Genomic DNA, 124007 nt, shown 5'->3' on the forward strand with positions numbered 1-124007 from the left:
AGAAACAGTTGTCAAAGCACCGCCATGAGCACCATCAGGACTGGTAAAGTTTGCAAGCAAAGGTGATGCAGATATCCCAGGAGTGCCACTTGCAAGGGAGGGAGCCAGTGCTTGTGCAACAGATGGTTGGTGTACAATATTTCCAGTATTTAAGAGTGAGGAAATACCAGAAACTGGTTTGTCAGAATCTCCTGGCACACTTCCCTTATTCTTGAAAAGGACTTTGGTTACTCTAAATAAAACACTTGTCAAGAGAATTAACGAAAAGATGTGAACTTCTACAAAATGACCGGTGAGTAAGTGTGGACACACTACACACACACGTGTACATGCATAAATGCACACACTTATGCATAAATTCACACATTAGTGGAATACCTGATCGGTGACGGCAGTATAAATCTTTTCCTCAAACTGTTTGGTAATTTTCTTGAGTTCTTGACCAGAAAACGGAAGATGCCTCTTTAATGTCTCGATTCTGCACATGTAAAACATGACATTTAATTTTTTAATGACAAGGCAGGTATAGAGAAGTTAGCAGCAGTGAAAAAGAGCCGTGAACTCATACACCACACCAATATCAGAAATGTATACAACGGAATCATTGGCTATGGCTATGCTCTGTCTGAAATTCCAGAGGTACAGGGTATAGGAGTTTACTTGGCCACCCTTCTGTCTGAAATTCTAGTTACGAGCTTCGTGGTTAATTTTCTTGAACTGGAAGAACCTTCCATTTATGGCTATGGCTATGCTCCAAGATATATAAGTGAATTAGTTGCAAACCAGGGGAACTCTGTGAGAAACACGTGAAAAATGAAGAAGACAAAAACAGAGGTGTATGATACTTGAGGTTGCCTCATGGCAGTCCTCCTGATTTTAATTAACCTTTTTCCCTTCTCCTTTTCTTTCGTTTAAATACAAGATTTACTATTTTGCAGCACTTGCACATATTAGGAAACAGATATATTTAAACCAAGGAAGCAAAAAACAAGCCAGCTAGTTCATAACTTGCCGCACCAGCAGATGGTGAACCAAGCCATAGAGAAACTCATGGTGCTTCAATTTTAACTAGTTCGTGCTTGGACCCCTCAAAGAACATTAGCACTTATTCAAGAAAAAAACATATGAAGTTGTGAGACACGAGAGACTATAATTATTATTATTATTATTTATGGAAAGCAATGCAATTTTTATTTTTTTTAATTTTTGTTATGATTTATTTTTTCAAATCTAGTTTTACAATGGTTGAGAATCTTGGTAAAACAATTAGTCTTAATCGTTGTTGATACTTAATTTATAACGATCATTCTTGTTGGAAAGTCACGGTACAACTTCACCTGGCGCTAGAGCTAATCCAATGCTCTGGGCTTAGAACGCCTGAGCGCCACCTGGTACTGGGACGGATCCAATGTTCTGGGCAGACCCCAGGTGGTGCTGGAGTCTTGGCAAAAGACACTTTTAGCTATTTGGACGCATCTCGCCCACACATGTGTTATAAATATTTTTTTTTTTTAATTCAAAGTATTCATATAAAAAATATTAATATTTGTGTTATAAATATTATTATTTTTATTATAACTCAAGTATTGATATATAAAAAAAATTATTATGCATTATAATCATCCTTGAAATTCTTAATATAATTACTTGTGTTATTTCTTAATTCTAAATATTCATATCAAAAATAGTATTATTTGTGTTATAAATATTATTATTATTTTTATTATAATTCTAAATCTTCATATCAAAAATAGTATTATTTATGTTATAAATATTATTATTTTTATTATAATTAATATTAAAAATCTTATCATTTGTGTTTTAAATATTATTATTTTTATTATAATTCATATAATTAAGAAAATCTGAAAAAAAAATTCTTATTAATATTTTAAAAAATATTATTTGTGTTATAATTATTAATAATTTATTATGATTTGTATTATAATTCATATTATTAATAAAATAATTAATAAATTTGCAAAAACATTCTTATTAATATTTTAAAAAATATTATTTTTTATAATTATTTTTAATTTTATTATAATTAAGAGTATTAATATTACAAATAGTATTATTTGTGTTATAATTATTTTTAGTTTTTATTATGCTTAAGAGTATGAATATTAAAATAGTATTATTTATGTTATAATTATTTTTATTTTTATTATAATTAAAAATCTGGGCGTGTCCTCGTCCAACTGCGCCTCCACGCCTAAACCCAAGGTAAGCGTGGAAGCATCCACGCCCAAAGCCAAGTTGGGTCGGATGTGTCCAAACCCAACTTGGAGTAAAAAAATATTATTATGTGTTGTAATCATCCTTGAAATTCTTAATATAATTATTTATGTTATAAATATTATTATTTTTTATTATAATTCTAAATATTCATATAAAAATTAATAATATTGGTGTCATAAATAGTATTATTTTTATTGGGCGGATCCAATGCTCTAGGCTTGGAATGCTCAAGTGTCGGGTGGCGCTCGGGGTTCCGATGTGCCAAGTGGCGCTCGGGCGTGCCCCAGCACCAGGTGGCACTCAGGGTTCCCATTCGGCCAAGTTACGCTCAGTCCTTCCCAAGTGCCTAGAGGCCCTTAGGTTTTCCATTGAGTTTTTGCTAGTCAATAAGGTTTAAGTTTCTAATATTATATTTCTACGTCATAAGCAATTTTTTTAAAAAAAATGGCATTGTTTTGTTTAAAAAATTGATCAAGTTAACCAATAACTCACAAGTTGATCAACCATTCAACAAAATAGATTTTTAACAGGATCAAAACCTGAACCAGGCTGGATGACCACGCCATAAGTTGCACCTTATTTTTGTCTTTGCAATACAATAATACTTACAAACAATAAATAACTAATTTGTATACATCTTTTTGTCACATCTTTATAGTTTCTGTAGAATAAATTGGAACTTAAGATTTTGTCACATCTTTATATATAGTTTTTGTAGAATAAATTGGAACTTACTAAGATAATATTCTTTAATTCTCAATGCTATTTGTAATCAATAAGAAAGATATGGACAAGTCGATCGTGTGATTCACATGGATTGAACCCCACATTACACACGGAATAGACAACACAATAACCCTGACCATGCTCGACCTTGAGGTAAGTTGTAAAATGTTCTTCCTAACTAGATGCACAGGTACGCCTTAGGGAGGGAGGGAGGGAGAGAGCTCGGGCGGGGAGAGGTGAGGAATGTTGGACCAAAGTGAAATAGATGACTTTATTCTTTTCCAGATTCGTTCTAAAAATATTAACGAGTAAACACTCGCTCGCTCGCACGCATGCACGCACACGCATGAGTTAAATTCTATTTAACTAGTATCTGTATTTTTGTTAAACAAACAGATTAATTCCTCAAGTTGATTTCAATAATTAATTGATCCTTTAATCACATTTTACTGCTAAGTTTTTCCATCAGCAACGTCGCTGCTTTATCTTGTTGCCTGACAGAGTTCCTTGATGAAAAAGAGCCTGATGCTTCTACTCCTTTCCAAGTTTTTGAAGACATGCTTAAAGATAATATCTCATCAAGGTATATTTATTATAACAAAGAAGCATACTCAAGGATGATACTTCAACTCTAAGAGTTGATATAGCAAGTAAGAATAAGGATATAGAGCTAAGTAATTTTTTGCTCTTTGAGACTAAGAGTTAGTGGAGCAGAATGAGCCTCCCTTCTCTCCTTCTAGTCAATCATCTTGAAGAGCCTATGTTCTTGCCTTGATAAAGACTCCTATCTTATATTTATTGAAGAAATATCAAGAAATTTTCCAAATTCATTTCTTGACAAAAACATCTCACCCACCTTAGTGTTGGGGAAATCCGACTGGTGATGTACTGATCTTTCCTCATAGGAGGGGAAGCACATTGACACAATATTTAACGTGGTTCAGCAAATCGCCTACATCTGCGGAAGAGTCAATATTATTAGAGATAGAGAAAGAATACAAACAAATACATGGAGGAGGAGGATAACTTCACTGTACTCTACTCCCAGCTCTCATTGCTGCCCTTGCAGCTACTGCAATGGTTGCTGCCATTGCAGCTTTCTCTTTCTCTCTATCTTCTACATTTCTCACACTCACTCACATTTTGCTCTCAAAACATGCCTCTTTTATAGGCAAATGGATGAGCTCCTCGAGCACATTTTGTCAACATGGAGGAGACAATAAAGCCTTAAAACATGGCATGAATTATGGCATAATTCATGCTTCCACTTGTACAACTTGTAGTGGAGTAGTTACCACAATAATGGCAACTTCCTAACAATCACCCCCTTTGCCATTTATGTGGGCAGTTGTCCTCTTGCTTCTTCAGCACAAGCTTGCATCTTGCAGCTCTTCCAAGCTTACCATTTTGAGAGCGTCTCCGGCCAAGTTTACAGGTACTTGCCACACCTTTCAATCATCAGAGTCACCAAAGCGCACCCTTGCTTACACCAAAGGATCACTTCAACCAAATGGTCTCACACATCACATCTGAAGAGTGTTAACGCTTGTCTCTGGGACACAACATTCCCCTTCGAGCGTATCATCCATGCTCGGTCCGGAATGATTCATCAAGCCTCACACCAAGGCTTACAACACCCACTCAAACGGATATTTCTATTTCCAAGTGCGACAACCATTATCTGAGTATCTCAATATGATCACAAGCTCACCACTCTTCCAAGAGTCTACATCCTGGAGTTGCATCTGCCCTCTGTTCCATCCTAGGAACCATACCTTACTTCTCTGTGAGTCTCTCGCTCTTAGTCTCAAGAGTCCAGGTAGCTATCCACTTTTAACCATGGGGGCAGCCCATTAAAGGTTGATCCATATATGTCTTGATACTCTGAGTATCACAATGCCTTCACCGAGCTCACCACCTTGACAAGAGTCGACTTGTTCCCGGAACCTGCGCATGCCCTTTGCTCCTTCATAGCATTCGCGTCTTAATGCTCCACAAGTCACCCACTTATTGTCCAAGGAAAATGTCTTCTAGCTCATTGATCTTTAGCATGGGGGCAATATCCATGAAAGTCAATCCTGCATTTGTCTCCATACTCATCATAGCCACTCCATTGACTATACACTTGTCCACTTATATCTAGCCATCACATCTAGGGCGTTGTGAACTGGGGCTCCTATCATGGCCCTCACACCTTCTCATGAGGTGTCTCCGCCTATTGTCATAAGACGGTCTGAACCAGGGCTCTAATCTTGGCCCACACACCTTCCATTTGAGGTGTCTCTGCTCGTCATCATGCGGTGGTCTGTACTTGGGCTCATATAATGGCCCTCACACTTTCTCCTGAGGTGTCTCCACCTGTCGCTATGAGATGGTCTAAATCTGGGCTCACATCGTGGCCCACACCTTCCATCTGAGGTGTCTCCGCTCGTTGTCATACGGAGGTCTGAATCTGGGACTCATATCATGGTCCTTACACCTTCCATCTAAGGTGTCTCCACCTGTTGTCATAAGACGGTTTGAACGTGGACTCATATCATGGTCCTCACACCTTCTCCTGAGGTGTCTTCGCCTGTCGTCATGAGACGGTCTGATCTTGGGCTCATTTCATAGCCCTCACACCTTCTGTCTAAAGTGTCTCCGCCTATCATCATGAGACAGTCTGATCATGGACTCATAGCAAGGTACTCACACCTTCTCTGGGATGACTCTAGTGGCTCCAAGATTCTCTACCACCATGTGGACTTGGGAGAGATTACTGCCACTGATCACATTGAAAGAGAAAGTTGTGGTACACTCTTTGCAATCCTCCACCTAGATTTCTATTGTAACAGTCTCAAATCATGATGTCATGAAATCTCCAAACATTTATTTACCAATGTCAAGTATTGGGTAACATGTCTAAATTTATGGGATTATTTTTTTTTTTTTTTGAAAATTTCGGCAGAGTTTCCTCTGTTTTTGTTGGTACCAAGTTATCGACAACACTTCTAATATATATCATTATGACTTCCATCTTGATCCAATCATCCTGGATCACATTCCAATCACCAAACAATAACGCAATACTTATACTTATCAATTAATAATCAACATAAATGTACTCCCAAAGCAACCCAAAGGATAAACAAATTCATCACAAACATAATAAATGCTAACTAACTACATAAATACAACATTAAGATTAAGAGTCATATTATGTTTATAATAAATCTTATCTTATCATTTTGAAAATGATTTGATCATACTAATAACTATACATATATATAATACATCCACTACCTATTACACCTTCTACTTGATTTTTACATCACAAAAGGATTTACATTGAAAGTAACGACATGAATATTACATTCCAAAATGGTAATTCATAAACAGGAGAATTCCTACATCTAACGATCTGCATCACCTCGTGGCATACCTGTTTCAACAACAACCATATTAATTAACTTTCTCATTATATTAATCTAACATTAAATAATTACTCTTAACCTTTGAAATTTAGTACTTCTACTTCAATCTAACTTACTCCTATAATTTACATAATCTTTTTAGGACTTAAAAATCCAACTAATTCCTCTTATTTACCAAATACATCTAACACTTCCATATAGATACCCAAAATTCATTTTTTCCTTCCTCGGTTACCAATAGACCTAGTAATTCCATTCGAATTACCTATCATCTAGCTAACCTTTTTTGTTAGCCAATCAATCTGGTAATTACATATAAATTACTCCTTATCCAGTTAACCTCTTTGTTAACCAATAAACCCGGTAATTCTCTTTATTACCCAAAATCTGACTAACCCATTTCGGTTAGCAAAATCAATCCGGTAATTCCATATGAATCACCCAGTATCTGGCTAATCTCTTTTGTTAGCCAATCAATCCGGTAATTCCATTCGAATTACCTACCATCCGGCTAATCTCTTGTATTAGTAAAAAAAATCCGGTAATTCCATACGAATTACCCCATATCCGGTTAACCTCTTTGTTAACCAATAAAACCAGTAATTTCACATAATCAAAACTCAAATTATTCATTTGCTCCATTCATTTAATATCAATTAAATAAGCAACATAGATAATTAGGAAAACTAAAAATTACAAAAAGAGGTGACTAATTCACCTACCTTCTGTTCGGGATGACCCAGCTCCTCCTGTCTGATGACCAGCTCCAGACACAGCTCCTGAATCAATCAAGTGTCATTATATCATTAGTCCATCAATATTTTTTTCTTATGTGCCGAAACATAAAGCACATAATATTTTTATTTGTAATTTGTTCTAATAAAAATTCATTCTCAAATATAACATCATTATTTTACATACAACCTCATATTTAACTCAAGTTACTTCTTTGTTTTCTCTATGTTCATAATTCCTCCATCAAATTATTCTTCTATTCTTTATACCCTCACATCATATTATTTATTTTATTTAAATACTATATTCAAACACAATCTAGGCATCTTGTCTTCATATTTTCTTTTAACTAGTTTATTTCTCTTTTAATTTGAATTTACATATTATTATTATTATTTTCTCAACTTAAATGCTATCTCTTCATTTAGTCTTTCTTACATTTTCATTTATCATGATTAAACATGGTTTTTTTTCTAAACATTAACATCAAAACTCATTCTCCCATTTTTATTTTTTTTTCTTCATTGGCCGAATGTGATGTTTCTTTTTGCTCCCCCAAATCTCTCTTCATTTACTTGTTATTTCAACTTGTTTTCATTCTATTCCTCTTCAATTTCATCATTTTCCCTTCCCCTCCTAATTCCCCCAAATTCACATAAGAACCCTAAGTTCAATAATCTAGGATTTAAGGGAAACTAAGGTAAAGTTCCATGAAATTACTTCCTAATTTAATCAAATAAGCTTAGGAAAAACATCTAAATCAACATTAAATCCAAACTTCTCATGCTTACCTATTGTTTTTCTTCCAATTTCTCTTCTCTTCCAAGGTTAGCTGAATTCCTCTTCTCAAATCCTCCTTCCTTCACTTGATTTAGTGTTTTATAAGTTTAACTTGCAAGTTTATAAAGTTACTCTCTCAATTTCCTTATTGTTTTTCCTTACTTTTCTCCCTATCTCTCCCGTTATGCTCTGTTTTTTCTTTTCATCTTTTTGTTTCTGCCCATTCGGCAGTTAATAGCAGAGAAGGAGGGCTTATATATTTTCTTTTCAATGGCAAATAACTATTCTACCCCTAATGAGCATTTTTGCCTCTATTTGACGGTCCTTATTTTTTTTTTCTAGCACTACCGAGCTCCATTCATCTTAAAATTTTAACCAGGTTTTTATTCAGTATATTTTAAGGTTCCTCAAAAATTTTCGGCTCAATCCGATGGTCGGATTAAAAATTACGTCCAATAACGTAAAACTAGTCGAATTGTGATTTTTTCGTCAAATTTCCGAATTTCTCTAAAAATTCTGAAATTTTAACCCAAGCTAAGGCATGATATTAGAACACTCCACGAAAATTTTCAGAATTTTATGATCACCCAATCAAGAGTTACGAATTATTTTGTTTTACCTAAAACTAGTCAATTTATGAATTTTCGTCAAATTTCAAAATTTCTCTAAACATTCTGAAATTTTAACCCAATATAAGGCATGATATTAGAACGCTCCACGCAAATTTTCAGAATTTTCTAATCACCCAATCAAGAGTTACGAATTATTTTGTCTTACCTAAAACTAGTCAATTTATGATTTTTCACCTGGAGGTTTTACATCTATGTTTAGAGCTTCTATATCTTTCTGCTTGACAACTCCACCTACACCAATTCTCTTTGGTGTCTTCGCCTTTCATCATAGGCGGTCGCCTTTTATCACAGGTGTTTGCACCCCCTCAATTAGGTGCCTCTACAACAGCTCATCTTTCAATCCTTGCATGCATTGGAAAGGTCCTCGCTTGTTGCCTTCATCAAGAGCACAATAGACTTCCTGTTATACATAGTCTCTGCTCTGAGCTTCATCTGGGAACTCTTCTTCTCCTTGCACCTGTTGTCTCATTACAATACCTCGTTGAATTCTACGGGTACTCTGCACAATCTCCGTGTGCCCTCGTGCAATTTCTGTTCTCCAGATTTCTCCCTATTCCTTGCTTATGTTTGACAGCAGCTCATCCTGTCGCAACACCTATCCAAGTCAAAATAGGGTGCCAATCTTTATCCCCTTGCTGTATTTCTCTTCTATTATCAGGGTCTTCATCAATTCTTCCTTCGAGAAATCACAGTCACCGAATCTAACTTCTTTGGTGAAATCACCACTCTATCAGATCCTTGATCATACGAAACCCAACTATTTCCCTTGTACCGTCATCCTGCTAGTCTTCAACAGTTTCATAACAAACTGTTACATATATGAAAATAGTAACGTATGGATAATCCTTCCACTAAGCAAGTTCCTAGGAAAGATTGGAGGGGTCACACTGGTCCCGCTTAAAACCCAATCTCTTAGATAGAACTTCTTAGGCCATATCTATCCATCGTACTGTCTTTCCGTATATACAACCATTTGCTAGCTTTGTTGCGGCTTTCCTTTACAAGTGATCTGGGTATCCTAGTTTTATACCTGATTTCTCAACATCTGGCGAGACTACCAGTGCTTAGATTTGTCAAGATTGGTCTTTGTCAGTTTTCACTCTTCACCTTAAATCGTCCACATGACCGGGTGTCCAAAGTGTCCCAATTTTGCCTTCCATTAAGGCATTACATTTCCCCACTTAATAGTTCAGCACATGTAATTGGGCAAACATGTGCACCTTCTTCTTCTTCATCTCCATCAACCTCAATCTAGACCTTCAGATGCCTCCTGATCGGGCAATCTCTCTTTAATAATTCACCACTGTCATTTTTTGGTCTCAAATATTAACGATCAGACCATACCATTGCATCCGGAATGATCAAATTAGCTAGAAACAAGTCTCAAATCATCCAAATCGCATTTCAGATGGCTAAGATTTGATCAAAACAATTCTAGCCTGATCAACGGCTCAAATTCAATCTTAGATCCGGTTGCACGTAGGATCAGCTACACTGGATCCTGTCCATCGGCTCGCGGCTAATGACGTGGCATGTGGGCCCACTGTGCTGATGTCATCATGGGCCATGCTTACTATGCATGTTGACATCACAATTACGTCATGATGACGTCATCGTTATCCGGGTTAGCCACTTGGGTCGGGTTGTCTGATATTTGGGTCGAGTCAGCCCATCCGGGCGAAGAAGATGCGTGCGACACGTGGCGCACATCAGCGTGCATGGCCAGCCACCTTGCCGATGCGTGCGGCCGTTTTTGACGTCCGATTTCAACGCGGTTTTCAACAATGGCTTCGTCTCTTCCTTCTCTACACGGTGGTATGGTCAAAATACAATTTTGAAAACTTTCATTTTTGAACAAAAATCAAACACCACTTAAACCAAATGCTCTGATACCAATTGTTGGGGAAATCCAACCGGTGATGTACTGATCTTTCATCATAGGAGGGGAAGCACACTGACACAATATTTAACGTGGTTCGGCAAATCGCCTACATCCACGAGAGAGTCAGTATTATTAGAGATAGAGAAAGAATACAAACAAATGCATAGAGGAGGATGATCACTTTACTGTACTCTACTCCTAACTCTCATTGCTGCCCTTGCAGCTTTCTCTTTCTCTCTATCTTCTACATTTCTCACACTCACTCACATTTTGCTCTCAAAACATGCCTCTTTTATAGGCAAATGGATGAGCTCCTCGAGCACATTTTGTCAACATGGAGGAGACAATAAAGCCTTAAAACATGGCATGAATTATGGCAGAATTCATGCTTCCACTTGTACAACTTGTAGTAGAGTAGTTACCACAATAATGGCAACTTCCTAACACTTGGCACATGTCAAATCCTTCATCCCTTTATGCCCTTGCACATACTTGCCCTCAGGGTAAATTCTAAAACTTGGGGCATCTTTTATATGGAAATTTAGAATCATAACTTGGTGTTTGTCCATGTATATACATGTTTAATGCTTGTAATTCATTGTAAAATAACTTCAAAAAGGTTAAGGAGGACTTTCATTACCAAAAAGAAATGGCCTAGTAAATATTATGTAGCCATTTTCTTTTATTTTGATGAGATTTTTGCTCATCGTTCTCAGGACTGGAAACTTAGTTGTCCTAGACCTTGGTGCAGAAGTAATGAGTGATGTAAACTCTTCATCAGAACCAGTGAAATTGGAAGACTTGCAAAGAATCCTGAGTAATATTGGTGTTGGAGGTGTGTTTTGCTCAGATAGTGCAAGTGACCATATCCTTGTTTGCTGTACTTAGGGTGGCCCGCGTGATGTGATGATAGATGTTGCAGGTAGTTCGGGTGATCCAGATGAAGGTAATTATTAATGCCTATTCTATACGTTCTGTAAGCTGTGAAAGAATTGTACAACCTGTTTTTATGCTAATTATATGCTCTGGCATGGGGTGCATTACTGTAAAATCATTTTTTTTTCATGATGTTTTCTGTTGTTGTCCTAGGCTTGGGATTAGGGGATATATTGAAGCCTGATTTGATAATGCCATTGATTGAGACATTGCTGCTTGAAGAAGGATTAACATCTCACTTACCTGAGGTATATTAGCCTGATTTGATAATGCTTATTCTATACGTACTGTGAGCTGTGAAAGAATTGTACAACCTTTTTTTTTTTATGCTAATTACATGTTTTCTTTTGTTGTCTTATGTGTTGGGATTTCCTATGTGTTTTACGTAGGTGCATTCTGAGGTAATTATGAGGTTACAGGGTCACTGGTCTCCGAACTGGACAAGTAGATTTGTCTCAATTTGTGATCAACCCTCGTAAATGTGAGTGGTTTGTGGCTCCAGAACCTGTAGCTTAGCAATGGTTTTGAAATACATGGTTTTCTCTTTAGCAAATCATTTACTCGTGTTCATCAGCATTAACTAAAGTCTTTAGTTAATTCGTTCTCGGGAAATTCTGATTAGGGTTGATTGTATAACTAATGATTATAGAACCCTGTTCCGACTAATATGAACAACCACTTCCTCGGCAATGTTGGCTTTTCTTGATCTGCCCAATACTGGTTTGGGCACACACCTATATATATTGTTTTGGAGTTTGAAGAAGCCATGCTCTATGTAGGCATGCAGAGAATTTCCCATACCAAATCATAAACAAAATCGATCCCCTTTAGTAATCTATTTTATTTAAACATGCAGTCTGCCAAACCCAATCCGGAATACCGAGGCATCCTCTTATTAATTCATGTAGAAACTACTAGTCCTAAGTTTATAAATCTAATCATAGAGCAATCAATGAAGAAACTTCATTATTATATATCACACAGAAGCTAAAAACAAGAACAAAACTCGAATGAAAATCAATATAAACTTATTTAAATCTTGAAACTAAAATCCAAAACGATGCACCAAGGCTTAGTACCATCAAGATAAACAGCTACGAAAATCCAAACTTAGATAAAATGGGAAGATTGTCCACCAGAAAATAATAGCAATTATTAATGCTCACCTCAATAAAGTAAAACTAAGCTTGTCTGCCAATATGGATTTATTTACAGAACTACACCAATCACCACCAACAACATGATGTATGCAGTCCCAAAGCTCACATATAAAACCTTCATATCCATGAAGCCACCATTATCTTCATTGTTAGTTGAAGTTGGTGTTGGTGTTGGTGTTGGTGATGGGGGTATAGCCATACCATATATTTTGGGTAGCGATTTTTCACAAAAAAAATGGTTGTTCTTGTAACAGCTCTATTAAAACATGGAAAATTATGCAACTCTCGCAGGAGTCTTGCTAGACAGATTATTATGCCACACTGAAAAATTCTAGAGAAAATAGTTTAGTAAATCAAGGTGGGATTTCTCCATCCAATTTGTTGTAGGAAAGATCTAAGCTTTCTATTTCCTTTAAGTTCAAAAATGTTGGTGGAATTGGTCCAGTCAAACTATTGTGGGAAAGGTTCAATACCATGATCATGCTGAGGTTTCCAATTTCAAGAGGAATCTCTCTTGTTAAATTATTGCATGAGAGATCAATTCATGTGAAGTACCAGATAATGTTGCCTCTGTAAAAAAAAAGATACATTATTCATTGTAAACTCGAAAGATTGTTATGATAAGGACACATAATCATGGGAATTGTGTTGAATAGGGAAAGCATGAGTAAATATCATACAAGAGAGGATGTTACCATAAAGATAATTGTGAGATAGATCAATCAAGGTTAATTGGTTCAACTTATATAATTGAATTGGGATTTCACCTTCAAGATTGTTATAACTCAAAAGTAGAAATCTCAAGTTAGATAGAATGTCAATCCATTCTGGAATTCTACTAGTTAAATTATTATAGGAAATATCTAAGGCCAATATCTCAGAGGAGTCATAAAATTTCATTATGATCGGTTCTTGCAACTTATTTCTATACAAATAAACATATCTCAATTTTGAAGAAGTGTTGAATTTAGGTGGTAAAGGACCAGAGAAATTATTTCTTGATAGGTCCAAGAATTCAAGAGAAGACATATTCCCTATTCATCCAAGGATCTGCCCTTGCAAACTGTCATTGGACAGGTCTAACACTTGCAACAAACTAATGTTACCCAACGAGGAAGGAATGCTTCCATTCAAACCATTATCCAAACTCAATAGAACTTCTAACCCAGGTAAATGATCATTGATTTTTGAAGGGATTTGTCCTTGGAAGTAATTCATGGATATACTTAAGATTGACAAATTCACATGAGAATTCTTTGGTAACAAGAATGGACCTGAAAGAGAATAATTTTTTAAGTAAAGATAATGTAGGTATGTGTTGTTCTCAATCAACCAATTTCAAAACTCTCCCTTCATTTGGATTTTTGTAAGATCCACATATTCTAGGTTCACCTGATGGTAAAGGAACTTGAAAAATGCTCCCGTACCTTGTCCATGACCTCTTAAATCAAGGAACTCTAACTGGAACTTTGGGCTCAGATTATGATCATCTTCTTCTGCATATACTTCATTACCTAACCATGAAAAGACTTGAGTTTTGAAAGGTTGTATAATGGGCTCAATGACATAGGGATCTTCAAGTGATTGGGAGAGAGATCTAGTAGTTAAAGGGAAGTTAAATTTGCCAGACACGAAGGAAAAAAAAACTTAGAGATCATTGTCGCTCATATATAGAATTTGGAGATGTTTTAAGTCTAATAACATTAAAAAAAATTTTAAAAATAAAACTCTGAGTGTCTAATGGAAAATATATAACCTAGAGAGAGAGCAAGAGTCATCAACCTTACCGATGGTTTAGAAGATTCTATTTTTAAGAGTATTGCAACTGAAATCCAAGAATTTCAAGTTCTTGAGATTAAAGAAGCCTGCCACAATCAAGAAATTATTTTAACATAGAAACAATTAATTGTAAAGGAAATGAAAGAGTAAAAGTCATTAACCTTACCTTGGACTCTAGGTATTTGGCTATTTAGTCCACAACTTAGCAAATATAAAGTTTTAAGAGAGGTCACCTTTCTCATAATTTGGAAAATGTTGAGAGTATTGAAATTCAAATTCAAGCATTCCAAGTTTTTGAGATAAAGGAAGCCCACCATAATCAAGAAATTATATTAATGTAGAATGAATTAAAATTATAAAGGAGATAAAAAGAGTTAGCAAGAAGCAGCTAATTGAATGACTAATAAGGATCTCAATTGAGTTGATTTTTAAATTTGGAATTTCGGTCTCTCTTATTAGTCAATTTGCTATTGTAGGCAAATTGCTAATAAGTTGCTACTTCCAGTTGTGGATAGCACGTGGTTCTGGTCAATTATTGGTTGGGTAGTATACTTTTTATGCTTTTTTTCTTTTATTTTTTGAGGTTTTTTTTAATTTAATTGACTCATAATTAGTTTCTATTTTTTTTAATTTTTCAGATTAATATTAAACAAAGTCTGCCATGATTCCTTGGTTTAACTCTCCTAAGAGGTTATTAAATAGAATAATTCAATAATTATTAATTATGGCTAAATAAACTAAAAAATGGGAAGGGAAGAGTAGAAATTGTAGATTCCAATTAAGTAATAGTAAGTTCAAATTTGTTAATTTACCTCTAAAAAATACAGTGCTACGGAGTCCTTGCAAAGATAGTTGTTTTAGAAAAGAAAATGCTCAAAAGCATTGAAGAGAGTTTTCATTTAGAGTGTCGCACGTGTGCGGCGTCGCGGCGAAAAAATATATGGTTGTTCCATTTTCTTATCTACAATGTAAATCTATCTATATCTATTTGGTAAATATGGGGAGACAAGAAAATATTGTCTTTGATCGGTGAAAAATGGAATGGGAGTCGCCACCTAGTATTTTGGTCACTAGGAACCCTAACTGGTCTCAGAGATCGGGTACGGGGACTGGTTGCGTAAAGGGAAGGTATCAGCACCCCAAATACGCCTTACCTAAGGTAAGCTGCATTGTTTGATTGTCTGATAAAAACTAAGGTGTTATTGTACTTCTAGTCGTTGGTCTGTCTATGGTTCAAGAAAAATCCTCCTCAGTAAGAAGGTCTTTTATCTTATCGGGTAAAATCCTAACCGTTCAAACGTCTATACCAAAAAAATATTTAGGAATACGTTTTACGTATAAATTCGTAATCCCAATTAAAAGGAAAACAAAAAGATTTTTTTAGAATTTTTGAAATATTGGCCTAGTTCTCATGGCTTAAATAAACTGGTTATCAAAGCCAAAATGCATGCTAATACATATATTGTTTTGAAAATTTCCTTTGTTGTGTGAAAATATGAGGTTATAATATTTATATATATATTGGAGAGACTAGGCCGTATTTTAAAACAAAAAAACATTTTTTTTGGAAAATATTATTTTTTATATGTTTTAAAAAAAATCGGGTATTTTAATACTAGGTTTGTATTCTTACGGTATAAAAATACAAACCAATATTATTCCACCCTAATAACAAAATGCAGGAAAAATCAACAATATTTTTAAGGACTTTTGGAAATTTTTTTGAAAGCAAAAACATTTTTTATTTCGAAAATCTTTGATGTTTTGACGAAAACCAGGTATTTTAATACCGGATTTGTATATTTACAGTATAAAAATACAAACCAGTATTGATCAAAATACAGTAACAAAATTGTGGAAATCACATATTTTTCAAAATAAGTTTTTTTTTTGAAGAATTTTTATTTTTAATAAAAAAAGGTTTTTAAGTTGGGCCCCGTTCGGCCCATATGGCTGGGCTTGACCCAGCAGGCCTAACCAGGTCACTGGCCCAAGCCAGTGTCCTGGGTGGAAGCTCACGCGTGCATCCTTAATATCATATACAAATGGTATTTTTCAAGTGAATTAAAATTCACTTTGAACAGTAAAAAATACAAAACGAACACCACGCACAGTAACATGCAAAAGAAGACACACATAGTAACATATGGTACTGTTCAAGTGAATTATAATTCACTTGAACAGTAACATTTGCATTTCACTGTTCAAGTATAAAATGCTAAAGGAAATCACCTTCACAGAGACGCAAAACGCTTACCTGGACGTGGAACCGAAAGGAGCGAAGACGATGCCGAACACTCACAGTGATGCTGGTGGCGGTGGAGAGGAAACCAATGAGGGCTCACGGTGGTTCTGGCAGTGGCTGGTTTGGCGGTGGCGTTGCTGCGGCTCCTCTTCCTCTTCCTTGCTGTTTTGGCGCTGCTTTTTCTCTGTTTCCCTTTCTCCTTCTACTCCCAACTGTGCTGTTGTCAACTACGAAGACAGTGGCAGCTGGTGGTGATGGCTTGGGTGGTGGTCGAACGTCCGTGTTGCTGGTGCTGCAGCGGAGGTTGGTGGCTCCAAACGACGGTTCTCAACGGTCCGGTGACTTCTCGGGTCGTGCTCGGTCTTGGTTTTCTCTAAGCTCTCACACGGTTTCTGTAATCTTCCCCCCCTGCTGGTTCTGTTTCTTTGAGTTTTGAGTATTTATTCCTTTAGTTCAACGGTTTCTCTCTCCTTCAGTTTCTTTCCCTCTCTTGGTCTCGGGTCTTTTCTTCTTCTTTTCTCCCGTGCTTCACATCTTTCCCCTTCTTTTATAGGCGGGCAAAGGAGCGGGGCTGCATGGGCAGCGTGGGGAGCAGAACAAGGTGGGTTGAGCTGGGCAACGTGGGGGGCAGCGCCGGTCGGTGAGCGTGGCCCTCCTGGCTTCGCGTCGTCCGAGGTGCATGGGCTTGGTATGTCAACGCACGCGAGGAGAGAGGGGCACCGACTGATTAAACAAAGGTTTCGTCCATGCTGCTGCACGTTCGGGGAGGAAGAAGAAAGGGGAACAGTGCCGTTCAAAACGGCACCGTTCGGTCTTTCTTTTTTTTTTTTTTTTTTAGTATGAAACGGCGTCGTTTCGGAGAAAACACGCCGTTTCATTTAAAAATGGCGCCAGAACGCGCCCAATTTCGAATTTAGCCCTCAATCATCTTTGTTCATTTCAATTGAGTCCCTGCCAATTTCGGTCCTCGCCCCCATAGTTGGCCGCGTTTTTCACCTTGATCCTTGGCCTCTGATTTATGCAATTAAGCCCTCAATTGATCAATAAACTTCCAATTTCTTCAATTACGCCCCTGAATCAATTCAAAACAGCCCCCTATATTTACCCGCTTTTTCCAAATTGGTCTCTGGTTTCGGATTTTCACAATTAAACCCCTAATTGGCCATTAAACTTCAATATTTATGCAATTAAGCCCCTGATTTGACCCAATAAATTCCTAAAAAATATATTTTGGCCCCAGAACTTAAATTTCTTCTAATTAAAGCCCAAATTGACTTAAAAATCGATTTTTCTTGCAATCAAATCCTCTATAAATTCAAATAAAAATCCAATTAAGTCCATAAACATCCAAATTTGGGCTTTTCTCCTCCAAAAATTCAAATTTTCCTTCTCAACAAGGCTCTCATCCTTCAAGAATATATTGTCAAAAATCCATCTTTGTATTTTTTAACCTCCTTGACCGATTTTTCTGACCATTTGCTGAGCGCTTCTGCCTCCTGTTATTTTTCTAACCTCCTTCGGCTATTTATTTTATTTCAATTATGGGGATCCAAAAATGGGTTACAACATAGAGAACAACCATCCAGATTGTAACTAGAAGCTATTTCTATAGGGAAGAAACATATAGAAAGGATTTTCAAAAGCAAAAATAATTAATATTGTATGGATGGGGTCAGATATTATCTTTATGCTAATTACCTCCTGAGGCTATTAATTTGTTAATATTATTGCTGCTCAAACCGTCTCCAATCTGCTCAAAGATTCTTAATATTTATAAAAATATTAGTTAATTAATTTAATACAATAAAAAAATTGTTTTTTTTTTTAAATTAAATTTAATGGAGAAAAAATAAGTATATAAAAAAACTAATCTTTTAAGCCTATTAACTCTTTTAATCTATTATAATCTAAATATAATAATTTAAAAGATAAAAATCACTCCACAAATAATAAAATACTGTTATTAAAACAATTAATTCTCAAGTCAATATACTCCAAGAGGCAGCCATCCTTGCAAGGAAACCATCATTACTAAAACCATCAACATCAGAAGGAATAGCCCCATCTTATACATGCTGATCAATTGATATAGAGGATAGCAAAGGAGGTTTAAGCTTTTATAGAGGACTTTACTGACCCATGCCGTGGAAAAAAAATGCATGATGGCAACGGTCTCCCATCCCACGTAGTCAAATTACTTGTAACAACATTCCCAATTAAAGCAAATTTTTTTATTTGTGATGATTGACCTGAGTTGAACATAATAATCTTAAATAAAATAATTAAAAATAAATTATAAATCTTAACTTTTAATAAATTTATTGTTGAATTATAATTTTTTTAAAAACAAATTCAATCTAAAAACAGACATAAAAACTAACATTTCGAAATAAAATTATGATTTGAATAAAATTATAAAAATATCATCATTAATATCACAAAGTCTTTCTAAACTCTACTTGCCCTAAAATTTTAACTTGTGATATAAATAAATGTAAGGAGATTCTTTATAAAATTTTGATCTAATCCAACAGTTGGATTGAGATATATGATTGATATTGTTAAAATAAACTATATTTTTTTTTATAAAAACAAAACAAAAAATTATTTGGACATAATAAAATGGTCGGAATAGAATCGAAACATTCTAGCTAAAATTTAGGTGAAATTCATGCATGGAATAAGAAAAGATTCTAAATGAGATGGAATGTCTTTTAATTTATTTTATTTTTTTAAATTGAAATAAAATATACTTGTCATTCTAGATGTGACTTAATGAAATTAAAAACCATAGCTTTTAGAGCCCAAGCGTAAGGCCCATCTTGTGGGACAAATTACATGATAACAATGGAATCACCAACCATCTTGTGGATAATTTGTTGCAATGTCCTCTCCCTCAAAATCCTTTTGTTTTGAGATATAAGTGATTAAGTTCATAGCTCTTAAAGACTCAATGATCACTTAATATCTTGATATTAGTTTTCAAGTTTTGAGATATAAATTCATAGCTCTTAAAGACAAGAAATATACCACAAGATTTTAAACTATTCTGTATTTCATTAAAATAAATATACAGATGGAAATAATCTTACGAACTCATAAATGCATGATGGAAATGGTCTCCAGGACTCATAAATACGTGATTGTCTGTTGAACCCATCTTGAGGCAAAGTACTTGTAAAATACTTATTTCGTGTACTCTTGCGATGGGAGGATTGCCACCATTTATAGTGATATTTTCACTGTCAGAGACATCAGACATACAGTAGTTTAGGGAATTTTATCAAGGAAAGAAGATATTTTTGGAATATAACATTTATAGTGATACTTTTATGCAATTCAACTTTTTTCTTTTTTTTAGATGAACATGACTTTCTTAAGCTAGTTGTAGTATATAGAATTGTTTTTTTAATAAAAAAAAATTAGAAATATAATTCAGATCCGAATAAATACCTTCACAAATTAATATAATAGGTTTTAATATTTACTTTTAATATATATAAAATGAAAAATATTAAGAGTTAATCGATTGAGCGGCAGCTAGTACACCATCTAAAAAGAAATATTTATTAATTTTTTATACTTAGGAAAAGCTTGTTCTCTCTGGTTTTTAATATCATAAATGGTGCATTAATCCAGTTTTTATAGAAATAGTTACGATGAAAATAGTAAAGAATACGTGGACTATCTGTCAATAATGCCCAGGGATGATTTCGGGGATTATTATAAATTATATAAAAGGAATTGTTATCTGGATTATATATATATATATATATATATATATATAGGTGTTTATAAACACCTATTATTTTTAAAATGGAATATATATTTTTCTAAATTGTGCATTTTTCATCTACAAAATGTATTACATTCTATATATATATATAAAGATCAAGCAATGGCTATGTTTAGATTGATTTGCTTATATGCGATATTTGTGAACGCATGATATAGAATTTTTGAAAGAATATTTTATAAACTGATTTATGAAAGAAAACGAAAGATGCGTCTTTAATGTCTCCATTCTGCACATGTAAAATCATTACGTTTCATTCTTAATGACCAGGCAAAGTATAGAGAATTAAGTTAGTAGCAGCGAGCAAGAACCCTGAGCTCACAAACCACACCGATATCAGAAATGCAAGGAATCATTAGCAAAAGTAAAACAAATAATTAATGACATAAGCAAGTGTCGGTCAAGTAATATACATAGTATAGGAATAGGAGTTTACTTGACCACCCTTCTGTCTAAAAATTGTGGCTACGACGAGCTTCATGATTAATTTTCTTGAACTGGAAGAACCCTTCATTTATGGCTATGTTCCAAGATATATAAGTGAATTAGTTGGCAAACTAGGGGAGTATCTGTGTAAACATTACAATAGCATTTACTCTGAGTAAGAACACCTCTATGCATGTGCTGTAATTGACAATATTCATGTATGAAAACATTTGAACGGGAATAAAGAAAATAATTCACAGTATGAATAAGGAAATCAGCAAGAAATTACTGCATGGTTCTGTGTTTAAAAATAAAAATGGTACACAGCAAGTCAAGCATGCGCGTTCACGGCTTTTAATGCCTTAACTCATCTTGGCCAGTAGCGCTACAAAGAAGAGAAAGTGGTACATCCACTTTCTCATCAATTACTTGAGATTTGTGGAAGATAAGAAAATGATTGCTATTATCGACAATTTCTCTGTTTTTATATATATATATATATATATATATATTTATTTATTTGGTGGAGTTTTCATGAATCCTTTCCATTAGATATTCAATAATTTATATATTCTTTTTGGAGAAGTAACTCATTTTCACACCCCAGTTCCATGAAAACGAAGACCACTCATCATGGTGTGGAACTAACTAATATACTGTTCCCGTTATGGGGTCACTCATTACTATCAGAAGAAATTAGACCATTTTGGTGTCCATTGTTTTGATGCACTGAATACCATCTGGACCTGTTAACTGCCAAGAACATCTATTTTCCTGGCAATCAATTTGAAGATGAAAACTCGAATGCACAACTGTAACTGAGACTAGTTTTTCAAGAGACCTACAATTGATTTAAAATTCTTTCTTTCAAGATTCTGCATGCAAATGGAATGGACTAGTTCCGAGTTGTTGAAGTTGTTTTCTTGACCTTGATTGTGAATTGTTCTCCAGCAGCTTGATCCTTCTCTCTATCCAAGGCAATTTCTATTGCTTATTTCGAAGAAGTAGAAGAGCAATTGATGAGGCAACTTGCCCTTTTCAATCTTCAACTCATCTGACAGCTCTTCCGTGGTGACATTGGATCTCACATACAACAACTTCATGAGCTCAATTTCAAAATTGGATTGGCAATCTTTCGAGACTGAGTGTTCTTTAGAAAGCTAATCATTTTGATGGTGAGTTTCCTACTCAGATATGCTTGTTAGAAGATTTAAGCATTTTGGATGTTTCACAAAATAAACTCTCTGGTCGTCTACCATCCTGTCTATCCTGTCTGGGAAATTATTCTCTCTCAAGGGAGATTCAGAGAGAGTAGTAGGTGCTCATGAATCAATCATTCCATACAAGTCCATGGAGAAGCTGTATTCTGAAACAATGGGACGACAACTAGCTAGTAAGGAGTATCGCTAACGATGACGGCAGTTTTCCATTCATCAATATAGAAGAAGCAATAGAATTTACATCTAAAAGAATGTCTTATCACTACCAGAATTTCTGTGTTTAAAAATCAAAATGGCACGCAGCAAGTCAAGCAACCGCGTTCACGACCTCTCTTGGCCAGTAATACTATAAAGAAGAGAGAGTGGTATATATCCACTTTCTCATCAATTACTTGAGATTTATGGAAGATATGATACAAGAGATCAGAAAATGATTGCTATCATCGACAATTTCTCTGTCATATATATATATATATTAGGCGTAGTTTCATGAATCCTTTCCATTAGATAATCAATAATATTGTATATATTCCTTTTGGAGAAGTAACTCATTTTCACACCCTTGTTGTAGTTTTCCATTCATTTTCACACCCCAGTTGCCACCCTGCTTTTTCTTTCCGTTCACGCACACAGATAGTGCATAAAAGCACTACGACAATAGCTGACTCCCAGTCAATACGGCCGACGCAAATTGTTTGGTGAGGTTGCATTCCAACAAAACTAATTTGAATATTTTTCCCAACCTGGCAAATAGACTAAGTTCTCAACAATAAAATAAAATAATATTCAAATCCCAAAACATGGAACTTGCACAAGTTATAAATAGGACCTCTATGGTTGCCCAAAGGCACATAACAAACAACAATATTCTACGTAGTAGTTCACAGAATTTTCTAAGATGATGATGAAAAGAATGGGGGCTTGGATGCTGCTAGCATTATTGACTCTGGTTGGCGAATGGTATGGTCGTTGTTATGGGTGTTTAGACGAAGAGAGGATTGGTCTCTTGGAGATCCAATCTTTGGGTCAACCCAGATGGCGTTTTCCTGGAGAGATCATTGGGTGGACAGTAGTAATTGTTGTGAGTGGTATGGGATCGAGTGTGATAACACTACAAGGCGAGTGATCCAACTCTCTCTTTATGGTGCAAGGGATTACAGCTTGGGCGATTGGGTTCTCAATGCATCTTTGTTTCAGCCTTTTAAAGAATTGCAAAGTCTTGAATTGGGAGATAATGGATTGGTTGGTTGCTTGGAGAATGAAGGTTAGTTCAATGTTTCTGCACTTAATTATAATCATAAAATAAATCAAGGGCTGGTTGATGTTTAATGTCAACTATCTTGCTTTGATTATTCTCTTTCCAGGCTTCGAAGTCATATCATCAAAACTGAGGGAACTTGCCTAAGTCAAAACCGATTTAATAATGATAAAAGCATTTTGTCATGTTTTCAATGGTAACCATTCCACTCTCGAGTCTTTGGATCTATCAAACAATTGGTTGACAGGAGGTAGCTTCTGTGGTAACCTTTTAATTATTTAGCTTCGAAACCTTTTTCTTTTCTCCTTCTCACATCATTTTTTTTTCTATGCGTTTATTTCCTTCCAAATATGCTTTTGAGGAACATCATGCAGGTTTCAAAGACTTGTCATCAAGGTTGAAAAAGCTGGAGAACCTTCTTCTAAGTGGGAATCAATGCAACGATAGCATTTTTTCCATCTCTTACTGGATTTTCATCTCTCAAGTCTTTAGATCTTTCATACAATTGGCTGACAGGATCTGCTAGTATCATTAGTAAGTTATATATAATTTCTACTAACTGCTTTACGTGACGTTCTTTTATATATTATTTAATAATCAACGATAGCATTTCATCATGTTGATTGCGGTAGCTTTTCATCTTATCCCATAAATTGTTTTTCTATTAAGACAGGAAGAGATTAAAGTCATGAGCTAGCTAGATCAAAAACTAAGATGATTAAAAATTACAAGTATAGATCAATGGATACTTGCAATCGATCTATCTTCTTCCTTGATCTATGCACTGTATATTTTTTTTTTATGTATATCTTGTACGTAGGTTTTCAACTCCAACCGATGAGGCTGGGAAAGTTAGAGAACCTTGACCTGAGTGGCAATCGATTGAACAACAGCATCTTATCAATTCTGAGTGGGCTTTTCCACTCTCAAGTCTTTGGATCTATCATTTAATGAGTTGACAGCTGGATTAGGAGGTAGCTTCTATGGTAACCTTTTAATTATTTAGCTTCGAAACCTTTTCTGTTCTCCTTCTCATATCATTTCTAGCTTTTGAGAAACATTATGCAGGTTTCAAAGACTTGTCATCAAGGTTCAAAAAGCTGGAGAACCTTTGACATGGGTTGGAATCAATGCAACGATAGCATTTTTTCAACTCTAACTGGATTTTCATCTCTCAAGTCTTAGGTCTTTCACGCAATCAGTTGACAGGATCTGCTAGTATCATTAGTAATGTTATATATAATTTCTACCTAAGTGCTTTACGTGACATTCTTTTATACGGTTTCGTAATCAAAAAATTGAGGACTTTATATTTATTTAATAATTAATCAACGATAGCATTTCATCATGTTTGATTGCGCTAGCTTTCATCTATGAAGATTTATAGCTATGGAGCTTTGATCTTATCCATAAATTGTTTTTCTAACAAGACAGGAAGATAATAAAGTGAGCTAGCTGGATCAAAACTAGGATGATAAAAAATTACATGTATAGATCAATGGATACTTGCAATCTATCTTCTTCCTTAATCTATGCACAGTAGCATCTTATCAACTCTGAGTGGGCTTTCATCCCTCAGGTCTTTGAATCTATCGTAAAATATGTTGACAGGATCAGGTATAATACACAGTTTCTACTTAAATGCTTCACATGACATTCTCTTAATTATATTGTTTCTTTATCAAGAAAATGAGGACTTTATATCCATGTAAAGATCAATTTTTTTTCACAACTCGATTTCTAGGTCTATAATCAGCAATGTAGGAGTGGTGTTAAAAGGACACCCTATATATATGTGAAGCTCCATGACAAACATATTAAAAGAATAAATTATTTAAAAATAAACAACATTTCATAATTTTAAAAAATATTATATTATTTAAAATTAATAAATCCAAATGATTATTCAAAACTTCCCATTGATAACAAGAACAATAATTAATAACACTCATTTATATTATCATGAAAAATGAGGGCTTTATATCTATGTGATGATCAATTTAATGATAGCATTGTATCATGTTTGACTATCTTTAACAACATTATATCCTTAAATTGTTTTTTGTTTTCCAATAAGATCAAAATTAGAATGATTAAAAATATTTCTTAATCTTTGAAGTGTACACAACCTATTATATAATTAAATACGCGTTCGTGAGCTCATTATAATTAAATATAGCATTTTATCATTCTTTTTATGTGTAATTCGAGAATCATATATCAATTGAACAACAACATCTCATCAATTCTAATTATTTTTTGTTTCTATCTATTATGCATATCGTGATTATGACTTACTCTTAGAAACAACTCTCTTACAGGTTTTGAGATCATATCATCACATTTGTGGAAACTCGAGTCATTAGATTTATCATACAATCAACTGACAGGATCTATCACTAGTAAGTTACATTCTTTTTATCAAGAAAATTGAGGAATTTATATCTATATGCTTTCATGTATCATTTTAATATCTAAAAGATACTTTCATCATTGTTTTGACTATTTCGAGATAAATTGTATAGGTTGGTGTGAATTGAAGAATCTAAAGCAGTTAGATATCTCTGGAAATAATTTTGGAGGTTTACTCCCATATTGTTTGGGAAACTTGTCATCTCTACAACTATTAGATGTTTCTAAAAACCAGTTTACTGGAAATATTGCCTTTGGTCCTCTTACCAACCTCATATCCCTTAAATTCCTCTCTCTATCAAATAACCTCTTTGAAGTTTCCACTTCAATGAAGCCTTTTATGAATCACTCAAGCCTCAAGTTCTTCTCCAGTGAGAACAATAGACTTGTAAGAGAACCTGCTGCCTTTGATAACTTGATTCCAAAGTTCCAACTAGTTTTTTTTAGCTTGTCAAAAACATCAGAAGCACTCAACGTAGAAATTCCTGACTTCCTCTATTACCAATACGACTTAAGAGTCCTTGATCTCTCCCACAACAACATCACCGGAATGTTTCCATCGTGGTTGCTTAAGAACAATACACGATTGGAGCAACTATCTTTAAGAGAGAACTCCTTTGTTGGTGCTTTACAGTTGCAAGATGATCCATATCCGAATATGACCGAATTAGATATATCCAACAACAACATGAACGGTCAAATTCCAAAAGATATTTGTTTGATCTTTCCAAATCTATGGACCTTAAATATGGCTAAGAATGGATTGAAAGGTTGTATTCCTTCTTGTTAGGAAATATTAGCTCTTTGAGTGTTTTAGATTTATCCAACAATCAGTTGTCCACAATAAAACTAGAACAACTAGCAACAATAAGTTTTCTCATGCTATCAAACAACAATTTGGGTGGGCAAAATACCGACCTCAGTGTTCAATTCTTCTACCTTAGAATATCTCTATCTAGGTGGTAACAACTTTTGGGGTCAGATATCTGATTTTCATTATATAGGAGGAAAAGGTGGTTTGTATTGGATTTGAGTAACAATCATTTTTCAGGCATGTTTCCAAGGTGGTTAGTCAATTCTACATACCTTATCGCAGTTGATTTGTCCAAAAACCATTTTAAGGTTCTGATCCCAAAAGACTTTTGTAAGCTTGACCAGCTTAAATATTTGGACTTATCTGAGAACAACTTGTCTGGATACCTACCATCTTGTTTCAGTCCACCACAAATAACCCATTTGCATCTATCTGAAAATAGATTAAGCGGTCCTTTAACATATGGATTTTATAACAACTCTTCCCTGGTTACGATGGATCTTCGAGATAACAGCTTCACCGGCTCCGTTCCAAATTGGATTGGCAATCTTTCATCATTGAGTGTTCTTCTTCTAAGGGCTAATCACTTTGATGGTGAGCTCCCTATTCAGTTGTGCTTGTTAGAACAATTAAGTATTTTGGATGTTTCACAAAACCAGCTTTCTGGTCCACTACCCTCATGTTTGGGCAATCTTACTTTCAAGGAAAGCTCCCAGAAAGCATTAGCGTATCTCGGATCTTTTTTAATATCAGAGTCCATAGAAAATGCTTATAATGAAACAATGGGTCCACTACTAGTGGATAGTGTGTTCAACCTAATAAAGGGTTATTCGCCTAACTTTACAGAAGAAGTGATAAAATTTACAACTAAAAATATGTATTATGGTTACAAGGGGAAAGTTCTCAGCTACATGCTTGGTATTGATCTCTCCAATAACAGCTTCGTAGGAGCAATCCCACCAGAATTTGGAAACTTAAGTGAGATACTATCTTTAAACTTATCACACAACAATCTCACTGGATCTATCCCTGCAACATTCTCAAACCTAAAGCAAATTGAGAGTTTGGATCTTTCTTACAACAACTTGAATGGTGGCATCCCTCCAAAACTTATTGAAATTACCACTCTGGAAGTTTTTAGTGTGGCGCACAATAATTTGTCAGGTAAGACACCCGAGAGAAAATATCAGTTTGGGACCTTTGATGAAAGCTGTTACGAAGGAAATCCTTTCTTGTGTGGACCTTCATTGCGAAATAATTGTAGTGAGGAAGCAGTGTTGTCACAGCCAGTGCCTAATGATGAACAAGGAGATGATGGTTTCATAGACATGGAGTTTTTCTACATCAGTTTCGGTGTATGTTATACAGTTGTGGTGATGACAATTGCAGCAGTTCTCTACATCAATCCATATTGGCGACGCAGGTGGTTGTACTTCATCGAAGACTGCATAGATACTTGCTACTATTTTGCGGTTGCTAGTTTTCGCAAGTTCTCCAACTTCAGAAGGTGAATTTGTTACTGGGAAGACGGTCGTTCCTAGTTTGAGATGATTGTTTGTCCTGTATGTCTAGCTATTGGGTGTTTATTTTGTAATGTACTGTCTCTAAGCTTAGCCTTTCTATTTGATTAGTTATTTGGGCTTAAATATATAAGCTGGACTTGTCATTCCTGAACCATTAGGAAGGGAACTGATTTGGACTGGTCATTGACTTGGCTGTGATTACTCTTTCAACTATCAAGACTTGTTTGAAAATGAATTGCTAAAACCACTACTAAGTAGAAACAAAATATTATATGCCTCTGTTTCAAGGGCTACCCCACCTCAGTTATTCAATCAAAGCATTGAAATCGGAGCAAGAAGATCCACCTTCTTCAACAGCCTTCCTGGCCATTTCTCCTAGCTTCTTTGCTCTGCTCCTCATTTCCTCTATTTCTTCACCCATCATAATTTGAGTGATTGCCTTTTCTACAGCTTCACTTTTGACATGATCTCCATGCACTCTAAGACATTCCTTAACTCCAACACCAACTCCAGTTTTTAAAACAGAATTAGGATCGTGGAGGTGATCATGAGTTTTTTCCAGCAAGGCGATATATATAGCAATATGCAGCAATAAAATGTAAAAGAGTTTGATAACAATGCGAGAAGAAAAACAAAAGGTAAGATGTTTAGAAATTCAATGCTTGGCTGCATTATTACCTGCTGGATCCATGGGGGCAGTGGGCATGGCATTTTGAGACTTGATCTCCATCGAAAGCATCTCCAGAGATATTTTACACAGATAATCAGATAGAAATCAGATATTAATAACAAAACATTAGATCTCAAAGCAATCCATGTTACCAGAGGAGGAAAATGGATATATGCTCTATCATTTCATCTTCTATGAGGATATACTTATGTTTCCTCTCTTTTTATTTAATTATTATGTATTGATTCGCTATTTGCTTTTTGCACTCTTCCCTTGTACTAATAATATGACAATTTTCGGGGTGGGGGAAAGAAAAGGATGAGGCATAAAACAAAAATAATCTGTAATTTTCTTGCCTAACATTCATCAATTACTCAACTTTTTGATTAAAGCATGCCATACACATAGCAATATCGTAATAAAATGTAAAAGAGTTTGATAACAATGCGACAAACAAAACAAAATGTAAGATGTTTGGAAATTCAATGCTCGGCAGCATTTATACGAAAAAAGGATCAAATACTCTCTCCGAAGAAAAGCAATAAAGTGACGTCTTATCTCCTAAACAGGAAAATCTTTAAAATCTACCATCATAGAATATAAAATAGCCATGCATCACAGTCCTTGTTCCTTAACAAGTTAAGGATGAAACACTTCACATCCATTATAGAATTAGCATTGTGGAGGTGATCATGAGATTTGTCCAGCAAGGCAATATACATAGCAATATGCAGCAATAAAATGTAAAAGAGTTTGATAACAATGCGAGAAGAAAAAAGAAAGGTAAGATGTTTAGAAATTCAATGCTCGACTGCATTATTACCTACTCGATCCATGGGGGTAGTGGGCATGGCATTTTGAGACCTGATCTCCATCGAAAACATCTCCTGAGATATTTTACGCAGATAATCAGATTGAAATCAGATATTAATAACAAAACATTAGATCTCAGAGCAATCCATGTTCCCAGAGGAGGAAAATGGATATATGCTCTATCATTTCATCTTCTATGAGGATATACTTCTGTTTCCTCTCTTTTATTTAATTATTTATGTATTGATTCACTATTTGCTTTTTGCACTCTTCCCTTGTACTTGAACTTGGTCACTCTAAATAAAACACTTGTCAAGAGAATTAACAAAATGATGTGAACTCCCAATCAGCCTTGCATACAGAATGAACGGTGAGGAAGTGTAGGCACACTACACACACATTTGTACAAGCATAAATGCGTGTGTATATTCATGTCTAGATAATATCGTAATTATTGAACCTCGCATTAGGCAAATACCTGATTGGTAGCGGTAGTATAAATCTTTTCCTCAAAACGTATGGAAAATTTCTTGAGTTCTTGTAATCCCTCCTGACCAGAAAACAGAAGATGCCTTTTTAATGTCTCCATTCTGCATATGCAAATCATTACGTTTCATTTTTAATGACCAGGCAAAGTATAGAGAAATTAGCAGCAACGAGCAAGAACCCTGAACTCATAAACCACACCAATATCAGAAATGAGTGGAATCATTAGCAAAAAGTAAAAACAAATAATGAGATAAGCAAGAGTTGGTCATGTAATATAAGACATCAAAATACATAGACATCCTTTCCCTGTATTATTCCAGAGGTACAGAGTACTTGGCCACCCTTCTGTCTAAAAATTCTAACTACGAGCTTCATGGCTAATTTTCTTGAACTGGACGAACCTTTCATCTATGGCTATGTTCCAAGATATATTAGTGACTTAGTTGCAAAGCAGGGGAGTCTCTGTGAAAACATTACAATATCATTTACTCTCAGTAAGAACACTTCGATGCATGTGCTGTAATTGACAAAGAAAAGAAGAGAAATCCTTTCAATAGCTGAAAATGCAATGAGTTAACCTTATCTCACACTGCAATATATACTCTACGGTATTTATTGACCACTGCAAGTGCTAGCAGTAGCTGTCTATATGATTTTGGATGTAGAGAGGTCAACAAAACATTCAACTTTATGTTGAGAAACCATACACCATTGTGGCTAATTGATTTTTGTCTGCTGCTTTTCTACTTTAAGGCTCCGTTTGTTTGCTGGAAAGTGGTTTTTTTTTTTTGGAAAGTAGTTTCCTTGAAAAGTGAATTATTTTTTAATTTTTGGTAGTGTTATGGAAAATAAATTGAAAAATATTTTTCAGTGTTTGGTTATATTATGGAAAATAAATTGGAAAACACTTTATTAATGAATTAATTTTTTTTTTTTTTCAAGTTTATCAAAACATATATAAAATATTTAATATAAATATTTAATCACTTACAATAAAAGAATGAAATCTAAAAAGTATAATGATGAATTTTTTTTATTATATCTTATATTCATATATAGCTTATTTTTAAAATATAACTATATATGTTATATAATATTATAGAGAAATAACCTTGTAAAATATTTCTTAAGTAAAACCTATTAATATATTTTTTTCAATTTTAAAAGCTTAAAATAAGTTTTTTTTTCATATGAAGAAAGCCAAATTAGTTTATGGTAAGAGTTATATATTTGGGTTTTTTTTTTTTTTTGGTATGAAGAATTTTTTAAAAGATAAATAGATACAAAAATATTTTGATGGGTTTTTTGGATAAAGATTAATTTTTTTTTTACCAGTAAAGGCAATTATCCCTTTAAAATTCCTTTAATATATATCAAATAAGCATCAAGAAATAAATATAAATATCTAACATCAAACATAGTCATGCATGAATATTAAGTTTCGATGTCATATACATACATATTAGTTCAAATTACAAACATAAACATGCTAGACCGAATTAAACAAGTAAACATACTTGTCAAATAACAAACATAGTTTGAACCCAAATTTTGAACATAATCAAATCATCTTAGCAAGCAGGCTTGTAGTAGTGCTGGTTCATAAAATTCTGAACTCAAATTTTCCTCAAATTAACATTTTTTTGCCATAAATGCTTTTGTCAACATTTCATTTTGGACTAAGTGATCAAATGCTTCCCCAATAGTGATCTCATCAAAGCCTTCAATTTTCATCACTTTTATATTCATCACTATTCATAACATGAAAGTGAAGTTTTCTGATAACAAAATCTAAAAATTTAGGAAAATAAATATTAAAAAAAGCATATAAAATACTTTCACAATCAATACAATAACTTATGCTGAAAGAAGCTGACAATGTATAATAGTTATGGCAATGATATCTGATTCCCTAAACAAAAAAAGGTCTTAAAATATATTATTTAAGAACATAAAATTCAATTTCTCGATGATAAAACTATTTTGAAAATTATACAATTCATAAGTTCATAACGATCAATAAACATTGCGCAATGAAATCCATATAATTACCAGCATAGTCCCACAAATTTATCCATATGTAACAAATATAATCAAACACTAATCATAAATTAATCAAAGCAAAATAAAACACAAATTTATGTTTATTAGGTTTGTTATAATTCCCCTTATTAAACTTCCTCTCGGTCTTGTTCCCCTGTTCTCATTCCCCCATTCCCCTATTCCCATTCCCCCATTCCCCTGTTCCCCCGTTCCCTTGTTCCCATTCCCTCATCCCCCCATTCCCTCTCCCTCTTGGTTTCTCTCATTCCCCCATTCCCCTGTTCCCTCTTGATTTCTCTCGCCATCTATTCTCTCTCACCAAGAATTCCTTAACTTCCTCTCTCTGTGTGCACAAAGAAGCAGGACAAAAGATCATAGATTCAAGTGGCAAGAGGGCTAGACCTCAAAGACCTACTCCTTCTTCTTAGTTCTCCTCCCTCTCTCCCCCGGCTACTTGTTCTGATAACATTGGGACTTAAAAAAAAAAAAAAAAAAAACAGAGCAAGGGTTGATTTTCAACATATTAACTGATCCCCCCCCCCTTTACTTTGTCTCTCTAGATCCAGGACGAGGTAACAGGGAAGGGCTGCTTTTTGCTAGGAAAGTTTGGGGATTTTGCTTTGATTAATTCACAGTAATCTTGCCCCCCCTGCCTCTCTCTGTTCCCTTAATTTGGTTTAGACAACAGGTTAGAAATTTTAGCTGTTGAATGTGAGTGTTGTTGAAGAAGAAAATTGTCATGGAAAAAATGTGTTTTTTTGTGGCTTGCTTGATGAATTTGGTTTGTTTTAACTAGCCGAATGTGACGAGGTAAGATGAAGAAGAAAACTGTGTTATGGAAATGTTATGAAAAAAATATGACAGGTAGTAGATTTATCAAGAATGTCAAAGGATTTATGCCATAATTTTTATAGATCTAAAATGAAGAAAATAAAAACATAAAGGAAATAATAGAGGAAAAAAATACCTGAAATCAATTGGTCAAGAGAAATGCTTCAATTGTTCCAGAGAAACGCTTTTGTTCTAACTTCCAATTGTTTTTGAAAAGAGAGTTTTTGAAAAGAGAGAGACCTTGATTTGAGAAAATATGTATAATGAAAGAAAGGAAAGTGTTTTCCTTCTGATAAAGGAAAGCACTTTCCTTTGATCGATAAAGTTATTTTTTTATTTTGATCGGAATTAAGTTTTCTTTGATTAGTTTTTCATATTGTTACCAAACATAAAAAAATAAGGAAAATAAATTCCAGAAATTTGTTTTTCGGGAAACAAACACGGCATAAGATCACTATTATTTCAACCCTGTAGAAGTTAAAACAAATAGAAGGCCCAAATCCAACACCATTCATTTAAGTTCAATTAAAACTCGAAACACGTATGCTCATAGCCAGGGGCGGAAGCAAGGGGGGGCAAGCAGGGGCCCGGGCCCCCCCTGCAATATTTGTTTTTTTTTATTAGGTAATTAGGTAATTAAATATGAAGAAGTGTTATACTTTTTATTTTATTTTAAAAAGGTGGGCTGTGACTTCACTTTTGATTTCCTTTAAATTTATTCTTAATTACATGGAAAAGAAAAAAAATATAAAAACATCACTTTGTAAAATAAAAAACTGAGCTACCAATTTACTCTAATATAAATTCTACAGTCGATTAAAAACAGAAATAAAAACACTAAGCGCGAGCAAACTTTTTCTACAAAAAAAATTGAAGCAGAGCTACTTATTAATTTATCTTTCATCAAACAAAATAAGGTAATTTAAATTTAAAATATATTTTTGTTTTGTTTTGAGATGTTTGTTAATAATTTGATAAGGATTTTTTTATATAATTCTACCATTTTTGCTTTTTTTTTTCTCAGATCAGCTAGTTCTACAAATTATTTTTTGAATTTTTGTTATAGTGATTTTTTTCTTCTAAATAATTAGATATATTTTATTGGTTTGTTTTGATTATGCTTGGATTTTTTGATTAGCGAGCCACCAAAATTATCATTTTTTTCTTATGATGTATGTTTTGATTTTAGATTGAACCATGAACAAAATAAGAAGAATTGATTCTTTTTTTGAAAAAAAAAATGATAACTCACAGCCTACTAAACGAGCTTTTTCAGCGATAAAAATTGTTAAAACAAAACTTCGCAATAGGATGGAGGATGATTTTCTTACAAATTATTTGATTGTCTATATGATAATCGATGATTTCTATTCTATGAAAGAACGACGAGCACAATTAAAATAAATATGTAAGAATCATTCTTTTATTATTTCTTGCTTTATTTCTAAGTTTATCAAGCATAAATAATGCTTCGTTTTAGCTAATGTTTGTTATATACTTTGTATGTTTATATTTGATAGGTATAAAAACCAACAACATTAAAGTGATTGATACATTATAAAGATGAAATTAATTTCATTGCTTTGACTCAATTTAGTATTGCTCCAAATTTTTTACCTTATACAAAGGTTATTATATATTTGTAGTAAGTTATTTAAATAAAACTAAATTATGTAGGTTTTGTTTTACAACTAATGTATAATGCCCTGCTCATAGCAATAGATTAACCTTGAAATTTAAAGCGGAACAAGCTTCATGCAGCCATCGAAAGAAGAGATTACACAAGAAGTTCCAACAAAAATTACTTCCCAACACTTTATGTTCCCTCAAGTTTGCTCTTGTGAGAAACACATGAGAAGATGAAAAAAAAACACAAAAAAAACACTTGAGGTTGCCTCATGGCAATCCTGCTGATTTTAATTAGCCTTTTGCCCTTCTCCTTTTCTTTCATATAAATAAAAAATTTACTATTTTACAGCACTTGCACATATTAGGAAACAAATACTTACATTTTGTCGACTATTCTTTTCCGTGAGTCAGGCTGCAATTGAATTCTGCAATCACCCGTGTCCATGACAGGTTCTCCACTTGGGACAGTGGGCCAACAAAAAAAAAACATATTGCATGTTAGAATAAACCCTAAAATGAAAGTCAGGAACGGCAAGACGAGTAAAAGCACATCAAGGACATGAAAAATGGAATATCATGTACTTTATTAAAGAAACCAGCCAAATATGGATGCAAAACAAATATACACAACCATTGAGGACAAGGTGCGAGGATCCTGGGTATTCGGGCATTCTAAGCAAAGATTTGGGCCTGAATCTTCATGGTGCTTCTAAACCAAAGAAGCATTCCCTCGTGAGGACGGAGGGAGGCATGTAAAAGGTGTGGAAGGGCTATAGTCCAGGTTAAGATTTTATCAATATTTTTTTTATTAATTTTATGTAAAACAAATTTGTAATTCTTGATTAAGTTTTCAAAAAAATCTGAAAATATATGTGGAGTCTTCTAATATGATGTTAGCTTGGGTTAAAATTTCAAAATGTTTGAAGAAATTCAGAAATTTGATGAAAAATCATAATTTAACCAGTTTTATGTTATTGAGTATAATTTTCAATCCAACCATCAAATTGAGCTGAAATTTTATGAGGGATCTTAAAATATATTGAATAAAATCTTGTTAAAATTTTAGGATGAACAGAGCTTGGTAGTGCTAACAAGAAAAAAAAACCGTCAAATAAAAGCAAAACGACTCATTAAGGGTAAAATGGTTATTTGCCATTAAAAAATAAAATGAATCAGCTCTTCCTTCCTTTTATATGTTGCCGACTGGGTTGAAGTAGAATAAGAAAAGAAAGAAAAGAAAAGGCGAGAGAGAAAGAGAGAAAAGTAAGGGAAAAACATATAAAAAAAATCTAAGAAAAAAGAAAAGAAAAGTGAGAGAATAACCTTGTAAACATACAAAGTCCAACTTATAAAATACTAATCTAAGGAAGAATTAAGTGAAGGAAGGAGAGATTGAGAGAGAAAAAAATTTAATTATTTTATTTTTCAGTTGACATGAGATTGTTATTTTATCCTGGTTGAGGAGTTGTTACAATATCGAGTTGTTACAATATCGATTCAGATTTGATTATAGATGAATATATTTACTTCTCTGAAAGAATAAATATTGTAGGAATACCAGATCCCCAGAAGAATAAAGAAATAAGAAGAAAACAAAACAAAGTCGTAAAACGAGGCCTTTCAATCCCCAATGAATATCAGCAGACTAAATACCACAGCAAAAATAGAACATGAAGTGGCCACAAACACTAAACCATCCCAAAGAGATTGTCTAGCATGTTTTAATCTAGGAAAAAGATGAAGAAAACAACGAGCATTAACAATGAATATTTCATGTTATCATCAACTCTAAAGAGCAGACTGATAAGAATCAACTTAACAAATTTACAGGCTCATCTTTCTTTGAATAGACAACACAATAACTTAATGCTCCACTCACAGTAGAATCGGCTGATTGCGCCTTTCTTCGAGTTGCGTTCACGAGCAGCGATTTCATCGATCCGATTGAAAACGCAGACGTAAATCTTTTTTAAAAATAAAAATCATGATACAAAAGTAAGCACCTGATGGAGATTTGAAGCCTTATAAAACTAAGAGTGCTCATTAAAACACGGTGCATGTTCAGATTTTTAGCATGCATTCTTAAACCAAATCTCTCTTCTCTTACACACATTTAATTGTTTTTAAAATATTTATTTCTCATATTTGACAATGTTGAAACTTTTTTTTTTTGGGTTAAAAAAATAGGATAGCTGGATACTTCTCTAGTTGGATACTACAATAGTGTTTCATTTTTATATGAATAACGAAACACTTTATTTTTTAAAATTTTTTCTTTCTTCTTTATTTGGTTTTTTTTTTTTACAAATTAGTCCTTATTTTTTTTTAATTCTTTTTTTGGCCTCTTTATATGAGATAATTAAAGTTTTCAATTTAATTAGAAATAGACTACTATACTAAAAGTTATGCTTCTCTTTATATATATTTTTTGGTTTTTTTTTAAAATGGTCCTTATATTTTTTTTCACTTCTTGATTTGGTGTTTTTTTCATTTTGTTTCGTTTCATTTTTTTACAAATCGGTCTTTAGACATTTTCTTTCCTTTTATATTTAACTTTTTTTTGTCTAATAGTATGAGATAAAGATTTTAATTTAATTAAAAAATTATTTATTATACTAAAAAAGTTAGGGTTTTCCCTCCTACTTCACTATTCATATCCTCCCTTTTTTTAAAAAAAATATATTCTATCTTCTAATTTTTTCTTCTTTTGATAGAATGATTTTTGTTGTTTTTTTTTACTTTCAATTTCACTTTAATATTTTGTTAATTTTGAATTGGTCAACTTAATTTGTTTTTGTTTTCTTTATATGTAGTTATTACAATCTCAAACTGACATCTTTAAATTTGTTTAGTGCTTAATTTTATAAATGTCTATTTTAGTTATCGCATAATTATATAAAAAATAGTTTTTAGACCCAATGAAGTTTATGATCTGAGTTATTCATTTGACGAGTTAAATCGCGAAACTTGAGTTGATCTAGTATCTCGTCATCTCAATATTAAAAAAATTAAAACATCATCTTGATTTTCTTTCTTAAAATTCAAACCATGTTTTCATTGGTCATTTGAGTTGTCTTAATTTATATGCGTCAAGCCAACTAGGTCATGTACAGGCAGCTCATTTGCAAATTAATTTTAAACCTATGTTGGGTAAGAAGTCAAGTCGAGAGGTTTCAAGGTTGTCAACGGGATCAAGTTTAATAATAATGTCAAATTGTTCCTTGGTTTTTAAACTCTACCTTCCAATTTTTTCTTTATTTCAATTGAATCCTTTTTGTCTTTTTTTTTTGTTTCATCCTTTAACATTTGATTGATTTTGAATTAGTCTTGTTTCTGTTTGCTTTCTATGATATTATTGCAATCTCAAACAAATATCCTAACATTTAGTTGGTACTCAATTTTACGAGTATCTATTTTTGTTATCATATCATAAAGTAAAAAATAATTAAAAAAAATAAAATTGTTAAACCAGGTGGAATCTATTATTTGGGTTTGGGTTTGGAGAGTTAAGTCACAAAACCAAAATTGATTTAATATGTTATCATATCAATGTTAAAAAAAGATGTCATCTTGAAATTTTAGTTTAAACCTACTATGTTGACTAGATCATATTAGACTAACTTTCATGTTGGTTAATTTTAAACTTGATATAGATAAAGAGTTAAATAAGAAGAATTTAAAATTAATCCACTAAATCGAGCTAGTTTCTTAAGCCTAGATGATTTTTTTTTTATGTTGAGCAAACCATAAACTAGTTCCTTTCAAAATATTTACTAGTAAACATGCATATGATGATAAAAATTTGAGTAAAATTTTATTTAACTAGTGTCTATTTTTTGTGAAGCAAACAAATTAACCCCTCAAGTTTTTTAAATAATTAATTGATTCTTTAATCACATTTTACCGTCAAGTTAGTGGAACAAACTAAGGAAATATTGCTGACGGCTCAACATATGACTAACAAAAAACTAATGAAGGGACCAGTTTATAGCATAATGTAAAAGTACAGGGATTAGTTTTAAGATCTAGTTATCATCAACAAAACAACCAAAACGAAACACTATTTCACTGTTCAGTGTCTCACTGCAGAAATGGCACTTTGTAATATTCTAGGGAAGTTTAATGTTATTTATGTGGAAAGAGCACTTTGTGGTTCACTATTCAGTGTCTCACTTTGAATTTTCCATGTTGAATTTTGCAAGTATGCATCCAATATAATTTTAGTTTGTTGCAAAAATAGATACATGCATGACTTTTATTTAATAAAATTGATTACATTTATAAACTTGTTTTATTTAAAGATTTTTCGATTTTAGAAATTGCTAAATATAAATAATCAAAATTGATAATTAAAAAGAAAGATTATGATTCATAAAATTTATCTTCATAAAATTATAGTATATTTGTTTTTTTGTTACTATTATTAAAAAGCCCCATTAAACATAATGATTCATAAAATTTATCTTCATGCCTATATTTTTATTTTCTATCCACTTCACATATAATTAAAATTAAAAATTAATAAAAATACTTCAAAATTTAGAAAATTATTGAATTAGTCCTCATTGTTTTGTTTCTTATAGGTAGCCCTTGGTTCTTATCGTACATTATCTTGACTACTTTAGATGAAAATATTTATACTTTTTGATAGATTTTACTAATATATAAAAGGACTTCTTAATTTAAAGATAACATAAACTTTTTATCCATGCCTATATCTTTAATATTATTCCCACATTAAAATATTAAAAAAAAATCCAAATTTTTTTTAATTGTAGTTTTTTTCAAGAGTTTTTTAATTTTATATATTGATAATTATATGTAATTAAAAGAAAATCCAATGATTTCTTATTTTTATCTTGTTATCAAACTAACTTTATTTTTTTTAAAAATGACATGATATATTTTTCTAATTGAAAAAAGTATTTATTTATGTTTGTGGCAAGAAAAAATGTCACTCTCTTTTTCTTTTTTAGTTTTTGAAAAAAATAAATTATGATAATATAATATAAATAATTTTGTTTTAATTTTTAACAATGCTTATAAGAAAATTAAACAAAAATTTTGAAGCTTATTTCTCGAAGTCCATATAATAAATTCACAAACACATATACATAATTTCTAATTTTCTAATTATTAATTATTGAATAAATTCATAAAAAATAAAAAAAATATTAAATAAAATTTTAATAATGCATGTTGCCGAAAAAACTAGTACAATAAAATACTACACACACTAGATATTTGACATGCGCTTTGCCATGGATGGAATAATTTTATTTCTAAGTAAAAAGATAAATATACAGGTTTTTTTTAACATTTGTTTTACCAAAAAAAAAATTCCTAATAAAAAAACCATAGACTAAACTTGAAAAATAAAAAAATAGATGTAAATAAAAAATTTCATCTAGAAACATAGATCTTGTACTAAGTAAGAAATTTGATGTCGAAACATGGATCATATACTAGTTGTGTCTAATAACTTTGTTTTTAAAAATAAACTATTTATTTAATCAAACGATAATAAAAACAGATACACATGAAAATTATTGAATAAAATTAAAATAAAAAAAAATATTATGCAAGGTTGCACATATTCAAAAAAAAATGTTATAACTTTTTTGTGAAAGTCAAGTAAAAAATAAATGATATTTAATCAAAGACTAAATAAAAAATAATTGAAATATATATATATATAGTAGTAAATATCTAATCTCAAAACAGAAACCATATATTTAATAAAATTGTATCTTAGAACGAATGTTTTATTTAATAAAATGATAATAAAAAAATGGTTAGGAAAACAATTGAATAAAAATGAAAAAAATAGGTCAAAATTTTTTTTCTCCTAACATAAAAAATGATATATAAAATAAGTAAAAATTAGATCATATTTTATCAAAATATACAATAAAAATTTGTTAAAAAAAATTAAAATTATAAAAAACAAAATAGTTGTTAATACTAACTAAAAAGTAACAAGAAAAGCTTAATAATAAATACACAAAAATATTTGATCTTGACATTGTTTAAAATTTTCTTTTATTTAATTACCTATCCTCTTTGAATATTGTTATAAAAGCAAAGAGAGAACAGTATTTAGTGCTGATATTAATTTTACAGTGTAATAAGATCGATTCTTGTACTGATATCTGGTTTTGTTTCTTTCAAAAAAATTCTGAGCATGGAATGATAGCACCCTCAGGCAACAACTGCTATAATTTCATTCCAACTCTTTAAAACTGGGATTCAATAAGCAGGGAAAGGTTGCAGATATCAATCATTACTGTAGTCATTTTTTCCTCAGTAATATCTAAAACATGAGAGATCATTGAACAACAAACAGGAAACCTAACATCAAAAACATAAACCTAATTATAATTTATAATAAAAAATTGAATTTTATATCTGCACAATGTATGGAGAATATCTGCATCCCTATCTTACTTTGCAGAGGGTTAATTTCTAAGATGTTTGCAGGATGAAATTTCTCTCAGAAACTTGAATTGCAAATTACACTCCTACAGAGATAAACGTTGACATATGATTCACTTGTATAACAAAGTAATATCTAGAGCTTATAAGATCAAGGAATTTCTCAAGAATATATGAAATATAAACATACCAAGCCTACAGCTCCACTGGGACTTGCAGAATTTGTCGCCATCACATGACATCTCATGAAGCAAAAGCAAAAGCAAAAGCAAAAGCAAGCACATGGTTGGCAAGCAACAGAGCAGCCAATAACCCGCGCTAATTAGACAGAAACAAACCAACAACGACACCAAAAAAAAAAAAAAAAAAAAAAAGAAGCCACGTAAGCCACGCCCAGATGTGGACCATCGACACCTAAAATGAGAAACGAATGAAGAACTGTTCTAATCCACATGAAGTACAATATGGATGAACAATGATAATGTCACACCTCTCTTTTTTTGTAATGAACATTCAACTAAAACTCAAAACCACTGGCAGAATAACATAATGAATACGACAAAAACCAAAAGGCAATGAAAAGAGAAAGAACCTGGGAAAGAAGAACATCCACTAAGGAATGAAAAGCTCCAGCAATCCAACCGAAAAAGGATTCTGCAGAGATAGTGATAACACAACACAAACCTGCATTAAAAGAAAAGAAACTAAAAAATCAGGAAGATAAACTCAATGAAATCAACAGAAAAAAAATAAAAAACAAAAGCAAGTTAATCAAAATAAAGGAAGAGGAGTTCTAGAAAAATGAGCACCAATGGTAGAAAACCATATGAACAGAACAGAAAGCTAAAAAAACCCAAGAGAGAGGCATGAAAGAAAACCAAGACAAAATGCAAATAAATCTATCTACTCCAACCCACAAAAATATGTGAAAGCATGGGAAACCCAAGAATAAGAGAAGAAGCAATGGAGGAAAACGAAGAAGACTACAATGATGGCGTAGCAACAAATGGCCAAAGAGTGATGCCCAGACTTGAAAGCAAAACAAAACAAGAAATGAAGAGCTAATTGGAAATTCAAGACCCAGCCTCAAGAAAAGTCCTTGCGACAAAGACTCTCAAGAACTGATATGCCATCACTAAAAAAGGAAAAACCAAAAACACCCCCAGCAAAGGGGTATGACATGAACTGAGATAGCGACATTACAAACCAGAAGATGAAGTCTTGCCCTGCAAACTAAAACTGAATAGGGAAATAACCGAATTCTAGTTGGAATAAAAGGAGAACATAGTCTGACAAAAGCAAAAACATATGCTGGGAGTGGAAAGGATTGTCTCAAACGAACTAAATGCTAATCCCCAAGCAAACAGTAGCAGCTCTTCCATTGCTGGAGAGAGACCCAAGGTGAGGGCAAATAAGTGTGTAAGGATGTTGCTGCCCCACTCATTTAATACACAATGATTCTGCATTGACAACAAAAGTTGAGCCACAGCCAAACAAAAACTCTCCACAACCCATCAATCCTAAAAAAACAGGTGATGAAAGGCCAGCCAAGCAGCTGCAACAGCCAACCCGCCCGTGTCAAATTTGAGATACCTGAGCATGGCAGAAGTTAAGCAGAGGAAAAGGAAGATAAAAAGCACTGCTACCTCAAGGTACTATTACAATTCACAGTTTCATGAGTTTTGATGAATCACATGATTTAGCTTCTTTTTTTATTTAATAATAATTTTAATTTATATATATATATATAAAGTCATGTGCTTTTGACGTAATCATTTTGAATTCGTTTTTATGTGTTTAAGAGTTAACTTTTGTATCATGTGACAACATACTTTGTATTATAATTTTTTGCATTTTCATTGTATTAAATCAACATTGAAGGAAATTTAACATGTTAAAGTAAATTATAATTCATTATCCATAATAATTAGTAATCCATATGGATGAAAACAATACCAAAAAACTAACATGAGCAAGACCGAGTGTTCCGATCATAAAAATGGTATTAGTTTTAGTATAAGTAATAGATTTGTGGTTTCGTGCTACTTTGCAAGTCAGGTTCATTTTATTGGTTCCAAAAAAACATGGGTGATGCAAGTGTATTTTTAAAAAATAAAAAAGATATGAATCAGAATACAGACCTGACTGAAATAAAGTCCGATTCTAAATAAATCAAAAATAGGGGATTTAAATTGATTAAAAAAAAGGACAAAAAAATCAGCAAACTAGAAAAAATTACAAAACTTAATTTGAAAATAACTTAATGCTAAAGAACAAAATGTAATAAATATTAAATTAAAAAAAGTTCGTAAAAAAACCCGAGCCAACTTAAATTAACCTGCCAAACTCATTGTTTATGTGATGAGATCAAGATAAAGAAATCTAAAGGAGAGAAGAAAATAATGAAGCCTAATATAAGAAAATTTAATTTTTTGAAAGATATAACTGAAAAAGAAATTAATTACCAACAAGTTTAATATTGAAAAATAAAATCAAAAAAAACAATTAATTTAAAAAATTTTCCAAATTAAATTCAACATGGAAAGATAAATAAAAAGAACTAAGATAACCTTGGCTATTTTCAAAATTAGCAAAAAATTATATAGAAAAAAAATAAATTAAAATAATAGAGTCCGATATCCAATTGAGTAAATGTTGAAGGATAAAACTGAAAAAAAAAAAAAACATGAGCTTAAAACCAGAAAAAAAAAAAAAAAAAAGCAAACACAAGTGAACCTTGATTTAATATTTAAAACTCGCATGCGTGAAATCCTAAACATGGACTCAATAAATAATGTAACAACCTCAAAAAAATTCAATCAATATATATATTCATTTAACTCCTACATAAGGGGTAAATGGAGCAAATTTTTTTTTTTGATTAAATTCACCAAAATTTCTAACGAAATTTCGGCAGAGTCTCCCCTATACTGAGAGATCCCAAGTTATCGATAATTTATCCTGCACACAATTATACTCACATCCCACCCATAATCACATCCATTATTTCTACATTCAATCATTTTATTCATTTGAGAATATACTTAGGACAAATCTTCATTCTCAATCTCCATCTCATATCACATGCATGAATTAGTAATTAAGAGGACCATCCAAGCACTAAAATTTAATATATAATCACAACACAGTTTGGCGTTCTGAACATAAGCTACTAATATTATTTTGTCCAGGTTACATGTTTGCTGCATAACAAAATTACATGGAAGATCCCTAAGTTCCTAACTTATACAAAAGGGATAAGTAACCTAAATTCTACTCCTAGCGTGAATGGGAGGGACCTGCAAAACATAAATTTTCCATAAAATTAAAAATAACTAAAATACAAACAATTCACGGAAGAAAATTTATATAACACATCTACCTACTTGAGTCATATGCAATTTCAATACACCACCACCATCCCTTTTGAGGATTATCCAGTTTATTTCCTTTAACTACTTCTCCCCACATTAGGAAGACTATACCGACACTAACAACCTCCATTAGTGTCTTTAGTTGTCCATCCTGGGGTCAACTAATCAGACTCATGAAAATGCTGACACTAACACGACTGTTGGTGTCATTAAATATTTTTGGACCGAAATAATTAATCACTGTTCTATGCTACCTTGGGAGGTCCTCGGGTATGCCGATGTCAAGGATTCTTGACATCATTAGCTTTCACCTCGGAAAGCTAATCAAGTTTATAAGTTTTGCCGATATCGACGACACCCGCCGATATCATTAACTATTCTGAATCCGAATAGTTAATCAAGTCTATAAATTTTGCCAATATCAACGTCACCCGCTGATATCATTAACTATTCTGAACCCGAATAGCTAATCAAGTTTCATATTTCTCCCCCCACGTACCAGTAATGCTGATGTTAACCAGCTTGGCTAACATCATTAGCCTCCCATATCAGGGACAAGCTAATCAAATTCGAGAAATAATCATTATCAAAATTCATTGTCACTGTTCATTTCCTCCAAAAGGAACCATAATTTAAATTTAGTCCTTCATTTCTAATTTTCCCGTCATTCAACCTTTCCTTTCCCCCCTTTTCTTTTCCTCATCAATATGCACCAAGTCTTTCTTTCTTTCTTTTTTTCTTTTTTATATAGTTTAATAATTAGTTAAAATAATTATTAGCAAGAGGAGATATAGGTACCAAGTACCTACCTGCTATAGATGCTCGACTTGTGTTCCCCTGTTGTTGTTGTACTCCTCCCGCGATTCCTCCTGAAACCACAAACACCATCATTATTCCATATTAGTCCACATATCACAACACAATAGTAGAAATGGCAATAATATTCATTTCTCTTTTATCAATCTTTTCTTTCTCACTTACATTCCTCATTATTATCCTTTTACATTTTTGACCCATTTGTAGTCCAAATGGACATCATAAATTCAATTTTGATCACAGTTTTATTCTTCTTCTTCTTCTTCTTTTGAAGATCAAGACACACTTTATGAAGGGCGAGAAAACAAATTCTACCCTTAATACGGCTAAATTTCGCCGTTTTATCAACTTGGCTGAAACTGCCAACCAGGGTGGCAGCTCGACCTCTCCTCAGATTTTCATTTGTATCTGGAGTTCCAGGACTCCAAATTAGGCGGGGTCGGACTCGTTGGAAAGCTAACACTCCCAGCTACAGCTTCTATGAATGGACCCTCCCTAAATTATATCATCTTCAGGTCCAGATTCCCTTAGGAACCAGGGAAATGAACCTGCCCTGTTATGTCAATAGAGAAGGCACTTACAATTTTTATCTCCAATCCTACTTCCCATCAATTTCAGCCATGTTTTCCTTACCTGGAACATAGGTTCCTCTCCCTTATAAGTTACAATTTGTAATTATACTACATCAACACACTTAATTAATTAACAGGGGAGTCATACGTTCTCTTCCCCTGTTTTGTTTTTCCTTCCTCTCCAGTGGCCGGTCCTTAAATCAGTTCCTTCTCTCTCTCTCTCTCTCTCTCTTTTTTTATTATACACACACACACACACTCTTAATTACCACATTTACTTATTATTCACCTCCTGAAACCTATTTTAATTTTTTCAATAATGAAAACAACGCAATTTATCAACATTTCCTTTCTTTCCTTAGATCCCATGGCCGGCCACTATTTCCCCCATAATCTTTGATTTTGTTGAAATCTTCTTTGCATAATTCCATCCTTTTTAGGCAACCTATGCTGCTCAACTCATTTAATTCCAATCAATTCCATATTTCCCCAAATTTTACTCAAGGACCCTAATCTTTCGAACTTCAAATTAATGCACAATTCTTGCATGAATTTAATTTAGCTTTCCCAATTGGTTTAGAGCTTCATACTTGGAGGAAAATTTAGGTTTGATTTTCTGATTTGATTAAAGTTTCATAACCCCTTTCTTCTCTACAAGCAGCCAGCCTCCCACCCCCTCTTCTCTTAGAAATCTGTCACTTTTCTTCTTGCAAATCTCTTGCCCAAGTTTGTCTTCCCACGTAGAAATTCTAAGGTTTGTGTTGGTATAGAAATTTAGGTGTTTTCTCCTAGGCTTGGTGAAGGAAAATCTGAAAAATTTCCCTCCCCTTTTCTTTTTGTTACCTCCCCGGTCATGAATGAGAGAAGAGATGGGTATTTATAGTCCCATTTCTTCTTAATTCATTTTGGTCCCATCTTTCTCCCTTTTTCTTATTTTAGCCCCTTCTATTTTATATATATATATATATATATATATATATAACAACATTTTTAAATTATTATAAACTCCCCCTTTTTTTTGTATACTTTATTCTCAGGCTTCACAGATAAGCTCAATTTCTAATTAATTTAATATTGAAGGATAAAATTAAAAAAAAAACTTTTAAAAAAACTATCAAAGTGAAAAGGTAGCAATCAAAAGAATAATGATCAAATTTGATAGGAAAATAAAATGAGGATGAAATTATATATAAAAAATCAATTTTAAAAAATTTTCTAAAATAAAAAAAATGAAAATTAAAAGAATGAGGTCTTAATTCCTAACTAATTTAATGTTGAAGGATAAAATCGAAGAAAAAAAATCAATTTAAAAAAATTTGCCAAAGTGAAAAAAAAAAAAAAAAAAAATGAGGATTAAATTTGCTATTAAATAAAACCTAAGAAGGATAAAATTGTAAAAAAAAAAAAATTTAAGAAATTATTTCAAATAAAACAAATAGAAGTTAAAATAATAGAGATCAAAATTAATTAAAAGATGAAAAAAAATTAAAGAGGGATAAAAATGAAAAAGAATTTCAAATTTATAAATTACTTTAAATAAATAAAAAAGTAATTAAAAGAATAAAAATCAAATATAAAAGAATAAAATCACAAGATTGCTTTTGAAATTTTATAAGGTAGGATTGAAATTGAAAAGGATAAATGAAGGAAAAAAAAAACTATTGACACCGAGACCAGAGTGATGGCCATATGCATTGTCGCATCACAAAAAGAACACCAAAACAATTCAAATACATCTACTATAGATAGTGTTTGTTCACTAAACAGCCCTGCACATAATGCTCGAAAAGCATACGAGTCATCCACTAGCATGTTGATTTATACACCAATAAGTTTACTTTTTTAATAATATTTAACATTTATTTAAATATAAAAATATTCCTGAGCCAATTGATATTAACTAAAAAAACATATTAAATTTATGAAAGAATGATTTCTGCATATTAAAGCAAATTATCAATATCCTATAATCTAGAATAAATCGGTCATTTCTGCTTATAAAAGCGTGTTACGCCTCGGCTGGTACTAGTAGCATAACTCTCTCTAGAGAGTAGTCTGCATAGCTTTCTTCTTCAACCCTGAGTCATTGTCATAGAAAGCTCCACAAGAACAGGCAAGATGACACAGTACCTGAAACACTAGATTTTGGTACTTCTTTCAGTTCAAATTGATCCAGGTAAAAAACCAAGGTTTGGATTAAAAAATAAAGCACTAATAATGGGAAGCACTTTATTATGAGTGAAATAAGTACATGTCAAAACACCCATGCATGATCCAAGGACAGAGGATCGAACGGAACAATCTACAAATCCTCAAGTGAACAACGAACAAAAAACAGATCAAGCTTTCATGGGCCCAGCACCATCCAATGTGTCTCTTGTAGTCACCTTGTGAATAATACATTTAAGTAACTTGACATTCTTGATGCAAAGAGATCAAGCCATCCAAACTTCATGTCAGAGACATTGCTATCCCAAATTAGAGCTGTAAATATAAAGGAAAGCTCAGTAGTTGAAGAGATGGTGCATTGTTTCATAGCAATTATTGCCATGAAAATATTCATGAATAAAAACAGTTGAACATACAGAATAATCCCTGAAAGTGAAGTTGCTATACCAATTACTTAGCTGAAGAAATTCTCGTCTATCTTGATGTGAATGTGCTACTTACCTCCTAGGTTACCAATTTCTTAATATTGTTGCTGTTTAAATCCAAGTCCTCCAAGCTGCTCAAAGATTCTTGATTTTTATAAAAATAAAAAATGTATAATTTATTTAACACACTTAACTAAAAGCATATTCTATAACCTTTTATGTTTTTGAACTAAACTGATAATTTTTTTCCAAAACCCAAAAATTAAATGGTTTTTTTGAAATCTAATTCATAAGAAAAAAAAAATAAGACTTGATGATAATTCACTAAATAACACTCAATTATTCATCAAACCAAGATGAACAAATTAATATTACAGCTAGGGACCAATCTGGAATTTTATCATATTTTATGGGTCAAATTGCAATTTTGTCAAATTAAAGGACCAAACTAAAAATGTCATAAATTCATAACTATGCTGGAAATTCATCTTCAATTCTGTCCAGAATCTCTAATTATGCTCCAGGGACCATTCTGAAATTTTATCAAAATTTTAGGGTCAAATTGTAATTTTTCCAAAGAGGAGGACCAAATTGAAAATGTCATAAATTCATAACTATACTGAAATTCTGCCCATAATTCATCTTTAATTCTGTCTAGAATGTTGGACTATGCTCCAAGGATCAATCTGTAATGTTTTCAAAGTTTGGGGACTAAACTATAATTTTTACAAATTAAGGGACCAAACTAAAAGTTTGTCATGTTCGACCTCAAACCAGAATTTTCACAGATCACCTACTGTCATATCAAGATTTTTAACTCAAATTCATCATTTAAACAAATCATAACTCAAAATCATTATTTTTACCTAAAATCTTCCAAAATCAACTATATAATTAATTACTCATAACAAACAACTCATAACATTCAAATTAATTTATCAATGAACTAAAAACAAAATCTTCAAAACACTAATATTCAACAAAACAAAAATTTAAAGCTAAAAAAAAATATTTATATATATCAAAACCTAAATTTTACCTTTATAGTTATTTTCTTTAACTCTCTTTTCCTTCCTTTTATCTTTCCCTTTTTTCTCTTTTTTCTTCTTTCCCTTTTCTTCTCTCCAGCTGTCAATCACCCTCAATTTTCAGATCCCTCTTTCCTTATATATATATATATATATATATATCAAGTTTTTTCATTTATATCTCCTTCTAAGCCTCCAAGGGCTTTGTTACCTTAAAGAAAAAGAATACTTTCACAGATATTATTGCTTGTGCTGAGTATTCAATAGAACAGAGGTTCTGTCCAAAGGAAAAACTGTGTATTGAAGGAAGGAATGCAGGGGGGTTGCTTATCGGCTCCGTCCTTAATATGAGGCCTGATTTGTTTTTAAATTTGCTTTTGCTGGAGTACCTTTTGTAGATGCTTTGACTACAATGCTTTGACTACAATGCTTGATCCAACCATCCCTCTTACAACTTCCCTTGTAAAGATATGAAATTTGAACTGTATCCACTTTAAATCAATTGGGGAGGAAGGGACCCTCATGCAACTATGCTCTAAAATTGAATGTATCTCATCATTTCAAAACACTCTTCGTTTCATCTTTTATTATTTCACACCATACTTCTCTCTCTTTTGTGCTCAAAATATCTTCTTTGATTCCCCAAAAAAAAATAAAAAATGGCAGCAGAGCTTCTTCTTACGTTTGCCATGGAGGAGACTTTGAAAAGGCTGAGTTCCATTGCTGCTGAAGGGATCAGACTTGCTTGGGGATTGGAGGGCAAGCTGCGAAAGTTCAACCAGTCCTTGACCATGATCAAAGATGTGCTCCAAGACGCAGCCAGAAGGGCAGTAACAGAGGAGTCTGTGAAGCGTTGGCTGCAGAACCTACAGGTTGTAGCTTATGATGCTGAAGATGTTCTAGACGAGTTTGCGTATGAGATTCTCCGCAAAGAACAAAAGAAGGGAAAGGTACGTGACTGCTTTTCACTCCACAACCCCATTGCATTCCGTTTGATTATGGGTCAAAAAGTTAAGAAGATCAATGAAGCCCTGGATGAAATCCGGAAAGATGCATCCGGATTTGGGCTTGGATTGACATCTCTACCTGTAGATAGTGCTCAAGAAGTTAGTTGGGGTCCAGATCGAGAGACAGATTCCTTCCTTGACAGCTCAGAAATTGTAGGAAGGAAGGATGATGTCTCTGTAGTTATGGATATGCTGACTAGCTTGACCGAACACCATGTCCTTTCGGTTGTCCCTATAGTGGGGATGGTTGGCCTTGGAAAGACTACTGTAGCAAACAAGCTTTGTGAAGCAGTGAGGGAGAGAAAACATTTTGATGTGCCTCTATGGGTTTGCGTTTCTAATGATTTTAATAAAGTGAAGATTTTAGGAGCAATGTTGCAAATGATTGACAAAAATACGGGTGGGTTGAGCAACCTAAATGCAATTATGGAAAACCTTAAGAAAAAGCTGGAAAAGAAGACATTTTTTCTTGTTCTTGATGATGTGTGGAATGAAGACCAAGATAGTGGGATGATTTGAAGGAGCAACTGTTAAAAATTAACAGCAAGAATGGGAATGCTGTTGTTGTTACAACCCGCAGTAAGAAAGTAGCAGACATGATGGAGACTTCTCCTGGGATTCAGCATGAACCAGGGAGACTATCAGGTGATCAATGTTGGTCCATTATCAAGCAAAAAGTGAGTAGGGGTGGACGAGAAACAATAGCTTCAGACTTGGAGGTTATTGGAAAAGATATTGCAAAGAAATGTGGAGGGCTTCCGTTGCTTGCTACTGTTTTGGGAGGAACGTTGCGGCAAAAGGAGACTCAGGAGTGGAAGTCAATTCTAAACAGTAGAATTTGGGATTCTCATGATGGAAATAAAGCTTTCCGCGTATTGAGATTAAGTTTCGATTACTTGTCATCGCCAACATTGAAAAAATGTTTTGCATACTGTTCCATTTTTCCTAAAGATTTTGAAATTGAAAGGGAAGAGCTAATTCAACTTTGGATGGCTGAAGGTTTTGCAAGGCCATCAAATGGGAGGATGGAAGACGAAGGCAGCAAGTGTTTCAATGACTTGCTTGCAAATTCCTTTTTCCAAGATGTTGAAAGGAATGAGTATGAGATCGTAACAAGTTGCAAGATGCATGATCTTGTGCATGACCTTGCATTGGAGGCGGATTCAGCTGTAGATGGCGCATCTCATATTCGTCATCTCAATCTCATTTCATGTGGAGATGTTGAGTCAGCATTAAAAGCGGGTTATGCTACAAAATTGCATAATGTTTTCTCAATGGTTGATGTATTAAATGGGTCTTGGAAATTCAACAGGTTGAGAACTCTCAAATTGCGACGGTCTGATATCACAGAGTTACCAGATTCAATTTGCAAGCTGAGACATTTGAGATATCTTGATGTCTCCGATACTGCTATTAAAATATTGCCAGAATCCATCACCAAGCTCTACCTTTTAGAAACATTAAGATTTACTGATTGCAAGTCACTAGAAAAGCTTCCCAAGAAAATGAGAAATTTAGTCAGCTTGCGACATCTTCATTTTGATGATCCAAAGCTAGTGCCAGCTGAGGTGAGACTCTTAACACGCATTCAAACTCTGCCTTTTTTTGTTGTGGGTCCAAATCATATGGTAGAAGAGCTGGGATGTTTGAATGAACTAAGAGGAGCATTGAAGATATGCAAGCTTGAGCAAGTTAGAGACAAAGAAGAAGCTGAGAAGGCAAAAACTGTGTGAAAAAAAGAATGAACAAATTGGTGTTTGAATGGAGTGATAATGGTAACAATAGTGTTAACAGAGAGGATGCGCTGGAAGGCCTGCAACCTCACCCAGACATAAGAAGCTTGACAATTAAGGGCTACTGTGGTGAATATTTCCCATCATGGATGTCTACATTGGAACTCAATAATCTGACGGTCCTAACATTGAACGGTTGCAGCAAGAGCAGACAACTCCCAACACTTGGATGTCTTCCTCGCCTTAAGATTCTTCACATAACTGGAATGCCTAGTGTGAAATGTATAGGCAATGAGTTCTATAGTAGTAGTGGCAGGGCAGCAGTGCTGTTTCCAGCACTGAAAGAACTCACTCTATCCAGTATGGATGGTCTTGAAGAATGGATGGTACCAGGTGGAGAAGGTGATCAAGTTTCCCTTGTCTTGAAAACTTGTGCATTGAGGGGTGTGGCATGTTGAAAAGCATTCTGATATGTCACCCTTCATCTCTTGTACACTTTGTAATTCGAAAATGTGATGAACTGAGATATTTATGTGGTGAATTTCATGGCTTCACATCTCTTAGAATTTTGATGATAATTAATTGTGAGAAGCTAGGATCCATTCCAAGCGTACAACACTCCACAGCTCTGGTGGAATTGATCATATGGAACTGCCCTGAGTTGATCTCCATTCCTGGTGATTTCCGAGAATTGAAATATTCTTTGAAGAACTTGTTTATTTATAGATGTAAAATGGGAGCTCTTCCAAGCGGACTACAATGTTGCGCATCTCTAGAGGAATTGCGGATAGAGTATTGCAAAGAGCTTATCCACATCAGTGATTTGCAAGAATTGTCTTCGCTTCGAAGATTAGTGATTAGAGGTTGTGATCAGCTCAAAAGTTTTGATTGGCATGCTTTACGACAATTACCTTCTCTTGTTCTTTTAGAGATCAGTGGGTGTCGGAGTTTGAGTCATTTCCCAGAGGAGGATTGCTTAGGCGGCTTCACCCAACTGAAGGAATTGAGCATCGGTGGCTACTCAGAGAAGCTGGAGGCTTTTCCTGCCGGAGTTTTAAACTCAATCCAACACCTCAACTTGAGTGGGTCCCTTGAAAGACTATGGATACGGGGATGGGATAAACTGAAGAGTGTACCACACGAACTACAACACCTCACTGCCCTTGAGTCACTGTGGATATGTGATTTCAAGGGACAGGAATTTGAGGAAGCATTGCCAGAATGGCTGGCCAACCTTTCTTCTCTTCGATCTCTCTGGATTTGGGATTGCAAGAATCTCAAGTATATGCCAAGCTCAACAGCCATTCAACGCCAATCCAAATTAAAGGAATTGGGGATTTCAGAATGCCCACTTTTATCAGAAAATTGTAGAAAGGAGAATGGCTCCGAGTGGCCTAAGATTTCTCATATCCCATCAATCATCGTAGAGGGTACACGTGTACAGGTAAGTAGGGATTAAATTTTTATGTTACTTTGTATGCAGTGGAGGAGAATTTAATAATAACTCAAGGATAGTGGAAACTAAACGTCGATAATCCAAGTCTCCAACTCACTATGGCTCATATTTGAACCGCTGAACACTTGATTTGTGCACTAATTTTCATTCACTTCATTTTCGTTGAATAATTTTTTTTTATTGCATTCGTTGAATATACTTACTGTACATTCATAGTTTATATATACTACTTATCATACATGCTTTGCTGCATTACTTGAAAATGGATAGCACTCATCTTGTGAAGACTGCAGAAACTATGAAGCAGTCTGGTTTTTTAAAAAAAAAATATCCCTCTCATAAAAAAAATATCAATTGGGCCCCTTAATCAAATAAATTTTTAATTTTACCCTTGGATTAATTTCAATTAAATCCAGAATTTATTTAATTAATTAAATCAAAGTTTAATTAAGTCCGCAAACTTATTAATTCTTCTAATTTCATTCACGCATATGATGATAAAAAATTTGAGTGAAATTTATATAACTAGTGTCTGTTTTTTGTGAAACAAACAAATTAATCCCTCAAGTTTTTTAAATAATTAATTGATTCTTTAATCACATTTTACGTCAAGTTAGTGGAACAAATTGAGGAAATATTGAAAGAAATTTGAGTAAAATTTATATAACTAGTGTCTATTATTCGTGGATGAATTTGTCTCTATCATGATTATCTCTACAGCATTTTTTGCTCTTGGTTCGTCTGGATTCTTCTCTACAGTCTCGCGCTGGTCTGGAACAAGGCGAGCCTCTGTATCAATTAATCTACATTTCTTTCCCTTAATTTTCTCTTTAATTTCCTTAATGGGTGCTTTGTAGGCTTCTTTCTCTCAATGTTAAACGCTTACTCTAATCATCTCTATTCTACAGCCCAGCATTTTATTATAGTTGTTGTTGCTGTGGACAAAAGTGCATTTATTTTCTTTTAACTTTTTAAACAATTCATTTAGTTTTTTTTTTAAATGTTTAATTTCTTGGTATTGAACAAACCCCCTTATAGAGAGCCTTATGTAGTTTCATGAATTTTTGTGATTTTGTGTCCTTTGGTATTAGTTAATGGATATTCTACCTCTTATTCGTTTTTAATATTGTTGTTTGGCTCACTTTTATATTCTTTTTTATAGATTTTTTGCTTGACTTAATATTCAATAAGTATGCATCCAATTTGCAAAAATAGATACATACATGACTTTCATTAATTAACAAGATTGATTACATTAATTCTTGAACTTGTTTTATTTAAATAAATATATAGAATTATGAAAATTCATAATTTAATGATTAGATAATATTTGTATAATCAGAATACACAATATATGTATTAAGTTCAATGTTTTTGAAAAAATAATTTTTTTTATTGATTAATGTATAAGTATATATTGTATTAATAATATCTTTGATTAATTAATAAATCTCATGGTCTCAATGATATTAATTTATAGATGTTTAACTGTATATTGTATTAATTTTGAAAAAATATATAAATTTTACATGATAAAATTAAAAACACTTAACTCCATATAAGGAAAATATTTATTTTTAAACGACAATACAAAATATATGATAATACTAATATGTAAATTCAAATCTATCTCTAATTAGGCATATGTCATTGCGGCAACAATTGCTTAATTACTAGGGACATCATTAGCTTTTTAGCTTCCATTGGTTTAGCCATGCATTGCGTCTTTCATTTCTCAACTGATTGTTTTTAACATTCCATGTTAATTTTATTTCTAGATGAAGCTCTCAAATGTACTCTTGGAATCAACAACTTAGGTTACAATTACATGAACATCGCCCTTTTTTTCTCACACATACATATTAAAGAACTTTGGCATGCTTAGCTTTCTTACTATGGCTTTGTCTAAAATATGATGATTGATCTTTCGTTTAAGAGTTACTTTTCATTCCATTGTTCATTCTTCTCCCTCTCAATTTGCCTTAGCATTTGTTGTTTACGTTTCAATTCTTCTACTTCTTATGATGCTGAAAAGAAAATTTTCCACCAGCTACTTTAAATCTTATGTTCAGAAGACATTGGTTCAACTGTTACTTTTAGCCTGGAGTTCATAAGGAAGCAATGAGATACTAGATTTGCTTTTCCAACTTCCATTAACAATTTGAGTGGCTTGCACTTTGGTTGCTTATGTTTATTGATGATAGCTTTTATTGTCTTTTTCCTTTTCGTTGTAATTCACAGCAATAGATTGGGTCTAATTATCTTGGTCTGGAATTGACATGAAAAAAAAAAAAGAGAAAGAAACTTACATTCTCTACTTTAGATGGCTTGAGCATTGTTCGCTAGAACAACATATTGGGTTTGATTATCTTGGTCTGAAATTGGCAGGAAAAAAAGAAAAGGAACTTGCATTGTCTGCTTTAGATGGCTTGAGCATTGTTCGCTAGAACAACATATTGGGTTTGATTATCTTGGTCTGAAATTGGCAGGAAAAAAAGAAAAGGAACTTGCATTGTCTGCTTTAGATGGCTTGAGCATTGTTTGCTAGAACAATAGATTAGGCCTGATTATCTTAGTCTGGAATTAGTAGGAAAAAAAAAACAGAAACTTGCATTGTCTGCTTTAGATGGCTTGAACATTGCTTGTTAGATGTTCATTAATTTCTCTTTTTGCAATGAACTCTTGCATATTTGACAGATCATGCTACTTTTTCATGCTATTATTGTTCTCTATTGAACTGCCAAGATTATTGGTTGGATAATAGCCACTGTGATTAGAGAAACTGAAATAATTTATAGTCTGCAAGTCTATAAATTCATTACGGCAGTCATGTTTTTATCCAAACATTGCCAAAAGTCAAGACCAAAGTTAATCAATAACAAAAAGATGAAAAAAAACCCCTAAGATAAAAGTGACAAAATTCATAAAACTCAAACGCTAATAATGTAATGCCAAATGATAAGATTAAAAAAATCAATTAAAAAAAAATTGAATCAACCTAGGTTAACTTAATTTATCCACAACCTGGGATATAAAATAGAAATAACCTTAAAAAAAACAAAACAAATAACAAAGTTTAAAGCCCAGTAACTCAAGGTTGATGATAAAAAATAAAAAAAAATTTCAAAAAGAACTTAAAAAAATACCAAACTTAAAATTAACGAGTTGATATTCAAAATTAGTAGAGTGAGTTATAAGATTGGGATTACTTATAGATTAAAGACAACAAAAGATAATGAAGCAAAATTATCAATCATAAAAAACTAAAAATCCAAACAATGAGGACATATTCTTATACAGAAAATCTTTGAAAGAAAATAGTGAGGGATTAAATTGAAAAACAAAATAAATGAAGAAAATGATAAACAAAAGAGCAATAAAAAAAATAAGAACCAAAATTGCAAATAAAATAAAATGTTGAAGGATAAAATAAAAAAAAATGACAAAAAACAGTAATAAAAAGAATGGAAACCAATTTTAACACAAAAATTAAATGAAATAAAATGTTGAGGGATTAAATTGAAAAACATTTTCTTCAAAAAGCATCAAAATCAAAATAAATAGAAATCAAAATAATAAGAATCAAACTTAATATAAATACAATCTGAAGGATACAATTAAAATTTTAAAGGCTTAGCGTGAATATTAAAGCCCAAGAGAGAGGGGGAGGAGAAAAAAACTCTATCACCGTCGAACCACTACAAATATAACAACACGTCACGCCATCAACTACACTTTCACATTACACGTTGGACTATCACACGCCTCTTGAATGATGTGGTGGACTATTACATGCTGACACGTGTTACGCACATGTTAGCTTTTTTTATTGATTTATTAATATTTCAATACTTTAAATTACTAAATTGCCCCTAAGAGGATCTAAATATTACAAAAAAAAGCTATATTTCAAAGATGAAAACACCATCCCATTTCAACTTTAGATTTTTTTATTCTAAGGTTAACTTTATCATTTTACAGTATACAAAACATGAAAAAGACTAAAAAATGCCTCATGTCAAGGTCAATATTTTTTAACTCTCAGGGGTATTGACATTATTTAACTGTGCAAATAATATAGAAAAGAGAAAATGGACCTTAAGCAAAAGGCAAGTTGTTTTTTTTTTTGCTTACAAGGGCAATGATGTAGTTTTAAAATGCAAAATATGAGTAACCCTACTAAATTATCCCCAATCAATTTATAAATAACCTTTAGATCCATTGAAAAAGACAACTTTACCCTGTTAGCAAAGCAATTGTTTTGTGTGGAGAACGGTAAAAAGTAAATATATTATGTTAATTCATAGTGTTTTACCTCATAATCTATAATGAATCAATGATCTCTTTTATGTTTTTTGTTTACTTTTTTTTTAATTCCACTTTGTTTTAGTTCATGTTTAGATTTTTAACATGCATTCTCAAACCAAATCTCTCCTCTCTTGTACACATATATGTTTTTTTTTTTAAATATTTTTCTCACATATGACAATGTCAAAACGTTTTTTTTTTTTGCTTTAAAACAATTAGGATAGCCCGTAATGTAGGTCACCTGTCTAATTGGATATTATAGTGTTGTTTCATTTTTATATGAATAGTGAAGCATTTTTTTTTTAATTAGTTATTTTTTTTCTTTTTGATTTGGTTCCTTTTTTTTTTTTACAAATTAGTCCTTATTTTTTTGTTTAATTCTTTTTTGGCCTAATTATATGAGATAAAGTTTTCAATTTAATTAGAAATAAACTACTATACTAAAAAAAGTTAATTATGCTTCTCTACTTCCTTCACTCTTTATATTTTTTTTGTTTTTTTTAAATTGGTCTTTATATTTTTTCGCTTCTTGATTTGGTGTCTTTTCATTCATTTCCTTTCATTTTTTTACAAATCGGTCTTTAGAAATTTTCTTCCCTTTTTTATTTAACTCCTTTTGGGTCTAATTGTATGAGATAAAGATTTTAATTTAATTAAAAATTATTTATTATACTAAAAAAGTTAGGTTTTTCCCTCCTACTTCACTATTCATATCTTCCCCTTTAAAAAAAATAAAATAAAATTCTATCTTCTAATTTTTTCTTCTTTTGATTGAGTGATTTTTGCCCCCTTTTTCCTTCCAAATATTTCACTTTAATATTTTGTTGATTTTAAATTAATCATCATAATTTATTTTTAATTTCTTTATATGTAGTTATCATAGTCTCAAGCAAATATCATTAAATTTGTTAAGATCTCAATATTATAAGTGTTTATTTTAGTTATCATATTATTATATAAAAAATAGTTTTTAAACCTAATGGAGTTTTATGATTTGGGCTGTGTATTTGATGAGTTAAACCACGAAGCTCAAGTTGATCTAGTATATCATCATCTTAATATTAAAAAAATTATCACCTTGATTTTTTTTTTCTTAAAATCCAAACCATGCTTTTATTGGTCATTTGGGTTGCCTTAATTTGCATGTCAAGTTAACTAGGTCATATATAGACAACTCCCTTGTGAATTAATTTTAAACCTATGCTAGACAAAAAATCAAGTCAAGAGATCATGATTAAGTTTAATAACAATATCATTATTCCTTTGTTTTTAGACCCTACCTTCTATTTTTTTTTTTCAATTGAGTCCTTTTAGGCTTTTCTCTAGTTTTATCCTTTAACCGATCACATTTCGGTTTATTTTCTATAATGTTATTGTAGTCTCAAATAAATACCCTAACATTTAATTAGTGCTTGATTTTACAAGCAACTATTGTTATCATATTATTAAATAAAAACTAATTAAAAAAACATATACAAGATGGAATCCATTATTCATGTTGTGGTTTTGAAAAATTAAGGTATGAAAGCTTGATTAATCCAATATATCACCGTATTAATATTAAAAAAAACTAAAATCAAATTATATTTTTTTAACAGTCATATAAATTAACTTCAAACTTATCATATTAACCACGTCATGCTAGAATAACTTTCAAGAAGGTGACAGAGATAAGAAGTCAAGATGAGAGGAAATTCCGATTACTCCACTACTTTTTTTATGTTGCGCAAAACATAATCCAGTTCCTTCCAAAATATTTACAAGTAAACACTCATGAATATGATGATAAAAAATGGAGTAAAATTTTATCTAACCAGTGTCTGTTTTTTGTGAAACAAACAAATTAATCCCTCAAGTTTTTTAAATAATTAATTGAGTTTTTAGTCACATTTTACCGTCAAGTTAGTGGAACAAATTGAGGAAATATTGCTGACAGCTCTTCATTTGACCGACGAAAAACTAATGAAGGGACCAGATTATTGCATAATGCAAAAGTACAGGGAAAAGATTTAAAAGATCTAGTTATCACCAACAAAACAAAACACTATTTCACTGCTCAGTGTCTCACTGTAGTAATGGCACTTTATAATTCTAGGGAAGATTAGTTTTCGCTTTGGGAATGGCCATCTGCAGATATTCCTGCATTATATGTTTTGATTAAAGCATGGTATATACATAGCAATATAAAACAAAAGGTACGGATGTTTAGAAATTCAATGTTTGGCTGCATTACCATTGCCAGTGGGTATGGTATTTTGAGACCCGGTCTCCATTGTAAGCATCTTCAGAGATATTTTACGCAGATAATCAGTCTGAAATTAGATATCAATAACAAAACATTAGATCTCTGAGCAGTCCATGTTACAAGAGAAGGGGGGAGAGGGATATATGCTCTTACTAATATGCTAGGCTTTCTGTATTTGCATTGTCTGTGAGGATATACTGTAAACTATGAGGAGAGAATATAATTTGCTGGAATGAATTGTATTATTGATCCTATCATGTATTTATACAAGTGCATTACAGTCATTCCCATAGATTAGGAATCAATTACTACCTTACATTTATCATCCTATAGACTTAGTTTTACACTAGGAAAGCCAACGTATTCAGATTATCCATTCCTAATATATATAGCTTACGAGATTCCTAACATATACTTCGATGTCCTCTCTTTTTATTTAATTATTTATGTATTGATTCGTTATTTCCATTTTGCACACTTCCCTTGTACTTGAAAATGACCTTGGTCACTCTAAATAAAACACCTGTAAAGAGAACTAACGAAAAGATGTGAACTTCTACAGAATGACTAGTGAGGAAGTGCGGACACACTACACACACGTGTACATGCATAAATCCACACACTTATGCATGTGTATATTCATGTCTAGAGAATATCGAAATTATTGAACTTAGCATTAGCCGAATACCTGACTGGTGGCGGCAATATAAATCTTTTCCTCAAACCGTAAAGCAATTTTCTTGAGTTCTTGTAATCCCTCTTGACCAGAAAACGGAAGATGCCTCTTTAATATCTCTATTCTGCACATCTAAGACATTACATTTAATTTTTAACGCCAAGGCAGGTACAGAGAAGTTAGCAGCAGTGAGAAAGAATTGTGAACTCATAAACCACACCAATATCAGAAATGCATACAACGGAATCACTGGCAAAAAGTCAAAACAAATAATGATATAGCCAAGTGTCGGTCAAGTAATAAATGGCATCGGAATACATGCATCTATTTTTACTTCCTTTCCCCGTATTATTCCAGAGGTACAGGGTATAGGAGTTCACTTGGCCACCCTTCTGTCTAAAATTCTAGTTACGAGCTTCATGGTTAAATTTCTTGACTTGGAAGAACCTTCCATTTATGGCTATGCTCCAAGATATAAAAGTGAATTAGTTGCAAACCAGGGGAACTCTGTGAAAACATTACAATAGCATTTACTCTGAGTAAGAAAACTCTTATACATGCACTATAATTGACAAAGAAAAGAAGAGAAATCCCTTTAATTTATGAAAATGCAATGAGATAACCTTATCTCACGCTGCAATATATACTCTACAGTGTTCATTGGCTACTGCAAGTGCCAGCAGTAGCTGTCTATATGATTTTGAATGTAGAGAGGTCAACAAAACATTCAACTTTATGCTGAGAAACTAGGAAGCCATACACGAATGTGGCTAATTGATTTTTGTCTGCTGCTTTTCTACTTTAAGATCACTATCATTTCAACCCTGTAGAAGTTAAAACAAATAGAAGGCCCAAATCCAACACCATTCATTTAAGTTCATTTGCAACTCGAGTTTTAAATTGAAACAGTATGCTCATAGCAATAGATTAACCTTGAAATTTAAAGCAGAACAAGCTTCATGCAGCAATAGATTAACCTTGAAATTTTTACTCGCCTGCAAATACATACTGTCAAACCCCCTCCCCCTCCCCTCCTGTTGTTATTTATGTATGTATTTACTTTTCTGAAAGAATAAATGTTGTAGGGAGCAAGGAGTGTAAATAGAAAGAGGAGAATACAAAACAAATGGTTTAATCCCCAAAAGAATAAAGAAAGAAGAAGAAAACAAAACAAAGTCATAAAACAAGGCTTTTCAATCCCCCGATGAATATCAGCAGTCTAAATACCCCAGCAAATAGAACATGAAGAGGCCACAAACAATAACCCATCCCAAAGAGATTGTCTAGGATGTTTTAAGCTAGGAAAATGAAGAAAACGACGAGCATTAACATGACCAAATTATAAAATTTAAAGTTCTTTTCTTTCTTTCTTTTTTCCATGTGTGAGCTAAATTTAAAGTTCTTTCCAAATTATGAAACCCAAGGATATCGTATTATTGTTAAAAACACAATAATTTTGAAGAATTCAGTAAATTCCAAAAAATAAGAATCAACCAAACAGCTCATTTTTCGGCCGTTCCGGCAGTAATATCCCTTCCACTCCAGCTGCTGCATAAACTGATTAACAAATGATCGATCGAGCCTAAAAGATTTGAATTGATTTCTATTCTCCACTTAAAAATAAAACTAAAAAATAAAATAAAATAAATTTGGGTTCAAGAATTCACGGCTTGATTATTACAACAATAACTGTGAGAAAAAATCGGATAATATCATGTAAATTAAGGGGAAAAATTGAAAAACAAAATATTAGGATCGGCTGATTGTGCGTTTCTTTGAATTGCGTTCACGAGCAGCGATTTCATCGGATCCGATTATATATTTTTTTAATTTACTTATTAAAATCGAATTGCGTTCACCAGCAGAGATTTCATCGGATCGATTATTTGTTTTTTTAAATTTACTTATTAAAATAGAATTTCTGTCTCCGAATAATAATTACAATAAAATAAATGAAAACACCCATAAATTTTAAAAACAAAAACATGATAGAAAAGGAAGCACCTGGCAGAAATCTGAAGCCTTCTTGGCGGCGGCGGTTTCCGAGAGGCGGGGGAGGGAGGGAGGGAGGGAGGGAGAGCTCGGGCGGGGAGAGGAGAGGAATGTTGGACCAAAGTGAACTAGAGGACTTTATTCTTTTCCAGATTCCTTCTAAAAAAATTAACGAGTAAACGCTCGCTCGCTCGCACTCACGCATATAAGTTAAATTCTATTTTTGTTAAACAAACAGATTAATTCCTCAAGTTGATTTAAAAAATTAATTGATCCTTTAATCACATTTTACCGTCAAGTTAGCGGCACAAACTAAGGAAATATTGCTGACTGCTCAGCATTTTGGTAACGAAAAATTAATGAAGGGACTGAATTGTAAACATATTTAAAAGTATAGAATTAGTTAGAACAACTATGTATCATCGTCTATGAGAATTAATATACAGCTCAGCATTTTGTTGCACATGGCAAGTTATAAAATGTTTGATATACACTTTGGGCATCACAAGGATTGGTCATTCTCTTGTACACAATTATCTCACGAGAAGAATGTATTTATACGGTTTTGACTTATCTTTTTTTTTTTTATTATTGATTTTTTCTAGTTTTTTCGTTCAGTATTGGATTTGACCTTTTATGAGAGAATATGGTTGTTTCATTAAAAAAAATAAAAAGAAAACTCTAGGAAACATAGTTGTTAAACACAACTAAGCTAATGATCCATATCCAATATCCAATATCTTAATTTTAGTTATTTATTTATCAAATATCAATCTAATTATTAAATACATGTATAGGCATTTTTTATTTGTTATTGAAAAAAAAAATATATTAAAAAGTGCATTGTAAAAGCCTGCTTATTATTATTTTTACTTAAAAAAAATAACCATTCAGTCGCGGAGCGCTAATACAAAAGTAATTACTTATAATATAAACTGTGTGGGGTGAACACTGTGTAGCCGCACTATTCACCCCCTTACGTTTTATACTGGACACAATGCTCATTATTTTTTTTATTAGGTTTTGCTATAAATTTTAAAAAAAATTATATGAGGTGAACATTATAACAACCATGCTGTTCATCCCCTCATGTTTTTATGTGCTAAGAATACAGAACCAGGTAATTGTTTCTTCTTTGAGAGTGAGGCAGCGCGTAGCAGAACGAGCCTTCCTTCTCTCCTTTTGGTCAATCTTCTTGGAGAGCCTTTGTTCTTGCCTTGATCAAGACTCGTATCTTAGTTATTCAACACATACGAAGAAATTTTCCAAAATTGTTTCTTGACATAACATCTTAGTTATTCAACCAGTCTAGTGGGTTAATCTGGTTGAATTAGATTTATTTTTTTATTAATTTTTTATTATTATTTAATATTAGATTAATTAAAAATTAGGCTTTGTGATTTTTACGGATTAACTTGAGTTATTTCGAGTCATTTTATTGTGTCTTTTTTTTATTGAATTTTTTTCAACAATCAGTTAATTGGGATTTATGCTTTAAAATCTATTGTTATTTACTTTATATAGCATTATCCTAGTTTTATGACCTGAGTTGCGGGTTTGGCTGGGTAACCTGGGTTGAACCAAGTTATTTTTTCAATTTGCTTTCTATAAGATTATTTAGATTTCATGACCTGGATCACAAATTTAAGAGGTCCTAAGTTGACTTGAGTCATTTTTTATGTTATTTTTTCATATATTTTTTCAATTTCATCTTTAAACACTAGGTTGATTGAGAATTATGCTTTGTAATTTGTTTCAACATACTTTTATGAGGTTATCATGGTCTCATGACCCAAGTCATGAATTTGACATGTTAACATATCATGGGATCATGATAACCTCATATAATACATATCAAAACAAATTATAAATCTTGATTACAAATCAACCCAATGTTGGAAAAAATTTTCAAAAAAATTCCAATTAAAAAAAGACAAAAAAAAAAAAAAAAACCTCTAGTCAATCATGATACAAGGTTGTCAATTTTGTTCTGTTTCATTTGAAATGACTAGTATATCTTGTTCTAATTTAAAAAATGAAACAAACTAGAAAAAATTTCATCTTGCTCAGAATCTTAGCCCGTTCCATAAATTTTGCCAAAATTCTGGCTGGAATGTTCCAGTTCCATTCCGACCAAATAATGTTATTTTTTTCTAAAAAAATATTATCTAGTTTTACAATATCAATCATATCTCTCAATTCAATTGGTGGATCAGACTGAAATCTTACAAAGATTTTTCTAACATATTGTTATATCTCAGGTTGAAATTATAGGGCAATTCGAGTTTAAAAAAGCCTTGTGAGATTGCTGGTGACATTTTTTATAATTTTGTTTTGAAAGGTCATTTTTTGTGTCTTTTTTTTTAGATTAATTTTTTTTTTCCAATTTAACCATTCAATAAATAGATTTATTTAAAATTAAGCTTTATAATTTGTTTTGATTTGCTTTATTTAGAGTTATTATGGTCTTATAACATGAATTACAGATTTAGAAGATTAACTTGAGTTGATCTGGGGTCGATCCAATATATTGTCATCCCAATATATATATATATATTAAATGTCATCTTAAACGTTTTTGAGTCAAACTCTATTCTTACTAGTCGTTCAGGTTGTCTTTGGACCCATCTAGTTGATCAGGTCATATTGGTTCAATTCTCACTTTTTTACTTGTGTTTGGAATTTAAATTGCATAATTCCAAGTTAGTTTATCTTTAAATTTGAATTGAAATTATGTTTATTGAGTGTGCATATATATATATATATATATATATATATATGCTTGTGTGTGTATGTGTGTGTATAATCCCGAAACAGTACACCGAGATGCTTCAAAATCAAAACATACCGTTTTAATTAAAAAAATGAAACACTAACCTGTACAAAATTGAAAACATGTAGAATTTGAGGATTTTTATTGTTCTTTCTGATCATTTTTTGAATGAAACTGATATCTTATATAAAATGTAAAACAGCACTGAGATTTCGGTATATCATAACTTGCCAATTGGATATATAGGAAGATTGCTGATCGGAATGCAGCCCGGTAATTCCAATTTGCAGTATAACTTGGTACGGTTTAAAATCATTTATCAATGAAGATTTTATTCTGGAATAGTTGTGGGTTGGGTATGTCTGCTAAGAGGGCCTCTATTAGGAATTCAATAACGCATAATGATGTTGAAGTGTGTTTCTTGCTTGAAACCAACAGGTCAATATAACACGAGGTCAGTATAACAGGGTAAGGAATTATGAACCTTGAGAGGAAAAACATCTTGAAACTTTTTCAAAACCGCACTTACTTCTTCAAGTGCTTCCTCTAAAACTTTCTTAGCCACTAAAACAAATACAACAAACTCTTCATGAAGCTCATTCTCAAAATCATTTGGGCTTATAAGATTAAGTTCTTTTCCTTTCACATGCTTTTTTGTCTCATTATTGTTGTTAAGCCTTGGTGGTAATCCAACGAACCAAAGAAAGATGTGATATGTTTCTCAATTTTGGTAGCAACAGTGGATGTGATAGGAAATAAAGAAAGGTTGTAGATAGGGAGATCATTTATAATTGATTTAAGCAAGCACACTCTCTCACCAATAGATAAGTGACGCCCTTTCCAGGCAGCCAACTTGCTATTGATTCTATTAACAATAGTTTTCCACATGAGATGAAGATGCACAAATAGGCAGGCCCAAATACTTAAATGGCATCCCCTCCATCCTACATATTAGATTGCTAGCAGTTGAAGAAGTAACAATAGTTCTAGTGATTTAGCTCTTGTGGAAATTAACCTTCAGCCTAGAAATCAACTCAAAACATCACATAGTTCTTTTGATGTTTTGAAGAGATGGAAAATCATATGAATTGAAGATGAGTGTATCATCTACAAACTAAAAGTGAGTAATTTTCGGTTGATCATGACCAAAACAAATACCTTTTATTGGCTGTTGTTTAACGCTACTTATTTTGCTTTGATATTTCTCTTGCAGGCTTCGGAGTATTGAAGCTTTGTAGGTATTAATTTTCGCAAATTCTCCAACTTCAGAAGATCTTAGCATGGGAGTACTGAATTTGTTGGGGTTGCTGGTGGGGGAATAAGTGGTTTGCTTCTTGCATTCTTGGCCCAAAATTGTGTTAGTTCGAAACTTGTCGGCAATTTTCTTGAACGTGTCCAGCTAATGGGTGTTTAATGTGTTGACCTCATAGCTTAGCCTTATTGTTGATCGTTTCAATAGAGAAGTTTTGTAACTATATTTATCTGTGGAATCCTAAGTCTGTCTTGTTTAATTACTTTGTTTTCGCTCTTTTTTTTTTTTTTTGCATTGACCATCATGTTAGAGTATTATGATCAAGAAGTTAACATATGATATATTCCATCTTCAAGTTTAGTTTCTCATTGATCTCTTCCTAATTTAACATAAAAAAAGAGAAAACTCCTCCTAAACCTGTCATGACTAAATCTTTCAACTTGTTTCAAGATATATGCACCACAGAGATATATATCTTTTAATGATGAATACCTATTGCTTGAATCAAAACTTTATAAATAATATTTTTTTATTAAAAAATATATTGATGAAAAGATAGTGGATTGTATCTCGGTGCATAATGGTTTGACTATTGATATACTATCTCTTAAGATTATAAAAAGAGCTTGAGATTCATATTTATATTTATATAAAAATATAATGTCATTTTGTCACACACGAAATTAGGTTGATCTAAATTGATCTGGTAAAAAACCATGATATAAATTTTATCTGAGTGTCTAATCGGTCTAACGAGGATTCTTTGGAAAAAATTATGGAAGACCACCAGTATGCATAAGGAAATCACCAGGAAATTACTAATCTTGGCCAGTAGTGCTACAAGGAAGAGAAAGTGGTATATCTACTTTCTCATCAATTACGACAACAATTGACTCCTAGTCAATGTAGTCCACGCAAATTGTTTGGTGAGATTACATGCCAACAAAACTAATTTGAATATTTTTAATGTGGATAAAACTATTAAATGCTGTAGTGAGGTAACATTATGTTTTTTTATTATTTCAAGATAAAAAAAACATTATATTTAGAAATGTTTCGGATTAATTAAAAAGGTTATAAAATATAATAGCTTAGTGGTATAGATCATGAAAATATGATTGCTTAGTGGTTGTTTAATGGTACAGAAGTATCAGGGTAACAATTAGACAACAAATTTAGAAGTTGTTAGTTTAAGTATTTTACAACTTAATTTTTGAATAGATACAATTTTTTACCCAAATTTTATACATGGGAAAAGCTTGTTCTCGCTGGTTTTTAATACCATAAACGGTGCATTAATCCAGTTTTTATAGAAATAGCTATGATGAAAATAGTAAAGAATACGTGGACTATCTATCAATAATGCCCAGGAATAATTTCGGGGATTATTATAAATTATATAAAAGGAATTGCTATCTGAATTATATACATGGATGAAAAGGTAATTGAGACTAATTTACAACTCAAAAAGCATAATAGAATTCTGAATGTTCTAGGAGCTATGATTAGTTTATTAGGTAGCATGTAGTTAACAAATTATTGTAGGTTACATGCTTGCGAATAGGTTTTTTGGGCTAAGATTTCAGACCAGGCAAAATATAGAGAAGTTGGTAGCAACGAGCAAGAACCCTGAACTTACAAACCACACCAATATCAGAAATGTAAGGAATCATTAGCAAAAAGTAAAAACAAATAATGACATAAGCAAGTGTCGGTCAAGTAATATACAACATCAAAATACATAGACATCAAATAGTAATTTTCTTGAACTGGAAGAACCCTTCATTTATGGCTATGTTCCAAGATATATAAGTGAATTAGTTGCAAAACAGGGGAGTCTCTGTGAAAACATTACAATAGCATTTACTCTGAGTAAGAACACCTCCATGCATGTGCTGTAATTGACAAAGAAAAGAAGAGAAATCAATTTATGAAAATGCAATGAGTTAACCTTATCTCACACTGCAATATATACTCTACAATATATATATTAGGCGGAGTTTCATGAATCCTTTCCATTAGATATTATATAATTTATATATTCTTTTTGGAGAAGTAACTCATTTTCACACCCTTGTTGTAGTTTTCTATTCATTTTCACACCCCAGTTGCCACCTGCTTATCTTGACCTTCCATCATACTCACCTCGCGACTGTCTTTCATGGGTTCGATCCTCAACTCTCCCAATGTCATCATTTTCGCAACCTTCTCGCGAAACTCGATACAATCCTTAATATGATGTCCCTCTCTCCCATGGAACTCACAATAGTCACATCCCTCCAAATGGCCTTCAACATTTATCTCAAGAAATCTTGATTTTAACAACATGTCATACAACCTCTTCATGGATACCTTTAACACCTTGCTTTGATTCCCAACTTCTATCATGCCTACTCCATTATTACTTGCGGCATGATTAGGTAATGGATTTGAATTGATGCTGGGCATGTCTTCGAAGGATACCCACCCTCTTTTGATAAGCTCTAACAATCTCCTTTTAAAGGCATAGCAGGTTTCAATTCCATGCCCCGGATTGCCGGCATGGTATTCGTAGGTTAGTTCGGGCTTGTACAAAGGCATGGGTAATGGAGGTAGCTGCTCTGAAGTGTATCTTGTGGATGGCCTTTGGTGGTTGTTTTGGTTGTTTGATTGATGATTGGGGTTAAAAGGTTTTGTCGCACGTGTGCGGCGTCGCGGCGAAAATAATATAGTTTTTCCATTTTCTTAAATCTGCAATGTAAATATATCTATATCTATGGGGATACAAGAAAAATATTGTCTTTTATTGGTAGAAAATGGAATGAGAGTCGCCACCTAGTATTTTGGTCACTAGGAACCCTAACTGGTCTCAGAGATTGGGTACAGAGACTGGTTGCGTAAAGGGAAGGTATTAGCACCCCAAATACGCCCTACCTAAGGTAAGCTGCATTGTTTTATTGTCTGATAAAAATAAGGTGTTATTGTATTTCTAGTCGTTGGTCTGTCTATGGTTCAAGGAAAATCCTCCTCGGTAAGAAGGTCTTTTATCTTATCAGGTAAAATCCTAACCGTTCTAATGTCTATACCAAAACTTTAATAATAATATTTAGGAATACGCTTCACGTATAAATTCGTAATCCCAAATACTAAAAAAAGAAAACAAAAAGATTTTTTAGAATTTTTGAAATATTGGCCTAGTTCTCATGGCTTGAATAAACTGGTTATTAAAGCCAAAATGCATGCTAATACATATATTGTTTTTGAAAATTTTCTTTGTTTGTGTAAAAATATGATGTTATTATATATATATATATATTGGAGAGACTAGGCCGTATTTTTAAAACAAAAACAATCTTTGGAAAATATTTTTTTTTTTATGCTGTGACGAAAATCGGGTATTTTAATACTGGGTTTGTATCCTTACGGTATAAAAATACAACCCAATATTAATCCACTTTAACAAAAATATGCAGAAAAATCAACAACATTTTTAGGAACTTTTTAGAAAATTTTTGAAAGCAAAAAAAACATTTTTTATTTTGAAAATCTTTGATGTTTTGACAAAAACCGGGTATATTAATACTGGATTTGTATCTTTACGGTATAAAAATACAAACCAACATTAAACACTTTTGACCAAAATATGCAGGAAAATCAACAATATTTTTAAAGATTTTTTCAGAATATTTTTTTTTTATTTTATCATATACACACACACATATATCATATAATATATAATATAATATATTAAGTGGGCGGGCCGGCCCAAATAAATGGGCCGGACAGCCCAGAAAAAAAAACTTTAGGCCGACCTCGACCCACAATAAAACTGGGCCGATATCGGCCCAACTAAAAAATCACTCCTTGGTCTGGGCCCGACCCGACCCAGATCACAGGGCTGGGCCAGAACCATTCTGGCCCACCCCAAAAAATATTTCTGGGCCAGAACCCGTCTGGCGCAGAGAAGAAAAAACAACGCTGGGCCAGCATCAGCCTGGCCCAGCAAACTGAACGGGGGGGAGGGAATTATTTTCCCTCCCCACCTCCTGCATGCAGAAACGATTCTGCATGCAGGAGGAAATCTTAGGCAGCAAAAGGAAAAAAAATGCAGGGGGGAAGAAGCGTACCTGGCGAGGAGGAGGCGGTCGCTGGTGGTGCTGCGGTGACGTAGCTCGCGAACGGTGGCTCTGGGCGGTGCTGTGGCTGTTCGAACGGCGGAGGGTGCGGTTGTTGCCAACGGTTCGTCGTCGTTCACCCGGTTTGCTGCTTCGGTTTCGGTTTCTTTAGTTCCCTCCTGGTGTCAGCTTTCCCAAGCTTCTCAGCTTTGGGTTTTCGGTTTCTGGTTTTTTAAGTTCAGTGGTTTCTCTCTCCTTCGGTCTCTCTCTCTCTTCTTTTGTCTCGGTTTTTTTCTTTCTTTTTCCTCTGCTTCCTTCTCTTTTTTTCGTCCCCGTTTCCTTCGGGTCACCTACTTTTATAGGGGGAGAAGGAGCCTTGGGAGCGAACCAAGGTGGAGGCTGGTTGGCCATTGGGCGCGACTGCCAAGGCGCAACTTCCTTGATTCCGGTGTGGTGCACGGCGGGTGGTCGGCCAGTGTCTTCGGTCGGTGGTCCAACGGCGTGTGGGCTTCGGTCTGGTCGGTAGGAGAGGGGGACATGCACCATTAAAAAAACTTTCTTTTTCCTTATTCCCCGCTGCCTGTTCGGGGGGGGGGGAAGAAGAAAGGGGAACAATGCCGTTCAAAATGGCACCGTTCGGTCCTTTTTTTTTTATGTATGAAACGGCGTCGTTTTTGATAAAACGCGCCGTTTCATTTTTAAAAAAAGGCGCCAGAAATATGTTTTTCAAATCAGTCCATAATTTATCCTTCCTTCTATTAAGTCCTCAAATCTAATCCTGATTTTAAGAATAAAATTCAATTGCATCCCCGCTAATTTCGGCCTCCACCCCTCAAGTTAGCCGCGTTTTCCATTCTAATCCTTGGCCTCTGTTTTGTTCAATCAAGCCCTCAATTGATTAATAAACTTCTAATTTCTTCAATTAGGCCCCTGAACCGAATTTGGTCCCTGGTTTCGGATTTTCTTAATTAAGTCCCTAATTGGCCATTAAACTTCAATATTTATGCAATTAAGCCCCTGATTTGGCCTAATAAATTCCAAAAAAATATATTTTGGCCCCAGAACTTAAATTTCTTCTAATTAAAGCCCAAATTGACTTAAAAATCAATTTTTCTTGCAATCAAAACCCCTATAAAATCAATTAAAAATCCAATTAAGTCCATAAACATCCAAATTTGGGCTTTTCTCCTCAAAATTCAAAATTTCTTATCCATCAGGGCTCTCATTATCCAAGAATATACTGTCAAAAATCCAATCTTGGTATTTTTTAAACTCCTTGACCAATCTTCCGACCATTTTCCGAGCGCTTCTGCCTCCTGTTATTTTTCTAACCTTCTTTGGCTACTTATTTTATTTTTTTGTGGGGACCCAAAAATGGGTTACAACAGGTTTGGTAAAGTTTATGTTGGCGAATTGATGGGTAGGCATTTGTGGGTTTTGGTGATTTACTTTTTTGCCTTTGTACCCGCCTTCCAAATTGTTGACGTCACCTTCTCTTTTCCTTCCAATAAAACCTTTCTTCTCTAAAGGCTCCGCTATGCGCCCAGCTTTAATTCCTTGCTCTATTCTTTCTGCCACACGTACAACATCATAAAAATGTTGAGATGAGCTACCCATTAAATGCTCATAGTAGGGTGCCTTGAATGTATTGGCGAACAAAGTCACCATCTCTGTTTCTATCAAAGGGGGTTGCACATGCGTGGCCTCGTCCCTCCATCTTTGCACATAAGCCCTTACTGACTCTTGGCTTCTCTTTTCCATTGACATTAGGCTTGTTCGATCTGGAGCAATTTCCAAATTGAACTTGTATTGCTTAAGGAAAGCCTCCACTAAATCCTTCCATTTCTTAATCCTGGCATTATCCAGCCTCATGTACCAGCTTAGCGCAGACCTCGATAGACTGTCCTGGAAAAAGTAGATCAGCAGCTTATCATCATGAATCACCTCAGCCATCTTATTGCAATAAGATCGAAGGTGAGTGTTTGGGCATTCCAATCCAGTGTACCTTATAAACTCCGGTATCCTAAAATCTTTTGGTACCATGATGTTTGGTACCAAGCATACTTCAGATGCTCGCATGGGGTCAAACCAGTCATTTCCCTCGACTGCTCTTAACCTTTCTTCCAAAGCTGATATCTTGTCATCGTTCATAAAACCAGTGGACCTATTATCGGAAGGCCCATTTGCTGTTAAATCTACAATGATGTGAGCTTGAGGGGGCTGAATGAGAATGGCAGGTGCAAAGTGCTGCTCCGTCCTTGAATCTGCCCCCAAGTTCTGAGATACCCCCGGGGCATGAGCTGGCGGTGCTCCTATAGGTGGTTGGGTAGATGTTCCCTCCCCGTTCTTGGCTCTTAAAAGTTGCTCAAGCAGATTGGTCATTCGAGAAACTTCATTCCTTAGGGATTCCAATTCACTTTGGTAGCGGGATTCTAGGATGGCCCTCTTTTCATTCTCCATTCTTGATCTTAGCCTAGTGTAGTGGACTTTGGAAGGGGGGGCCTATGTTTCATGATCTGAGGCATGGAAAAATGTAAATGAATGTATGATAAAGAACAATGCATGATGCATATGTAATGTGAGCTTGCTTTTTTCAAAAAAATCGATTGACGGCCGACATTTCTTCTTGTGTAATGGGTATGGACTCTTTTTGTCACATTCCTTATCAGGAGTAGTTTTGCTCATGTTGCTGCTTTGGTAGGCTTATCCCTACTCTATAGGAGATTTTCTTTCACAAAAGATGGGTCAAGGCCCCTTTTCATTCATAATAGTGGCTAATACAATCTCTTGAAAAGAGGATACACAAAAAAAGGAAATACATCAATCATCCATATCTCTAGCCACTGGTAGGAAAGCAAGGCCTCGATTCTCAATTTTTTCTAAGAAGGCATCTGTCTCAGCCAAGCTTTGTCTATAACGAAAGATGTCTCCCCCCACCCTTCGAGCATTGGCTCTAATGATTCGTGCATAAATGGCAGCTTCATCCATTTGCTTATCTACTTTGGCCATCTTCTCCATAAGCAACTTGTTGTTCTGATTCAATGTATTGTTGTTGGTGTCGATCTGTTCTTTATGTTTTTCTGAAGCTTCCAACTTTTCGGTCAACTGCTTTACCTTTTCTCGTTCTTTGTCAAACTTCACCTTCAGCATCCTAATTTCATTTTTCTTAGCTACCAAATCTGCCTTAACAAGCTCCTCTTCCTTCCCCTTTCTTTTGAACTCTTGCAATTCAGCTAGCCTACTTTCCATCATCACATATTTCTTGTTTAACTCATCATACCTCTTAATTCGGTCTAACAACTCTGCTTGAACATGCAAGAATTTGTCATGATTGAACTCAACATTCTCTTGATAGTCGTTGAAGTCGGCTTTCAATGCTTCCAATTCAGAGCTGCTTTGTATCCAATCCAAAATCACTCTTCCTCTTTCTTTCTCGGACTCTTCTATTACATCCTTTGCTTTGCTCAGTTGCAGCTCCAACATCACTATCTTCGCATCTCTAGATTCGAGTTGTTCATTTAGACACACTCTACTTTTATCTCCTTCCATCATCATCCTTTCTAATGCTGCTTTATCTCCCTTACTCTTTCCCAATTCTATTTGGAGCCTTTCTAATTGCTTTATAAGGTCTTCCTCATTACTGACCTTTTTTCTTTTCAATGACCCTTCTATAATTCGCGAAGGCCTGTCTTCAGAACATGGCTTTTTAGGAGCGGTAGTCGAGGTCAAATTCCTCCACTTTTCATATCCTTCACTTGAGCTAGGGTCTCTCATCCTTTTAGACTCCTTTTGAATTAGAGTCAAATGGCTCCAATCTTGTTTGATGGTTTCAAGCACTTCTCGTGCGGATTGATCCTTGAAAAACCCGTAAAATTCAGCAAGTCCCTCAGTTCTTGGGATGTGTTGTCTGCCGCCTAATTGTCTTATCACTAGAGCCGGAGCATAGCTGACATAACCTGTGATCCCAATTAAAGGTACCCAACATTTTTGTCCACAACTTACTATGACATCAACCGATTTAACCCAAGGGGCCTTCTAACTAAAGTTGCTACTAGGTAACTCTTGCAGTTTTTTCATCCAACCTTGGTCACCTAGGTTTCCCCATTCTTCTTCCTCCACTATCTTCAAGGGTTTTTGGTTAAACCACCAAAAATTATTAAAGATCGGCTTCTTGGTTTCAACATGGCTTACCATCCAGATGTATAATAACTGACTACAACATCTCACTGCGCCTTTCCTCGTCTTCCTAAAATGGTTAAGGGTCAGAAAGGTCTCATCCAATATGGCGGTTGTAGGGTTGACATCAGTATTTTCATATTTCACAAATGCAGCAGCAGCTTCTAGACTTATAACCCCTATTAAGCTTGGGAATAACACGAGACCATATATTCCCAAAGCGATTAACTTGTCTCTTTCTAGCATGGACCCGCATTTCTCTTTTTTTCCTTTCTAGTTCAACCTCTAGAAATTTCCACTTTAAACCGCTACCATTCTTCTCTAAAAATCTGCTCAAATGTGGAATCTTCAGCAACTTTGACAACTCAGGAATCACCTTGTCATTTCTCAAAGGAAAATAAACCCTGTGCAGATGTTTGGGAAACTTTGTCAACATTCCATACTCCTCTACAGTGGGACACAAATCCACATTTCCAAAGGAAAAGCATCTGTAATCGGGATCCCAAAAGTTAATCAGGGCTTTGATTGTTGGGTTCAATACTTCTATCTTTGCAATTTCTAACAATCGCCCATACTTCCCGGAAAATGCCTTCTCATCAATGTTCTTACTATGGACCAATATTCTCTTCATCTCATATACTACGCAATTCAGGTCTTTGACTACTGGAAGCTTCCTTGCATTACCTCTAGAGCAATCTCCCTCTGATAATTGTGACAATTCAGAATTCTGCCCATATTCCACAGTAGTAAATTTGGTAATGATGGCATATTCCCTCAGAATATTTAATATTTATGAGAAGTTGTGATTGGTTTGTTGGATAACCTCAAGGTAAAGTAATATTTTTGCAAGTTTATTTATCTAACTTAGTTAATTAATACATGATGTCATCATAATTTTATAGAGGTTCGATAGAAGTCATGGATGATCGTTCATGGATGTATCTAGATTCACCCCATTGTAATGGGGTTCAGGGTTTTATTAATTTCGCAACATCTATTCCCAGAAATTTTACTGGAGGCGGTATTAGGTGTCCATGTAGGAAGTGTCAAAATAAAAAGTATCTGCATCCAGATGTTGTAATGATGCATCTTCTACACAAAGGGTTTATGGAGGATTACCAATGTTGGTATGCACATGGAGAGGTATTTGTTAGTAATAGGAGAATGGGAGAAACGATGATTGGGTCAACTTCTAGTGCTAGCAACGTGCATGAAGCAGCAAATGACAACACTAATCCTTACAGAAATATGGTTATGGATGCAATGAGAATGAATCAAGGTAATGTCAGTCAATGTCCAATCATAGAAGAAGAACCTAATGCAGAGGCAGCTTGGTTTTTTGATTTGTTGAAAGATTCTAACGAACCATTATGGGATGGCTGCACAAACCATAGTAAATTGTCGGTCGTGGCACAGGTGTTCACTATCAAGTCAGATCACGGGTTGAGCGAGGCCGAGTATGACAAAATTATTGATTGGGCAACAAGCATTTTACCTGAAGGGAACAGGCTGAAAGAGAACTTCTATGTTGTGAAGTCCATGATGAAACCCCTCGGTTTAGGATACTAGAAAATTGACATGTGACCTAACTTCTGCATGTTATACTACCTTGAAAATGTTGAGATGACCGAGTGCATGACATGCGGGCATTCCCGTTACAAACCCAGAACTGGCAGGGGAAAGACTTTAGTGGCGTATAAAAAACTTAGGTATTTCCCGATCACACCTAGACTGCAAAGATTATTCATGTCACGAAGGACTGCTGAGCACATGACATGGCACCAAACACATGATGTGGTTGGTGGTGTGATGGTGCATCCTTTTGACGGCGAAGCGTGGAAACGCTTTAACAGTGTGCATCCTGACTTTTCAGCTAAATCAAGGAATGTCCGTCTTGGGTTGTGTACAGACGGATTCAACCCATTTGGGTCATTTGTTGCTCCCTATTCTTGTTGGCCGGTCATACTCACAATTTATATCTTGCCACCGGGAATGTGTATGAGGCTGGAGTTCATGTTTTTATCTACTGTCATACCCGGTCCAAGCAGCCCAGGGCGGAATATAGATGTTTGTCTTCGACCGTTGATTGATGAGCTGGCGCAGTTGTGGTCCTCTAGAGCTCTGACTTATGATATATCAAGGAAACCAAAATTTCCTTATGAGGGGGGCTTTAATGTGGACTGTCGCACGTGTGCGGCATCGCGGCGATCGCCCACCACCACCCCTTCATCACTGGGTGTGGTATGTCTATCTATTGTAGAAAATATGGTGAGACAAGGAATTCTTTGTCTCTTAGCGGTGAAAAATGGAATGGGAGTCGCCACTTAGTATTTTGGTCACTAGGAACCCTAACTGGTCTCAAAGATCGGGTACGGAGACTAATTGCGTAAAGGGAAGGTATTAGCACCCCAAATACGCCCTACCTAAGGTAAGTTGCATTGTTTTATTGTCTAAAAAAAATTTCTAAGGCCTTCTCATGTTGGTCCGTCTAGCGTTCAAGAAAAGCCCTCCTTAGTCAGGAGGTTCTTATCTTATAGGGGAAAAATCTATCCGATCTAATGTCTATAAAGAACTACCTTTTTTCCAAACATCGTATAAATACGTAATCCTAAACAGGAACACAAAACAAAATATTTTTTGGATTTTTTTGAAATATTGGCCAAGTTCTCATGCATTTAACAAACCGGTTATTAAAGCCAAAATGCATGCTAAAATATTTTTAAAGTTTTCTTTGTTAAAAAAAATACAATGATTTTTTTTTTTAGTTTTCAGAGACTTGGCCGTATGCATGAAAATAAAGTTTTTTTTTTTTTTTTTGTAACTAGGAATTTTTAATACCGGATTTATATTTTTATGATATAAAAATACAGACCAATATTAGCCAAAATGACGTAGAAAAATCCGAGTGAAAACACAATTTTTTTTTCTTTTAAAAAAAATTATATGTACAAAAAAAACATACAAATATATATATATATATATATATATATATATATATATATATATAATGGATTGGGCTGGGCCTGTATTGGCCCAGCCACAAGGCTGGACTCAGCCCAGCCACATGGGCTGGGCTGGTGTTCCATCCCTCAGTCAACAGGGCTGGACTCAGCCCAGCCGCGTGGGCTGGGCTGATGTTCCAGTCCGAAGCCAAAGAAAGGGCTGGACTCAGCCCAACCACGTGGGTTGGGCTGATGTTCCAGCCCGGAGCGAAAAGGGGCTGGACTCAGCCCACCACGTGGGCTGGGCTGATGTTCCAGCCCGCCCAAGAAGAAGAAGAAAAAAAAAAGAACGTGACTGGTTACTGTGCATGCGCAAAGTAACCAGTTAATTAATTAGCCGATTACTGTGCACATGCACAGTAGCCGGCTAATTAATTCCTTCTTGCATGCAGAACGTGCACAGTGCAATTGAGCCCTCAATTGATTAATAAACTTTCAACTTCTTCAATTAGGCCCCTGAACCGAATAATTTGCAGCCCCTCTATTTACGCGCCTCTTCCAATTTGGTCGTTGGTTTCGGATTTTCTCAATTAAGTCCCTAATTGACCATTAAACTTCAAAATTTATGCAATTAAGCCCCTGGTTTGACCTAATAAATTCCTAAAAAAATATTTTGGCCCCAGAACTTAAATTTATTTTAATTAAAGCCCAAATTGACTTAAAAATTAATTTTTCTTGCAATCAAATCCCCTATAAATCCAATTAAAAATCCAATTAAGTATCAGAGACTTGGCTTTTCTCCTCAAAATTTAAATTTTCCTTCTAAACAAGGCCCTCATCCTTCAAGAATATACTGTCAAAAATCCAATCTTTGCATTTTTAAACTCCTTGACCAATTTTCTGACCATTTTCTGAGCGCTTCTACCTTCTGTCATTTTTCTAACCTTCTTTGGCTATTTATTTTATTTTTTGTGGGGACCCAAAAATGGGTTACAACATGGACTATCAATGATTTTCCAGCTTATGGAATGCTTTCTGGTTGGAGCACACATGGGAAACTCGCTTGTCCATACTGCATGGAAAACAACAAGGCATTCACGCTAGCAAACGGAGGTAAAGCTTCTTTTTTTGACTGTCATCGTCGCTTCTTGCCACTTAATCACAGGTTCAGAAAAAACAGAAAAGATTTCTTTGTTGGCAGAGTTGAAAAAGATGTTGCATCCCCGTGTCTTTCTGGTGAAGAATTGCATCATGTTGTATCAGAGTATGGTGACATTGTGTTTGGCCTTCAATCAGGCAAGCAAAAGTTTCCTGGTTTTGGTTTGACCCATAATTGGGTAAAGCGAAGTATCTTTTAGGAGCTTCCTTATTGGAAGACCAATCTTCTCCGCCATAACCATGACGTCATGCACATAAAAAAGAACGTGTTTGAGAATATTTTGAACACCGTCATGGATGTGAAGGGGAAGACAAAGGACAACATCAAGTCTAGATTGGATATAGCTTTATACTGTAACCGTAACAATATGGAGTTGGTTTATGAGGAGTCACGGGTCGCAAAACCAAGGGCAAGATTCGTGTTAGAGAAAAACGCACAACTGCTAGTCTACAAATGGCTTAAGAGTCTGCGTTTTCCGGATGGACATACATCGAACATATCAAGGCTTGTTAACATAGAGGACTGCAGATTGTATGGAATGAAGTGTCAATGCTGCCACGTGTTTATGCAAACACTCATCCCGTTAGCTTTTCGTGATTTGTTGCCAAAGGGAATATGGGATGCACTGACGGAGATCAGTCATTTCTTCAGAGATATATGCTCCAGCAAGTTGAATGTTGAGCACATTGAGAGGCTTCAAACGAATATCATCGAGACACTATGCAAACTTGAGATGATATTCCCTCCTTCATTTTTTGACTCAATGGAGCATCTCCCTATACATCTACTGTTCGAGGCAAAAGCTGGAGGACCGGTCCAGTATAGATGGATGTACCCATTCGAACGGTTATATATTACAGTTGCAATGGAATTCATATCTAAAAGTATTTGTTTACATATAAAATACTTGAATTGCCCAATTCGAACGGTTATATATTACAGTTGCAATGGAATTACAGTTGCAATTCTTAATTGGAAATACTTGAATTGTAATTCAATGCAGGTACTTGTTTAATCTCAAGAAAAAGGTTAAGAACAAGGCGCATGTAGGGGTGTTCACGGTTCGGATCGGTTCAGTTTAGACCCAAAAAACCAACCGAACCGAATTACAGTATTCTTGTTAAAAATTAACCGAACCGGACTGCAAACCGGTTCAAACCGAACCGGTCCAGTCCGATTAAATCTGGTTTTTTTAGGGAAAAACCGGGAAAAATCCGGTTTAGAAGTTTGTTTTTTGCCCACCTTAGAGTTTTTTTTATTACCCTAATGACAACAGTGAATCTTGACCAAGAGAGCACCACACGTTACAAAGAAATGAAAGCGAGCACCTCTGAGCATGTATGGTTAGTAATTGACAGCCTCAGCAAATGTTCGAAGTTTTTTGCAGCATGTTCAGCATTTGGAAGGACGCTTCCAGATGCCACTCAAGATTGGTCACCGGATTTTTTTCTTGACCAAGAACCAGTGTGTTTTGGTCCTCATTCCATCATTACAAGGAAACCAGATGAAGCACAGCAGTAAATGAGCAAATCCCACCACCAAACTCACCGAATCGGTTCCCATTATAAATCCCACTCCTATAAAGGCAGCTTGGTTGATTTATGCAAAATTATTTCAACGACGAAGAAAAAATTGGTTGCCATTTCTCAGGTGGAGTTGAAGGTTCATTCTTCTTGCCATGAAAACAAATGAAGAAGAACTGAAGGGGAAAAGGAAATGGTTAGAAACAAATGAAGGAGGCAAGAGGCAGAGAGGATGAAAACTGAAGGGGAAAAGGAAGAAGAACTGGTCTGGTGTGGGCGGCGGCTTCAAAAGTAAATTGTAATGTCATTTAGGTTTAGGTTTACTGTACTATTTATACTATTTTGTTTTTAATTTTATTTTATGAGTGGACCGGTTCGGTTCACCGGTTTTAGTGGCAAAACCGAAACCGAACCGAACCGAAAAGATTTCTGGTTTTAGCAAACGGTTTAATCGATTTTTCATCTCGGTTCGGTTTTTTCGGTTAATTTTCCATCGGTTTTTTCGGTTACTCGGTTTTTTTGAACACCCCTAGCCGCATGTAGAAGCTTCGATATTTGAGGCCTATATTGTTGAAGAGATCTTAATATTTATCTCGTACTATTTCGAACCTCATCTAAGAACAAGAATCAATCGCGTTCCACGACATGATGATGGCGGTGAAGTGCCTTCTAGTGGGAACTTGTCAATATTCTCCAATACTGGACGATCCACACCTAAAAATGCCGTAAGAGGAAGATATTTGTCGGAAATAGAATTCAAACAAGCATACAACTATGTTCTATTTAACTGTGATGAGTTGAGACCATTTATTCAGTAAGTTTATATATGTGTAATTAGAAGTAGAAGTTGACTACTATGGTAGATTAGAAGAGGTCGTCGAACTACAATATCATAGCGAGCAGAATACAGTGTTTTTATTCAAATGCTATTGGTATGACACGACGGACAGAGGAATCAAAGTTGATACGCACCATGGTCTGGTCGAAATCAACTCAAAAGCTAGACTCCACAACATAAACGATGTCTTTGTTTTCGCAAAGCAATGTCAACAAGTTTATTACACATACACTCCTTCATTTAGAAAGGATCGATCAAGAGTTAATTGGTTGTCCGTATTAAAAAAGAAACCACGGGGTCGTGTCGAGGTTGTTCAGGATGAGAACGAAGACACAAGTGTGCAAGATGAAGTCTTTCAAGTTAATGAGTTGGTTGAACCATATCGAGTTGCTCCTTCGATTGAATTGGAAGAAAATTCAAATTTTCGTGTTTCCGATGATAGTCTTGTTGATGTTGACATAAAGGAGTTGAACGTTGTTTTGAGCTCTAGCGGACAAGCAAATGTCGATGAAGAAGATGATATCCATATTGAAGATTGTGATGAAGGTGATGACTATTCAATTGATGAAGAAGAAGAAGATAATTCTGAGTAACTATCAAAATGAAGCCCTGTGTAAAACCCTTTTCTTCATGTAATTTACATTATGGATGATATATTTTGTAACACGAAATATATATTTATTGTTTAAGCACTGTTGCTATTGTTTTGTGCGATGGACAGTTTATCATTGAATTTTTTGCAGAAAGGTAAATAGAAAATACAAAAACAACATCTCTTGTACATTGAACAATCTCCGATGTCCATACCAACAGACCGTTGTCCGTTGGTATCTCACAGAGAGTTCAAAAATAATTACAACAAAATGACACAATCACCGACGTCCATACCGACGGACAGTAGTCCGTCGATATCTCACAGAGAGTTCGAAAATAATTACACCAAAATGCCACAATCACTGACGCCTATACCGACGGACCACCGTCCGTCGACATCTCACAGAGAGTTCGAAAATAATTACACCACAATGCCACAATCACCGACATCCATACCGACAGAATAGGTTCGTCGGTAAGTTGTCGGTGGGCAAATTTTACCGACAAAAATACCGACGAAATATGCGAATTCCAAAGGGTGTGAATTGAATGCACCTCTGACCGTGTCAGCTTACCAATGGAATCACCGACGGACCGCAAAAAATATAGAGGGTAATTAAAAAATTCGGTGCGAAATTCAAAAATTACCGATGGATTTTTAGCACGTTACCGACGGATTTAATTTAAATAATAATAATTTTATATTTCCGTCGGTGAATCCATCGGTAAAACTGCACTATAAGTTCTTGCAGCCGCCCCTTCAATTCATTTTTTCTTCTCCTCCGTTTCTAACGTTTCTCACCTTAGAATTTTGATTTTTTTCCTCTCAAATCTTCAAGCTTTCTTGAATCTCTGGCAAGCTTGGTTGTGAATCTTCATCACATTAAAAGGTATGTGTTTTTTTCTATTTCATTTTATTTTATTTTATTTATAGTTATTTTTATGCTCTTTATGTTTTTTGTTTTGTTGTATTTTTTTGTAATGTAGATAATTTTTTTGTTTCAACACATTATTAAGGTATGCATATTTCTTCCCTAAAGTCTATAGTTTTTTTTAAAAAAAATTTGTTGAATATTTTTTATTGTTGTATTGGGATAATTGTTATTAGTTAATTTGTTGAATATTTGTTGTTAATGTTGAATTTACCTTAGAATTAGTAATTGCATGTGTTGGAATAATTAGTAATTTTACTCTATTATTGCATGATTTGTGTTTAATTCTTTTCATTGTTTTTAATTGTTAGTTTACATTTTTTTTTTAATTTATTGAATATATTTTATTGTTGTATTGACATAATTATTGAATAATTTGTTGAATTATAATTGTTAATGTTGAATTTACCTTAGAATTAGTAATTGGATATGTTGGAATAATTAGTAATTTTACTCTATTATTGCATAATTTGTGTTTAATTGTTTCCATTGATTTTACTTGTTAGTTTATAATTCTTTTTTAATTTATTGAATATATTTTATTGTTGTATTGGCATAATTATTGAATAATTTGTTGAATTGTAATTGTTAATGTTGAATTTACCTTAGGATTAGTAATTGAATATGTTGGAATAATTAGTATAGATTGGGTCAATTGGTTGTGGCTATTGTTAATATTTGCAGGTTTGTGGATTTGGGTAGTATCCAGTATAGGGGAGGTGCTGCCGAATTTTTTTTAACATTTGAATTTAATTATACAATTATTTATATAAAATTGGTTAGATGCACAGAATGAAAACCAGAGCTTCACGTCCGGTCGCATCAAGTTCGTCTAGCAGCGAGGAAGATATTTCCTTAGGTGACTCTCAAGAAGAGGCACCTACACCACTTGTTCCGTCAACCGATGCTTCCTCTTCCGCAAGTACGAGGCACAATGGAAGGACGATCTTTCAATGTAAGTTTGTTAAGGTTTTAGTTTTTTTTTTTTAAATAACAAATTTAAAACATAATTTATGAAGTCACTATTTTAATTAATTTCATTTCTTTTCAGGTTCACAAACATTGAGGCCGCCCGAGTAATATCATCGGCTTTTAAATCGTCGATGGAGATTCCATTGTTTCAATGGAGTCAGATATCCAAGCATCCTGAATGGATGCCTCAAATCAATGCATGGTTTTCCAGATTTCAGGTTCGTGTTAATATATAATTTTCATCTTATTTCTAATAAATTCTTAATATAATTGTAAAAAATTATTAACATTTTAAAAAAATTATTTTTTTTATACATAGAATCGATTCTGCTGGAACGAGGAACATAACACTGTTATGCGGAGGGTGTGGGAAAATCACGCGGCAACTAGGTAACATCGAAAACAATACAACTTTTTTTTTACAGAAACATTTATGTTTCGAAATGTAATATTTGCTTGCGTGAAGTAGGTTGCGTGATTTTTGGTATGAAGCCCAAAACAAGGCAAAAAAAAAACTACGAGGGATAGGGGGTTCCAAGGCTGGAACGATGTTGCGGTTTGGAGGGATTTCAAACCGATATACATCCCGGAAGATATATGGCTGCACTATCTTCAGCATGTGATGTCTGAACGGTTCACACGACACTCACAGTCTGGTGCTGGCAACCGAAATCGGCCAATTCATGGCTCGGTGACAATGCACACTGGCGGCTCCGTTCCGTTTGTTACACATGCAAAACAAATGGTAAGATTAATTTAAATGAAATATATCATTCAATTAATTTGTTGTTAATAAATATTTTTCATTATAGGCTACGTCTCTTGGACGTGAGCCGAGCCCTATGGAGCTGTTTGTGGGGACGCATGTGCGGAGTCAAGACCGCCAAAAGAGGGTGCAATAGTTCGTTAACAGCCGTGCTCAACATTTTGTGGTATGTTTGTTCAACCATTTTATTGAATTGAATATGATGATTACTTTTTTTTATTTTCAGGAGACCTATAATAATCGGTTGAGGGAGACATACGGGGACGATCCTTCGACCCATCCGGAATTCGATCCGGATTTGTGGATGGAGGCTGGATCGTTAGGTGGATCCGATAAGAATCGGGTTTACGGGCTCTCCAACACTACGGCCGACAACTTGCGGACAACACGTACTGCTTCAACTGTCAGGAGCTCCCAATCAGTATCGAGCTTCCAATCTAAGGAGTTCGTGGCCTTGCAGCAAAAGTGCGACCACCTATCAGAGGCGTACACACAACTCAAAGAACAATACAGAGCAGATTCTAAACAACAAAGAGCGGCTTATGAAGAGCTTCGTCAAATAGTAATGAACATGGCACAAGGTGGAACATGTGCACCCAATCTTTTATTTTTTGTTTTTGATGCTTAATATAAATTTTATTTGCATAATTGGTTTTTATTACCATTAATTTATATCATTTTATATTATGTATTCTAAATAATTATAAAAAAAATAAAAAAAAACAATTACAAAGGGATTTACTGACGGAATAAATCAGTCGGCATTAGACAGTAGCCGCGACCATCACCGACAAATTTCCAAACGGATAAATTCGGTCGGTGTTTTCATGACTCACCAACAGATTTACCGACGGAATTATTTCGTCGGTATTATAACTTACTGATGAATTGACAGACGATATATTATATCGATATTTCAACAATTCACCGACACAGTTACCGACGGAAAGTAACCGTCGGTGACTTGTGATATCACCGACAGAATAAAAATCCGTAGGTATTTTTGAAGCGGGAAACTTTTTTTTTTTTACGCGTAAATTCCATCTGTAAAACCGTCGGTAAATGGTTTTTTTTGTTTTTCCGATCAATATAGTGATGGAATGTGGAATCACCGACAAAAGGTAAGCCGACGGATGTATTCCGTCGGTAATGTAGTCGGTAAATAATTTACCGGCGTACTATCAATCACACACCAACAGAATATTTCCGTCGGTAAAACTGTGAATTCTTGTGGTGGTTTCTAATCGGAACAGGGGAGCAACGAGAAGCTTGGAGTGGTCACAGATTGTCTTTCTTTTGCTCATGAGGCTGCCTGTCGAAACGCTGAAGATTTGCCCGCAGCTTGTAGGAATCAAACCAAAGCTCCTTTTAAGAAAATTTAATGACCAAAAGGGAGAAAATCATAAAAATCTGCCTTGTGTTTAAAAGAAACACCTCCCTTCTGTTTCCTGAACATGTCAGGTCATATTTTTGGCTGCAAATCTTGTATCCCTAGCGATCCCTCCTCTTTTTTAATTCCTGTGTGCTATTGTTTTAGATCTATGTAATATGCTGAAAATATTTATTTTCAGCACACTGCTCATCTACTATTTGTTTAGTTTTCTTCTTGGGCATAATCAAGGGCATGTGAGTCATTACAATTTTGATCGGCTCCAATTCGATTGAATCAGAACCTAACAGACATCGGTGTGGTATAGAAATTAAGAACACATCACAGGGAATTTATAAAATGAAATTAATAAAAGAATCGGGAATCACCAAGCTTATATCCATGTACAATCTAGAACAAAATGGACTTTGGTTTCTTACATCAATTTTCTTCAGAGTTCACAGCTATGACAATAAGCTACCAAAGACGAACATGTTCTTGAAAAATTTGGTAAACAAACTTAAATCATCTGTAACATTTACAGACTCTTATGTAGATATCTTATTGGTTGGGATTTACAATTTACACTTTTTAATTTATAAAACCAGGAGCAAATCACATATAATACAGTTCGTCAAAGGTTTCCCTGTCAAAATGGAGTTCCTGGTGGGTTCTTGGACACATGCCAAGCACATTGCAAAGGCTTCAGAATTCACAAATCTCCTGATGGAATGACCGCTGGCTATCCCATGCTATAGCTGGCTATATGTGAGGCCTTAATTTGCCTAGGGCCATATGATCCACATAATAATTTCTATTTAAACTATTTTTATAAAAAGTAAAACAATCATTTGATTCTTTCTTTTAATTTGATATATGATAACTTAATTTATTTGATATGTAAGATTTAATGATTTGATGCTTTAAAGAGTACCTTTGATTTATTTTTAATGTATTGTTGAAGAATTTTTATATATTGTTTAGGCTTGATCCAACATAATTTTATTTTTTTTGTAAATTTTAAGCATAGATAAAAGATGCTTAAGAGTTTTTGAAAGAGCTTCCTTGCTAGGAATTTTAGTTTGTAGCAATCGTCTTTTATAGTTTGTAAATAAAATGACGAAATTTGAGAGAATTAGTTTTTCTAGAAATTTATAGGATATAATTAATAACTTGACTTTAATTTAAAAGGATTAATGGATATCATAAATTTTCAACTAATATATATATATAGGAACTGCATGGCCACAAAAAAAAAAAAAAAAAAAAAAAAGAGTAAGCATTTTCAATATTTTAGCTAACCGACTTGGATCATTGATGAATTGTTTATAAAAATTAATTTTTTTACGACCCTCCTTAATTTTTCAATTGAAATCTTGAAGGATAACACAAGAATTATATTATTATAAGGTAAAACTATAGAGAAAGTGAAGAACATATTAGAGCAAAAGACGATTTTCCAACCCACTAATCAATTCCTTCAAAGAGGAAGATTCTCTATTTCTTAAAAGGCTAATTTTGCACTATTTTTTTCTTGCGGAATGCATTCACACTACATTTAATATTTAGGAAAACTAAATCTATGATTTTTTTTATAAATTGATTTTATAGTTATTTTTTTATCATCCAATATATACCTTAAGTAAGCCTTACTTTTAATTATTTCGATAAATAAAACATTTATTTTTAATCTTATTATTAGTTTTTTTCTTGTTTTTTTATGATAATTGAGGAATATATAATTAATACCGAAAAAACACCCAAGTTTAAATGACCAGCCATTAAAATTAATCAATCGGTGGTTGCATTCTAACACACTATATTAAGATTTATTTTTTATACAAGTTGAAATCAAAGTATATATATATATATCATCAACCTTTTATTCATGTTTCTCAAGCTTGAGCAGAAATGGTCTAACGGACCCAACTCGTAGAAAAAACACTTGACAACAATGGTTTTACGTCAACCTTTTATTCATGTTTTTCCATGGAAGACTTTGACTTGGATCAACTTGTTGGTTAATTACTTTTATGCAATTTTGTTTTTTTACAATGTTAGTAAAATCACTTTAATTATTGTTTCAATCTTCCCGTGTGATTCATTGCTTGGTGATTCTAAAGTCGCCTATTTAAACTTTAGCACATTATACAACTAAATTTATTCTTTCACTCCGTATTTATTATATATTCAATTCGTTAATAATTAGAAATACAAAAGAGAAAAAAGACAACTATAAATATATTTATAACCAGAAAAGTTAGTGATTACTAAATTATCTTTGCTAGTTTTGTTATAAATTTAAAATAAATATCTTTTTACAATAGTTTTTAAGTAAAATTTTGTACTTTTAAAATAAAAATATATAAAAACATGTTTTTTATGTTCCCACTATTTTTGTATTTTATATCATGGTAATTAAATGTTGCCTGGTTAACATAACACTAAAATCATAAAAAAAAAAAAAATTAATTGTGGAATGGTATGGTAGTTGGATCTATTTTTATTTTTTTATGTGTGTGATTAAATTAATTATTTCGATAAATGACAAATGTATTCGGGGACAAATAAAAAAATAATCTTATTGCTAGAGAGGCATTGGAGCCTTTAATATTTTCCAAAGGCATGGAACACGATGCCAAGGGAATGTAAGATATTCTCAACATTTCGAAGAAAATTCTATATCATGGAAATTAATGCAGATGACAGTATATAGTCTTAGGGACAAAAAAGTATTTTAGACTTTTGATATTCACATAAACAAATTCCTATCCAACTTACTTGTTGATTGTGTTATAAAAAATAATTTTTTTTTTTTAAAAAAAGAAAAAGACTTATTTGTCATGACAATGACAAAAAGTATTTTAAAAATAATATCATTTGTGTTTTATTTTATCAACGATATTATTTGATTTTGTCATCGCCATCAAGATTAAGGCAAGATTTTCCCCATGTTATTTCCATAAAAAAAAAATAGTACGTCTTCTTTATCCGTCATCATCATGAAAGTAGAGTTAACCTTTGATTTATATTCTTAATAACTTTGGTTTCTTAAGAAAAATGTCAAATATAAAACATTTATTTGCATTTAAATTGAAACATTCACAAATTGATATAATAGTTATTAATATTTATTTTGAATATATATAAAATGAAAGATTTTAATAATTGATTAATATTGTTAAACCATATATGTTTTTATGGTTTTTTTTTATTTCATCTTTTAATATTAAATTTGTTTATCCCGATCTCATGATCCGGATCGAAGACCTGATGAGTTAACTCGAATTTTTTTTAATACTTATATTATGTTATTACTTCCTCCCCTCCTGTATATACTATCCTCTGTTTTTCTTTTATGCTAGCTATAGCCTCTAATTTTGGCTCCATTCTATAATAATACTCGACTATTATAAAAAAAGAAAAAGAAAAGCAGAAGCAGAAATAACTCGACAATTTCTCTAATGTGCAAAGGAGTGTTTGACGTGCTAAGGATATAGAGCCTTCCTTCTCTCCTTCTGATAAATCGTCTTGGAGAGCCTATGTTCTTGCCTTGATCAAGACTCCCATCTTATCTTAGTTATTCAACAAATATGAAGAAATTTTCCAAAATCATTTATTGACATAACATCTCACCCACCCCTCAGCCCTTTGTCAAGTCCTCCGTCCACTCTATAACATCTCATATACAGTTTCCTAAAGGTCTGAGGAATCGAACAAAGAGGGCGATGATTGGGCATCAGTCTTGAAACCACAATGATCCAATGGACGCGAGCCGCTAGTGGAGAATGATTCATGCATCTCTGGTTTTGTGTGTTTCTCATGCTCTTTTTCACTGTACAACAGAACTTTTGACTTTTCAGTTTTTCCTCTTACGCTCTTCATTAAATGGGAAAGAGGAAACAACACGGAAAGGTGTAAACTGACAAGAAATTCAATGCTCACACTTTGAATTTTAATTTGCATGTTTCGGGTCATTGACAGCTATGCATTAAAATTATTCTATAACTTTTGACTTTTCAGTTTTTCCTCTTGCGCTCTTCAATAAATGGGAAAGAGGAAACAACACGGAAAGGTGTAAACTGACAAGAAATTCAATGCTCACACTTTGAATTTTAATTTGCAAGTTTCAGGTCATTGACAGCTATGCATTAAAATTACAGAGTAAAATCTCATTTATCAAGATGGTCTTAATCACAGACATATCTAGAGAAGATACAGAGTTAAGGATATGTTTATAAAAATCAATTTTTTTACGACCCTCCTTTTCAATTGAAATCTTGAAGGATAACACAAGAAGTATATATCATATGAATGTCTACAATATTTTTATTTATTTATTTATTTTTTATAAATTGGATAATTAGTAACCAAAATATAATTAAATACAAATAGACTAAAAGCTGAACTGAACAATAAAATAAAGGCCGAACTGCACAAGATAATATTCAAATTTATATTATCAACGACAAACACACCATAAAAGCCGAAGTGTCAGTCTTTGGCACTACTAGGTTAATTCCGTTGGATCATGTTTAATTGTCAAGAAGCCAACTAGCGGACAAAAGTGATGTTTACAGTTATGGAGAAGGCAATTTCCTTTAAGTGCCTTTAAGTGCTAAACAATAATAAAAAAAAATATTCAAATCCAAGAATATTCCAAAAAAAAAAAAATATATTCAAATCTCCAAACATGGAACCTGCACAAGATATGCAGATAAAGTCAAGGAAATTAATTAAATGGCCAAAGAGTAGTATTAATAGGACCTCTATGGTTGCCCAAAGGCACATAACAAACAACAATATTCTACGAAGGAGTTCATAGAATTATCTAAGATGATGATGAAAAGAGTGGGGGCTTGGATCGATGTTGCTAGCATTGTTGACTTTGGTTGGCGAATGGTATGGTCGTTGTTATGGATGTTTGGAGGAAGAGAGGATTGGTCTCTTGGAGATCAAAGCTTTGCTCGACCCATATGCCGGTGGCATTTCCTTGAGAGATTGGGTGGACAACAATAGTAATTGTTGTGAGTGGGATGGGATCGAGTGTGATAACACTACAAGGCGAGTGATCCAACTCTCTCTTTTCAATGCAAGGTATGAGAGCTTGGGCAATTGGGTTCTCAACGCATCTTTGTTTCAGCCTTTCAAAGAATTGCAAAGTCTTGAATTGCGATGGACTAGATTGGTTGGTTGCTTGGAGAATGAAGGTTAGTTCAATGTTTCTCTTCCAGGCTTAATTATAATCATAAAATAAATGAAGGTCAGTTGGTGTTTAATGTCAATTATCTTGCTTTGATGATTCTCTTTCCAGGCTTCGAAGTCCTATCATCAAAACTAAGGGAACTTGACCTAAGTGATAACCCATTTAATAACGAAAAAAGCATTTTGTCATGTTTCAACGGTAACCTTTCCACTCTCAAGTCTTTGGATCTATCACGCAATGGGTTGACAGCTGGATCAGGTAGCTTCTATTGTAACCTTTTAATTATTTAGCTTCGAAACTTTTTCTTTTCTCCTCCTCATATCATTTTTTTCTATGCGTTTAATTATTTCCTTCCAATATGCTCTTGAGGAACATCATGCAGGTCTCAAAGTCTTGTCATCAAGGTTGAAAAAGCTGGAGAATCTTCATCTAAATGAGAATCAATACAACGATAGCATTTTTCCATCTCTAATTGGATTTTCATCCCTCAAGTCTTTGGATCTATCGTACAATCAGCTGACAGGATTAGGTATAATACACAGTTTCTACCTAAATGCTTCACATGACATTCTCTTAATTATATTGTTTCTTTATCAACAAAAATGAGGACAACTTTATATCTACGTAAAGAGGCACTTGGAATGAGGTCCAAGAGGCATATATTTTAATCTTATTTTGGCCCTTTTATGCCGAAAGTGTTGTAATATTTAGATTAAATTAGCAATCATAAGTTCACTTCAAAACTCTCTTATAAATATATATTTTATATATGTTTTTTCTGTCTTGAGATGCTTGGAATGGGTTTTGAATAACATAATAAGAAGCTCTCTCCTAGAATATTATAATTAAGAAAATTATAATTATTAAAACTTGGATCTTAACATCAATTAAAAAAAAAAACTATCTAATACAAATCACTCGTGTTTTATCAATAAAGAGAACAACATAAAACCCACATATTTGATATTTAGATAGAGGAATTAAGTTACGATTATTATTCTTGTTTTAATTACCGATGAGGTATTAATTATAATTTTCTTTATCATAACTTTGCTTCCATCTTTTTTATGTATAATTTGAGAATCATATATCAATTGAACAACAACATCTCATCAATTCTAATTATATATATTTAGTTTCTATATATTATGCATATCGTGAGCTCATAATTATGACTTACTCTTCGAAACAACTCTTTACAGGTTTTGAGATCATATCATCACATTTGGGGAAACTGGAGAACCTAGATCTGAGCTATAATATATTCATCAACAACATTTTCTCACATCTGCGTGGATTTTCTTCTCTCAAGTCTTTAAATTTTTCAGGCAATATGTTGCTAGGATCGACGACTGTCAATGGTAAAGTTGTGAAATCTCTGGATTTTTCAGGCAATTTGTTGTTTATATCCAAAAATCATCTCACTACAAAAGTATCAGTTCTTTATCATAGGTTTAAGAACTCGATCAAGATAACACTTAATTTCACTACTTACTTGATTGTCTGTTTTCAATTCTACACATCATAGGTTTAAGGACGCTGGAACTCCTGCAGTCATTGCCAACATCCCTGAAGACCCTTTCTCTCAAGGATACTAATTTAAGTCAAGGTTAATCGTAGTTTAGTTTCTTAAAATCATAATTAATAATATTGAATGGAATAGTCATTCTGTACCATCACTATTTTCATCATATCTTTCTTCTTCTTCTTCTTCTTCTTCTTCTTCTTTTCACAGGGACTTTCTTCAATTCTAGCACCCTTGAAGAATTGCATCTAGATAATACTTCTCTCCCAATAAACTTTCTCCAGAACACTGTAGCATTGCCTGCTCTTAAAGTTTTATCTGTTGGTGAATGTGACCTCCATGGCACCCTACCCGCTCAAGGTAAATTAACAACTCTCCATCTGCCTATAATTACATCATCAATAAAAGATAATTCTTTCAACACCATTTTGACTGTTTCGAGATAAATTGTACAGGTTGGTGTGAATTGAAGAATCTGAAGCAGTTAGATCTCTCCGGAAATAATTTTGGAGGTTCACTCCCAGATTGTTTGGGGAACTTGTCATCTCTACAACAATTAGATGTTTCTAATAACCAGTTTACTGGAAATATTGGATTTGATCCTCTTACCAACCTTATATCCCTTCAATTCCTCTCACTATCAAATAACCTCTTTGAAGTTCCCATTTCAATGAAGCCATTTATGAACCACTCAAGCCTCAAGTTCTTCTCTAGTGAGAACAACAGACTAGTAACGGAACCTGCTGCCTTTGATAATTTAATTCCAAAGTTCCAACTAATCTTTTTCCGCTTGTCAAGTAGTCCAACATCGGAAGCACTCAATGTAGATATTCCCAACTTCCTCCATTACCAATACGACTTAAGAACCCTTGATCTCTCCCACAACAACATCACCGGAATGTTTCCATCGTGGTTGCTTAAGAACAATACACAATTGGAGCAACTATATCTAAGTGACAACTACTTTGTTGGTACTTTACAGTTGCAAGATCACCCATATTCGAATATGACCGAACTAGATATTTCTAACAACAACATGAACGGTCAAATTCCAAAAGCTATTTGTTTGATCTTTCCAAATCTCAGGATCCTACGGATGGCTAAGAATGGATTCACAGGTTCTATTCCTTCTTGTTTAGGAAATATTAGCTCTCTTTTATATTTAGATTTATCCAACAATCAATTGTCTGTAGTAAAAATAGAACAACTAACAACAATAGTGGTTCTTGAGCTGTCAAACAACAATTTGGGTGGGCAATTACCGACCTCGGTGTTCAATTCTTCTGGCCTGACTTTTCTCTACCTAAGCCGTAACAACTTTTGGGGTCAGATATCAGATTTTCCATTACATGGGTGGAAAGTGTGGACTGTATTGGATTTGAGTAACAATCAATTTTCAGGCATGCTTCCAAGGAGCTTCGTTAATTTTACGCATCTTGGAGTAATTGATTTGTCCAAAAACCATTTTAAGGGTTCGATCCCAAGAGACTTTTGTAAGTTTGACCAGCTTGAATATTTGGACCTTTCTGGGAACAACTTGTCTGGAGATATGCCATCTTGTTTCAATCCACCACAAATAACCCATATTCATCTATCCAAAAATAAATTGAGCGGTCCATTAAAATATGGATTTTATAACAGCTCTTCCCTGGTTACGATGGATCTTCGAGATAACAGCTTCACCAGCTCCATTCCAAATTGGATTGGCAATCTTTCATCATTGAGTGTTCTTCTTCTGAGGGATAATCACTTTGATGGTGAGCTCCCTGTTCAGTTATGCTTGTTAGAACAATTAAACATTTTGGATGTTTCACAAAACCAGCTCTCGGGTCCACTACCCTCATGTTTGGGCAATCTTACTTTCAAGGAAAGTTCCCAAAAAGCAATAGTGAAACCCAGGTTTTATTTTGGATCAATGTCCATGAACAAAGCTTATTATGAAACAATGGGTCCACCGCTAATGGATAGTATGTACAGCTTAATCAAGTTTTTATCCATTAACTTTACAGAAGAAGTCACAGAATTTACAACTAAAAATATGTATTATAGGTACAAGGGGAAAGTTCTCAGCTACATGTCTGGTCTTGATCTCTCCAATAACAGCTTCATAGGAGCAATCCCACCAGAATTTGGAAACTTAAGTAAGATACAGGCATTAAACTTATCACACAACAATCTCACTGGATCTATCCCTGCAACATTCTCAATCCTAAAGCATATTGAGAGTTTGGATCTTTCTTACAATAACTTGAATGGTGTCATCCCTCCACAACTTACTGAAGTTACCACACTGGAAGTTTTTAGTGTGGCGCACAATAACTTATCAGGCAGGACACCCGAGAGAAAATATCAGTTTGGGACCTTCGATGAAAATTGTTACGAAGGAAATCCTTTCTTGTGTGGACCTCCATTGCAAAAAAATTGTAGTGAGGAAGCAGTGTCGTCCCAGCCAGTGCCTAATGATGAACAAGGAGATGATGGTTTCATAGACATGGAGTTTTTCTACATCAGTTTCGGTGTATGTTACACAGTTGTGGTGATGACAATTGCAGCAGTTCTCTACATCAATCCATATTGGCGACGCAGGTGGTTGTACTTCATCGAAGACTGCATAGATACTTGCTACTATTTTGTGGTGGCTAGTTTTCGCAAGTTCTCCAACTTCAGAAGGTGAATTTGTAACGAGGGAGACGTTTGTTCCTAGTTTGTGATGATTGTTTGTCTAGTTATTGGTAATTTGTAGTGTACTGTCTCTAAGCTCAGCCTTTCTATTTGATTAGTTATTTGGGCTAAATTTATAAGCTGGACTTCTCATTCCTGAATCATTAGGAAGGAAACTGATTTGGATTGGTCATTGACTCGAGTGTGTTTACTCTTTCAACTCTCAAGACTTGTCTGAAAATAAATTGCCAAAACCACTACTAAAGTATAAACAAAATATTCTATGCCTTTGTTTGAAAGGCTACCCCACCTCAGTTATTCAATCAAAGCATTGAAATCGGAGCAAGAAGATCCACCTTCTTCAACAGCCTTCCTGGCCGTTTCTCCTAGCTTCTTTGCTCTGCTCCTCATTTCCTCTGTTTCTTCACCCATCATAATTTGAGTGATTGCCTTCTCTGCTCCATGCACTCTAAGCCATTCCTCAACTCCAGTTTTTAAAACTTCAGTCACCAACTTTTCATTATAGAATTGCTCAGCAAATATTGGTCTCCTAAGCAAAAAAAAAAAATTGTCCTTATCAACAACCATTCTTATTCCCGTTTTAATACTCTCCTAAGCACAAAAAAAAATTGTCCTTATCAAACATGCAGCTATGACTTGAGACATTCAGAATTTCAACCTCATTTTCTATCAAATTCAACAATACTGGATATGGTCATGATTCAATGGAATAAGTCCCACTTATTTTCTTGAGACCTTTTTCCATTGAAATCTTGCAAGACTGTGGCATACATGAACTCCATCTAATAAACAGTAAATCACATAAATTACCTTCTGATAGATCTCCTCTTGCCAATTTGCATGTCCAGTCTGTGCTGTAGAATCTAGGGATGCTACAAAAATTTCAATGCGGACAACAAAATATTAGAATTCATGTATTTTTGTGTGTTTTCCATGTACAAGGGGTATTTCTGTAATTTTAACACTTGCTGACAATTTTGAAATATTGCAAGGCTCAGTTTTATTTTTCATTCACTATTTAATTATTCCCAAAGTATAGCGAGCTTCATTAGGTTTTTTCCTATTCTAGATAGGACTATTAGTATTTTCCTATATAGGAATACAAGTCCTTTTTGTATTAGGAACTTCATCTAAATGTTATGTGATCATATAAATGCAGAATGAGAGGGTGAACAAATGCGCTGGAGGGTATGATGTGGTAACAAATGCGTGTGTGATTACTAATGCCACAAGTGGCAGCAGGGGCACATAAAGCTACCTAAAAAGAGCATTGCTGACTTGAACCATTATGAGAGGTGAACAGTTGGTGCACCGCACTGTAGGGCATCGTGTGGTTACAAATGCATGTGTGATTATAATAGTTCCAATAGCAGTGGCATTTCTAATGCCACAAGGGGAAGCAGTGGCACATAAAGCTACCAAAAAGAGCATTACCTGGCATTTTTCTCTGAGAATTGGCAAACATAGTGGAGGGAATCCCTTGTCCCATTGAATTCCCCACTGAGTTCTATGAAACACCAGGGATTCTCTGCATGTTAGGATTCTGGACAACAGTGTTGGGGATAGTCTGGGTTACACCAGAGACAGGAGGCAGTGCCGCTTGTAAACCAGCATAACTTTGAACTCCATTAGATGCCATGCAATTCTGCATGTTCTGTGATACCAACTGCTGACGTGCTTGAGACTGATCAGTGGACAATAGGATAGGGAGAAACAGCCCTTGATTTTGAACTTCAGGAGGCATACTATGGGATGCTGTTCAAGATAAAAGGCAAAAGGGAAAAACATGTCACAGAAAAAAGAAGGCACTGAACAAGGAAGACAAATGAAACATCAGCAGTCCACACATAAAGTTATGAGCGAAAGAATTGGGATGGATTTGATTCAACCTGATAATTTTCGGGGATGGGGGAAGAAGAGGCGGCTGAAAACAAAAATAATATGACAATTTTCAGGTGTGGCGAAAGAAAAGGAGGCAGAAAACAAAAACAATCTGTAATATTCTTGCATAACATTCATCAATTACTCAACTTTTTGATTAAAGCATGCCATACACATAGCAATATGTTGCAATAAAATGCAAAAGAGTTTGATAACAATGCGACAAACAAAACAAAAGGTAAGATGTTTAGAAATTCAATGCTCGGTAGCATTATTATATATGAAAAAAGGATCAAATACTTTCTCTCGGAAGAAAAGCAAGAAAGTGACGTCTTACCTCCTAAAAAGGAAAATCTTTAAAATCTACCATCTCAATCATAAAATATAAAATACCATGCATCACAGTCCTTGTTGCTTAACAAGTTAAGGATGAAACACTTCACATGCATTATAGAATTAGCATCGTGGAGGTGATCATGAGATTTTTCCAACAAGGCGATATATACATAGCAATATGCAGCAATAAAATGTAAAGGAGTTTGATAACAATGTTAGAAGAAAAACAAAAGGTAAGATGTTTAGAAAATTCAATGCTCGGCTGCATTATAACCTGCTGGATCCATGGGGGCAGTGGGCATGGCGTTTTGAGACCTGATCTCCATTGAAAGCATCTCCAGAGATATTTTACGCAGATATTAATAACAAAACATTAGATCTCAGAGCAATCCATGTTACAAGAGGAGGAAAATGGATATATGCTCTATCATTTCATCTTTTGTGAGGATATACTTCTGTTTCCTCTCTTTTTATTTAATTATTTATGTATTGATTTGCTATTTTCTTTTTGCACACTTCCCTTGTACTTGAACTTGTTCACTCTAAATAAAACACTTGTCAAGAGAATTAACAAAAAAGATGCGAACTCCCAATAAGCCTTGCATACAGAGTGAACGGTGAGGAAGTGTAAGCACACTACACACACATTTGTACATGCATAAATGCATGTGTATATTCATGTCAAGAGAATATCATAATTATTGAACCTCGCATTAGGCAAATACCTGATTGGTGGCGGTAGTATAAAATCTTTTCCTCAAAACGTATGGCAAATTTCTTGAGTTCTTGTAATCCCTCCTGACCAGAAAACAAAAGATGCCTCTTTATTGTCTCCATTCTGGACATGCAAATCATTACGTTTCATTTTTAATGACCAGGCAAGTATAGAGAAGTTAGCAGCAGCGAGCAAGAACCCTGAATTCATAAACCACACCAATATCAGAAATGTGTGGAATCTTTAGCAAAAAGTAAAAAACAAATTATGAGATAAGCAAGAGTTGGTCAAGTATTATAAGACATCAAAATAAATAGACATCCTTTCCCTGTATTATTCCAGAGGTACAGATTATAGGAGTTTACTTGGCCACCCTTCTGTCTAAAAATTCTAGCTACGAGCTTCATATATTAGTGACTTAGTTGCAAAGCAGGGGAGTCTGTGAAAACATTACAATAGCATTTGCTCTGAGTAACTTCTACGCATGTGCTGTAATTGACAAAGAAAAGAAGAGAAATCCTTTCAATATGAAAATGCAACGAGTTAACCTTTGTCTCACACTGCAATATATTACTCTACAGTATTCATTGACCAATGCAAGTGCCAGCAGTAGCTGTCTATATGATTTTGGATGTAGAGAGGTCAACAAAACATTCAACTTTATGCTGAGAAACTAGGAAAACCATGCACCATTGTGGCTAATTGATTTTTGTCTGCTGCTTTTCAACTTTAAGATCACTATCATTTCAACCCTGTAGAAGTATAGAAGGCCCAAATCCAACACCATTCATTTAAGTTCAGTTGCAACTCGAGTTTTAAATTGAAACACGTATGCTCATAGCAATAGATTAACCTTGAAATTAAAAGCGGAACAAGCTTCATGCAGCCATCCAAGAGGTCATCATCAAAAGAAGAGATTACACAAGAAATTCCAACAAAAATTACTTCCCAGCACTTTATGTTCCCTCAAGTTTGCTTCTTGTGAGAAACACATGAAAAGATGAAACAAAAAAAAGAGGTGTGTGATACTTGATGTTGCCTCATGGCAATCCTGCTGATTTTAATTAACCCTTTGTCATTCTCCTTTTCTTTCATATAAATAAAAAATTTACTATTTTGCAGCACTTGCACCTACATTTTGTCGACTATTCTTTTCCGTGAGTCAGGCCGCAATTGAATTCTCCAATCACCAGTGTCCATGACAGGTTCTCCGCCTGGGACAGTGGGCCAACCAAAAAGAAAAAAAAAATCATATTGCATGTTAGAATAGACCCTAAAAAGAAAGTCAGGAACGGCAAGAAGAGCAAAAGCACATCAAGAACATGAAAAATGGAATATCAGTTTATCCAGACTTGAATAGATTTAAAAAGAACGTCCGTCTAATATCATGTACTTTATTAAAGAATTCAGCCAAATATGGATGCATAACAAATATACACAACCATTCAGGTCAAGGTGCTAGGATCCTCGGTATTCGGCCATTCAAAGCAAAGAATCTTCATGGTGCTTCTAAACCAAAGAAGCATTCCCTTCTAAGCAAGTACTTACTGTCAAACCCCACTCCCCTTCTCCTCCTGTTCTTGTTATTTATGCATATATTTACTTCTCTGAAAGAATAAATATTGTAGGGAGCACATAGTGTAAATAGAAAGAGGAAAATACCACATCCCCAAAAGAATAAAGAAATAAGAAGGCAAAACAAAGTCATAAAACGAGGCCTTTCAATCCCCAACGAATATCAGCAGACTAAATACCACAGCACAAATAGAAGATGAAGAGGCCAGAAACACTAATCCATCCCGAAGAGATTGTCTAGGATGTTTTAGTCTAGGAAAAAAGACAAAGAAAACAACGAGCATTAACAATGAATATTTCATGTTATCATCAACTCTAAAGAGCAGACTGATAAGAATCAACTTAACAAATTTACAGCACATCTTTCTTTGAACAGACAACACAATAACCCTGACCATACTAAATGCTCCACCCACAGTAGAATCGGCTGATTGCGCCTTTCTTCGAGTTGCGTTCACGAGCAGCGATTTCATCGATCCGATTATATATCTTTTTTAATTTACTTATTAAAATCGAATTTATCTCTCTGGATAAGAATTTCAGTTAAATAAATGAAAACGCAGACGTAAATTTTTAAAAATAAAAAACATTACAGAAAAGGAAGCACCCGGTGGAGATTTGAAGCCTTATTGGTTGAGGTGGCGGAGGTTTCCTAGAGCGGAGGAGGGAAAGAGAGCTCAGGTGGAGAGAGGTGAAGAATGTCGGACCAAAGTGAACAGAGCTTGATAGATGACTTTTTTTTTTTTTTTTATGAATATTCTAATTAACTTACTTATACCTCTAATAATTTTACAAATACTAAAATTCACAATCATATAAATATTTATATAAATATGTAAAAAAATTTAATACTGGAATTAGTGAGATGCAGGTAGCAATATTTTATTCTTTCCAGATTCGCTAACAAACTAAAAGAAATGTATTCACTGTGCTGCTTTACTGTTCATAACTAACAAACTAAAACTAAAACTAAAAGAATTATATGCGTGTGTGTGTGTGTGTGTGTGTGTATGAGTGCTCATTAAAACACGGTGCACTGTGTGTGAATCATGTGGCTTCACAGTCTTTACCGCGCCCCCTCTCTGTTTTTCGCCTTTCTTCTCGCGCGGTGGGTGTTCCCGCGCTTTCTTCTCGGCTGCTTAGGCTCCCTGGCGTCTTTTCATCGACTTTGTCTGGTGCATGTTCAGATTGAGGCGGGGTGCTAGGCGCGCGAGGAGATGTCAGCCGACGGGTAATCACCTGCATCGGCTGGGATGGCTTCATTGAAGCTGTCCTCTTGGTCTGTGGCGGGCCTACTCATTAATGAAAAATTTATTCTAACTGAGACATTGTTTTTGTAAACTCTTTTCTATTATATTTTTTTTTATCCAAATTTTTATAGAGAATTAATCATTATCTCAATTTAATTTTTATTTTGATTATTGATTTATATACATGTTTTATATTATGTGGAAACTTGATCATTATAGTAAAAAGGAACAATAATTGATTATATGTTGAAATAGATTTAAAAAACAGTTTAATTTTAATAGGAAAAGTAAAGTGCATATATCTTCTGTTATCTGTGTACTTATTGTCTTGATTCTACTGGGAAATAAATTTTTTATGTTGCATGGTATTTTCCTTTGTTGTTGCGTTGATAGGGGAAAAAAAAAACAAAAGATGGGTAAAAAAAGGTCGCATATCTGGATAATAATTACCAGTGAAATAATATATGTAAAGGGAAAGTATAGTTTTCAATTCTACAATATAATATACTATATTGAGAGAGTGAATCTTGTTGTAAATAAATTATAATTGTAAATACTTGTGAGTTTAGATAAATTCCTAGCATTGATGATGTATTGTTACCAAGAAAACAAATCTTAAAAAAAAAAAATTCTTCAAGTGGTGTAATTTTTTAGTGTGTATTCATCAAGGACATTGTGTTTTTTCACTTATATTAGTAAAAGAGTATAATACTCAAATACAGTTAGTACTTGAGGTGTGGATGTAAGCTTACCGAATCACCTTAAAATTAAGTTTGTAATCTCTCTTTCCTTATCTATTTATTTTAAGTACTTTAATTATATTATTGGTTATTGTGTTATACGTGTTTAGTGTGTTTATTTGCATTATTTTGATATAATTAATGAAACATCTAATCCATCCCTCTTAGATGCTATTGTTGTTTTAATCCTAACAACGCAAGTACCAATTATATATATATTTTTTTTATCATAATTTTAGAAGAGTGCATAATGTTTTCTTATGTTGATGTCGAAAAGAAAAATATTTATAATTATTTGTATTGTTATAGTTTCTATTAAAAATTACATTGTGTCTCATAGAAAAACAAATAAATAAATATATAATGGCAAAGTTTAATTGTTTTTTGCAAAATTAGTGTGTTAAATTTTTGTGATTCATTTTAATTAATATTATTTGAGATTATATAAATGTGATATATAATTGCAAAGTTAATTTTATTATTGAGATAATAGATGGATAAAACTATTGTTAATGATTTCAATGTACTTGTTAACCTAGTAATCTTTGTGGTATAGATGGCAAACCTGATTTCTAAACATTTTTCTTGCGGGGAAAAAGACAAGATAATTTGAGACACAATGTAATTTTCAAATATAAAGCATGATGAATTAAATTCTCTCAAGAGTCCTAATGGTAGTGGTGTATGCAAAAAGAAGTTCAAAGAAACTTGTTTTGTTTGTAAAAAGCAAAGACATCATTGTATTGTCACTGTAAAGAAAAAAATACACAAAGCAATATTAAGAAATTATATTCTAATAAAACACCTTATAAGAAATTGGGCAAGATATCGTATGAGTTGTTGAATGTTCAATCATCATCATCCTACAAATACATTAAAGTATGGGAGTGTCTAGAAAAAATTACATTGCTCCACCAAAAAAAGTTAAAAATATGAACTTTATTATATAAGATATGAAACTATATTTGAAGGGTATAGCAATAGTAATTAGATATCCAATATTAAAGATTCAAAATCCACAAATAGATTTATCTTTGTTATCGGAGAAGCTATAGCTTCTTGAAAATTCTTTAAAAAACATGCATATTCATATCCATGAAAGAATTTGAGTTTACAACTTAACTTTAGATAAAGAAAAGAAGTAGAATAACTTCTAAAACCTTATTGTAAGATAGTTGATTTAAAATGAGATTATTTTTATTGACAATATAAACAATGGTGGAGCCACAATGGGGATTAAGGGGGGGCAATTGCCCCCTTAATCCTCATATATATATATATATATATATATATATATATTATATATATAACTTAACAAGTTTAATTTTTTTTATTAATTACTAATTGATCCAAGCTTTTTTTTATTGAATTATTGTCTTCCTTTTATAAAAATTTTCTTCAAATCCTAAACTATTAATTAATTAAGTAAGTAACTTTTATGCTTTATGCTTTATGTTTTAGGTGAGTTTCTTTTATTTTTTCTATTTATTCCATTGTCTAATTTTAGTTTTATTCCTTAATAATTAATTATTAAAAATGATAGAGTTTATTATAATTTATAGATTTGTTAAATTAATATGTACATGAATAAATATTTATATGCATTTGAATATGAATTGAAATGAGTTTTGATGAATTAATATGTATTTTTGTTATGAATTTCACATGAAAAATGATGGTAATTAAAAATGAAGTACTCAACAACTAAAAAAATTAGAGACAAAATAAAAAAAAAATATATTAATATTTATATTTAACCTACTTGTATAAAACAACAAGTCAACAAAGAATTGTTGCCAATAATTTCACTAGTCCATGGAAGATTTAGAAATAGATAAATGAAAGTTTAATTGTATATATTTAGAAAGAATATCTTTAATAAAATTAAGAATAAAGTCATTATGAAATAGTTTTAAAATATAAAAACTCGAAAGAAAATTATAATATAATTTTTTTTATTTTAAAAATATTCTTAAATTAATTTTACTTGACATGAGTTAGTACATGTATTTCAAATTAATTTCTCTATATATAAAAACATGTTTTATATAGAATATAATATCAAGTATTTGTTAGTAATTTGCCCCCTCGTTTAAAATTTTTCTGGCTCCACCACTACATATAAAGTTAAATGATAATATCATGGATTCGCTAATTAAATGCTTAACAATAGAGCAAGTCAATAATCATCGAGGGGAATGAGATTAAGACACAGTTCAATGAATTGTCATGATAGCAACCCAACCTAGTTTATTGGAGATCCCAAATTTAGGTTCAAAGAGGCAACCAAATCATGTGTCAATTCAATAATATCCCTCTTACCCATTCATATGATATAAAGTGTTATCTACAATGAAAATAGAATAAGCTAAGCTTTTAATGACTTTTATAGCTTGAGAAATTCAAGTGAGGTATTATATGATACTCTTAATAAGAATCATCTATGTGAGTATGAAACAAGGCCACTTCTATGAGAATTGAAAATGCAAATTCTCTAACGCTCTCTAAAAATCAAGACATATTTAAGGTTAAAATGAACACAACCGTGAGAACTAAAATTGTAAGAAAATAAACTATGTAATCTCTGTTATCTGGTTTCACACAAAAGGTTAAACAACTCAAGACATCATGTTCGCTAGTTAGCCAAGTGAATCCAATAGTTTTAATTATGGAAGGTTCAAGGTTAAAAAACTATCCTGCTCGATGCAATGACTTTTCGCTACTAGTCTCTATTTTTTTGCCTACTTTGTATTTCATTTAGATCAAACAATTTTTATCATGTGGGGGGATTGTTAGGGTATGAATGAAAAGTTGTGTTTGTTAAAAACTTTACTTGAAATAAAAATCGTGTACTTTTAACTAGAAAGTTGTAATTCTTTTGTCTTAAAAGTTATGTTAAAATTAAATGTTAGAATTACCTATAAAAAGAGACAATTCTGACATGATTTTGATAATGAAGAAACTTCTAGTCTTTTTAAAACTCTTCTCTTTTACATTTTTTCAGTCAAAATTCTTACAGAGAGTAACATACAAATTATGGTTCATCATTTATTCTTGGTTGTGCTATCAAGAATTAGAAATTGAGTAAGCTTAAAAAATAATATTACAATCATATTGCTAGCACCAAAGAGCAGGTAATAAATTGTTTTATGATAATTTATCGTCAATTTATTGATTTTAATTTGTGACTATCTGTACAAAATAGATTTCATAGACCTATTAAAATTTAAAATGATAATGAGATTTCTGAAACTATAAGTGAATATATGGAAAATATTAAAAAATTATTTTTTATGAATGTTAAAGCCATGAATATTTTATATTATACATTGGGTAAAAGTGAATTTGATAGAACTATATTATACAAAAACGCTTAGAGATATATAGCATGTTTTACAAGTAATTCATGAAGGAACTAAGAAGTCAAAAAATTTAAAATTGACATGTTAATTCATACTAAAATAACTAATAGTTTATTAGTTTGGATGTTTTTAATAATGCTGAAATTATAGAGAATTGATCATTAAGTTGATTTTTTAATATGCGTGGAAATCAGATCAGTATAAATTTAATAAATTATTTAAAGTGTTCCAATGAAAAGAAAATGGGTATTGTGAATTTTAGTCTGTATTTTTCTCTACTTTCTTTTTGGTTTTTTTTATTTGTCCCTTCCTGAAAATTTGCGCTCAGTTTTTGCCTTCTACCTGCTGCTTAGTTTGGGGTAATAAATTTCTTTGTTTCTTCGAAAGATGCCTTACTCTTTGTTGATTGTCTTTCTGTTTTTAGTTGCCTTGTTAGGCTATATGTGTGTTTATTGAGGCTTTGGCTGCCTTTTTTGCTATAGTTATGAGGTTTCTTGGGCATAGTCTTTTGGTTAGCTTCAGCCCTCCATTATCCATTCTTTATAGAGGTGGTGTTGTCTTTGTTTCGCATAGGGTGGCATGTGTCTTGCAAGGAAGTTTACGTGGTTTTCTTTACATGTGTCTCTTGCATGCTACGTGTTTGCCAAAAGTCTTATGAGAGATCAACCTTTTTTCTTCAATTGTTTTGGTTAGGCTGGGTGCTTGATTTGAGTTAGGTTGTTAAAGTTTTTTCCATTTCTTTATAAAAAAAGTATTTCTTGTGCTTGGGAACACATCTTTTTGGCTTTAGAGATGATAGAAAGCATTGCTTTTAAAGGCGGCATTGCTTTTAAAGGCGACATTGCTCTTTATGGTTTTTTCGACATGGGTTTCCTTAAAAAAGTTTTAGTTTTTGCTTGTTTATTTATGTTGCCCATCCATATAGATATTACAATAGGTTTTTCTAGAGGTAACTTGGGTGAGGAAAAAACTTCGTGCCACGAAAATAAGAGGCTGGAGTTTTATTTTGCTTTAGATTCTTCCCTTAATTCCAGCCGTGGTTTGTTTTCAGTTCTTTGGTCTTTCTTTTCATTAGTCTTTGATTTTTGTTGGATTCTTGCTTTGTGTTAGGTTGTACGAGGATTTTCCTTTTCTAAAAAAAAAAACATCTTGTGTTTAGGAACACAGCTTTGTACCTTTGGAGATGATAGAAGGCTTTGATTTTGAAGACAACACTTTTTAAAAAAGCTTTTTCGACTTGGGTTCCCCTGAAAAAATTTCTTTTTGCATGTTTGTTTGTGTTGGTCATACATATATGTTACAGCAGATCTTTGTAGAGGTCACTTGAGGAAAAAAAATGTCAGGAAAAACAGAGGCTGAAATGTTCTTTTGCTTTAGATGTTTTGCCTCAGTTTCAACCTTTGTTTGCCTGTAGGTTGAGGTTGATAATTTATGTGTATTTTCAGGATGGAGGCTGCTTGGGTTGGATCTGAATCTTTGTATTGCTTTTACGAAGCAGGAATATGAGGTTGGGGAGGGTGTCCTTGCTGTAGATTAGGAATAGGCTTCCTGTATCTGCTTGGGTTTAGAAAACCTACAATCTGCTTCTCATAGAAACCCAATTTCTCCTTGAAAGTAGGTGTGATGTTGTTTTTAGAGACCTGTAAGAATGCTATCAAGCGCTCCAACATGACCTTGAATACCTTCAGCTTTTCAAGCTGTTCTGACTTCGGTTGTTGCGGAAGAGGGTCATGCTGGAAAGCAAAGTTAACATACACGAGAATTAAAAATTGCATTGACCCTTTGTAGCAAAACTAGTAAAACATAAGTGAAAAAAATGTTTCTATTCCAATTCTTCTGTGTCAATGCATGGTTGTGGGGTGGTTGGGGGTGGGGGGGTAATTAGTGCGGATGATACAGTGACAAGCAATGCTGATGGGGAAAACAAATTAATACAAAAGCTCAACTGTGGGGGTTTATGAATCATGTGTGAGCAAATAAATCAGAAAAAATTACAAAGACAATTTACCTGCTGTAACTTGGTAGCAATTCTCTGGTACATTTCATTTATTTCAGGCAAATACGTTTCCTTCATAACTTTGATCTAGGAAGTACATATAACCAGCAAAACATTATCAATCATATGCTTGATTTCTTCAGGTGCCAGAGTCAGAAAGCAACATAAGCAAACTTGAGAGAATTGATAAATAAATAAATAAATAAAATGGCAGAGGACAGCATATATTGTTTGAGATCAAAATAGCAGAGTGGAATCAATGCTGAAAACTCAATAGAGAATATAGTTATTGATTGCATGCAAAGATGCAAAGGATTGTGTAGTTGCCCCTTCAGACAAGATTCAGGGGTTGGTCAAGTTCAGTTACTTTGTCTCACGGAAACTACTCACCATTGTTTTCTATTGTTCTCACTCAAGTCAATGGATGTCACGACTTTGGTAAACACTTCTTAGCTTTATAACTTTAGATTTATAACCCTTATATCCTAATTACAACCACTCCTATTCCCGTTTTAGTACCCTCCTATGCAAAGGAAAAAAAGAAGGCATTGAACAAGAAGGCATTGAACAAGAAAAACAAGAAACAATGACAGTTCACAGGTAAAGTTACGAGGGGAATAATTAAGATGGTTTTACCTCAAAGCATAAAAGTACAAAAATAATCTGTAATTTTTTTGAACATTCATCAATTACTCAACATTTTTATTAAAGCATGGTATATACATAGCAATATGCAGCAATCAAATGTAAAAGAGTTTGATAACAATGCGAAATATAAAACAAAGGTAAGGATGTTTAGAAATTCAATGCTTGGCTGCATTATTACCTCCTGGATCCAGGGTTTTGTTACCATTGCCAGTGGGTATGGTATTTTGAGACTTGGTCTCCATTGTAAGCATCATCAGAGATATTTTACGCAGATAATCAGACTGAAATCAGATATCAATAACAAAAGATTAGATCTCTGGGCAATCCATGTTACAAGAGAAGGGGGCAAAGGGATTTATGCTCTTTCTAATATGCTAGGCTCTTTGTATTTGCATCTTCTGTGAGGATATACTTCTGTGTCCTCTCTTTTTCTTTAATTATTTATGTATTGATTCGTTATTTGCATTTTGCACACTTCCCTTGTACTTGAAAAGGACCTTGGTCACTATAAATAAAACACTTGCCAAGAGAATTAACGAGAAGATGTGAAATTCTACAGAATGACCAGTGAGGAAGTGTGGACACACTACACACACATGTGTACATGCATAAATCCACAAACTTATGCATGTGTATATTCATGTCTAGAGAATATTGAAATTATTGAACCTAGCATTAGCCGAATACCTGATTGGTAGCAGCAGTATAAATCTTTTCCTCAAACCGTACAGCAATTTTCTTGATTTCTTGTAATCCCTCTTTACCAGAAAACGGAAGATGCCTCTTTAATGTCTCCATTCTACACATGTAAAACATTACATTTAGTTTTTAATGACAAGGCAGGTATAGAGAAGTTAGCAGCAGTGAGAAAGAACCGTGAACTCATACACCACACCAATATCAGAAATGTATACAACGGAATCATTAGCAAAAAGTAAAAACAAATAATGATATAGCCGAGTGTCGATCAAGTAATATATGGCATCAACATACAGACATCTATTTTTACTTCCTTTCCCCGTATTATTCCAGAGGTACAGGGTATAGGAGTTCACTTGGCCACCCTTCTGTCTAAAATTCTAGTTACGAGCTTCATGGTTAATTTTCTTGAACTGGAAGAACCTTCCATTTATGGCTATGGCTATGCTCCACGGTATATAAGTGCATTAGTTGCAAACCAGGGGAACTCTATGAAAACATTACAATAGCATTTAGTCTGAGTAAGAAAACTTTTATACATGCACTGTAATTGACAAAGAAAAGAAGAGAAATCCTTTTAATTTATGAAAATGCAATGAGTTAACCTTATCTCACGCTGCAACATATACTCTACAGTGCTCATTGGCTACTGCAAGTGCCAACAGTAGCTGTCTATATGATTAATTATTTTGCACGTTAGAATAGACCCTAAAAAGAAGGAACAACAGAAAAGTAAGAGCACATCAAAGTCATGAAAATTGGAATATCAGTTTATTCAGACTTGAATAGATTTAAAAAGAACTTCCATCTAATAGCATGTACTTTATTAAAGAATTCTACCAAATATGGATGCATAAAATCTGAACAGCCATAACAAATATACACGACCATTCAGGGCAAGGTGCTAGGATCTTGGGTATTCGGGTATTATAAGCAAGATTTGGACCTGAATCTTCATGGTGCTTCTAAAACCAAGGAAGCAAAAAAGTAGCCAGCTAGTTCATAACTTGCCGCACCAAAAGATGGTGAGTGTTGGTAAACCAAGCCATAGAGAAACTCATGGTGCTTCAATTTTAACTTGATGTTTTCTAGCAACACTTGTGATACATCATCGATGCAATGTTTACAATGACAAACTTGCATTTCTATTCATTGTGGTTTTAGGTTCACAGATTCTGATCAAATAGATATTTAATGTTCCAAAAACATTGTATACGCATTTAAATGCTTAACTTCAATAGATAGATTAAGTTATCTTTCTAGATATCAGTATATCACATCTTACCAATTTAGATTCAGCACAGGACCTTTTTCAGGTGCTTACTAATTTTTACTTGCAAGCAAATACATACTGTCCAAGCCCCTCCCCCTCCCCTCCTGTTCTTGTTATTTATGCATGTATTAACTTTTCTGAAAGAATAAATGTTGTAGGGAGCAAGTAGTGTAAATGGAACATGAAGAAGAAAACAAAACAAAGTCATAAAACAAGGCTTTTCAATCCCTGATGAATATCAGCAGTCTAAATACCCCAGCAAATAGAACATGAAGAGGCCACAAACAATAACCCATCCCAAAGAGATTGTCTAGGATGTTTTAAGCTAGGAAAATGAAGAAGAAAACGACGGGCATTAACATGACCAAATTATAAAATTTAAAGTTCTTTTCTTTCTTTCTTTTTTCCATATGTGAGCGAGCATAAAACCCAAGGATATCGTATTGTTGTTAAAAACACAATTATCGATCGAGCCTAAAAGATTTGAATTGATTTCTATTCTCCAATTAAAAATAAAACTAAAAAATAAAATAAAATAAATTTGGGTTCAAGAATTCAGGTCTTGATTTGCCTTTCCAACTTCCATTAACAATTTGAGTGGCTTGCACTTTGGTTGCTTATGTTTATTGATGATAGCTTTTATTGTCTTTTTTTCTTTTCGTTTGTAATTCACAACAATAGAGTGGGTCTGGAATTGACATGAAAAAAGAGAAAAAGAAACTTACATTCTCTACTTTAGATGGCTTGAGCATTGTTCGCTAGAACAACGGATTATCTTAGTCTGGAATTGGCAGGAAAAAAAAACAGAAACTTGCATTGTCTGCTTTAGATGGCTTGAACATTGTTTCCTAGATGTTCATTAATTTCACTTTTCGCAATGAACTCTTGCATATTTGACAGATCATGCTACTTTTTTCACGCTATTATTGTTCTCTTTTGAACTGCCAAAATGATTAGTTGGGTAATAGCCACTGTGATTAGAGAAACTGAAATAATTTATAGTCTGCAAGTCTGTAAAATCATTACGGCAGTCATGTTTTTATCCGAACATTGCCAAGAGTCAAGACCAAAGTTAAATCAATAATAAAAAGATTGAAAAAAAACCCTAAGATAAAAGTGACAAAATTTATAAAACTCAAAGGCCAAATGATAAGATAAAAAAAAAAAACAATTAAAGAAAAAATTGAATTATCCATAGACTGGGATATGAAATAGAAATAAACTCTCAAAAAAAAAAAACAAAAACAAATAACAAAGTTTAAGGCCCAATAACTCAAGGTTGATGATAAAAAAAAAAATCAAAAAGAACTTAAAAAAAATACCAAACTTAAAACGAGTTATGAGACCAAGATTATTGTATTCATACAGTTTTGACCTGTCTTTTTTTTTTGTTTTTCTTTTCTAGTTTTTTCATTCAGTGTTGGATATGACTTTTTTGTTCCTTTTATCGGAGCATATGATTGTTTCATAAAAAAAAAAAAAATCTAGGAAACATAGTTATTAAACACAACGAAGCACATGACTTATGTCGCGATATCAAATATCTTAATCTTAGTTATTTATTTATCAAATATTGATCTAGTTACTAAATACATGTATAGGCATTTTGATTTGTTATTGAAAACAGATATATATTAAAAAGCACATTGTAAGAGCCTGATTATTTTTTTTACTTAAAAAAATAATCACCCCGCCATGGAGCGCCAATACAGAACTACTTACTTATAATATAAAGTATGTGGGACTGAATACTATGTAGCCGCACTATTTACCTCCTCCTGTTTTATAGTGGACACAATGTTCACTGGTTTTTTATAAAGTTTTGTTATAAATTTAAAGGGAAAACATGTAAAGTGAACACTATACAACCATATTGTTCATCCCCTCATGTTTGATGTGCGAAGGATATAGAACCAAGTAATTGTTTCTTCGTTGAGACTAAGAGTCAGTGCGCAGCAGAATGAGCCTTCCTTCTCTCCTTCTGATCAATCGTCTTGGAGAGCCTATGTTCTTGCCTTGATCAAGACTCCAATCTTAGTTATTCAACATATATGAAGAAAGTTTCCAAAATCATTTCTTGACATAACATCTTAGTTATTCAACTGGTTTAGTGGGTTAATCTAGTTGAATTGGATTTATTTTTTAATTGATTTTTTATTATTATTCAATATTAGATTGATTAAGAATTAGACTTCATAATTTTTTTATTTGCTTTCTATCAAGATTCTACTAACATATTGTTATATCTCAGGTTAAAATTATGGGGCAATTGGAGTTTAGAAAGGCCTTGCAAGACTGCTAGTGACATTTTTTTAATTTTGTATTGAAAGGTCATTTTTGGTGTTCATTTTTTAGATATTTTTTTCAATTTAACCATTCAATAATAGGTTTATTAAGAATTGAGATTTAGAATTTAGTTTGATTTGTTTTATTTTATGTTATTATCGTCTCATAACCTGGATTATGGATTTAGAAGGTTAAACTGAGTTGATCCGGGTCAATCCAATAAGTTGTCATCTCAGTATTGTTTTTTAAAAATATGTCATCTTAAACTTTTTTGACTCAAACTCTATTCTTACTAATTGTTGTTGTCTTTGGACCCATAAGTGGATCGGGTCTTATCGATTCAAATCTCACTTTTTCACTTGTGTTTAAAATTCAAATTGCATAATTTCAAGTTAGTTTATCTTTAAATTTGAATTGAAGTTATGTTTTTTGAGTTTAATATATATATATATATATATATATATATATATATATATATATATGAACAATATAATCTTGAAATAGCATGCTGAAATGTTTCAAAACTAAAACATATCATTTCAATTAAAAAATAAAACACTAACCGGAACGAAATTGACAACATGACATGATATGTTTAAAATGAGCATCATTGAATCATTTAGAGCAACCGTGTACATAACAAGGGCGTCCCCTTCTCCGTCCAGAGATTAGGCACTGAATCTTTCGTTACAGTTAGAGTAGGCGAAGCTTGTCAATCTTACAAAGGTGGTAGAATTTGAGGATTTTTATTGTTCTGTCTCATTTTTTGAATGAAACTGTACTATCTTACATAAAATTTAAAACAACACTGAGATTTATACATATTCTCTGTTATTATTACTTGCTTAAATGGAAGGAGCATGGAGATTTGAAATTACAATGATTGTTACAAACCAAACTTTTAAAACCGACAATTTTTCGTTCCTTCCATTAAGCCCACGTGATTCAGATGGAATGCAATCAATCCAGTTTATACCCAAAGGTGGAGCTTTTCTCTTTCAATGGTAGTCTTCAGCCGGTGGACGATGAATGCGAGGTGGAATCACCGGGTTCACTGGATTCTAGAATCAGAAAAGGGAATCTTCGTTATATCATAACTTACAGTTCTGCTGCAACTGCAGAATGTATTGTTGAAGATGAGGTGCAGAGGATGTTGTTTGCTGGGTAGGCTTTGGGAATGCTGAGGACTTGACAGTTTTGACAGCAGACATTAGAAGCCAGGTGGATATATAAGAAGATTGCAGATCGGAATGCAGCCCAATATTTCCAATTTGGAGTATAACTTGGTAAGGTTTAAAATCATTTATCGATGAAATCAGTTTGGGACCTTCGATGAAAATTGTTACGAAGGAAATCCTTTCTTGTGTGGACCTCCATTGCAAAAAAATTGTAGTGAGGAAGCAGTGTCGTCCCAGCCAGTGCCTAATGATGAACAAGGAGATGATGGTTTCATAGACATGGAGTTTTTCTACATCAGTTTCGGTGTATGTTACACAGTTGTGGTGATGACAATTGCAGCAGTTCTCTACATCAATCCATATTGGCGACGCAGGTGGTTGTACTTCATCGAAGACTGCATAGATACTTGCTACTATTTTGTGGTGGCTAGTTTTCGCAAGTTCTCCAACTTCAGAAGGTGAATTTGTAACGAGGGAGACGTTTGTTCCTAGTTTGTGATGATTGTTTGTCTAGTTATTGGTAATTTGTAGTGTACTGTCTCTAAGCTCAGCCTTTCTATTTGATTAGTTATTTGGGCTAAATTTATAAGCTGGACTTCTCATTCCTGAATCATTAGGAAGGAAACTGATTTGGATTGGTCATTGACTCGAGTGTGTTTACTCTTTCAACTCTCAAGACTTGTCTGAAAATAAATTGCCAAAACCACTACTAAAGTATAAACAAAATATTCTATGCCTTTGTTTGAAAGGCTACCCCCACCTCAGTTATTCAATCAAAGCATTGAAATCGGAGCAAGAAGATCCACCTTCTTCAACAGCCTTCCTGGCCGTTTCTCCTAGCTTCTTTGCTCTGCTCCTCATTTCCTCTGTTTCTTCACCCATCATAATTTGAGTGATTGCCTTCTCTGCTCCATGCACTCTAAGCCATTCCTCAACTCCAGTTTTTAAAACTTCAGTCACCAACTTTTCATTATAGAATTGCTCAGCAAATATTGGTCTCCTAAGCAAAAAAAAAAATTGTCCTTATCAACAACCATTCTTATTCCCGTTTTAATACTCTCCTAAGCACAAAAAAAAATTGTCCTTATCAAACATGCAGCTATGACTTGAGACATTCAGAATTTCAACCTCATTTTCTATCAAATTCAACAATACTGGATATGGTCATGATTCAATGGAATAAGTCCCACTTATTTTCTTGAGACCTTTTTCCATTGAAATCTTGCAAGACTGTGGCATACATGAACTCCATCTAATAAACAGTAAATCACATAAATTACCTTCTGATAGATCTCCTCTTGCCAATTTGCATGTCCAGTCTGTGCTGTAGAATCTAGGGATGCTACAAAAATTTCAATGCGGACAACAAAATATTAGAATTCATGTATTTTTGTGTGTTTTCCATGTACAAGGGTATTTCTGTAATTTTAACACTTGCTGACAATTTTGAAATATTGCAAGGCTCAGTTTTATTTTTCATTCACTATTTAATTATTCCCAAAGTATAGCGAGCTTCATTAGGTTTTTCCTATTCTAGATAGGACTATTAGTATTTTCCTATATAGGAATACAAGTCCTTTTTGTATTAGGAACTTCATCTAAATGTTATGTGATCATATAAATGCAGAATGAGAGGGTGAACAAATGCGCTGGAGGGTATGATGTGGTAACAAATGCGTGTGTGATTACTAATGCCACAAGTGGCAGCAGGGGCACATAAAGCTACCTAAAAGAGCATTGCTGACTTGAACCATTATGAGAGGTGAACAGTTGGTGCACCGCACTGTAGGGCATCGTGTGGTTACAAATGCATGTGTGATTATAATAGTTCCAATAGCAGTGGCATTTCTAATGCCACAAGGGGAAGCAGTGGCACATAAAGCTACCAAAAAGAGCATTACCTGGCATTTTTCTCTGAGAATTGGCAAACATAGTGGAGGGAATCCCTTGTCCCATTGAATTCCCCACTGAGTTCTATGAAACACCAGGGATTCTCTGCATGTTAGGATTCTGGACAACAGTGTTGGGGATAGTCTGGGTTACACCAGAGACAGGAGGCAGTGCCGCTTGTAAACCAGCATAACTTTGAACTCCATTAGATGCCATGCAATTCTGCATGTTCTGTGATACCAACTGCTGACGTGCTTGAGACTGATCAGTGGACAATAGGATAGGGAGAAACAGCCCTTGATTTTGAACTTCAGGAGGCATACTATGGGATGCTGTTCAAGATAAAAGGCAAAAGGGAAAAACATGTCACAGAAAAAAAGAAGGCACTGAACAAGGAAGACAAATGAAACATCAGCAGTCCACACATAAAGTTATGAGCGAAAGAATTGGGATGGATTTGATTCAACCTGATAATTTTCGGGGATGGGGGAAGAAGAGGCGGCTGAAAACAAAAATAATATGACAATTTTCAGGGTGGGCGAAAGAAAAGGAGGAGGCAGAAAACAAAAACAATCTGTAATATTCTTGCATAACATTCATCAATTACTCAACTTTTTGATTAAAGCATGCCATACACATAGCAATATGTTGCAATAAAATGCAAAAGAGTTTGATAACAATGCGACAAACAAAACAAAAGGTAAGATGTTTAGAAATTCAATGCTCGGTAGCATTATTATATATGAAAAAAGGATCAAATACTTTCTCTCGGAAGAAAAGCAAGAAAGTGACGTCTTACCTCCTAAAAAGGAAAATCTTTAAAATCTACCATCTCAATCATAAAATATAAAATACCATGCATCACAGTCCTTGTTGCTTAACAAGTTAAGGATGAAACACTTCACATGCATTATAGAATTAGCATCGTGGAGGTGATCATGAGATTTTTCCAACAAGGCGATATACATAGCAATATGCAGCAATAAAATGTAAAGGAGTTTGATAACAATGTTAGAAGAAAAACAAAAGGTAAGATGTTTAGAAATTCAATGCTCGGCTGCATTATAACCTGCTGGATCCATGGGGGCAGTGGGCATGGCGTTTTGAGACCTGATCTCCATTGAAAGCATCTCCAGAGATATTTTACGCAGATATTAATAACAAAACATTAGATCTCAGAGCAATCCATGTTACAAGAGGAGGAAAATGGATATATGCTCTATCATTTCATCTTTTGTGAGGATATACTTCTGTTTCCTCTCTTTTTATTTAATTATTTATGTATTGATTTGCTATTTTCTTTTTGCACACTTCCCTTGTACTTGAACTTGTTCACTCTAAATAAAACACTTGTCAAGAGAATTAACAAAAAGATGCGAACTCCCAATAAGCCTTGCATACAGAGTGAACGGTGAGGAAGTGTAAGCACACTACACACACATTTGTACATGCATAAATGCATGTGTATATTCATGTCAAGAGAATATCATAATTATTGAACCTCGCATTAGGCAAATACCTGATTGGTGGCGGTAGTATAAATCTTTTCCTCAAAACGTATGGCAAATTTCTTGAGTTCTTGTAATCCCTCCTGACCAGAAAACAAAAGATGCCTCTTTATTGTCTCCATTCTGGACATGCAAATCATTACGTTTCATTTTTAATGACCAGGCAAGTATAGAGAAGTTAGCAGCAGCGAGCAAGAACCCTGAATTCATAAACCACACCAATATCAGAAATGTGTGGAATCTTTAGCAAAAAGTAAAAACAAATTATGAGATAAGCAAGAGTTGGTCAAGTATTATAAGACATCAAAATAAATAGACATCCTTTCCCTGTATTATTCCAGAGGTACAGATTATAGGAGTTTACTTGGCCACCCTTCTGTCTAAAAATTCTAGCTACGAGCTTCATATATTAGTGACTTAGTTGCAAAGCAGGGGAGTCTGTGAAAACATTACAATAGCATTTGCTCTGAGTAACTTCTACGCATGTGCTGTAATTGACAAAGAAAAGAAGAGAAATCCTTTCAATATGAAAATGCAACGAGTTAACCTTGTCTCACACTGCAATATATACTCTACAGTATTCATTGACCAATGCAAGTGCCAGCAGTAGCTGTCTATATGATTTTGGATGTAGAGAGGTCAACAAAACATTCAACTTTATGCTGAGAAACTAGGAAACCATGCACCATTGTGGCTAATTGATTTTTGTCTGCTGCTTTTCAACTTTAAGATCACTATCATTTCAACCCTGTAGAAGTATAGAAGGCCCAAATCCAACACCATTCATTTAAGTTCAGTTGCAACTCGAGTTTTAAATTGAAACACGTATGCTCATAGCAATAGATTAACCTTGAAATTAAAAGCGGAACAAGCTTCATGCAGCCATCCAAGAGGTCATCATCAAAAGAAGAGATTACACAAGAAATTCCAACAAAAATTACTTCCCAGCACTTTATGTTCCCTCAAGTTTGCTTCTTGTGAGAAACACATGAAAAGATGAAACAAAAAAAAGAGGTGTGTGATACTTGATGTTGCCTCATGGCAATCCTGCTGATTTTAATTAACCCTTTGTCATTCTCCTTTTCTTTCATATAAATAAAAAATTTACTATTTTGCAGCACTTGCACCTACATTTTGTCGACTATTCTTTTCCGTGAGTCAGGCCGCAATTGAATTCTCCAATCACCAGTGTCCATGACAGGTTCTCCGCCTGGGACAGTGGGCCAACCAAAAAGAAAAAAAAAAATCATATTGCATGTTAGAATAGACCCTAAAAAGAAAGTCAGGAACGGCAAGAAGAGCAAAAGCACATCAAGAACATGAAAAATGGAATATCAGTTTATCCAGACTTGAATAGATTTAAAAAGAACGTCCGTCTAATATCATGTACTTTATTAAAGAATTCAGCCAAATATGGATGCATAACAAATATACACAACCATTCAGGTCAAGGTGCTAGGATCCTCGGTATTCGGCCATTCAAAGCAAAGAATCTTCATGGTGCTTCTAAACCAAAGAAGCATTCCCTTCTAAGCAAGTACTTACTGTCAAACCCCACTCCCCTTCTCCTCCTGTTCTTGTTATTTATGCATATATTTACTTCTCTGAAAGAATAAATATTGTAGGGAGCACATAGTGTAAATAGAAAGAGGAAAATACCACATCCCCAAAAGAATAAAGAAATAAGAAGGCAAAACAAAGTCATAAAACGAGGCCTTTCAATCCCCAACGAATATCAGCAGACTAAATACCACAGCACAAATAGAAGATGAAGAGGCCAGAAACACTAATCCATCCCGAAGAGATTGTCTAGGATGTTTTAGTCTAGGAAAAAGACAAAGAAAACAACGAGCATTAACAATGAATATTTCATGTTATCATCAACTCTAAAGAGCAGACTGATAAGAATCAACTTAACAAATTTACAGGCACATCTTTCTTTGAACAGACAACACAATAACCCTGACCATACTAAATGCTCCACCCACAGTAGAATCGGCTGATTGCGCCTTTCTTCGAGTTGCGTTCACGAGCAGCGATTTCATCGATCCGATTATATATCTTTTTAATTTACTTATTAAAATCGAATTTATCTCTCTGGATAAGAATTTCAGTTAAATAAATGAAAACGCAGACGTAAATTTTAAAAATAAAAAACATTACAGAAAAGGAAGCACCCGGTGGAGATTTGAAGCCTTATTGGTTGAGGTGGCGGAGGTTTCCTAGAGCGGAGGAGGGAAAGAGAGCTCAGGTGGAGAGAGGTGAAGAATGTCGGACCAAAGTGAACAGAGCTTGATAGATGACTTTTTTTTTTTTTTTTTATGAATATTCTAATTAACTTACTTATACCTCTAATAATTTTACAAATACTAAAATTCACAATCATATAAATATTTATATAAATATGTAAAAAAATTTAATACTGGAATTAGTGAGATGCAGGTAGCAATATTTTATTCTTTCCAGATTCGCTAACAAACTAAAAGAAATGTATTCACTGTGCTGCTTTACTGTTCATAACTAACAAACTAAAACTAAAACTAAAAGAATTATATGCGTGTGTGTGTGTGTGTGTGTGTGTATGAGTGCTCATTAAAACACGGTGCACTGTGTGTGAATCATGTGGCTTCACAGTCTTTACCGCGCCCCCTCTCTGTTTTTCGCCTTTCTTCTCGCGCGGTGGGTGTTCCCGCGCTTTCTTCTCGGCTGCTTAGGCTCCCTGGCGTCTTTTCATCGACTTTGTCTGGTGCATGTTCAGATTGAGGCGGGGTGCTAGGCGCGCGAGGAGATGTCAGCCGACGGGTAATCACCTGCATCGGCTGGGATGGCTTCATTGAAGCTGTCCTCTTGGTCTGTGGCGGGCCTACTCATTAATGAAAAATTTATTCTAACTGAGACATTGTTTTTGTAAACTCTTTTCTATTATATTTTTTTTTATCCAAATTTTTATAGAGAATTAATCATTATCTCAATTTAATTTTTATTTTGATTATTGATTTATATACATGTTTTATATTATGTGGAAACTTGATCATTATAGTAAAAAGGAACAATAATTGATTATATGTTGAAATAGATTTAAAAAACAGTTTAATTTTAATAGGAAAAGTAAAGTGCATATATCTTCTGTTATCTGTGTACTTATTGTCTTGATTCTACTGGGAAATAAATTTTTTTATGTTGCATGGTATTTTCCTTTGTTGTTGCGTTGATAGGGGAAAAAAAAACAAAAGATGGGTAAAAAAAGGTCGCATATCTGGATAATAATTACCAGTGAAATAATATATGTAAAGGGAAAGTATAGTTTTCAATTCTACAATATAATATACTATATGAGAGAGTGAATCTTGTTGTAAATAAATTATAATTGTAAATACTTGTGAGTTTAGATAAATTCCTAGCATTGATGATGTATTGTTACCAAGAAAACAAATCTTAAAAAAAAAAAATTCTTCAAGTGGTGTAATTTTTTAGTGTGTATTCATCAAGGACATTGTGTTTTTCACTTATATTAGTAAAAGAGTATAATACTCAAATACAGTTAGTACTTGAGGTGTGGATGTAAGCTTACCGAATCACCTTAAAAATTAAGTTTGTAATCTCTCTTTCCTTATCTATTTATTTTAAGTACTTTAATTATATTATTGGTTATTGTGTTATACGTGTTTAGTGTGTTTATTTGCATTATTTTGATATAAATTAATGAAACATCTAATCCATCCCTCTTAGATGCTATTGTTGTTTTAATCCTAACAACGCAAGTACCAATTATATATATATTTTTTTATCATAATTTTTAGAAGAGTGCATAATGTTTTCTTATGTTGATGTCGAAAGAAAAATATTTATAATTATTTGTATTGTTATAGTTTCTATTAAAAATTACATTGTGTCTCATAGAAAAACAAATAAATAAATATATAATGGCAAAGTTTAATTGTTTTTTGCAAAATTAGTGTGTTAAATTTTTGTGATTCATTTTAATTAATATTATTTGAGATTATATAAATGTGATATATAATTGCAAAGTTAATTTTATTATTGAGATAATAGATGGATAAAACTATTGTTAATGATTTCAATGTACTTGTTAACCTAGTAATCTTTGTGGTATAGATGGCAAACCTGATTTCTAAACATTTTTCTTGCGGGGAAAAAGACAAGATAATTTGAGACACAATGTAATTTTCAAATATAAAGCATGATGAATTAAATTCTCTCAAGAGTCCTAATGGTAGTGGTGTATGCAAAAAGAAGTTCAAAGAAACTTGTTTTGTTTTGTAAAAAGCAAAGACATCATTGTATTGTCACTGTAAAGAAAAAAATACACAAAGCAATATTAAGAAATTATATTCTAATAAAACACCTTATAAGAAATTGGGCAAGATATCGTATGAGTTGTTGAATGTTCAATCATCATCATCCTACAAATACATTAAAGTATGGGAGTGTCTAGAAAAAATTACATTGCTCCACCAAAAAAAGTTAAAAATATGAACTTTATTATATAAGATATGAAACTATATTTGAAGGGTATAGCAATAGTAATTAGATATCCAATATTAAAGATTCAAAATCCACAAAATAGATTTATCTTTGTTATCGGAGAAGCTATAGCTTCTTGAAAATTCTTTAAAAAAAACATGCATATTCATATCCATGAAAGAATTTGAGTTTACAACTTAACTTTAGATAAAGAAAAGAAGTAGAATAACTTCTAAAAACCTTATTGTAAGATAGTTGATTTAAAATGAGATTATTTTTATTGACAATATAAAACAATGGTGGAGCCACAATGGGGATTAAGGGGGGGGCAATTGCCCCCTTAATCCTCATATATATATATATATATATATATATATATAACTTAACAAGTTTAATTTTTTTTATTAATTACTAATTGATCCAAGCTTTTTTTTTATTGAATTATTGTCTTCCTTTTATAAAAATTTTCTTCAAATCCTAAACTATTAATTAATTAAGTAAGTAACTTTTATGCTTTATGCTTTATGTTTTAGGTGAGTTTCTTTTATTTTTTTCTATTTATTCCATTGTCTAATTTTAGTTTTATTCCTTAATAATTAATTATTAAAAATGATAGAGTTTATTATAATTTATAAGATTTGTTAAATTAATATGTACATGAATAAATATTTATATGCATTTGAATATGAATTGAAATGAGTTTTTTGATGAATTAATATGTATTTTGTTATGAATTTCACATGAAAAATGATGGTAATTAAAAATGAAGTACTCAACAACTAAAAAAATTAGAGACAAAATAAAAAAAATATATTAATATTTATATTTAACCTACTTGTATAAAACAACAAGTCAACAAAGAATTGTTGCCAATAATTTCACTAGTCCATGGAAGATTTAGAAATAGATAAATGAAAGTTTAATTGTATATATTTAGAAAGAATATCTTTAATAAAATTAAGAATAAAGTCATTATGAAATAGTTTTAAAATATAAAAACTCGAAAGAATAATTATAATATAATTTTTTTTATTTTAAAAATATTCTTAAATTAATTTTACTTGACATGAGTTAGTACATGTATTTCAAATTAATTTCTCTATATATAAAACATGTTTATATAGAATATAATATCAAGTATTTGTTAGTAATTTGCCCCCTCGTTTAAAATTTTCTGGCTCCACCACTACATATAAAGTTAAATGATAATATCATGGATTCGCTAATTAAATGCTTAACAATAGAGCAAGTCAATAATCATCGAGGGGAATGAGATTAAGACACAGTTCAATGAATTGTCATGATAGCAACCCAACCTAGTTTATTGGAGATCCCAAATTTAGGTTCAAAGAGGCAACCAAATCATGTGTCAATTCAATAATATCCCTCTTACCCATTCATATGATATAAAGTGTTATCTACAATGAAAATAGAATAAGCTAAGCTTTTAATGACTTTTATAGCTTGAGAAATTCAAGTGAGGTATTATATGATACTCTTAATAAGAATCATCTATGTGAGTATGAAACAAGGCCACTTCTATGAGAATTGAAAATGCAAATTCTCTAACGCTCTCTAAAATCAAGACATATTTAAGGTTAAAATGAACACAACCGTGAGAACTAAAATTGTAAGAAAATAAACTATGTAATCTCTGTTATCTGGTTTCACACAAAAGGTTAAACAACTCAAGACATCATGTTCGCTAGTTAGCCAAGTGAATCCAATAGTTTTAATTATGGAAGGTTCAAGGTTAAAAACTATCCTGCTCGATGCAATGACTTTTCGCTACTAGTCTCTATTTTTTTGCCTACTTTGTATTTCATTTAGATCAAACAATTTTTATCATGTGGGGGGATTGTTAGGGTATGAATGAAAAGTTGTGTTTGTTAAAAACTTTACTTGAAATAAAATCGTGTACTTTTAAACTAGAAAGTTGTAATCTTTTGTCTTAAAAGTTATGTTAAAATTAAATGTTAGAATTACCTATAAAAAGAGACAATTCTGACATGATTTTGATAATGAAGAAACTTCTAGTCTTTTTTAAAACTCTTCTCTTTTACATTTTTTCAGTCAAAATTCTTACAGAGAGTAACATACAAATTATGGTTCATCATTTATTCTTGGTTGTGCTATCAAGAATTAGAAATTGAGTAAGCTTAAAAAATAATATTACAATCATATTGCTAGCACCAAAAGAGCAGGTAATAAATTGTTTTATGATAATTTAATCGTCAATTTATTGATTTTAAATTTGTGACTATCTGTACAAAATAGATTTTCATAGACCTATTAAAATTTAAAATGATAATGAGATTTCTGAAACTATAAGTGAATATATGGAAAATATTAAAAAAATTATTTTTTATGAATGTTAAAGCCATGAATATTTTATTATTATACATTGGGTAAAAGTGAATTTGATAGAACTATATTATACAAAAACGCTTAGAGATATATAGCATGTTTTACAAGTAATTCATGAAGAACTAAGAAGTCAAAAAATTTAAAAAATTGACATGTTAATTCATACTAAAATAACTAATAGTTTATTAGTTTGGATGTTTTTAATAATGCTGAAAATTATAGAGAATTGATCATTAAGTTGATTTTTTAATATGCGTGGAAATCAGATCAGTATAAATTTAATAAATTATTTAAAGTGTTCCAATGAAAAGAAAATGGGTATATGT

The 124007-nt window shown here is 33.4% G+C and overlaps 3 protein-coding genes, 3 long non-coding RNA genes, 1 other non-coding gene and 2 pseudogenes across 18 annotated transcripts in view; 2 read left to right on the forward strand and 7 right to left on the reverse strand.

Annotated features, from left to right (window-relative positions):
* Positions 1–1362, reverse strand: part of LOC118036291 (uncharacterized) — a 1861-nt gene extending 499 nt beyond the window's left edge. Inside the window, exon 1 of the transcript XR_012169467.1 lies at positions 1–1362. This exon is cut by the window's left edge and continues 48 nt beyond it. This is a non-coding gene — a transcript (uncharacterized protein).
* Positions 1363–6163: 4801 nt separating this feature from the next.
* Positions 6164–8098, reverse strand: LOC118036294 (uncharacterized). Its single transcript, XR_004685351.2, has 3 exons — positions 7907–8098; positions 7103–7159; positions 6164–6388 (listed from the first exon to the last, which is right to left on the reverse strand). It is a non-coding gene; the product is annotated as an uncharacterized lncRNA (long non-coding RNA).
* A 19308-nt stretch (positions 8099–27406) lies between these two features.
* LOC118036297 (mediator of RNA polymerase II transcription subunit 15a-like) lies at positions 27407–34913 on the reverse strand. Of its 4 annotated transcripts, XM_035041972.2 has the most exons (5): positions 34834–34913; positions 29940–30051; positions 29472–29535; positions 28657–28717; positions 27407–28473 (listed from the first exon to the last, which is right to left on the reverse strand). In XM_035041972.2, exons 1-5 carry the CDS (start codon positions 34896–34898, stop codon positions 28470–28472), a joined length of 306 nt encoding a protein of 101 aa, XP_034897863.2. In that variant the 5' UTR covers positions 34899–34913; the 3' UTR covers positions 27407–28469. The 4 variants fall into 4 exon arrangements, 1 of the variants encoding a protein (XP_034897863.2); XR_012169300.1 differs by lacking the exon at positions 34834–34913 and adding an exon at positions 32961–33091 and having other exon boundaries at positions 28657–29535; XR_012169299.1 differs by lacking the exon at positions 34834–34913 and adding an exon at positions 32961–33091 and having other exon boundaries at positions 27407–28485; positions 28657–29535.
* A 1174-nt stretch (positions 34914–36087) lies between these two features.
* LOC118036298 (uncharacterized) lies at positions 36088–42609 on the reverse strand. 2 transcript variants are annotated; one of them, XR_012169324.1, is made up of 3 exons: positions 41481–42609; positions 41079–41206; positions 36088–36417 (listed from the first exon to the last, which is right to left on the reverse strand). It is a non-coding gene; the product is annotated as an uncharacterized lncRNA (long non-coding RNA). The 2 variants fall into 2 exon arrangements; XR_012169323.1 differs by lacking the exon at positions 36088–36417 and having other exon boundaries at positions 40980–41206.
* A 6884-nt stretch (positions 42610–49493) lies between these two features.
* On the forward strand, positions 49494–53817 carry LOC118036295 (putative disease resistance protein RGA3; annotated as a pseudogene).
* Positions 53818–59691: 5874 nt separating this feature from the next.
* On the reverse strand, positions 59692–100267 carry LOC118036290 (mediator of RNA polymerase II transcription subunit 15a-like). Of its 4 annotated transcripts, none has more exons than XR_012169316.1 (4): positions 99560–100266; positions 60710–60829; positions 60010–60088; positions 59692–59915 (listed from the first exon to the last, which is right to left on the reverse strand). XR_012169316.1 is itself a non-coding variant. In XM_073407827.1 (4 exons), the coding sequence occupies exons 1-4, from the start codon at positions 99682–99684 to the stop codon at positions 59878–59880; spliced, it is 354 nt and encodes a 117-aa protein (XP_073263928.1). In that variant the 5' UTR covers positions 99685–100267; the 3' UTR covers positions 59692–59877. The 4 variants fall into 4 exon arrangements, 1 of the variants encoding a protein (XP_073263928.1); XR_004685350.2 differs by lacking the exon at positions 99560–100266 and adding an exon at positions 62702–62916; XR_012169317.1 differs by lacking the exon at positions 99560–100266 and adding an exon at positions 62702–62913 and having other exon boundaries at positions 60710–60821.
* LOC118036287 (cuscuta receptor 1) lies at positions 90867–95484 on the forward strand. Its single transcript, XM_035041967.2, has 7 exons — positions 90867–91289; positions 91394–91543; positions 91668–91814; positions 92488–92646; positions 92814–92894; positions 93021–93170; positions 93266–95484. Exons 1-7 carry the CDS (start codon positions 90947–90949, stop codon positions 95482–95484), a joined length of 3249 nt encoding a protein of 1082 aa, XP_034897858.1. The 5' UTR covers positions 90867–90946.
* LOC118036292 (mediator of RNA polymerase II transcription subunit 15a-like) lies at positions 95636–98068 on the reverse strand (annotated as a pseudogene).
* A 13777-nt stretch (positions 100268–114044) lies between the features above and the next one.
* On the reverse strand, positions 114045–119152 carry LOC118036293 (uncharacterized). 5 transcript variants are annotated; one of them, XR_012169414.1, is made up of 6 exons: positions 118993–119152; positions 117961–118039; positions 116841–117029; positions 115333–115823; positions 114712–114773; positions 114045–114431 (listed from the first exon to the last, which is right to left on the reverse strand). It is a non-coding gene; the product is annotated as an uncharacterized lncRNA (long non-coding RNA). The 5 variants fall into 5 exon arrangements; XR_012169415.1 differs by having other exon boundaries at positions 115333–115653; positions 115789–115823; positions 116841–116952; positions 117961–119151; XR_012169412.1 differs by having other exon boundaries at positions 117961–119151.
* Positions 119153–124007: the final 4855 nt, after the last annotated feature.

The sequence above is a fragment of the Populus alba genome, chromosome 3 (assembly GCF_005239225.2).
Source record: "Populus alba chromosome 3, ASM523922v2, whole genome shotgun sequence".
Classification (NCBI taxonomy): Eukaryota; Viridiplantae; Streptophyta; class Magnoliopsida; order Malpighiales; family Salicaceae; genus Populus; species Populus alba.

Excerpts from the sequence above, each read along its gene's own strand:
- LOC118036297 (XM_035041972.2), bottom strand. The coding sequence starts at position 34,898 with ATGGACACGGGTGATTGCAGAATTCAATTGCAGCCTGACTCACGGAAA. Across the intron at positions 29,536-29,939 it reads ATACTACCGCTACCAATCAG|GAGATGTTTTCGATGGAGAT; the intron begins GTATTTGCCTAA and ends AAAATATCTCAG. Across the intron at positions 28,718-29,471 it reads TACCCCCATGGATCGAGTAG|ATGCTTTCGATGGAGATCAA; the intron begins GTAATAATGCAG and ends ATATCTCTGGAG.
- LOC118036287 (XM_035041967.2), top strand. The coding sequence starts at position 90,947 with ATGTTGCTAGCATTGTTGACTTTGGTTGGCGAATGGTATGGTCGTTGT. Across the intron at positions 92,647-92,813 it reads AGGATCGACGACTGTCAATG|GTTTAAGGACGCTGGAACTC; the intron begins GTAAAGTTGTGA and ends TACACATCATAG. Across the intron at positions 93,171-93,265 it reads TGGCACCCTACCCGCTCAAG|GTTGGTGTGAATTGAAGAAT; the intron begins GTAAATTAACAA and ends TAAATTGTACAG.
- LOC118036290 (XM_073407827.1), bottom strand. The coding sequence starts at position 99,684 with ATGCAATATGATTTTTTTTTTCTTTTTGGTTGGCCCACTGTCCCAGGC. Across the intron at positions 60,822-99,559 it reads AAAAGAATAGTCGACAAAAT|AATAGAGATATTAAAGAGGC; the intron begins GTAGGTGCAAGT and ends TTAGATGTGCAG. Across the intron at positions 59,916-60,009 it reads TACCATACCCACTGGCAATG|GAATATCTGCAGATGGCCAT; the intron begins GTAATGCAGCCA and ends CATATAATGCAG.